Raw genomic sequence first — 129,563 nt, 5'->3', positions numbered from 1 at the left:
TTTTCCTCTGTGTAAAATGATTGTAAAATTTCAACATGTTTGATTTTCTTTTCCCTTACTCTTTTATACTTTTTCTGCTGGCATAGGAGTTGTATTGAGTTTTCTACTTTTTAATTTCTTTGTAAGGACATAATTTGTTGCTTGAGTGACAACATTCAGAACTTAAAAGTTTTTTAGAGTTTCTAGAATTTTTTGAACCATTTGGAGTTCTCTTAAAGCTATGTCCAAGTATCAAGCAGATGTTCAGCTTCTCCCAGTATGGTTCAACATAGCAGATCTCTGGGGCCCTTAAATACATATTCAATTTAGTTTCCCACAAAGCACAATTAGAGCAAATAAAATATATTTAAAAATACTTGGAATATTAAAGTACAGCACGCAGCACAAACGTCAACAGACGCAAGCACGGCCCAGCTGCTGCTTCTCTGAAAACCAAGGCTACAGAGTTAAGGGAGAAATCCTAGGTTCGTTTCAGTCAACAGCAAAACTTCCGCTGACTTCAAGGGGTGCCAACGTTTTACCCCCTGACTTTGAACTTGTGACGTTCAGGCAGCAGGGAGTTCCGACGAGCAGCACAGGCCCACCGCAGCGTGCGTTTGCATGGCCCGGGCCTTCACGTACGCCGAAGAAAGCCTCTGCACGCGCTTGGGAAACGCGAGACCTCCTCCGCGTGCCGAGCGGTTAGACCTTCGCTTAGCCCAGGTCGCTCAGAGAGCGGCAGAAGCAAAGAGGCCGCAGCACAGATCTTGGAGCTGATAACAGACTAAAGCTATCCCCCGCCTGCACAGAAGCCCTGCTGTGGTACCTGTATGGCTCTTTTTGCTCGTAATAGATAAATTAAAGCCAAGGCAAATTCATTACCCACTATACAAGCAATTTCATTGGCTGCCTGGTAATAACTGTACCCTACACAAGTGATAAAATTTCTTCTGTTGGTATCAGCAAAACGAAACGTAAACCAAAACCAAGAGAAAACAAATAATATGAGTTCCTAAAAGCCTCTACTCCAACCAGCCTTCCATCTTGAGGTGCAGATGAATTTTATACAAAGAAGCTTTGTGGAGTATGCATCCTTTATATTTTGCTTAATTGTGGCAGTATTACACGGCAGCACTGATCCACACATTTTCAGTATTGACCCTACATACAAGTGGTGACTCATGGCACCACGTGTGCCCTGTGCTTTTATCTTGTTGATTTTAGCACGGGAATGATTCATAATTAATGTATTTACTGACAAGTAATTTGAGATGTCAAAGGCCTAATCATTTCTTACTCTTACACCTTTACATTTTCAAGGCTCAGGTCTTAGAGGTTTCAGTGGCATCTGCAACGCCTTCGCGTGCATCTCAGTATCAAACCAGGAATGTGCAAGCAGGGAGAGTTTCTGAAAAACAGTTTCATTTCCTCGCCCAGCAGTGTATAACCCCCTAAGAAAGGGTCCAGCTTTCCAGGACAGCGGTCAGTGCCCTGACGGGCGTTCACAGGCCTGCCCAAGCGACACGCTGCTCCTGGCATTACTTCAGCCCCAGGTGCCCTGCACGGCAGCGTCCCGCAGCCCCGCCGCACCTGCGCCGGGCAGCGCTCCCCCCCGGCACGCTAGCCCCATCCAGCGCATCCCACGGCTGCCGAAAACTGCAGTTCAGGGGAAAACCTCCAAGTACGCTCAAACGCAGCCTTGGGGGAGCTTAACAGCTGAAACAGAAGTCATCACTATTAAGCATATGTGAACTGAAAATTTTCAAATATATACAGTTTTAGTAAGCATGAGCATATTTCAAAGGAACAGCAGAAGGCCAGTCACATTCATAATATTAGATATCTTTTTCCAATTCTGTAGATGTTAGGCTTGTTTTTTGAGGTTTTTTTTTCATTTCTTTTTAAACCAGTGAGATTATTGAATTGACTCATTCTTGGAAGCAAATGAACTCTTTTGGCTAAAGTCTTAAAAAAGAAATCATCCTGAGACTAGGCTTGGAAAACTCTAGCGGTTACATATTTGTTATAGTTACAGCAATACAAAGCAGAGTATTATAATATGAAGGGCTAGACAAACTCAATAACCAAATGCTCCCAAGACCAATCATAAATTTAATGAATAAAGTTAGGAAATAACAGGTTATGGAAGGCACTAAACAGAAATGTTACGCGACAAGTTTATTTCAAAAAGCACAATACCTATGTAATTTAGCAAAGACGTCATGGAGAACCTTAGTTATCCATTTTACTTATCCCAAGTAAGCCAAGGGCTTGCACTTTGGCTTCATCCCAAGTGTCACATCTAGCAACAGTATTTCTCTTAGCATCACAAATATGTATACGCTGATTTAATAAGAAGTCACAGGGCAAAGAGCCACTCAGTAAATCACTAATGCCTCTGCATCTGCTGCTCTGTGCAAACTCCCCCTACAAGCAGTAAGACCATAACTCTCCCTTGAACTACACCTATGGCACCTTTTGAATTAACTGAATATGATATTAACAAGTTCTGGAAAAGACTGAAGCCCTGATTCTCTCTCATTTAGCTTATAAAAGCCCCGATGAGATCCAAAGGAAGAAGTTAAGGCTATTGGCCAACTGCTGACTTAGAACAGGGATGAAGTACAGCTCTGTTCACTCTTGGCTCTTTCTAAATAATCAGAAAGCAAGTGATAGTGCCAGGATGTGCTGAAGCAATCCTTTGGCAAAAAAAGCAACAGAGAAGTGCGAACGTACAGTTGATTCAGCACTCAACTACTGCAATTAATATAAACATATGTTTTGATAGATTCAGCAAATCATTCTCTTTGACTCCTGCACAGGCTGAGCTTAAAGTATGAAGAAATATTAGAATGAACATTCTACTATCTGTGAGTTGGTACTGCAGACACATGGATGACAACAAGTCAGGAACGCCTCTTCAGATCAGGCGACAAGATCTGCAATGACCTTTCCTTCATTTTGGATGTAGTTCTGTGAAGTTCACCAGCCTTGACTGCCTAAGCTCATTTTGATGCTACAGGAAAACCTGGTTCGCTTGTTTAGAAGTGGACGTGATTTGCACTGTGCATGATTTCAAAATAATAGTTTCCAGAGAAAATAAAGTAGCTTAGCGTCCAGGAGTCAGCCTACGATGCATCAGTTCCCAGCTCTACTCCAAGTATAGTCAGTCTAAAACCTAAGGGCTCTGTTTGTGTTCTCTCTAAGGTTAATTCTATTTCCAAAGCAAACAGTGATCCTAAAAGCTCCCACTTTTTCTCCACTTAGAAACAGCTTTCACTGAAAGTCACTAGCCAAATTTAATTTCAACCCTGTTGTTTTCCCATTATATTTAACATACCAGCTTTAGTCCTTAAAAATAAAGCCATTCCCTCTTTCAAGAGTTGAAAGGATTCAGTTCGAATGAATCTTTAGTGTGGAAAGGCAAAGAGGGATAAGCAGTGGCTCAGCACCGTCTCTCCCATTACTACTGATCCACGCTAGAAGATCTTTATGTGAGATCTGTTCAGACAGGAAAGCGTAACAGCATTTACGTTTAGTAGCAAAAATAACCTATGTCCCAAGTAAACTCTACTGGTAACACGACCCCTTAGGGATATATAAAGAAAAATACGGGACTAGTATCCTTATAAGCACTATGGAGTCATCACGTGACGGATTGCTTTCAGAAAATTTAGAAAAGCCAATTTAGGAGGCTGAGCTCCATGACAGTTTTCTGGGATGAACAACGGCAACACAAGCAGAACATGCCGAAATCACGTGAAGTGTAAAAGGCTCGTTTCCAAGTGGTCAGGTGCAAAGGATGGCCTGCTTTAAACATAGTTTGAAGAACAGAGCATAAAATAAATCTTGAAATTTAAACGAAAATGGTTTGTTTCTGACTGTATTTATAATATATTCAAAATATGTGGCAAAACCAGTAAGAAAGGCTTTTCCTTTACAAGTCCAGGATGATACTCTGAGAGGCTTTTGCTGAACTCTAACTTCCTCTGTCACAAAACTGCTTAAATGAAAATTCAAAAAAAAAAAAAAAAAATTTTTGTTCATCTTGACAAAGTAGATCCACCTTCACCAGCAGCATCAGGGATCTGAATATGCAGCCATCCAAAATACAGTTAGTTAGGATTTGACTAATAGCTTGAAATTGAGATTGATTTATAGGCTTTTCCTCCAGAAACAGAATCAGATTTTTTTTTTTTTTTTTTTTTTTTTAATCTTCCTCCTTAGTTTTTCAGCTAAGAGAAAAATGATCATCTTCCCAATGAAGCAGGGGTATTAAGGGAGGTCAAACAGCAACCCACCTGCTCGCTGGAATTACCGTCACGCTGCCGGCTGCTGGGCGCGACGCCGCTGTCACGCAGCAGTGCCTGGCCCGGGCGTTCGGCCCCCAGATGCCCGTTGCTTCACTGCCGTAGCTGATGCAAACCACAATGCGGTAAAACTTCTCGCTATTCGGATTATGATTTCTGCTCGGCTGCACTACTCACGCTTGGCAGTAGAACGGCATATAAAGCGTCGTACCTTCGATCGCTTTGGAGATTTGAACCTTCAAAATTAGACCAACTCGGTTTCTATACGTGTCTTCTTTGTGCTTTTACAGTCTTTTTGACTTGTGACATTTCATATGGTGGTGTTTCAGAGAGGATGACTGTGCTTTGTGATTTACACTGGTGAAATCCTTTGTCACGTACTGTACACTTGAATTGGTCGGCTTTAAGTAAGCATCACAAAAACTGGCTGAATTTACTGGCTTGAGGATATAAAAGTCTTTAGGAATCAGGGTATCAGTTTGTGAGTATTAAATTTTGTATTTCATGCTTCAACTATACAGAAAGATGTGAAAGAATCCACAATATTTCAGTATTTCACTATTTTCTGGTAACAGTGGTGCTCCTGATGTAGGCTGTTGCTATCATACTGTTATCTACATACTTGTTATGAGACTACCCGTCTTGGCAAAATGCTTCAGGAGTCTATAGCTGTTCGTGATTGCCCTCTTCTTTAAATCTCCCATCGTGCAAGAATTCATTGGACTAGATTCACATTAAGTTGTTGCTACCATAGAGTCATATATGGCAGTCATCTTCTTTTATAAGGCAGGTCTCGAAACAAATCATGTCTACAGAAGGTACAATGAAAACCTCAGTATCTGTTGTTTGAATTGGATATGAATAAACTTCATATCTTTAACTGGAAGACAACCAGAAACTGGTTCCACCACAAATTTCTTTTGACGAAAGAGCTTAGTTAGAACAAAATTTGATTATTCGGTTTTGGCCACGAAGCCTTCACAAGGCTTTTCGAGATCCGCTCCCACGGACCCTAATTCTGATTCAGAAGCCAATTGTTTCTTGGCAGTATTACTGTGGATCACAATCAGAGATTTAGCAACACCTTCTCCAGTAATTTACAGTAAACACTGACGTCTCCGACAACCCACAGCTTTCTTACTCCACAATTTGTTATCCATACTAGATTCTGCCCACCCCCTTTACCGCTACAGAAAGGATGTTAAGATTCAGCTCTACTAACTGTGCCTTATGCTGTACTTTCACAATGAAAAGTTAAAGCTTCTTATGATTAGAATATGCAGTTACAGACTACGAATAACCTTTTTAACAGTAGAACAACAGTGATGATGCAAAGGCACAAGACTTGATACATGTCTACAGGTCCACTGACTAGGCCCAAGTACCTGAGCTTCTCTCCCTTCAGCTAGTAAGATTATATCCACTGATTTAACACCCCACCGCAGGCCTTACAGTTTGTTCTACACTTCCTCAAAAAGGCACCTCTCAGAGGAGTAAGCAGTGCTGGGGAGAGGGGGGATTTACTTAACAAAAGTGGGTGCCTTTACCAACAGACTTCCAAAAACAGTGAGCAGAGTTTTAAGCAGGTTAGCTAGGGATGGAGCTTAAGCCACAGATATGCGAGGGAAGTGAAGTATGTCTATACGGAGAGGTGGCAGTTCTCACTCCATCTCTGAGAAAGCTGCAAGTCAACAAGGTCCATTTCAAGCACCTGTACACAAAAAACATACACCATGGAAAACATGCAGGAGGAACCTGGATTTCCCAAGCATTTACAGAGCTATTGGGATCACAGATGTGTGATGGGGACTGCGTGCTTGACTGGTGTGCTGCAGTGGATGGGTATAGGCTCTTTAAGAAGAACAGGCTGCGAAGGTGATGAGGCTGGTCTCTATGCAAAGCAGAGCTTAAATGCATTTAGCTTTACTTTGGAAGAGGTAACATGCTAGTGACGGGCTTAAGGATCTAGAAGAGGGAGGGCAGCAAGACAGACATCTTGGTGAGTGCCTGCTACAGATCGCTTAATCAAGAGGTGAGGAAGCTTTCACTGAAGAGCTAGAAGCTTCATGATCATAGGTTAATATGGGTATTTTCTCCACCCTAATCTCTGCTGGAAGGACAACACAGCAGGACATGCACAATCTGAGAGATTTCTGGAGGATGTGCTGGGGGGCAGAGTTGCCACTTAGAGGGACCCAAACAAGCAGGGGAAACAGGCTGACAGAAGCCTCATGAAGTTCAAAGACAAATGGGACAGAATAACCCTGAGCAACAGGACAAGCTGGGGCCTGACTGGCTGAGGAACAGCTGTACCAAAAGGCACATGCAAGTCCAAGTGATCAGTGTGTGAACAGCAGTCAGCAGTGCATCCGTGCAGTGATGAAGAGTGACTGCATAAGAGGCTGCTTTGGCAAGAGCAAGGCCAGCAGGTCTAGAGAAGTGGTTATTTCTCACTATTCAGCACCTGTGAGGCTGCATCTGGACTACTCCGTCCAGTCTGGGGCTCCTCCGTACAACAGACACCGACAAACTGGAGTGAGGCTTGACAAGAAGTTATGGACCAAAGAACACAACACACGAGGAGCGTCAGAGAATTGCGTATATTCAGCCTGAAGGAGAGAAAGCTAGGGGGGATTTGATTACTGCCCTCAAGTAACTGCCAGCAGGAGGGAGCATGTTAGAAAAGATGGAGCCAGGATCTTCTCAGTGATGTGGTGCAAAAGGACAGGAGGCAACAGTCACATATTGCTGCAAAGGATATTGCAGCAACATCAAAGGACCCCCCCCAACACACACTACCACCATCAACAAACAGTTACAGTGAAGCATGGCTAAGCACTAAAAAAAACGTTATCCAGAGACTGATGAATGTCCATCCTAGGAGATGCTCAAAACTGGATCGGACAAGATCCTGAGCTAAGACCTAACTTTGAAGTTAACCCTGCTTTGAGCAGTGATTTAGGCTAGATGACCTCTGAAGCTCCCTTCAGAACTAAATTGTTTTGTAATTCTATGCCAAAAAGGTCTGCATTTTTAATCAACAGGTTCAAACACACAATATTTTTTCTTGTTTAAATCTACATTTGTTTTTCCCATTAGATATGATGGAATTTACTCTTGTCAGTGTGGACAGAAAAAAAGAAATAACTACATAATAAAAAAAGTCAACTCAATATTTTGACAACCATTTCCTTGCTTCTAGTGCCTGTAACATTTCTTACTTTTCTTTTCTTTTCTTGCAAACTCAAGGAGCAAAGCTCTTGTTTGAAAACATGAAATGATTTAAAATCTTTTGAAGTATTTCTGTGCATTTCACCTGTGCAGAAGTGCTAAACAAACTGAAACAAGCATGAAACAAAAAATGAAACAGAAATAGTTAAGCACACAGGAATAACTTCAAGAACAACCTTTTCCCCTTTTCTTAATCCAAAGCATAAAGATTTCATTTCTGGAGCAGTTCTCGCCCACCCGCACTAATGTGACATAGTGATAACAGAAAACCAAATCGGAGAGTCCTCCTTCAGTGAAAACACGTGCTGTACTTTGCTGTATAACCTTTACCATTATCAGACCTCTCATTTCACTTTCTATCTATCACCATAAAAAGACTATACACTCTTCACTTAATGGTAAACTTTTCCAGAGTTACTAAAACAAAGATACGTATGTGCTTACAGCTAGCTCTCTGGAAAAACAAGGACCACGTTTTCTTCTCTTATACAGCTATATGTTTATTACAACAGACAACCTTCATCATCCCTTGCTTTCCTAAACATCTGTGGAACTTCGCTGAAATCTGGATACAGGCTGTGCGGCACTAATCTGGAAATAAGTGTTGGACACCTTGGACTGTGAATCTGCTTGATTACTACTGACATGAAGATATACAAATAAATATTTACTGGGTGAAGAGAAGCCACTGATTCACTGTTCCTCCTATTGTGCCATCTGATTTTAAACTCCTTATACTTAATAGTATAACACATTTTACATTCTACACAAGTATAAATTTCTGCTGTGGAGATATATATATATATGTGTGTGTGTGTGTATATATATATATATATATATATATATATATATATACAAAATCCTACAAATAATATCCAAAAGGTAACATGGGAAAGAGTGTAATAAATTCAAGAGATAACCAATCTCCCTCTTTGACCTAAAACATTTTTTTCTGACAAAATCAGGCAAATCTATCTAAAACAGAATGCTTTTTTGGAGAATAAGTAACTTGGCAACTTTTCCTTTGGGGATTTGAAAAGGTGGCACATCCACAGATCAGCATCATTGAAAATCCAGCATTAATAGTTTCTCTCTTTTACAATCAGGTCAGTATTTCTCCCAAAGATGTCCCCAGAATTTCCTTTTGTGCTAAAAACCTGACAACTGACACTACATTCGAAGAATAAATTCTAAATAGATTTTTTGGATAGTTATGTCTAACATAGATGCTACTCACAGCATCTACTTTTTTTTTTTTTTTTTTTTTTTTTTTTTTTTTTTTTTTTTTTTTGTCTCCCTAAGCCCTGTAACCTCTAACTTCAAATCTGTCCTACAGTGGTACAGCAACATGATTTTGAATGCAAAATTCTTCTGGGCCTTCTTCCCTTATACCTAATTAGTGATTGATGCATTTTCTTTAAACATTTTAAAAGCCCTTTAAAATTCTTTTCTCACAGCCTAGTTCTTCATCAAACTATGGTACAGTTCTCTTCAGTTCTACCTAACATTGAATAAATAAATAAATATTATTTGGGATAACAAGAGAATGGCATAGTGTTTCTCCTTCTACCTGGTGAATGAGTGTTTCCACCCTTGTTCCAGGTAGTATCTGGGCATTCCCTACATACGCTGCTTCACAGTTTGCCCAGGCCATGAGACTTACAACATGCCTGCCCACTTGTTGAGCTGTGTCGCTTCAAGCAGTAAAGAGTATTTTGTAATCTTTTATTTATAACGAATGTTTTGAAACTCTTCAAAATGTTGAAGTTTGTTCTTGCTTTGTTCACAGCAAACAAAATGTAAAATATAGCACAGCTACCCAGACATTAGGTTAGGGACAGATCTGTAATACCACAAAACAAGTAGTACAGCTTCATACTATCACAAAATGATGAAAATTCTAAAAAGGAAAAAAAAATCCATTTTTTAAGATAAAGTTAAGAGTATATCTAAGATTCACTAGCAAAAAAAATCCAATTTTTAAGATAAAGTTAAGAGTGTATCTAAGATTCACTAGCTTTGACTTGCTCTGTATTCTCCGAGTAAATTAGCTTCTCCGCTGAACACACGCACTGGCGATACAGCGGGTAAGAGAAGGGTTCTGTACCAGCGGACGCATCTGACAAAAATGAAATTCACACGACAACTAAACAACAAACTCATGATCACTTAAGTGTTTCAGCAAGGACACACTAATAATGGAAATACAACGTTTGCTTTTAAAAGTACTGTTCCAGAGGGCGAACTGGCTCTAAGAGCAGGGGGAAATTGAGAGCTTGCAACATCCTACCTAAAACATTTCTGAGGTTTTTTTCTCTCCCTCCACATCAACATAGTTACAACAAGGTACCTATTTTACAAAAGCAATGTATCAGGATGCAAAAGGGATCCTACCTGTGAAACCTTACTTGGTTTGAAACTGGATCAAGTTGCAATAGAGGTGAACCCAATATTTTACCTCAAAGCGATGCAGCTACACTGAGCACCTCAGTGCAAAGATTCACCCAGAATTTTCACTGTGTCTGAATATTCCTTTATTTAGATAATAAACTGCAACTGTGTTTTCTCTGAGACTTCACATTACCTCAAAGGAAGGTGACAAAAGCAAGGAGGTACCTCGGTGGCAAAGCACCTAGAGCTATAAAGACTTCACAGTCTAACTGTTCTTCTGAAGTCGTTCGTCACCAAACGATCACTATCCTATATTCATTGGAAATTCAGTTTGCATCCCTACCATCCCGTAAAGGCGGTCACAATTCAATGTCATGCTCTGACAGACTTTCTACTGTAATCTGCTGTCACCTACCAGCTACCATGACTGCCCGTGGATCCACAGAGCTGCTCTGTTTGGAGCAGGGGCCAGATCTCAAAGTCTGTGACAGAACTAGACCTTCCCCCGGAGGCCTTCAGCACTGTGACGGCTCCCGAACCGCAGTTTGACTCGATGGGGCATCAACGTATTCAGCACAGTGATGCCATAGTTAGCTCAGAAAGATACTGCGTTATTTTGTCTGTAGTTTTCAAATTTCCCTGTCTGGCCTTGGAGAAGAGTTTCTGCCTCCAATGATTCAAACACATAAGCAGTCCTGAGAAAAACAAAATGGTTATTACAGCTCTTGGGATTTTGCCATTCTGCCGTATATTCAAAAGCTGGGGATTGGGAAGGATAGTAAATAAGCACCTCAAAACTGGATAGGTCCAGAAATCTGAGTGTATGAATATCATATCACATCACACACAAACACATATATATATTTATATATATGAATATATAAATATTAGAATCTGCATCTGGTCAACTTGGATGAAAGTTGCATCGTTTCATCGCTACAGCCTACTCATGAACAAAGATGTGATGGGGGAAGAGGCGAAAAAAGTTGCAGTCTACCAAGAAAGAATTTGAAAGAAATTATGGTTTTCCTATGCAAGTTACAAAATTAGAGTAAACATGATTTTGCCTTATCTTGCAAAAGGTTGAGGAAAAAGGATGTAAAGTAGCAGGAAGCAGGGATTTTTAGAATTCTGAAGGCATCCATTTGTCACTTTGAATCCTGCTTCTGTAATGGAAAGCGTTCCTAGTGAAATGAGACACCTGCTTTTCCGTAGCACGTAGTTCCCCTATGGGCCATGAATAATCTGATACACTTCAGCAGTGTTTTTCATCCTTCTGAATCCAGCAGTAATCCAATTTAAAATACAGAATGGATTTTCCAAGGTAATAAATTATAACTGTTATTAACAGAAGATTTTGGACAAATTTCTCTTCATGTTTTTTTAAATAGCTGGATAATTGTTCAATACCGTCCGTTTTGGCATCCTGTTTTCTCAGTACAGAGATTGTACTATTCAAGCTGAAATACAATTCAGAAACAAGGCAACATAATATACTGTGTGTTAAAAAGAAGGCATTTATATTTGATACATTCATGTAGTTATATGTTGAACCAACAATTTGAAACAGCTGGGAAACTAAAAACATTCCTGGAAAGCTAAAATACATTTTATATATAGTACTGGCACATTCAATGTACTGGAAAATAAGTATATTTCCCAATCAAAAAATCTGAGGCTATTCACTATTAAGAACTTTTTCACTTATGCTTTCAAACCAAGTGGTCCTGTTCAAGTTTGTTTATGCATTCTATACTGAATAAAAAATAATAATCCCACACACATTGACCAGTGATGCTTCTGCTTGCTTGCTATCGTCCTAGCCCTGTGAATATTACAAACTCTGCTGCACAAACTTTGATAAGACATATAGATGTGGTTAAATACAGTTAAATGCATAAAACTAGATGGTCTGAATATAAGGCAGCAATAGCAAGAAGCTAAGTCAGATTTACAATCACACCAAAACTGAACATTTTTCCAGTCACCTTTAGCATGACCCAAGCGAGTCCAAGAAATGCAGTTGGGCAGGGGAGGGCAGTTTTTAAAATTAGCACAAATCTAGCAACCGTCACTAATTGCCCCAGATTAAGGACTGTAGTTCTGCAACACGGTCATGTAGCATCTACGACGACGACCCAGTGCTACAACAGCAGTACTAAACAACAACTGTGAGCCGATACGAGACTGCAGAGCGTTCCATTTTCTAAGACTGCTTGCAACAGTAAAGATCATAATTTCAGGGCTAAGGCCTTTCTATAACTGCATTTCAGTACCTTAAATGATATGGGTTTAAAATGTTACTTGAGAACTCAATCAGCGGTTCAGAGCTCTTATGAAGGGCTTCCATGATGGAAGTTTAATTACAAGAAAAATCATTCCTCTTGGTGAAACTTTTTGCAAAGTGTATCTGATGTTTTTATTCAAATATTATTTTACACGGGTATGCCCATTTCAGTGGCACAGAAAGGATAATGAAGATCATTCAATATCATTGCCTTTCCAGCTGCAGTTCTAGTGGAGACATTAAGCTATCGCATAACAGTGGCAACTCTCCAGGCAAGGGGGGAAAAAAAAGTTTTGCACCTGTTTACAAAAATATTTAGTCATTATCCATCATTACCTTGACTTTACATCTAATTAAATACATTCATGTCAGACTCACTTTTCACTAAGACCGTTTCAATGTCCTCTTACAGTCAAACTAAGTCTTTGCTTTTAAACAACAGGGAATCCCAAATGCACTTGCCATTTTATTCTCCTGCATCAGTCCAATCTTCTGTGATTCAAAAAATAATCCTTATTTAGCCTCAATTTGGAAGTTAAAATCAAAAGCACCAACCAAACCTGACAGCAATATTTAATTATTTTAATTATCGCAATAATGTGACGCAAGGAACTACTGGCAAAATTTAAAACTACCACATTCCTTTGTTGAACTTTGACAAAAATGCTGATATCACAGCTCAAACTAAGAACTAGGGGAGGTTATCTGAGGAACAAATATGATCATACAGAGAATGTATGAACTTGACAACATCAAGACTTTATTTCAGTCATAAAATATTAGCTATGGTCAAGAAATTTTCTCGTAGTTTATCAGACTGCCTTCCATTCAAAGGACCATAATCAAAAGTTATGCTTACAAAGAATAGATACTGAAAATATTTTGCCCATACAGATCTTGCTTAAGCTGCAGCTTGCTATATGCATGCAGTCGGCATCTTTGGAGTAACAGTGTTCCTCTAGGTGTGCCTGTGCATCGTTCACCCTCCTGATTGCTTTATAAAGGCAGTATAGCCTTAACTGCACTTCAAATTTTTAAATGAACACTGCTTTAGCTAGTGGGGAGTCAGGGAGAAGCAGAATAAGAATCACTGCAGCTGTACAGAAAAAGTACTTTAAAGGTATATAGGTACTACAGGACAAATAGGCATCCTTTATTCCTCAAGCGATTGTCCACACAGATTATCTGATAAAAAAGTGCTCAGATTGGAAGAGTGAGAATAGGAGAAATCTACCATTCCTTTCTGAAATTGTGCATCAACAAATTAAGGAAATAAATACATTCATGTAACTCCAAAAAGCAATACCTGAAAAACATTGGGCAGCTGTAGTTCCCAGGGAAGCAGCAAGGACTGTCCGAGCCTTTGAGCAATAGGGCTTTAATACTTTCCTTGTTATCTGATAGCTAGTCTTAATATAGTTAGAAGAGCCTGAAACACATGAAGGCTGCCTTTAGCAACATAAGATTGATAAGATCTACTGCTTTTATGCAGCAGGTATAAGGACATAAGAGATGAAAAAATCTAGGAAATAAAGAAAACAATTTTCTCCAAATAATGTCACAAAAAACTTTTCACACAGGGAGTGTGAAATGTTTCATGATTTGGAATGACACATGAGTTTTGAGAGGAAAAACAGGAGATAAATCATCTGGTTAAGTCTAAAACTACATCTAAAGAAACTTGAGACTATACCTAAGTCGTTCTTGCAACACAGAATAAGGAGGAAGTTCCTCAATATCCTTTCCACATCATCTCTTCTTCAACTGAAGCAATAACTATATAAAATGCTATTTTAATTTAAAATACTCAGTAGTCATTAGAGGGTTTCCTGGTGCAGATCCAATGACATGATGGACATGTGGAGTTTCTTACAAATTCCTCGCTTCTGATGTATGGTTGCTTCCCAGTGGGCAGCCTATGGGAACAGGCCAAAGCAAGCCATTGAAGAAACACTGCTGTGCTTCGGACAGGATGTAAACAGCACATTTCTACTCATGAACCTGTTCCATACATACACCTATCAGAAGAAAAACCCTCAAATCCCAAAGGCTGAATGAAGATGACAAGCTAGCAGTTTAGAGACCGTTTCCTTTGGATGTTCCAGGGTACAAGGCCAAAAAAGGTAACAGCAGCGTTATAAAGGAATTCAACGCCAGCTGATGATGACAAGCACAGGACCGTTAAGGAGATCATCAGTCCCGAAGGAAAGGCACCTCACCATGTTCTTTCCATGGGATAGCATGAACTACTGCAGAAATGGGTCATAAGAAGGGAAGATGTGGTTGAAGCTACTTACCTTTGGTTCTTCAGTTACAAAGGAGAAGAGGGCACCCACAATGCAGGTGATGGCAGCACTATTTGAAATAATCAAACTCTACATCTATAGGGCTCATACACAAAATTGCATTTGTATATATACTAACACAACAAATTCCACATCTCCAGAATGAGGTGCACATACCTACATATATTTTTTTAATAGTTTCCAGTTATACCTTGAGCTCTTGCTCTTGGTGTCTAAGAGCTTCACAGCACACACACTGTTAGACACACAGAGTCCCCACGTAGCCTTGAGTCAGAGTGTAGCCTCGAAGCCCAAACTGATCTTAAAGAAGAGAGGGGTATATCTAAAGGATAACACAGTTGCTATTTTGTTTGAGAAATGAAACAAAGCATACAGAGCATTTCAATAACTCAGTGATTTACTACACACCTACAACATAAGATAAAATAAAACATGCATCTGAGGCATCTCAGAGGAACTCATAGAGCTCCTTTAAAGACACTTTACTGACACCCTTAAACACTTTTTCCCCAAATGCCCCCCAAAAAGATAAATTTAGACAACTGTGTCAGCAGTTAAGGAAATTAAAGATAGATATTCTAGATACTCTAAGACAAAATACTAGAAAAAAATTTCAGCAAGATGATGAAACTACATAAAATTCACTCAGTATCATTAAGTCAGCAATGAATTCTTAAGAGCAGCAATTTTCTCTGCAGAATGAGGCAAAAAGATCTGGTTTTCTCAGGAAGTCAATAAAAAATTCTGAATATGAGGAAATTTGCATATGCAACTTCCTATAGAACATCATCTTTATAAAAGATTAAAAAGAAAAAAAACATAACCCAGGGCCCCATAGTCTTTCCCACTGTGAAAAACTTATAGGAAAATGGCATTTGATAACCCTGAACGGTAGCTTCTCCCTATTAGAAAGGCTCTTCAGGTGAACTCTACTGCTGGAAATGCGGAAGACAGTTTAACGCAGAAGGACTGCAGGCGTCTGGTTCTGCTGCTGGGCAAGCAAGACCTACACGGCCGCAGCTGCCACCCTTTAATCGGCCACGTGCTTCACGGGATGTCAGACGCTGGCTCCAGGCCGGCAGCGGGGGAAGCCCCCGGGCTCGCGCCGCGGCTCCCACCGGCAGCCGCGGAGCGGCAGCGGGCCCGGGAGAGAGTGGCCCGGCTCCGGCTCCGGCTCGGAGGCGCACGCAGCGCTCGGCCCCGGGGGCTGAGGCCCCGCCGGCGCGGAGGAGCAGGGCTTTCGCCTTCCGCTGTTACTGGCAGCGCCAGCAACAGCCAAAACACATCAGTCAGTGTCCAAATCCAGCAGCACGTGCTTCGGAGCCAGCTTCCCAGTTGTTCACCATTCATCTACCCCTCATCTCCTCCGAAGACATTATTAACCATTTCCAAACTTCAGCCGGTCACCCTCCTAGTATTAACTTCAGTTTCGGTTGAAGTGTGTACTCCCTGCAGGGCTGGTTTCCTCTGCAGCTCGTAAATACACATCTGCCGCCGCAACTGAGTTTACAAAATAGTTATTAAAAAAAACAGAATTAAAGCAGTCATTAAATACAACAATGACAAATTTTCAGAGCATATACTGATCTCATCACATTTCTCCTCCCAATGAATGGCAATAACAATTTACTCTTTGGTGTAGCAGCCACAATCTCTCATGCAAACAAGGAGGTTTGGGCTGTGAGAAAAAAAATGCTTTCTTGATGTTTATGAAGAATCTTTCTCACATTGACCAGTGCCAGTGATACAGAGCAAAATGAAATCATTCTGAAAACTTTCTCAGAAAGTTTAATGTGAACTGAATTTTCATTGAAATTTCCAGATTTTTAAAATTAATTGGAAAACTGTTTTTTTAACTACATGTAAGCATAGAAGGAAACCTTTGAGCACGCAGTGCTGAAGAGAATGAGTAGAGAAAGAGGAATAATGATGGGGAGAGTGAGGGGAAGAAAGGAAGAAATAGCTAGAAACTTGTGCAGGACAGATTAAAAGCAGAACTTCTCCTTCCACTCTAAGATGCAAAGATTTCTGCTGAGTGCAATTCACAGTTCCACAAAAAGACAGGTCTAAATTAAATTAATACAAGTTATTTTTGAGAGTTGTGAGTACTTGAGGGGGGTAGAGGAAGGAAACAGTAAAATGCAGTGAGAGGGAGGGAGGGAGTTGCAGATAACAAGAGAAAGAGCAAGAGATAAGGAGGAGAAAGTCATGGATGGGCAGAAGAGAAGAGTACAATCTCCCTCTCTCAAGGGGGAGAATGCAAGGGATGAAAAGACGATGAATAAGGAAAAAATTACTGAAGGAGAGAATTTACTGGATAAAAAGGAAGTCTGATAGCTAGAAAAAGGGGAAAAAAGAAAAAAAAAACCCATTCTCCAAATCCCTAAAACTTGCACAGCAGAGAGAACTTGCCAAGATAAAGGAAATCAAAATTAAAAAGAGAATTCTAAACATGGATAAATTTAATATATTATTCTTTTTTGACATGTACTTAGGAAACATCAGATAATTACACTAACAGAAAAAAAGACACTGAAAAAGTTGTATCACAGTATCAGGTAGAGAAGAAGTTATACAAAATAAGAAAAGCTAGAAAGATCATACAGACAGATAAAAAAAAAAAAGGCTATATACCCCCCCCACGCAACATCTACCTATGAATCATCTTCCATATAAATCAATCCTTTATCAAATTACTCTGTCAGATTACTTTTATGTAAAAACTTGATGAAAGGAATGTTGCTACAGTATTAAAATATATGTTTATTGTATGAAAGGATCCAGAGATTTTACTCTCATCTTGGAAACAGGAAGAGGGTGCTCAGTTGCCAAAGCTCAAACAAATAAAACAATCTAAAGTCTTCAGATATGTGGAAGGACCCTTAGAATATTTGTGTGTTTTTGATAGCAAAAGGCAGTACTTTATTTTTGTGCCTTTTAGGAGATAATTAGTTCCAATAAAACTATTTACATTCACTTAAACAACTACTTAATAAATACATGTTCTATCCTCCAACAGAATAGAAATACTAGTTTTAGAAATCAAACTTTAGAAACCAGAAACATTTTAAAACTACATTGGTAATGTTAACTTTAAATGTTCATAAATTCTTCATAGCAAGCCATATTTTATGCAAATAATATTTACTATTTCATACTGCAATTAGACAAGCACATTCTTAAAAGTTACATGTCTAAAACTATAATAATTGCTTATTTCACCTCTGAGTAGCAAAATAAATAAGGAATATCTGAATTGATCACAGGCAGGAGAACTAAATTTCATCTTCTGTGTTAAAATTCATTAAGCCTTCACTGAATCAAATTGCACAGGTATAACTCAGTTAACATCTGGTTGTGTAGTGAGTAGAGGTTGCCTTCTAAGTACAAAGTAGTGGAGCATATTAAGCTGAACTTGCTGTCGCATATTTATCAAGTCAACTGAATTCATCTTTCTAAAAGAAAGATCTCTTTCATAACGCTCCTAATAGTGCAGTTTTTCTCTGAAACATTGTGAAAAAAAATCATGTAAAGACACTTACGCATCAAGCTTTTAAATCTATTGGATCATAGTAGACATTTTTTTCCTCTCTATTTTTACATAGACAGAAGGTTTTTTTCACTGATTGGTTTGTTGTTTTGGCTTTTTAACCTCCCTCAGAAGCATCATAGATTTACTGATGCACTTAGAGACCTGGACTGTCTCAAAAAGTTATGCCAGGAATCCTCTCAGGAGCTCAATTAGTACATAATATTCACTCACATATGGTCGTATCTTGATTTTCAGATTTGTGACTGGAAATACATTTCCTGGGCTACAGGACAAGCATCCTGGGAGATCTTCCATTTTCCCTGCAGCACGTGGAGTAGTGACCTGTATATGTATTACAGACACACATTAAAGCAAATTCCATATTTACAGAACGCTGTATTTGAAGCCTGAGTATATTTGGCATATAAAGAGCTTAGCTTATTCTTCTGTTAGATATGAAGAGTACTAATTCTGTATCTGTTTGCTTACAGGCAATATTAAAATTCATAAATAGTCTATTTCCAATTAGTATGCAATTACTCAAATTACTAAATGAAATTTACAATGGATTTATTGCAAAAGGCATTTCTATTACGAGAAGATGGTAGGAAAAGAGTAACTGTGCTAAAATGTGTTTTTAGATCCTACTTTGAAGATTACAATGGAATCCCTAAGCAGACGGAACGTACGAATACCTCATTTGAGGCAAAGTTCGTGTTAGCATTATTACATATTCCATATTCTTCCTGTTTTATACCGAACCCTAAAAAACCCTGTTCCTTTATTTTTAGTTTGGTCTGTTACTTTTTCGTTTGTAAAAATCTCTGGAAAGAACTTCCACAAGGAATTAGAACAGTTGGCAGTACTATCTTACTCTAGGTCTGTGGCACACAGTTTGCATGCTTTCAGGGCTCAGATTAACCTAGTATGCTTTAAACAGCAGATAATTAAAAAAAATTATCAGCATAATAAATGACATTACATTGCATCCAAAAGGACCCTGAAATGTTTTACAGACTATACCCCCAGATCACTCCATCAGTCACTGAAAGCAAGTACCTCTGGGATGAGACACGACAACTGTTTCAGTATATGGCCCAGGACAGGAAGTGAAGAATACCACCACATCTAATCGAAATTGCAGGGGGAATTTAGGTAGGAAGAATGTAATTATCCACTTTGGAAGCTGGCCAGACCACGGGGGTTAACATCTTATACTTGTAAAGAGTCCTATGAGAATTTTAACAACAGTGAACACCACCAGTGCTCTGGACCTTTAATTTATGTTAGCCTGCTGGAGCAAGGGTCTCTAGCAGCACTGGTCAACTCCTTTAGTATGCAGCCGTGGAAGTGGGGAAAAAGAGTTCTTGGTGTTACTTGGAGTTTCTGTCCCGCTACTAAGTGGATTAATACTACTTAGCCTGCAGTATCTGATGAAAATGCAGAAGACAAAACAGGATTGAAAGTTGCAATGCATCAGAGCAATTTAACTAAACCCTCAAAGGCTACACAAGAAAAATGTGTTTCCTGCTCCTGTAAGTCCTAAGTTCTCATAATGAAAGCATTCAAGATCATTAATTGTCCCCACAGGTATATTAATAAATACCACTATGAAGATACACATACATGAAGATACACAGTGTTAACATCAGAAATAACTATTCTCTCCCCCAAAGCAATCTCTGAGAAAGAGCAGGAAACTAAAGCATGCATACAGATCAGTCTCCTCCAAACACGAAGTAGCAACTGTCATTATAAATCAAATTGTATTTAATCAAGTAACATATGTTATGCTAGTAGAGCTATCTGAATGTATTTGAATTCTTTCCACTTAAATGAGATTAAAAGTTAACAATGAAAGAAAAATGAGCAGGCAGGAAGAAATACAATTGTGCATCTCTTTTTTTTCAATTGTCACTCTTAAGTAGTAGTAGTAGTAGTAGTAATAATACTTGCTTCCAAATTTCATTCATTCAAAATGAAATATAAAGGTTGTCATGGAGCACGGCTTTTCATTCCCATTGAACTGAACTATAGCACTTGGAGCAAAGTCCAAGAAACTGCCAAATACTCTTAGAAATTGTTTACATTATGTAGCCATACCCTGCAGAAGTATCTTACTTCCTCAATTAGGTTGCACACAGTTTAGAGCTATTTGGCTTCCTTGCCTTAGTCTACCATAATACATGACAGATTTTTATTTTATTGTTTTTAAACTTCTGTCTCTCAACTTCTGTGGGTGGTATATTTTATTGACTGGCTAATCTATTTTGTTCATATGGGACACGGATAACAACAAAAATATCACAGTATTCTAAGTGATTCTATCTTACAAAACAGAATAGTTAAGTGTTGTTGCAGCTTTTTGAACATTAAGTTTCACAGGAAATACGGAAGACTAGCATTATAAGAATCTTGCAATAGCAGTACACATCTGAAAATCATCACTAGACAGAAGTCAGAGGCACAAGTCACTATTGTAATTAACTTATACCTTTAAATTCTTTTGGGGTTTTATTGTTGGCTTTCCTATGTGCTCTGATGAAGCCTGCATGGATCCCGCTTATCAAAGAGGATTTACACACCAGTATTTTAACTTGAGAAACATTCGTAAATAACCACACAACCTAGTCACTTCCTTAGTACCATTATGTAAGAGCACTCCGTAACATTGCACTTTTGAGAGAGAACTTTTCTTGCTACAAGCTTATGTTAAGCAGGTCTCAGCACCAGACTGGTGTGGTCCTCGTCTCCTCCCCAAGCAAACAGTTCTAGACCATTTGTCAAGAGCTAAGCAAGTGCTTAGATGCCTATTTGCCACAGATATTCAAGATTTAATTAAGTTTTGAGTCCCTAAGGACTAAACTTTGAAATGCATTTAGGCTTTCAGATGTGCTAATCTCCTACTGATTTCAAAATGTTTAGGAAAATATTAGCTCCGGTTTAGAATCTGCATATCCTTAGGACATTTGCAGATGACCAAACCCAACTGTGTAAGGTCACTGAAAGGGCTGTAAAAGACAGTAATTTTAAGCAAGAGGTACACATCTTCTAAATTACTCCAAGTAAAACAAATGTACTGATTGAGCTAGTACTCACAGGGAGCGATAAACACACTTGCGCTTCCAGTGATTTCTGTCTTTTTACTGTAGCATTAGTCAAACATTGATTAATATTTTGTCTAGAAAGGATCTGTCTTGGCATTATTAGAAAGGTCTGACATTTATCTTTCACTCCACCTCAACTACAAAATGTAATAAATAGGTCACAGGTCTGAAAAAACCCTTTCTGCTGACCCCCACAGAACGATGGGAGAGTCAGTGTTTTGTCCCAAGAGTCAATTAGAGGTGATTGAAGACTGGGGAAGATTAGCACTATTTCTAGTTAAAGTTTTGTCAAATTCTTCACATACATTTTTGTACATGCCAGTTCATCCTTCACCAATTTACAGTTTGTTACAGAAGATACAGATCTGCTCTGTTTGAAGGTCTGAATTTATTCAGCCTTGGAAACTGATCTGAATAGGCAGGTTACTTTTAGAGATAAAGGATGATTTTCAGCCCTATAAAGAATTGTCCTTTTCCTTTTCCAAGTTATAAACTCATTTCTCTAGATGCTTTGTATTAGGTAAGTTCTACAGCACTGCTTCTTTGAACAGCAGGGCTTATTAACAATTATTGTTTTTCTACATTTTCTACTGTGAAATTAGAGTACATATTCTACTGTAGCCACATTACATAGGGATAGTAAAAATATTTTTCTTTCTGGAATAGCTTTTTATCAGCTTGAGTTCAAGTCTGTGGGTGATGCTAGGATTAAACTTGACTTTCTAATTCAAGTTGAAATCCAAATTATATTGCTCTTCTGCTATATTAACCGTAAATGGGTAGTCAGATAAGTCTAAGTTGCATATTCTAGTCTGACTTCTATTTATTCCTTTAACTCCAGAGGAATAGAGCCTGATCCTCTGCAGTGGTAGAGCTACTTTGTGCAAGGTCTAGTGTGAACTGTCTGACAAGAGAGCAGTATTTCTCTGTGTAACATCACCCTGTGCAAAGGATCCTCTGTCATCTTTATTTCTGGTCACAATAGCAGTCTGCTAGTGCAGTTGAAGTCTGCACATATTACATCAGTTATATTGTTACATTTAAACAGTCAAATTAAAGCCATCATTACTTACTTTCTCACCTCTCCATTAAATTATTTAATTTATAATCTCTTCCATATAGACTATGTACTGCAATGTAAAGGTTTTCACTTTTATTTTGAATAGTTATTCTTGTTTACTGTGGTATTATAGTACATAGTTTTCCAAAAGGTGAAGGGGAAAACATTAACTTACTTCTGTGACAACACATATCAAGTACTAGAAGTGCATCACTTTCTAGTGAAAAATAATCATGACAAGGCAGAAGATATTTCTTGAATGCAAAGACATTAGATATTTGAATCAAAATGTCTATCATCAGCTTTTCTGCAGACAACTGAAGATGCTCATTACCTATTTTTCCCATTACGGATCTTGCTTTGATTTACACTAGAACCACCTGGCTCCCACTCAACGACTGTAAACCACAAGAGGACCTACAAAAGTTAGGAAAACAAAATCAAAAAATTCTATACAGATAACTCCAGACTGGATTCAGAAAGACTTCCAGTTAAACTCCCATGCTGAAGGCAGTGAGCAAGTGCTCCTACTGTTATGAAATAGACTATTAAAATAAAACTTGATTACAAAATGTTGGTACTGTCTAGCTGAAGAGGCTTAAGCTGCAGAAATATCTATGCCGTTGAAATACGAGTACTAACCAAACAGGCAAAATCTCTGACAAACAAAAATTAGAGGATTTCTGTAATTTGCAGGGTCAGCACTGTTAATTTACAAGACGACTGCACATTGAGGACCTTTTTGGTTTTCTCTACACATATTCCGTCATACAGACATCGAACAATGTGTCATATATTCATAATAATTAAGTGACGGCTTCACCTAGTTGTTATCAATGACATCTTAGAAAACAAAAGCAAACAAACAAAACGAACAGCAGTTTGTGGGTTTAATACAAGGTGGGGAAAAAAACAAGGAACGTATTTTGCCCCATCGGTTAAAGTGAACAAAAGTGGCCATGTATCTTAACACCTGGAAAAAGTCAGGGCATGCACAGCTGGCTGCGAGCTGGTCACACATTCCTAAGGTTACAATTACGACCAGTGTTCTCAAACCAGGCTCACTGACAAGCAGTTGCAGATGGCCAAAATGCTTATGTATGGAAATAGCTTTACTCAGCAAAATCTTAGAAAAATAATGTATCAATAGAAACACTTGTATATGTAGATATAGCACTTTCTCAGTGATGTTTTACATGACCTGTGGACTGACTGAAGAACATAAATTGAAAACAGGAAATCTTTTGTGTTGCACATCATATATATATCATTTTGTACCAGAATATCATGGTTTTTTTAACTGCTGGACTTCTAATGTAGTTAAAGTGGGGAAACACTATCAGTGTGTTAGGATCTGTTCCCAGATTTGCCATCAGCCAGCTATGTGGTCATGTCCACTTTTCAAGATGCCAGTTTAATCACTGGACAAATGGGTATAATATTACTCATATTTGTGCATACAACTTAATGTTTCAGACTATTGGATGAATAGCAATGAATACTGTAAAGTATCATTTTATAATCTACATAAGTAATGTGGGAAAAGCGTACTTATGTTTTTCTTCCTCCCCAGTGGCATTTTAAGTAGTACACTGTTAAATGAGAACTTCTCAGATGCTTACTGAAACAATCAAAATTCAAGCCTGGTTTAAAAAAAAAAAAAAAAAAAAAAAAGGAGGGAAAAAAATCCTGTTGAGTTATCATAATATTAAACGAAACTTTTAGTTATTTACAAAGCAAAATTCACAAGATATTTCTTTAATAAGGTTGGGTAACCACACGATCTAGTGACATTTGTGATGCTGGAAGTATAGCAATTTAATAAAGGAGAAATGATAACAGTTGTTATTTTGTCAAAACACACGGGGGAAAAGTTAATACTAAAAAAAATACATAAAATATTTTTAACTCAAAGCTTTCCATCTCCGGAATCTATACTAGAAATGATATAGTAGAAATTACTAGACCCCACATCAATGTAGAGCCAGCAATGATGGCAGAAATATCAACTGAAATTTAAACTGGGATACTAACATCTATTTACACCACTTGATGAATCTTATTTTCTTAGGGAAAGAACAGCTACCTTTGCCAGAATAGAATATTGAGGGGGTGGGGAGAACTCCCCCCCAAGTGTGATTATAAACATTTCAATTACAAAGTTTTTCAATAAAGAACCTGCAGAAGAGCAAATATACAACAATATTGCTCATATCTGCTGTCTTCTGAGCAGCAGCCTTGTCACTGTGATTAGTGCAGGCTAACAGATGAACGTCTTCACACACATGATCAACAACACCAAAAGGTCACTCTAGCTTTAATTTACACTTTGCTATAAAACTCGTATCTTAAACAGATTTAACATCCTTTTTTTCAGATATTATACATACCTTGAAGTCAACAAATCACAGGCAAGATTACAAATTACTCATTGCAAACTCCTAATAATACTTTGACAAAGCGAAGTGAAGCGAAGCGAAGCTCTCTATAACTTTCAACCTCCTGTTTCATTGGGCCTTAACGGCACTCTTTCACACACAGAAAGTCTCAGTGAAGATTGGGGAATTTGGCCAGGATAATATCTGCAAGATCACACATTGTTTCATAATTTAAGTTGTAAAATAGTAATCATACAACTCTCCTAAAACCATTAATGTATGCATGCAACATTTACATTTATTATGATTTCATTTACAAATCTTTTTAATAACAAGTTGGATTCCTAATATTACAGGTTAACATTAAGCAGTATGTCAAAGCCTCTTAAAAGGGAGTTAGTTATGAGGTAAGTTTGAAGTCGTATATTCCCTTTCTGTATGCTAAACTTTTCAAAGATTACTTTATTAAGCCTGTAACTACAAGCACAAATGCTGATTCTAAATATATCTGTTGAACTCTAAATGACTTCTGTTTATAGAAATAGGACGTAACAAGCTATTAAATCTTCCTTACAACAAACTGTGCTATGCCAAAATACTTGCTCCAGATTTTGGAGCTACAGTTAAAAGACTTGCACTGATAACCGAAAACTGGTAAAACAGTTACCATTCCCATATATTTTATCATTTAAGTTTTTATTTGAAAGAGTTAACTTTAGTGTTATTAATTTTGCATCCACATATGTTTAAAAAACAAAAAGCAAAACTATTAGTGCTTGAAACTTTCTGTACTTTACTTGATTGAAGAATCAATATAACACCTTCTTGATATCTAGTTGCCAAATAAACTGAGAAGAAACAGAACACAGAATAGCAATAATAATAAAATGCATAAGTTTTGGTGACTCAGATTAGTTTGAAGTCAGTGATTACAGTCCTCAGGACTCCACAAGAAGTTTGTAATCAGACAAGAATTAACTACATCCACCATTAACCATGAGGTTCATGCTCTTTAAACCGAAAGCGTAACAGTGGGAGTCAAGATGCAAGGGTTTGGTTCCCCCTGCCGCAGCCGTGCATCTAGCTCGGTGCATCTCTCGCTTTCTTCTTTCCACAGCCTGTAAGTGGTTTGCGCATGGTAAAGTATTTTGAGATTCTACAGTAAAGAAGTTCACAACTAGTGTATAATATTATTATTTTAAAAGGAGGGTATCTGTTTAGTGCTGTTATAGTTATACACCTGATACAGAATCACATTTACTTATTTGCAAATAAGTAAAACCAGAATTTCAAATCCACACTTCCTAAAGGTGTTGAGAGCACTTCCAATTGCACAAAGATTGAGAAAAATAAGGCATCAAAGTTACGACTACTCAATGGCAGTGGGACCTCAGACAACAAGTTTCCAAAAACAAATCTTCAAGCTCAGCTTCAAAATTAAATACGAGGTTTATCAGATCAGGGCTTTTATAGCCTCGTTCCCTGAGAAGACAACACTAATGCAATTGCTCTGTCTGAAACTGCCTTCCAGTTACCTATGAGCTTGTCCAATCAATTTTTGACAGAAATGCAGTGTTCTGTTCTCAACTTTCTTCTCGAGTTTGTCATTACTTTTGCACTTACCCACGTGTTAACGCATGCACGTAATCAGCACGAGGGGAAGCAGGCGCCCTGCTAGCCTCATGCCTGGCAGGTGCAGAGCCCCGCGGCCGGGAAGCGGCTGCTGGCCACGGGGCTGCTGTGCAGCCGGCGGGACAGAGAGCTGCAGGGGCAAAGAGCCTCTGGAAGCCTTCTGGTGTGCAGGATACCCCCTCGCAGGAGAAAACTTCATGAAGTCCTCGGGTGATGGAAGAGTTTCCTAAAACTACACACATATTCTTTCCCATGTGTCTTAGTAAGTATTAACGGAGTTCTTGTTCTAAATTACACACTCCTAAACCAGCAGGAATTTCAATCGACTAAACAGTCAAGCTGCCCGATTTAAGCAAAGAACAACAGAAGTCCAACAGCACATTGCTTTGAAATATTTATTACTAATCAGTTCCGGCCAGAAGTTTGACAAGAATTAAACCTAGCTCTTTACAGCTGAAACAATTTGCCCTCAAACAACAACTTTATATGAAATAAACTCCAATTAACTCCAAAGGAATACTCATTTATAAGTTCTGGAAGTAAGATAACAGGACTCTTTTTAAAACCTACCTAATAAACATGAGGGTTTCACCTCCCCCCCCCCTCCTTTTCTTATTGAGAAAACAAATACACCTACCTTTCATCAGGGACACTCTGTCATTTATCTAATATAAACAGCACCAGGCTAACAAGAACAAGGGAAGGCACAATTTCTTTATTATCTTACATTAGGTTATATACCTGACTTAGCATCTTAAAAAAATCTCAAAAATAGGTTGTCCAGGCATTAGAAAGGAGGTAGAACCTTAGGTCTACCGATTTTATTACTGTAATGATATGACAAATGAATGACTATGTATAAATGCTTAATATAGTGTTCCTCTGTTAAAATGCTTGCTCCTTGTGAATATTTTAATTTAAAGAAGCATTTTAAGTGTTGAATCACAAAGTGTTGGTGATCTAAAGTATCTAAAAAATGTAATGATTCAATTAATGCTGAGTTACTCCATGCATGAATGAACAATTTGACCTGGGCTTGAATACAGTATTTTAATAATGCAGCTGCCATATTCATTGGTCTCTACATTTCCTGAAAACTAATCTGCCAAACAACTTTTACAGTATTAATCTTCTGTGCTTCCGTTCTTTGAGTGCTGAGTTAGTAATGCTCCTCAATCGCATGTTATTTCATTGAAATGATACATTTTTTAGAACATTTACAGATACTAAAATTTTAACTTTAAGACATATATTTTCAGTTGAAGACAAATTGTCATTGCCTTTGAACAGTTACAGGTTTCTAAAAAGCTTCAGGCTAAATAAGGCACTAATTTTTAAATATTCTGAAATACCTTTCTCTAACTACAGGGAGTACTGTATCTGCAGTTTTAAGGTATTTTTTCCAAGAGGCTGTCCTAACCATAGCAGTAAGGTATTTCAGTACCTTAGTAGCATAATAATTTGTCCTAAGACATATAGAAAATCTGAGCTATGATAAGATACACTTTATCACAGCTCTTTTCACAGAAAACAAGAAACCCTGTGCACTAAAGAACCTTACTTGCACCATCTTATCGGCACTGTTCTAACAGGCAGTAACTTGAAGTCTTGGATCTAACCAAGCCTGCTCTGGCTAAGCTTTACATGCAATACCAAGCAACCACATACAGAGCTCATACAAACCATATTTGTTAGCCCTCGAAGGCTATTTTTTAATTCTCTTTATAGTTTGTTTCCTTTCATTTCAAAGTAAAATTACAAATATAGAAAAATCATTTGAACAACCCCAAAATTAGGGTTGCTTTGACTGAGTAATTCAGTCCAATGGAATCACTAATAAAATTACTGATATGCAAAAGTATTTACAAATCATTGATGAATGGCTACAATAACTTTGGACAAACATTTAGAACTTCAGATATATAAATGATTTAAAAAATAACTAAGAATTCTGTAACTGCAGATGACAACAGCATTACAGTTAGTATTTAATCATGATATTGTGAGAAGGTTCAGTAGTGGAAGACAGGATTAACATATTGCTTTAAAACATTCCATTACTTTCTGCATCTGTTTACTGATAATAAAAGAAACAGCTGTTCTAAATGTAACATTAACAGGTGTAAACCGTTCATTTGAGATTTTAAAACAATAATTCTCATCCATTTCCTCTTTAACGATTTCAAAATGACATTGTGAGCACCACTCCTATTAGCTTACACAATTAACTTATAATTGTTTAACCTCTTCTCATGTCCACAAAACATATACATGTGGAGTTAGCTTCCTTCTCATTTTGTGCAAAAGACTCTGTTCTTATGCAGTGCACATCCTGAACTAATTCACCAGATGTTTTCCATAAAATGTTTGGTCACACTATTCAGCAGCTTTCCTTTAACAACTGTTCTATATCAAATTTACTGCAAAAAAGCATCGTAATTATGAAGTAACACTGTATCAAATTCACAGAACTAATATCTCACTATGTTTAGTCAAACTATGAATGATAATTGAGCTTGAAATTGTATATTTACTTTAAATAAGTCCTCCAAATCATCTGCAACAATGTGTGCTTAATTCGAAGCCATTAACAAAAGATTTAACATTTCCACATTTATACTCTTCATAATTTTAGATATGATACACCATACTTAGAGAAAATAAAAGCTACATCTGGTAGCTTCCCATTTGCAAAATTAAATGGACATACCATAAGTCTCTTGCAAGGCAACTGTTAATGCACTCTTTTAAATGCTAAGTACAAAAGAGAGCAAAAATATATAGAATGCTCCATACTTTATTTTAAATATTGCTATCATGGGTAAAAAAAATAATTTGGAGTTACAGGTTTGTTTAAGAAACAAAATACTACAAAGACACAAAACCAGACATGCTTTACACCAGATAAAATGATTTCTGAAGAGCAAATACTACAACCCTTTCAGAAAAAAAAAGGGGGTCGGTCTTTGATGATTATTTTGTTGCAAGTAATGCCAGCACGCCTTTGGAAAAAAAACAAAGAACAAGCAAAAAAGCCCCGAAACAAAAATGCTCACATAAGTTGTGACCAAGGAACAATCACTTGTTTTACTAACTGTAATAAATTACTTGGTGGTATTGAGCCCGCTACTAAATATTTTAATATTCCATTTTAAATATGGAAAGACAGAAGAGCCCATTTCAACAACATAGATCGTAAAGACTGTCCTGCTTCCAGAGCCTTGCGAAGCGTTTCTGAAGCAAACTGAGTGTTCTCTGGTTTTGTTATTATCCTCTGAACCGCCACTATGCGCATTAAAGGAAGAAAGAAATCCACGGAAATACTCCAAATCCCTCACACACGCGTATTCCTCCACACAGAGGAAACATCGACTTCAGTATTAAGATTACCACTACGTTTAGAAGAGAACCATTGAAAAGGCATTACCTCCATTTCACGTTCGTATTCGTATCTACACGTAGGCAAAAACCACTCTTCGCTCAACAGGTCTTCCTGTACTCAAAAAGAAAACCGACGTTCAAGGTTTTTGTATTTAAAAGGCAACCAAAACCAGACAACCTCTCAGGATCGGGCGGGAGGGGGCAGCGCCCGCGCCGGAGCTCCGCTGCCGAGCCCCCGGCCCGCGCCCAACGATCCTCCGCGAGGCGCAGACCCCGCGGTTTACCCTCCGCTCGCTAGGGGCCGACGGCGCGGCCGGGGCAGGCTCGCGCCCGCTCCAACCGCCGCGCCGAGGCGCCTGCAGCCGGGCGGCGGCTCTGCCGCCAGGGCCGCGGCCGCCTGCAACCGCCGCGCAACTGCTACGCAGCGCAGCGGTCGTTTTCTGTACCCGTTTCTCCTGCCCGCAGTTTGGAATTATACACGTAGCTTCCATCCGAAAAGAATAAACTCACTTTTACGGCAGACAAACGTGAACGTTACTTTCAGTTCAGAATTCACACGCTGCCACGTATTACTGCCATCTCCTACCTTCGTCCGCCAACAGAGCGCCGCTGCACGGCAGCAGCTCAGCAGCCTGCGCTCCTACACGGCGCGTGTCGGCCCGGCGGGACGCGCGCTGCCGCCCGCGCCGCGCTGCGGCCTTTCAGCGACCGCCCGACCGCCCAGGCGGCGGCGGCGGCGGCAGCGGGCGCACCTCCGGGCGACCGCCGCCGCACGGCCTCCGCGTCCCCGCGACAGGACGGTCGGGCGACGACAGACGTTTCCACGGGATCTTTCCTGAAACTTCTAAAACGTTCTAGTCCGGAGACACTGCTGTGCACTCACTAGGCTCAGAGGGTCTCTGTACAGCAGAATTTTTCCCTAGTTATGCATCCTCTGCGAGCAAAAACGTGCACGCGTCTCCCCCCGCAAACAGTCCATGTATGCACTGACATGTACTAACCTCTGCTCCGGTGAGTTGGATCTTCTCAAGCCATCTGCCAGCTTTTGTTCATCTCGGCTCTTAAGAGTGTACTGTAATTCTCGGAAACATACTTTCATGAGTCAAAGTTAAAAATGTTCCAAGTAACTTGCTTAGCTTAGGGAAAAGCTCTTTGGAGACTGGACACTAGGATTTCAATACTCATTTACATGAGCAAACAATTTCCAAGTAGAAATGTTCCACCACGAAAATGCAGCTACAGTAACTGCACAGGGCAATGACATATTTAAATATGTGCACACCTCAGGTATTCCTTTAAAAACCAACATCTTACATCCTTTATGCCATAAATGTTGCCAGGCTCTGTTGAAAGCAACTTCTAATCATTTAATATCTAAAATAGTTTGATACTTTCTAAACCTGCAGCAGTAAGAAAAGCATCAAAACAGTTTTGAACATTTCTTTAATAAATTCATAATGGAAAAAATAGTGATTACTGTACAGTATGAGTTTACTTTCAGTTTTCATGTAGCACTTGAATTTAAACCCAAAAAACTCCAGAAGGTGAAATTATGATAATAAAGTCATTATACCAAAGCTTTGGACAAAACATGCTCAAATTATACAGTAAGTAATGATCAAAATTAAGCAAGAGAAATACGATCCAAACAAAATGTTCCATTCACTGGATAATTTCCTTGGATTTGTGCTTGTTAACTACTGGAATATCTGTTAAGTGATGAAAAAAAGGACGACCATGAACGCAGCCTTTATTTTCCTTTCCAAGCTGTTGCTTCATCCTGTAGATTGTGTTTTGAACATCTTCTTTTGATAAATGTAAGGGCAGCTGCCGAGCTAAACGTACTGCTTCTCCCTGTGGAAAGTGGAAACAAAACAAAACAAAACCCCAATAGTTTTAAAGTACCACTTTGTAGCATACTAACTGGGGGCTGCCAGAAAACAGGCACTCACTGTTCATAGGTCATTCTTCTCTCTCCTGCTCTCAAAAAATCTGAATCCCAGTAACACAAATGTACCTCTAAAGCTACCTTACTGGCCATGTCCTGACACTTCTACAATGAGTCTCCTGCTCATGCTTGCACTCTTTCAGGTCCACTCTGGCAAGAAGCTCAGTGTTTCTGAATATCTTATTGCCTGTTGGCACCAGTAGTAGATGAAGATATTTTCCAGTTCATAAGACACATTCTACATCACAAAATTAAGACTCAATCTAAATGAAACCATACATAGTTGGTTAAAAGTTTTGAAAACACTGTACTGAAATTTTAGAAGATGACTCTTGTGTTAATCACAGCCTATTGCATCCAGTTATCTCATAACACTGGAAACCAGAACCGACTGTAAAACACACTTACTGAAGCATCCTTCTACAAAGGAAAAAAAAACAACAACAACAGGAAGTTGCCGTTTTTTTGGGTTTCTCCCCCAAGCTGGGCCCTCCTGTCAGTGTCTTCTCTCCTGTACTTCAGTAATTCTACCTAGACAGGAATGGATGAGGAACACACTTTTCCTTCACCTTTTACAAACTTGAGACAGTGTTTGTAACATTTTAACCTGGGTATTGTCTTTTTTGGGGGGTTCCCCCCCTGCCTTCCAAGGCTTAAGAACACTGTGGGCTATTCTCTACCTAGGAAGGCAAACCATTTAACCATTCATATATTCTTTCTTCTGAGTCTCCCAGAAGATGCACAGACACACTGACTGCTCAAGTGTGAACCTTAAGATACAAGCCACAAATCTGAACACAGTGAACTGTGTTTCCACAGTGTTAAGCCCACCAAATTTTTTTTTTTTTTTTTTTTTTAAAAAAGGTGTTTCAACATCTGCCTCACCCCTTCATTAAATTTCTTCTATGGGTGCACCAGGGTGGTTCATTAGCACACAACAGAATCACATCACACTGGATCCAACAGCAGCTGCACACTTACTGCCCCAAAATGACAAATAAAATAGCTGTCTCAAACTTCATGCCAATGACTGTCTCTGGACAGGTAATTTTATCTGTTTGCATATCAAATATTAGCAAGAGTCATTCCCATTCCAACTGTTGCATAGTGTCTTCTATAAGAAAACAAACCAGAAATTCTTCTAGGAATTATTCTAGGATTGTATTTCTAGCAACTAATAATACTGGCTGCTTGTGAAGAAAGCATGGTTTCCTTTCTGCCAGTGCACTACCCAACTGATTCACTCTTGCATTGAATAGAGTCAATTTCTTCTAAGATTCTCTTGGTTGTCAGCATATACTCAAATTCCTATAACAGCAGAAGTTATTAATGTTAACTAAATACATGCATTTGTCTCAATATCATGCAGAAGCACATGAGTTTCATTGCATGTGAGACTTATCTTTTCATTCTATGCCTTCATTTCAGTGACAGCTTATTTTTTTTTTTTTTTTTGGCAAAAACTCCCCTTTATGTATCTCTACTCTCCCTTTGAATGACTCTCAAAAATTCTTCTTCTGTCAGTGGAAATGGTGTGCTTTCTGGTTGTTGAAGTATGCATCTCATTGAAGTTTATATGAAAGTTAAGCTTCAGTTAATGCCTGATTTTCACAAACAAGTACCTTAAGCCATTTTATATATCTTTTCTTCCACAGAGATTTTATTTATAAAGGAGTTAAATCTTACTGACTGTTCTGGAGTCAACTGTGTTCCAAAGTCTGTAAGCAATTTTATGTTAGTTCTGTATTCTAACCTGGAGAAATGCCTGTCTATAATGTTTCAGAATAATATAAAGAAATATTGAATTAATTCAGATTGCCTTTCTAGTCTGAAAACAGCCTGTGTAGAAATACCTGGTGAAGACCAGCTCTCAGCGTGCACGATGTCATGCTGGATGACTGTTGGTTTTAGACATGTTTGACTGAAGTATTTTGGTAACCAGTGCAAAGCCCATACACCTCAAAGAGGATATGGCATTGTTTCCTTTCAACAGTAGTTTCTATTCAGAATAGAACTACACATAATTAAAACAGAAAGTTGAAGAAAGATTTTCAAGAGGTTTAAGAATATATTATCAGCTTAGATGGCCAATACTTAAAAGCAAACTATTTTGTCTTACCTCCAAGTAATTTATCACTTTGAGAGGTCTACATTCATATACTTCCTTTGCATTTTTATTAACTATTGCATTCAGAATTTCTTTCAAATCAGAAATACCATAGTATGACAGACAATTAGCCAGTCCTTCTATTTCCAGATGACTTTCTGTAGCTGAAGCACCTGAAAATACAAAACCAAAACAATCTATTTTATACATTGCTTTGATGTCTAAATTCAACATTTCTCTGACGTTACTTTGATGATGTCTGCCTTTTCACATCACAAATGTTTCAATTTATTTAATTATAATCCTAGTTGGCACTGTTCAAATGCTTAAAGCTTTTTGCAGCATTCTCAGTGTTAAGCACAGCTTTAATTAAAGCTATAGAAGCTTTAATTAAAACACACACAAAATTGAAGTAGAAGCTAGTAATAAATTACAATTTAGTTTGAGGAAAAAAAGCACACACACGCACAGCGTTGGCACTACTTCCTACACAATTGGTTGAAACATCTGTATAATTCAAATGTTAGTATGGTAAATTCAACTTCCACTGCAATGAAAAGTAGTTTTTACTTCTACTACAGCAAAGGAAGAATCCAGGCTCATATAATTAAAGGCTCCCTGACAGCACTCATACTCATTCATATGATGCCACTACTGCAGCTCAATGCCTGAACAGGGATGCTGAAAGAAATGTTTAAAGAAACTTCCCAACAAATTAGCTATTCAGCCTTTGCGGTGCAAGAGTTTTCACTTCTCATTCACACTGCCTACCAGAAATTTTAATGAAACTCCTACTGTACAGCTAACTTTTATTCCACTGTTGATCAGAAATAACTTCTTCAGGGGTCAGGCTTGCAAGTCCTCACAGTGTCAGAGCTCCTCATCTGATTCATGTTGGGTGCACAGAAATTTCGACTCAGTCAGCATGGCATCATTCCTTTTCCTTTACTACAAATCTAAGAAACAAGGACTTAACCAGGAGACCATGGAAGAATATGATTTATCATGAAACTAAATCCACTTTTGTGTAATGGCCCAGACTTTAAGCTGTCCAAGATAGGAAGAATCACATTCAGCCTACCTCTTGAACTGTTTTTGCAAGGTCAAAAAAAAAAAAAAAATGGAGAAAAATAGATTGGTACAAAGTAGATTAAGCAATAATTCACACTTCTAATAAAGATACAGGCTAATATAATCAGCAGTCTGAAAAATTTTAGAAACAAGAGAAATATTTGCACTCACTATCTTTTCATAAGCTAGTAGAATAGGATGGTTTTCTACTATCAGGTACTGCTTATTTGACAATCATTAAATGAGAGCATAGATGAATAGACTGATCATACAGATTGTAAAGAGTTTTGTAAACATGTGTGTCACCAGGTAAATACTGCTGCTGGATGTTTTCAAGCTTCACTGCAGGAGATGTGTTGACCACAGTGCGAATTTGGTATTAGGAACGACCCCCCCCCTCCACCTTCCACCCTATTCCCCTCCACCCGCCCCCCAAAAAATCACAAAGTCACATAACCTCCTTCCAGCTACATATTAAACACCACTTTAAATTTGAGACTTGATTTCCCTTTTCACCTAGAACTGTCTTCCTTCTCCTTTTTAGATGGTCTTTGCCTAATCTTGGCTAGTAGAACTAGTCATGTTCTCCAGGTATTGCTGCAAGTCTGTGATCAGAATCAGCTGAAAGCAAAACTTCAAGCTATCTGAGTTTCAGTTTATTAAAGGTGACCGATACTACGTCAGTATTTCTCCAAGAGAAAGGCTGCCAGTAAGAGACAGTAGCAAAGATAAAATCTGTTTTTAATCTCCTTCAGCTCTTTTCTCTTTATTTTTATCCAAGTTTGCTTTCAACAGAAGAAGGACTAGACTTGAGTAGCTGTTCCAGATCATTTGCCTACGCTTCTTTCCCTCTTAACGAACAATTAATACTAACAAGAATGTATCTTATTTGACAGTCTTTCAATAAAAAGCTCTATATACTACACAGAATTTTAAATTTGTTAAGATTTTCAGTTTAAAAGTTTGTATTTCCACTGCTTCAACTTAAAAATTTCAGGACGGTGAGGGTCTGAATTTGTAAAACAACTTTTTTTAAAATTGTAAAACAGTTGGACATGCTTGCTAGTAAGACTGCTAATGTTCAAGACTCTCTGATATTACCAATTTCCCTGCCTGCAAATGTTGACAGCAGATTTGACTTCACAATACTGTTCATTCACTTGAAAGCTGAAAGGGATTAAGGAGTCTGACTTACAAACGAACAATACAAACACCAGTTAAGAGAAATTTCCCATTTTGGTACTTCTGTTTGTGCGTCATTCTCCCTTTCCACTTCCATTCTTTAGATTGAAAAGTAGCCCATTGCATGCTGATTGATATACATCTATTTGCAAGTCTTTGCAAGGATTCAGATATTGGCAACATCTGATGATATAAGCAGATGCCCGAACCTCAGCATACTTGTAAATTTTTGACAACGTATACATTAAGATGTTTGAGTATTCAAACAGCAGTCTTCAAGCAGTTTCCATGGCAATTTCTGTGAAATGCCTTGCAACTTCCAAGGAAAATATTTCGGTGGACAAATAAACTAGTTCTCAACTGACAAAAATGTGGATTTCTCATTGCTACAAATTTCCCCTTTCGCTTTCCAAACAAAGCATTCACAATCATCTCTGGATAATTCCTTCTTGATGGCCAGGAAAAATCATTCTCTTCCAGCTGCCACCTAGATTAGGTGACACTATAAGACCAGGCATCTTCCAGTCTGTGATCAAAATCAAACTGAAATAAAATAGCAGCGTGATTTTCCAGCGGTAAGTTACTAGAACTCAAGCTGCTTATATTACCAAGAAAGATGTGTTATTTACCAATTAGTATTCTTTGAGCTCTTGGTAAGTACATGCAAGCACAGTCTTTGTATACACTTATGCTGGGTTCACATATTCTATTAGACAATTCTAGCCTAACCTTGAGCACGCCTAGAAGCATAACTCGGGGCTCACCAGTTACAAAACAGGGCAAGAGCTCTCAGTTCCTTTCCCCAAGAATTCACATCTCTCCTCGACTTTCACAGAGGGAAGCAGACAGATGTACTCTGAAGGTACATACAGCAAACATATCTTGGGAAGAGCAGACAAAGTAATCCATTTTACTACCTTAAATGCTTGTCCGTATCCATGGGTCATTACAAGCTATACCCAGCAAACAAGTGCCTGGAAGATCCCAGAACTCAGAATCAAGTCAGCATAGACAAACTCCTCTCCTCTCCCAAAGGCAACATCACTCCACAAAGCCTCTGTAAGGCCAGACCACGGGTGGTGGAAGACAGACTGGAGCTTGGCATTACAGCTTTGCAGATCACAACATCTGGCACATTTCAGAAAGAAACAATTGATTTTGCCTAACTAGGATGTATTTACACCAAGAGGCTTTTTTTCTGAGCTATTTCCACAACTTGTTTTTCACTGTCAGCTACCCAGTGAAAAATCTAGTAAAAAACTCCTTAAGCTGCTGAGTAATCAATATAAAGAAACAAAGAGACTTTCCAGGTGATCTTGGTTTACCAACATGGCAAGTCCAACACCTAGGATACTAAAACCCACTTCTGTTGTGCTCACACAGTCTTGGAACAATATGGCACAAAGGTGAATTACTTTCTTGTCTTACAACAAGAGCATATTCAAAGGCCAGAGATATCTTTAAAGGAAACAACAGGAAAGTAGGGCCTAAAACTCTCCCACCCTTGTAGAAATGGTAACTATCCAACAGCTGTTCTCACGGCAAATAAAGAAGGAAAACTTTCCCAGTTCAAGCAGTTTTCCCATCACGATGACAGAGCAAGTCCTTTTTAGGAAGGCCTATTGGACCTTTCAAAAACCTACTAGGTGTAGGCTGAGAAAAACAGCTTGGGAAGAAGGCTGATATAACTGAAAATTCTAAGCATTTAGGCAAACAAATCCAATAAATCAATGGTTGATAGGTTTCTCTGATTGAAAAGATCATCAGTGATGAAAGATGACCAGTCCCATTCTAACTTCAAGAGTAATTCAACATCCAGACTTTAAGATGGCAGGAGCTGGCCCATGTGCAGTAACAGAAGATACAGCAATAAGGGCAGGGCTCTGGGTTTCTAACCAGAGGACACAGAATTCTGAACTGAAAAGTGCCTGGAACACTAGTCAGCTCACAATACTAGCAATGCTCAAAGTGAAGTCTAATATATCAGTCGTCTTGTCCATGGGATCAGAAATGCATCAGATGGATCCTAAGGAAAAGAAAGCTCTGGGAAAAAACAAAACAAACCATAAAACCTTCAAAACCTGGCAATTTTCTTAGCCTCTAAAGTCAAGGCACAATTCAAGGTGTATCAAGTTCTAAAAAGTCATCACTGAAACGCTGTATATTCAAATCACGTTCTATCACTCTGAAAGAAAGCATACGAAGTCTCTATAAGAACAGCCTTGAACTGAAGTTCAGAACCAGCCCACTGGCTAAAAGCTCTTGATCATTAAAGAGTCTAGTTGTACATCTATGAATTCCAAGCACTCTGAGGGAACGAAATTCAATTTCTGCTTATTCATTCCAAGACTTCCCAATTTAGAGCAAGACTAACAAAATTATTTATGCTAAGAGACGAGCTGTCCCTTAGAGACCAATCATCCAAGTAAGGATAAATCAATTCTACATTTTTTTTTTTTGCAGGTAGGCAACTATCAGGATCAAAATCTTTATAAAGTTCCTCAATGCTGTATGATGCTAAAAAGCAGAATCTTAAACAGCAAAGAAGTATCTTGAATAAAGACCACTGAGATGAAAGCCCAATGCAGCAAAGGAATTACCAAAGCCACCTTTCCAAATTGAATCAGATGTCCAGATTGTTGTTGTTGTTGTTAAATAAACAACAGTTCCTGTAAAACCCTCTCTTCACTTCATCAAGAGAAAATATGGAATAGATCTAGTTGAGTTGTGTCTTTACTTCGTACTTCAGCAGATAATCACGGCCTGGGAGAATGGAATGAGACAAAGGACTGCCAAATGATGTAAAAGCCTGCCAGTAAAAAGGTGCTGTACTAGGCAGAATAGGCTGCAACTGTGTTAGAGAAGTGCGGTTTCATTTCCATGGTAAGACTCTCAAAAGTCTGCCTCCAACCCAAAAGTTGCCATGCTAATACACTCAATCCCATACAGACTACATTTAAGCAGAGCCTGATGTCTAGGTTGTTTAGAGTGTATTGTACAATGTGAAATAGAGATTTCCTTTTTGGCAATAAACCACCTAGAGACCATGGGACTGCTTTGCAGTTTTTAAACAGAGCACCTTGTCTATACATCAACTTTAAAGAATAAAAGAACCCCTCATCACCATCTCAGCTTGCGGGAAATTCAACCATGCACTTCAAGAAATTTAAGACCATTAACCAGGACCATCTTTGAACACTCAGTCATTGCAAACAATTTTAGTAGTAGTGTCAAAGGGAACTAGGGATTCTTGAAGAATAGTACTACTATGTATCGCCCTCTATTTCCAAATTCTTCTAGCAGAAACTGAAAAAAGAAAACCAAGCAAAAAATGTAAGTGACAAAGTCATTTAAAATTAGAGCATAACTGAAAAATATATCTTATTTGAAAAGAGTCAACACGTTTGTAGTTCTTGTCACATCACTCTAGCTTGATTGCTTTTCCATGTACCTACAATGGCTACAAGGGGAGAGTGCTATGCTAGGTACGATAGGAAAGTTGTGTCCCCATGGAATAAAGCATTTGCTGTGTATTCATCTATGCACTGCCACAGAAATAACTGGATCTTGCTAAATGAGACATACCAGTGTAAAGGTCCTGTATTAACAGGTAATTAGACTTCAGTGATTGAGGCATAGTAGAGGCAATCCGTTGTGTTGGCTAAGAAGATTCCCACACAGAAATGTTCAAGAACTTTGTGTTTAAATTCTAGTTCTATTACCAGTTCAGAAAAAAAAAAAAAAAAAAACATGATTACAGCAACTGTTGCTGTTGGCTTCTCATCATCATCATTTTGAAAACAAAGAGAATGAGGCCTCTGGAGGCTAACTGAAATGTGAGAGAGACTTCCCTTGGTTTCATCTCGTGAGAGATGACTGAGAAAAGGTGAGCCTGTTCTACTAACGAAAGAAAAGGCTCAAAGGAATAGTAACAACTTCTACAATGATCCTAAAAAGCCGGGAGCTATGGCAACTATTAAAAGGTATAGTTGAAGAACTGACTTGAGCATCTGCTGGTGATAAAACAGATGGTAAGGTATGGCTCCCTAAGCACATCTCAGTCTTCTCTCATGATTCCTCTTACAAGGCTGCCTGAAAAATACCAGTGTTGAACCCTGTAAGGCTTAAATAATATAGAGATGAAAACCTACAATTTTTTCATTTATTGCCTCCCAAGGCATTCAGACTGCCCTTAGAGGAGGTATGAAGTTATCACAGATGCTGAATAAAGTTTTTTTAAGAACCTTTGGTCATAAGAAGACTCAACAAAGCTAACAACCTATCAATACCTCAAGACCCCTGTGTCCAAGTGAAAGCTTGAGATCATTACACTTGCCCAGAGAACAGTCCTAGTGAAGTTTTCAATGCCAAAGCAAGAGGTCCTGTGCTACAGATAAATATCTGGCTATCACAAGTAGACTTCATTTGTGATAATGGGCAGCAATATTCAGGTTCCTTCTCCTCCTTTGGCAGGATATGTGGAGCTTTAAGCAAATAATCAGTGCAACCTACTAGACTGAAAATCCTCTTCAAATGTCACCAAAGGTCAAGAAAAGCCTCCTCTACTGTGGCCAGCACCCCCAAATGTAGCACTGGAACAGCTAAATTCCCTTTGTTCTTTTTTTTCAGTGGGTATCTTAAGGCTACTGAGGGCATCACAGATTATCTTATCCACATGAATCAACAGAAGAGTTTGCTATTTTGCCGGAAGAAATTACTAGAGAGACACTTTCACATTCAAGAAATAGAATCTTTGCTGCTAACATCAAAGAGAACGTCTGTCAAAAAATTCAAGTTTGCTGCCACAGGAAATAAAACTCTTAATCCCAGGATGAAAAAGGAAGCCATGCACCAGTGGCCATTAACAAGAAATCAACCAGCAATCAGAAAGGAACATCTAGCACAACGACACCAGGGTTGGAGTCCCCAAGGAAAGCACAGACCTTCAAATATATTGCAGTGGACCTTGACAACAAGAAAGAATTAATAGTTCAGTTGAGAAAACAACAAATACTAGGCCTGACCCAATCAGATCAATAAGTTTTGGAAAAAATGAGTTATAAAGGTATATGCACAATGAAGGTTGAGGTGCGTGTATAGGAATACTGCTAAGGTGAAATGCTCTAGCTACCATGGGTTAAATGCACATTTTCATTTTGTGCACCTCTCCATAAATGGCAACAAACTATAATAATCATCCACTATATAAAAGTGCAGCCTTTCTCCCCCATTCTCCACCACTCCCAAACACATACTAAACACATACTAAAGAAACAGCTTTTCTGAGGTCACTTCTAGCTGAAGATTTGTCCTCCTTTTAGGCTATGTCCAAGACTCAAGAATCAGAAAAATCGACACTGAACTCTGAAAACAAATAAAAATGCTTCTATAAGTATAGTGAAGAAGGTATTGTGAAATAAACTTATCCCTTCAAAATTGAGAAATGCTACAGAATACTCAGGTGTAAACTGGACAAATCACATCTGGTCTGCAGGTCATTCTACACAATATAAAGCAAGTATCTATAAATAGTTTAAGGAAAAAAGAAGCAAGAGAGGAAAGGAAGGGGGAAGTAGCGAGTAAAAATCCTCAGGTCAACTGGAAAATAGGTTGGATGAAATTCCATTTGTTTGCTGGTATTTTTTCCTTCATCTGCAATAGTATCTTCTTTTAATAACAAAGACTAACTGCTTTAACATCATCAGCAGAAGCTAATAAATATGACTGACAAGCCTCAGATATTATTAACATTTAATTCAAGTAGTTAAAATGCAAGACAGAGAAAAACTCAGATTCTCAGTCTTCATATGTGCCAAGTCCTATGATATGGATCGAGTCCTTGTCATATTCACTATGGCTCTTCAGCTCATACACTGCATACTAATTCAACTGAGCAGTGTTTTTACCTTCAGTATCTCTAAACCTAACAAGAAAAAATGTTCTTACAAGTTTTCATGACCTTAATTTTACATAGTTAGTAAAGCAGGATTAGAATAAAACCTCTGTGTCACTAAGTCCGGCCCCTTGTTGTAACAGGCAGTTCTATTATATTATTATTTATAATTAATTAATTAAAATTATATTCTTAATACATTATTCATTCTGATCTTAAACTCAAAACTCCATTTTAAAGCAAATTTCAAGTTTCATCTCCAATAGCACAAGACTGCTTAACAACTCTCCTCCTTTGTCGCCTAGGAACTGTCTTCAAATTTTCACATTAAATTTATCCACATCCAGTTTGTGTTAATTAGATTTTGTACAAACTTAGATATCAGGTGGTAGAAGGAAAAAAAAAAAAGTATTTAGCAAAAAGGCTATGCTCTAGTCTCTTCCTCCCCTGTACTTCTAGAGGCAAATCATAGACCTGCTCAGCTTTTCTTTTGCTGGACTGGATAAGCCTTTTTAAAGCCTTCTTTTAAAATAAGCACTTTATTCTTCTATTCATTCATTCAATGATTATTTTCTATGAACACCTCTTCTGCAAAGCTCTTCCTATTTATCAAGGGACTTAGCCAGCCAGGAAGAGGGATCCTCAGTTACGCCGTACGCGAATCAGAAAACAGTGCAGGCTCTGTTCCTCCCAAGAGGACGGTTATCCTCTGAAGGAAGGGGCTGCTCTGCATCCCTTTTTTGTACCTACCCTTAAAAGATCCCATATGTTACAGTGGATCTGTCATCACTCTACATATGCAGGGTGCTCTAACACATGAAGCTATAGCATTTCTAGCAGCTCTTACAGCAAGTTTTTTCTCTGAGCTGTCAGCTAGGTAGTACCCCCAAAGAAGTTGGCTTTCCTTGGAATTCCGCTAGCAGAGACCTCTTCTGTAGAGCTGACCCCAAGAAAGCTGCCTCTGCACTGCCAGCAGCATCACTCCAAGTTATGCTTAAGAAAAACATACAAATATTCAATCTCTAAAGCACTAACCAGGATGTTAGTGCTTTAAAAGATAAGGTGATCTAGAATAGCAAGATAAGATGATTAGCAATCATTCAAATCATTGAAACGGAAGAAACAAGTTCCATTCATACCGAAAGATATTTTTAAATCATCATACCTTGTACCACTTTTATCTGAAATCCATTTGCTACAAGCCTTGGATCTGACAAATAACTTGATCCACTGAATCTCTGGTAATCCTTCTGCATTTTATAGAGACTAGCCATATAGTGAGCTCCACCAAGAAGACTGAAAAAAAAAAAAAAAAAAGCCCCCAGGGGGAAAAGATCCTTAATTTGAAAATTGAAGCTGTGAGAAAGAAAGGAAAAAAAAAAAAAAGTGACCTAGATTTATAAAAAATATTCTGAAAGAGTAATTTGTTTAAAGAAGAAACACAAAGTATCAACCATTCACACATCTTAAAAAGTAACCAAATGTAGACATATAAAATAATCGTATCAGACATTTTCTAACTCATGGGGGAAAGTTAGCTAGAGTGAAGCTCTGAAAATCTAGAACATTTAATCTTTCTCCGAGCAAAGAAATTTGCCTTCACTGCACTACCAATGAAATTCATCAACATTCATACTTATTTCAGCTGGAGCGTGCTCATTAATATAAGCTAAAATGATACAAAACACAAAAATTGCATGGCCATAAAGATAAATAAAGGTAAAAGAAAGAAATCACAGAATTTGCAAAGAAGGCCTTACCAGAGTTTACTATAGATAATTACAAATGATGCTTTAAATGATGTACAACTTTTTGGTCATTTCTACTATACCTGTCTGTTAATACAATCGGCTTGTCCAGCTTCTCTACTGGAAGCTTATGATTCATCAACAATCTTCTACGCAGCAGAGCTTCTTCCAGTCTATATGGATTCAGCAACATTATCTTTTCCTCGGTAGCAAATATCCAGACATCAGGAAAACTCTGACGACGGATGAGGCAAAGCTCATGTTCGTCTGTGTTGTTTTTCCTGTGCCTTGGGAAAGTACGTCTACAAGAACTCAGAGAGAAGGGCACTGTCACAGTTTTCACAGGCTGGTCAGATTTCTGCTTCTTTTCAATCTGCGAATGAAACATGTCATCAAGCTTCTGCTGGTCGGACAGGGAAGCCTTCAGCCGGGGTTTCTGTCCCCTCGCCGTCTCCTTCGCTGCCCTGTGGCCACTCTGCTCCAGGGCTTTCCTGGTCTGCCTGTTGTACCGCTCCAGGTCTTTAGCAGCTTTCATTTCATAACTTGACAGAGAGAACCAAACAGGAGTACAATCAGACAAAAATCCCAAATCCCAACTCCTACAATTTTTTATCAAAAGACAAAGTAACCGTACCAACATAAACATGGATTTCTATGGCCCATTTAAGTACGTTTAAGTGTTAATACGCTTTCCATGATGACTGAGGTGGCAAGGAGATCAGGGACGGAGACTCTGTTACATTACCCTGTAAATATGGCAAGTTGGAAATTTTCATTCATCAAGATAGCCAGCAAAACCTGAATTACTGAAGGAGAAGGAGTAAACTGCATCATACAGAGAACTACAGTGAGTTTCTTTTGACCTGCATCTTAAAGACTACATTTAATCCTAATTTGTAATCAACTGTATAGTTTTGGAAGGAGTTTTGTCTCAGGCACATACAGCCTGATTCACAAAATCAATTAAGCTTCTAGAGCTCTACAAACTTCCAGGAGAGTCCAGGTGCTTACCTGAGAGTTTGGAGTACAAATAGTTGCATAAGCCTCATCCTTTGTTTAATATAAAGAAATACATTTCAGTTCAAAGGGCCTAAAATTAGCCACATAAATACAAACCTTGAGAATTCAGTACTGGTATGATTACCATGTCCTTAATCAAATTACAGATTTTTCAAGAAGTATTTGATAACAAACTACTCCTAAATGCTGTCTAATTCATTACTATACGGTAAAGCTCTATGATCTAATCGGACTCTTAATGAGTTTGCGAATGTCAGGAGGAAAGCTTAAGTTTTATAGATGCCAGGTTAATGCCTGCCTAGTGCATATGAATCTTACTTTTAGAAGGTCAAAGTACTGATTTGCTCAACTCCCTCCTATTTCCCTCATCTGATACTCTGAATTCTGTCAGGTAATTCAAACCAGCCCAATCTTCAATAAAGAGTAGTACTATCATATATAAGCACTGGAAATAAGTATTTTAGCTGGTCATATTTATTTATTGCTACTTGCTGGAACAGTTTGATTCAATTATGTGTATGCAAGCTGGAAAATTAAGGTCAACAAAAGGGTCAACATTTGCAATTAATTATGATGTGCTAGCATTCACATATGGTACCAATATTTAGTTAACTAAAAAAGTCAGCTTAAGTGGTTTCTTGCAATAAATCATGTCCTAGAAAATATGGAGTAAATGTTAAGATAAAAAACATCTGCTCTTTTTAAAATGAATGTAGGAAGTTACTTGAACCGAAAATTTTTATCCAAAATACACTTATAGTTTTGACCTGATAAATAAATCCTTTGTTTTGAAATGACCTAATGGTTATGAAGGAGAGTACAAGAGTACTGACCTTTCAGTGATAAACTGATAATCTGAAACAAAACCACTCACTGTCAAAGAAAGCCTAACCTGCCTGTTGTTTTAGGCTTCCATCAGAAAAGAGTATCTAGTCTTACAAAGGCTGACTGGGAGGATTTTGCAAGTTCGTATCACTAACAGTATTTGTCCAGAATCAAATAAAACAGCAGGTTTACAAACTACAGGGGAACTCCCTTCTCTTTTCAAAAAATCCTTCAACAGAGGCAAGGACAATCAAGATGGGCTACAAGAACAGTTACGTTTCATCTCTGCTTTGTGAATTAAGACTGCAAATTCAGGGTCCTTTCCTCAAACTGCAAAACCGTAAAGCAAAGGAAATTTGCAAAACTGGGTAGAAAGAGGAAAGTGGAAGGCTAGAATGAAGCCTAGTCTCAAAGGCAGCTTTGGTTTGAATGGAAAAAAAAGGACCTCGTGATTTGTTACTATCCCCTTGCATCTTAAACCCAAACGAAATATTTAGCAATCTCTTAGACTGGTACACCAGGAAGACAAATACATTTACTTGAATATGACAGCTTGTAGTAAACTCTGACCAGACAGAGCCTCTTGCATTGGCCCACATATGCCCAGAACAGAGAGGTGCTACACTCTTGGCAGCACAATCGGCTGCTGAAAAGCACACGTTTCAGGCAACAAGCACTGTTTCTTAAGAGTGGAGAACAGGGACCCACTATTAGGAGTGAAGAGATGCTGGGGACAAGAACAGTATGGAAGGATTGGTACCAGTTATTAATATTTGGCAGCATATGAATGAAGCTGCCTAGAGATACAATGGATGGCCAATGATCAGACATTACCATCTAATGACCATCCAAAGGAAAGAGAACTTCTTGACTAGAAAGTTAAAATACACTAAAAAGATTTTTTTTTCTGGAATTGTTTAGCAAGCATAATTCCCCTGGTATAATTTACCCAAAGAGTTGCAAATAAGGCTTAATAAATCATACATGCATACAATTATATTCTCTCTCTCACACACACAGCAAGGTGAGGGCTGAGATTCATGAAAAGGCTATCACGAGTAGAAAGCTACCACACGTTATCTAGTTACTGCCAGTCTGCAATGATTGTCTATGCATCTGCTCTTATCTGTTAACAGACTGCAAAGGCCATGCTACCTGAAATGATCTTATATTTTCCTCAAGGTACAAATACGTCCATGGAGAGTTACTGTAGAGCACTGAGAAGGTGATTTGTTAGCCCCATGGTACTGTGTGTGTAGCTCTGAACCTTTCCTACATCTTCAGGATAATTTCTGCTTCCACTGTCAAGGCAATAAATATGATACGCAATAAATATTAAGGCCAGAAACACACACAAGCTGTATTAAGTAAGAGCAGAGCGAGTGTAAGAAATTAAGTCCTGGCTTTGTGAAACAGAAGGATATGCAAAGCTGCCAACATGGACATGCATGGAAGCTTTCCCCTTCTATTATAACCTAAAGACCATAACATTTTACATTCCGGTTGAGTAATAAATGCTGGCTTGTTTTGAAAAGGCTATCCTATGTCACTGTGAGCCATCTGTTGGTTGTACTGCTCCCAAAAGGGATTTAACCTCATTTAGACCTGCTGGAGGAGCCACAGAGAGAAACAGAGATGCTGAAGCCAAGCAGACCCATTGTCACAGACACATGACTCTTCATTACAGAAGGATGGAGTCAAGAGCCCAGGAAAAGCGGTGTCTTGCCAAAAAGGTTGCATGAAGTTGGAGGTACTGCATGCTCAGTAGGACTGTGGCACTTCGGCTGTCCTGTTGCATATACATTTCTTGTTACCTCTAGGTGGCCCAGTCTATCCAGACTATCTAGTAGGCAAGGCCTGAATTGTCTGCCAGACATATAACAATTCTTCTGGATGGTTGCCTTTAAGGAAAAGATAACTGCATATTTCTTCATATTTGTTATTTCCAGTGTAAAGTTTAAAAGTGCAAAAGAGATACACCAAATGTGAAATATATTAGTACAATGAATAGTAAAATTTTCATTCACTTTGACGTTCACTGGACCATATTGCACTCATTCCTATATAGAAGCAAAATATCATTAGCAGATAGGTCTCCTTCCTGAACTAATACAAAGTTAATCTGTAGGCACGCTCTTAAACATAACAGTTGTACCAGGAAAGCAACCATGAAATCTCAAAAGCTAAAGCAGAGAAAATTATAATTTCCTGAAACAGCTGGCAGAACCTTTTGTTTCATTTCATTAAAAGCGTGAATACAATTGGAGGAGATTTCTACTATAATATTAATGACCTAGTACACAGATGAAAGAGTTTTGTGATCATCAGCACATGTTGCTTGCTTTGGGACCTCTAAACTATGTAAATTAGAAAAAAAATATAAAGGTTTTGCTTAATTCTGACATACCTGGTACTTTCAATCAAAATAATGTGCATGTTTTCAAATATAAGAAAGTCAAGAAGCATAGGATCAGGGAAGAACCAGATGCATTAACAGCGATTCAATAGGTACAGCTCCTCTTTCTTACTGTTGTCCTAACAAAATTTCTTGTTAATGTTATTACACTCTGCTTAGGCTAGTGTAATTTCTTTTTCAGTGGAATACCTCAAACCTTACTTCCATCCGTTAGAAAAATATACTTTTTCATACGATTTTCCATTGACTTTGTTTTTCAGAAACAAATTTCATTTCTCAAACCATATTCAAATCACTACATGTAAAACTACTAATCGTTATCCATGAAGAACTACTTTTCCTCATTTGTATTATACCTCATAATCTTCTTACATTTCATAAAATAGAAATGAAACTTGGAGGGTATTTTTTTAAAATTCTCTTAGGATGTCTCAGAATCTGTTTTTCTGATTTATCTTTGATCACAACATAAATCTCATGTAGTGATAATACATATATATATTTTAAATAATCTCCCCTCTGCCCCCAAATTAGGCAAGCAGCAATTTAAAATACTCTTGCTTTCAGATGAATTTCAAAAACTCAAAGCCCAAATTTATTTTAGAGAATATGAAATTCATCTGTTCAGATTGTAATCTGAAAAACAATTTGATTTAGAATAAAATGAAAAAGACAGTATAAAGTTCAGACTGTACCATATTCTCTGAACCACTACTGGAATAACTGTTTGGAGGGAAAAGAAATTCCTTGTGTCATTTGATTGGGTTTTATAAATACAATTATAGGGTATCCTGGATTGAGATACTTAGTAAACTAAATTTAGGAAAGGAGTTTACCAAATGTTAAAGTACTAAAGAACTTGAAAAAGAATTCTCCCTTTATAGCAATAAAAAAGAATCGCGGGTTGGAAAAAGTTCTGGAGGAACTATACAATGCCTCATCCATCACCGTGCTGGTTTTCATTGACACTGCATCTGGAGTGACAATATATAGCCTATAGAAAACTGAAGATCATTCGATTCAAAAAATACATATTCTTGCCCATTATCTCAAAACACAATTAAACAAAACTGTTCCTACTTAACTGCTGAATGGTAAATACAGTAGCAAAACAAATATATCAATGAATAGGATGCCTGCACACAGCTAACATGTCAACTCACAATATCTGCTGATCTTGAAAAGCCAAAAATCATTTTTTGTTCTGTTTTTCATGAATCACTAGCAGGCAATTTTTAACTTTTTTCTTTTATTCACTGCAGATGACTCATTGGCAACAACTAGATTTAGAAGCAAGATGCAGCCTGGAAACTTACTTCTTTTTTTCCTCTTCATTCAAATTCTTCCACTGCTCTTCAATTTGCAGCAGGATATCCTCCATGCTGGCCTTTGGATTATCAGTTAACAATTTTGAACGATACTCTTGGGTGAAAAGTGCTATAGCAGACTTTGGTTTCCTTATTATGTGACTACTAATCAAGTCATAAGCCATTACTTGTCCTGATTTATCATTTATCACACTCACTTTCTTTATACTTTGATTTGAGCCCTGTGGGTTATGGGTTTGGTCACCAGTACATTCATTTTGCTTATTAATTGCTCCTCCAACTTCAGGAATCAAAATCTTAACAGGTTCCAGGTTGCCTCCTAAACAGTTTGTAAATCCATTCCCCATACTCCAATTATCAGCAGAGACTTCAGGCAAGTCTTTAGGGACTGAGACTTCTTCATTTTTTTCTATTTCATTAATATTATCAGTTCTCAAAAGATGCTCATCAGCATTTTTAGACTTAGGGTCCATTGGAGCAGTGTTGAGAGTATCTGTCATATTCTGTCCATACTCTTTTCTCTGACACAACACACTTTTTAAGGAACTGTCTTGAAAGGCATCACTCTCAGTAACCTCTTCTTTGTCAAGGAGACAGTGCATATTATCACCACAAAATGTCTGATTATTTAAGCAGATCTCTGTGTTTTTTCCTGCTTGACAATTTTGCACATCACTGCTGAATGAAAGGAATGAAGTATGAGCGTGGAGATCATTGTTTCCAGATGGCTCCATTTCATTAACAACCACATCTGTTTGTTCTGTTTTACGAACAAACATGTCTTCTGAGGTAACATCTGTTTTATTAGTCTCACTAGAGACTGTAGCAGGTAGTGGCCCATACAGTGATTTCAACACATTTTCAACAGCAAGACAGACACATTCCTGGAAAAAAAAACACACAGAAAAACCACACATACATGCATGAAGAAAAAAATTAGAATGTAACTGACAGATATTAAGAATACAAAACAATAATAAAAGAAAGTGATTTTAATCAGCATATTTTTCAAATAATCTATCCAGATTATTGCACTTCTGTTGTTCATGCACAGTCTAAAAGACTCTGAAGAGGAAATACTTAAAGCTAAAGACTTCCAAAGTATTTTGCTTCATTGGTTTATTCTGGTATCACAAAATGTGTACTGATTGCTTAAAAAAACAAATAAATCTCAAATACAGTCATTCCCACCTAATATGGAGTTAAAAGCACAGAGTCAAGACAGAAGCACTAACAGCATCACATAAGAACACTGTACATGCTCTCACAGTGCCTGTTTCCAATGTGGTTTTCTACTAAATGATGGGGTGGAGGTGGGGAAAAACTCTCTAAAGCCAAAGGATAGTTTAAAATTAGATCAAACGTGAGAATGCTATGATAATTTTCATATAAGTGACACTAAACAGGCAATACATTTGCAAGATTAACATACACAACGACTTTCAGTGAAGAAAAGGATAAACATACTGCTGTGATTGTATCACCTTCATCCATTTTGAATGACAGCCTGACTCACATAGCCTTAATTTCTGTGGCACTATTTTTGAATAGAAAGTGCCAAAAAGTTTGAGCAAGTTTATGAAAAGATTTGTCACTACACCATCTCTAACATTAGGGCAAATGTGATCTAAATTTTCAGTCTTGATGGCATGAACAGGATATCCTGAAACATAGTGATGTCAACAGTAATCTATACACATAACGGCAAAACGTTGCTTTCAGCAAAAGGATTCAACTTTCCCCCTTCTCCCCAAACCTATGATGCGTTAAAAAGTTTTTCACCCTACTTCATGTAATTATAAAACTAAGCACGTAATTTGTTTAAAGATTCACATCATAATTCTTTTTAGGTTTGGTCACTGTAAAGCCATCTGGAAACAAAGTGATGAACACACATATCTGGCAGTGTAAAAATGATCTTTGAAATTAACTGGGAAATGAGTTTCAAACAATCCTCCACTTTGTGTGTTCAATAATTTTCAAATAAAACAGTCCTGTCACAAAGGCAGTGATCACATAACTAAAAACACTGAAGTAACATTGTTCACTTTCAACCATTTCAGTAGTCCAAAAGGCTCTTATTATGCTTATCATGTAAATAAAAAGGTGACAATTCATAAAGAGATTAAGACATTAATTACCTTATAATGCAGTAAAACTTGGGTTTTATCAGGCGTTAAATTCACATCCACAGCAGAAGCAGGTACAGTAATATTCAAAAAGAAAACAGGGTATAAACGAGCACAGTCCTTATGCGTCACCAGACTGTAGTACTGTCGAATTAACTACAGAATCATTTAGTAAAGAGATATCAGTAAAGGCATTAAAATAGACACAAAAGCACAGAAACAATACTTAACAATATAAAAATCTGGCAATATAAAAATATTTTTGTGTCTATTTTCCCCAAATTAAAGGAACTCTAAAAAGATCCTCATGGGTACATATACATGCCAGAATAATTATCAAAATGGTACTTACTGGTGCTTCCCAAGTCTTCAGAACAAAAAAAAAAAAAAAAAAAAAAGATCCACTCCAAGATACTAAGGGTAATTACATTGACATTCTGAATAAATGCACTGATCTCACTTAGAGAAAAGATAAGATAAGCTTGTATTAAAAAATGCCCAAAGTAGACACCAATTCCAATCCTTTTTCAAAACAAACGTTACTATTTCTGTACTTGTTTCTTAAAAATCCCTCTACTTGCATAGCATACAACTATTTTTTACATTATTGCCTTCTTCATCCAAAATAAAGGCTGAGAAAGTAACACTTGCACCAGACCTGCCTTTTTCCCAGAACAGGGATTAATTTGTGCCATTTATTAACTCAATTACAAATTTACGACTGCTCTCAAACTCTGCTTGCCCTTAATATTTTCTCTACAATCCTCTTGAAAACTCCTACTAAAGGACTACACAATTATTTAGTTGTTTCAGAGTTTAGCTCTTGCTAACTAAGAGGATCAAATAAAGATGTTTGCATTTTCCTCTAGTATCATAGATTCCTCAATAGACATATACATTGGAGAAAAAATTGTGTTAACAAAAAACTGAAGAGTTAACATAAAAAATAAGGAGGAGTTGCTATAGATTATATTTTAATTTTTAAAAGTAATTTTTAATATTTAAATAACATTAAAATTATTTACATGTATTAAAGCTATTTTAAACTCAATATTCTCAGTCTGGCCTTATCAGGCACTGAATTATAGTAAAAAGGTCCATCAGCACTTCTTCCGTCATACAACAACGGAGCACGAGGCTAAAGATAAGCAGTTTAAAAAGTTTGTTTTTCAAACTCATCAAAACGTGTTCAAAATGTATTGTTACTTTCACTTGGCCTAAAACCAACTATCTTCCATCCCACCTAGAATCTATGGCTCCGCGTTCTGGTTAAAAAGCTGTCTGTTTCAAGAGATTTAAGCTGAGCTTTAAACTATGGCAAGAATCAGGCACAGCCAAATACTAAGGGGAGATGGAGTACAGAGTTAGCCTTATTTGTCACTTAGAATATGAACGCAATTTCAGGTTTTATTTCCATAAGGCTTTGGTTATCCAGTGAAGACTATTTCATTGTCTCCACTTTAAAATCCGCACATAAAATTTTCTTTCCTGAGAAGGGCTAGGATAAGAATAGCAATGGTGCTCCGAGGTGCTGTAAGGTTCAGTAGTGTGAGAAACCTAAGAGTATCAAATTCTGCCTTACACAATGACTGGCTGTAGCCAATACTAGTGGACTATCACTTTCATTTTTATTGAATTCACATGCAAATTTAAAGGGAAAGTATGCATATTTGCTTGACAAGCTCACAGTAAGTAGCAGACAGAATCAAAACTTCATTTTCAGAAGAATTCTCTTAGAGGAAACCACATAAAGTTGCCTCAGAGAAAACTGCACAGGAGTTAGATTGGTATGAAAGAAGAATCAACTATTCTGGCTCCTTACACACAGTATTTGAAATTGCATTTTTTTTCAAGCAGCTATAAATATAACCTCCAGCCAGAGCTGTGGCCACAAGTGAACACAGCAATTGTAACAGAATTGAGAGACCAGAAATATCAGACTTGTAGAAGAAGTTTCTATTGTAAATGCTAGTATCTTCACCGGTAATGAGTTTCTTCTAGTTATTTTATGTAGGCAAAATGTTGCTGATAGGTCTCTCTGTCCTCAAAGTTAAGTTTTTATTCCTTGACTAAAAAGATAGAGGATGTTACCTTCAGTATTTCCTTCTGATGGACTGGACGATTGTTTATAAAAATGAAACTCCTTTCTGAACTCGAAAGACTTGTCAAAGAATTGTCTGACTCAGCTTTTGGGAGAAATCCAGAGAGACGTACCTGTGATAATAAAATGAGCACAATGTAAAGGTCTTTAGAAGAAAATCCCCCAACAGCTTTTTAGAGGAGGAATGTTAAAATGAAATTGTACAAGTGTCCCAGTCAAATACACGCCTTGCTTCTTGAAATTTATGATTCAAACAACAAAAGCACTTAAAAAAAATGTTGAGAAGGATGGATATACCTTATATACCCTGATCAATTTATTGAGAAATTTCCCATTTGGAGTATCCGTTGCACACAGTGGTGCAACGTGATGCTTACAGAGAGGAAGAGAAGAAGATCTTCAGTTCCCCTTTCCTCCCTTCTCCTCTTTGCATCAGCTGTGGGGGCTGTGTACAACGGAGGGGTCCAGGGATAAAGCCAGCTTTATACTTGCGGACTTGATGGCTGCAGCTTAACCCCTGTATAAGCTAAAGGCACATGTTGCTGCCCAAGATGGTGAAGGCAGTAGTTGTTAACGACTTCAGGTGGGGAAAATCAAAATATATATAGTCCTTTCCTTTCTACACACAGGGTCTTAAATAGCCTGCCCTCAGGCATTTATTCAGGGCACCTAAGTTTACATTCACCACCCATACCCAAATCACCTGATTTTCAAAACTGTTGATTACCCATAATTCACAGGCTCCAGCAGAACCTGTGAGCATGGGACACTGCCAAGAAACCTAGGAAAAAATCACATTTTTTAAGTGCCTAACATTAACTCCCAAGTTTTATATTTTCTCTCTTAGACTTTCTTTAGCTTAGTTTTTCTAGGCCAAAATGAGGCTGATGACTTGTGCTGTCTGTCCCATCACTCGCCCTCTCCCCCACCAAATAACTCAAACTGTTGGACAATTTCAATTCAACCTGATGAAGAAGCAGAAATCCCAAAGAGATTATATTCCCACAATTTCTGTGATAACTGACAGCTGTTTGGAGAGAAGACCTCAAAATAACGACCTCACTGAGGAAAAGGCAAATGCAACTTTTCAAAAGACAGGATCCATCAACGTTCAAGCATTGATTTGCCAACCAGCCCCACACACTGCCCCTAGCCACATACCCAAACAAAAGGAAAGGGAAGACTGGGGTGTAGTGAGGAGGATGACTTTGGGAAGCTGTGGAGAATATTCTGGTAGCAGGGGGGAATCAAGTCTCATTAGTTTTTCTTTCGGCAGAACTGTTTGTGTTTACTTAAAACCAAACTACTGTGCTCTTGAAACAGAGTAAAAAATCCCTGTGATTTGGCCATTCCTCCCATTAGCCTACGCCACCCCAGCTATCTATTTGGGCGCTCCCTTATTCCCTCTTGACCTTGCCGTAAGTGTTCTGCACTAAAGCTGGAACGGTCTGGTCAGCAACGCTGCACATAACCGAACACCACTGGACAAGTTAAAGAGGTGTCAAATGTCTGTTGGGTGATTATCAGAAAACAACATGCAGCACTTCTAGATTTTATTCCGCAATTTTATCACATCCCATCTGAATTTTCTTCCTTTAGGCTTCCATTTCCTCATCTAATTTGCAAATATTTGCACAAATAAGTCACTCACTTCAAGTAATATCTTTATATACGGACAACATTAAAACAAAACTGAAAGTCTCTGAATAAGTCATTTAAGAAGTTGCCAGATTTAGAAATGGCTGACTGCTGTTACTATTTAAAGTCATGTGGAATATCAGTATGCTCTTTAAAAGTTAATTACAATTTCTAGAACTGGTCTTAATTGTTATAATTGCCATATACTGAAGTGCATTTTTTTATAAAGATAAAATCATAGAAGATGGGAAAACAGTCAAGAAAGTTTGTTTTTAAACTAAATCAATTGTTAAGGCTTTAATAAAAAAAGACTTATACAGGTGATAAAATGTATTTATCAACATAAATAGTAGACAGTATAAACTCTTTCTCCAGTAACTTGCTTATTTGCTAAACTCAGCCTTCCCCAAAAAACTTTATCTGCTAGGTGCTTATAGGAGACTAGGAAAATTTCCTATGTGAAAGTTATCAGACAAAATGGATCCATACATTTCCACAAATGGGGACATGAAAAACTTAGATGCTGTTTTGCATGTGCTAAGAATTGATCTTTTCTTCATTTTCTTTGTTTTTCTATTTATTTTGTGAGTAGCTCCTACGTTTCCACGCTTTGAAGGTAACTTGAAATTTGTCCTTGTTTCATTCATGCTCAGAATGGAGATGTTTTGAAGATGACCAGTCTTCAAAACCCTCGGATCATTTGCTACAGGAGCTTTAACTGTGCAATTAATAAGGCACAGCTTGCAGAGCTGTTTATAGTTAACACTAATTTTGTCTTCAGAGTAGACTTTGCAGTAAATGGAGTGTGAAGGCACACAATGAGCAAGTAGGAGAGGAAAAGAATCAAACAGCTGCTCTCAGGTCTGGGTACTGAATGAGGCATAGACCTAATGGGAAGGAAAAAAGCAGCATATGCTACTTTTTGTTTGAATACCTGTCTCAATACCTGCACAAAAAGGAGAAAGATTAGAGCTACCTTCACTAAGATTAGACAACCTTAATTCAGTCATTTCATAGTCTTTGGCTGCTTAGTTTAGAAATGTCTACAGTTTCTGAACATGGATTTGCATATGAGCAATACATATAGATCATTTATACACCTACAAATGATACACGAGGTATTTTACACACTATTTAGAGACAGAGAGAGAGATGGAATGTTCCCCAACATCTATTCAAGGAATATAGATGCCTCATGATATAGCAAAGTGGTAACATGAGACGTGACTCCCTCCTTCCAACTAGTCCCTTCTAAATGCCCCCATGTTTTCCCTTCAGAGCACTTGTCACATGGGGCACAACCCCAGTGTGCATTCAGGTGAGAATAGTTTCTAGATGTTCTGTTCTGACATAAACATCAAAAACTTTGTGAACTGTGAAAAGCAACACCACTTTTTTTTCTTTTTTCCATGCATATATATATATATACTATAAGCATTCTTACAAACTCAAGATAACTTAGACAACTTAAATAAGTTGTCTGAAAAAACAATTTCTGGCAACATGGCAAGTTGTGCTTAATAGACATCGTGACTTTACAGAAGGTGATTCAACTCACCTCTGTTATTCTGGTCAATAACAAACTATTCTGGTCTGTAGCAAACTATTGCTACGAGATATGGAATAAAATTAACTTTGAGGGATGATAAGTAGTAATACAGAGGGATGATAAGTAGTAATACACTCCCTTTGTGAGAATGTCTAACAAAAATGGAAGCAAAACAAATAAATTTTTTTTGAAAATATAGTCAAGAGGAGGAACTTAATGTCAATAGGAACAAAGAGAGCTCAGTGCACTGAAATTTTTCAAAGCTAACTGGTATTTCCTTGAAATCAAAAATTAGTGGAAATTTTGCATAACTTGCTTTACAAATATTTGTTTGTTTTACTGTTCAGGTGCCTCTGACAGAAATCAAGGGATATTTTTTAGGAAAAAAAGGCTAAGAGACCATGGCGATAAGAATGAAATAAATGCTTATATATCAGTCAGACCACAACCTGCCTGAGGGCCAGGAATCCTAACTTAGACAGCTCTGAGCAATCAGCAATTCTGCATTTGTCATCACAACTGTTTTTACTGCCATTTGATCAGTGCCACATGAGTCCTGACTAGATGATTCTTGGAGTGCATTTTCAATCACCAAACCAATTAATTTTACAGAGAGAGCATCAAATGTATTAATCAGATGTCAGCCTGGAAATAATAATCTCTTTTTTAGAAGTCTCTTCTTTTTGAATACCAATTTAGCTCTTCATTGACAGGCTTTATGTGGATTTGGGAGAAAGAAGCTTAAACTCACCTCAGGGTCTTCAGAATAGTGTTGAAAAGGTACCATACTGCCCATAACGGCTGTTCCCAGAACTGACATACAGGCCATTTTGTGATCTGACACCCTGGTCTTTTGCCAAATAACTGCCTGAAACAAATGGCACAGAGTCAAATTTTTGACATTATATTTATATTTGTTGAACTCAAGTCATGTCTATGAACATGTATACGCAACTGCACACATACTGTATATGTAACATTCTGTACTTTGACCCTCTTACATTCACAACTTTCAGTGTTAACACACACGATACGGTACTTTTTGGCCTGTCTTCTCATATTATATTACTTGCTTAGATAAGCAGTGATCAGAAAATTAAGGAAAGTGTTTCCAATTATTTATGAATGTTACAATGCTTATCTGAACTTCTGCAATTGAAACAAACAATTGTTAAAAAAAATCAATAAAAAACGCAAGTTCTTCTCTTCAACATATAGCAGTAAGCTATGTGTTTTTACTGAGCATACAAATATGACATGTTTCTGGCATGATGGTCAGGATTTGAAGATGGGCATCGCAATACTTATGGTACTCAAAAGACAAGCCAGTTAGGTAGAAATCAGGATATTAGACGACCATTCACAGACCCTGAGTTTCCATAACAGAGCTATCACAAGTCTGTTTAGAGAGGAAAGCAGTTTCTAAGGAAGTAGTCATAAGGAAAGCAGGTCCTTTTTTACTGAAAACCTTGTAAAATATTTTAAGATAGAAGGATAAAAAGGAGGAGGACAGCTTGCTCTATTAGCTACTTAACTTGCAATACTGTTGTAAAACTTTTTAAAAATATAGCAAAGCAGGATGAACCTCAACTTGCATCAGAATAATCTTACCTGTTCAATCCGCTTGTATAGAGAGTACTAACTACTCTGGGAGGTGAAATTTTGTCTGTCGTTGACAAGAAGTCCTGTATTAAACAGCCATGAACTTAACTTTTAATCTGCCTATCTTTACCACTGTATAGCTTAAAAAAAGTGCTTTGTTAACTTTCTGCTTCTGAGTGACTGAGACTTCCAGAATCAGATCTGCTTTATATCTATTTCTGCCATTGTTAGCTGACTAAGTATATTTCAACCTGCAATGTTCAAACACAAAAGGAAAAAAATGTAGTAAATTGCAAATGAAACCTGACATTACTATGCTGGTTTACCAATAAATGTTTTAAAAAGCTGCTAGGTAACCAATATATTCAAACCAAGTTCAGGGTATGCTGGCACAGGCTCTTACGTGAAAGCATGGCGCGCGAGCACAGAACATACATGCACCAAACTCAAGAAATGCAATACATAGCCTTAAAATTCCACCTGTCCGCAAGGATATTTGCTGGCCTGAAAGGGTGAATGCCATTGAAGAACACGGTGCTCCTGTAAAACGATACTCCCTTCTTACAGGACAGGTGGAATTTTAAAGCTTCAAGACTGTGGAGCCTAAAACTGTTCTCCAATCCTTCATCCTCCATTTTCAAACATACTCTGCACTGCTTGCAAGGAGGGGTGTCCCAGTCCTGCCCAACTCTACCTCACCTACCGCACATTTGCACTGTGATCACATCTCTGCCATCCTCCAGCAAGCCCAACCCCCGCAACAAAAAAGACAGTGTTTCTAGGGGGAGGCTAGGAGCCTGGAGGGGGAAGGAAGAGGAGGAGGAAGGCAGTGGAGCTCAGGAGCAGTGCCCATGCCCCAGCCCATGCCACAGCCAGCAGCGAGGGAAGGATGGCTGCAGCAGGGCCACCCGCAGGACGCTGCCTCCAGCCTCTCGCTACACCTGCTGTAAATCTCCTCAAAGACATTTTGGAGTGATGAAAGAATTTGTTCCCTCCTTTAGAGCTCATCTTATAAAACATATCCTGTACTGCTTCTATTTTAAAAGTGATTACTTAAAATGGAAACACGAAGTGCCAAACAATTTTTTTCTTTACTAGATATATTTCAAATTAAATGCTCGTGACCAAACTGAGAAAGATACTTGTTACATGACTAATATAAACATCATGGTGTTTATTTTAGGTTATACTAGTGTGATGCCACAGGTACAGATATAAATCCTAGCTGCTGATTAATGCAAGGTTGTTATTACAGCTTGACCTGCTGAATGGCTGATACACATGACTGTAAAAAGAACACTTCTGTACACTGCTTTTAAGCAAGCTGTAGAACATGAGAAATGATTAAATGCAATCTTGGTAAAAGTGGATACTGTTAACAAGTACAGGGAATTATTTTTATTAGCATGTTATACATCAAATATTAATATCAGAAGCTATGGACCAAATTTTAGGAACTAGTTATCACTGTAGGTTAAATTAAAGCCCACATGAAAGAGGCCAGTCAGCTCCTAAATTTCTATACAAAGTAAATACAGTAGATTGTGCATTCATTTGTAAGCCTGACTATATTTTGAAGGAACAACACAGGAATATCCAGTGATCTAAAGAAAATCATTTTCTAGATTCTCCAGATGTATCAACAGGCTTAAAAGAAGAGAATATACAAAAGCTAGTAAGAGACAACATCCCTTCCATTTCATTTGCTTTGGAAAATGTCAGTTTCCATGCGGTTCCTGCAATATTCTTTTTTTAACCTTGATTATACCCTTAAGTAAAGCTAAAAATATAGACACACCCCCCATATTTTTTTTCTAGGTCATATAAACCTGGTGTCCAAGATGAGCCAAGGAAGAACCTGACTCTAGTCAGTATGATGACACTGCAAAAACAGCCTACTCAAAGATATATTATTACATATGGCCCATCTTAGGCTCTGCTGGAGCTAGCCAAATATACCCATCTCCCTCCCCAGTTCATTGAAGGGGACTACATTAATGAGATCTTATAAAAAGTTGCACCATATTTCCATATATACAGAAGATAAGTATATCTCGCTTGTGCGTGTGTGAGTCATTTCCCCCCCCAATACATGCATACACATATTTTATGCTGGTTGATATCATACATGCACACACAGAGCAGGCTTTTCTATTTATTTCTGGATGCATATATATAGCCCAAAAGGTTTCCTTGCAGAAATGTATAATGCCTGGAGAAAGAGTATGCAATTTCTTCCCACTGGGGTCCCTAGGATATGCCACTAGAGAAAATAAGAACTGTTTCTTACTTGTCTCCTCAAAGACCACAAGGAAGGATGGAGAAAAAAGGCCAATCCTCACTCTTAACTACTTTTGTCTTTCAGAAGCCCTATCAGCAGCCACAAGGTCTGCCAACACAGACAAAAGAAAACTCTTAATCAGAGCTGGGAACAGGATACTGTTTCTGACTGCTCCCAATTTAGTGCAAAGTCTCTCTGAGTTAAACATATCTCTTCAGTTTCTCTCTCTACATAATGTCAGTAACACAACCGAGTTTTTTTGCCACATCAAGATTTTTAGATGAAAGGTAACATGTTATTAATGGTTTACTTTCACTACCCAAAGAATGACTTTTCTTTTATATTCTGTGATAATCACTGTTTCAGTTATCCTGTAATAAAGTTTGAAGATGTAAAACTAGTAGTGTAAAGCATTTATGTGAACTGTAGATTGGAAACGTAACCCATCATAGTTCTATAAGAAATTGTATTTCAAAGTCTCTAATCGTTTTGTTTCACATGCTTCAAAACTCCTGTCACCTTAGCATCCAAGATCCCACTTCAGAGAGCTAACTTTTTGGGCCAGTATGGTTCTTAGCTTTCCTGACTTATAATCTAACAGTGCATCAGGCTCCAAGGTAACTGTAAAGACCACTGCCTACTTGTTAAGAGGAGATACAAACTGGAACAAAACCAGGCAGCAAAATCAAAAGTTTGAATTCAGGAAAAAGGGAAACAAAGAGAAATCTTTCACAATGTATATAACGTCTTTGGCTTATGATACACGGACACCTAGCTGCAAAGGCAGGTATATTCTCTGCAGTGGAAGAACAGCTATCAGCTAAGACCAAAAAGACTCCAACAAAATCTTTATAACCACATTATTTATTTAAAATCCCAGCTGTGAAAAGCATCAGCATTATTTTATTTACTTGGAACCATAACTGGTGCCTCGTTTTAGAATCAATATCAAGTTATCTTACTAAAAGACAGTCTTTGCATAACCTTCCCTTGAAAATAGAGATCATGGCAGTATTGCAATTTAGCTTGAAAAAAAAATAATGTTACTCTAGATAATCATTACTATTTTCCCCAAACTTTTTATCTTGGCCTCTGAGGAATCCGTTGTCCCATCCACTTTATAAGCGATGGGGATACAACTGTCAGTGGAAGAATGGAATAGAGCAACTCAAGGCACCAGATTTTCCTTTGTCAGATGCACCCACCACACCTACCTCTGCAGGTATCAGGCACTACAGCTAGAAAAAAAAAAGATTTGCTCTGGAAAAGGCTGAAGGACAGTCATTTTCCACAGCACTGTTCATCCTACAAATTCTGAAGTATTTCTTGCTTCAGTTAACTCCTGCTGCACTGGCAATAGCATTCTCAGGTTTCCCTTCAGCAATACCAGAGCATCCTCCCAGTGGAAAGGCATTCCTGAGCATCGTGCAGTGGAAGCACTGCTTGGCAGCAGGACTCGGGAGCTGAAGGTAAGCTATGAGAGGAACGAAGAGATATTACAGGAGTCAAAGACCTTGCTGTCGTAACATCTCTTTGGAGGCTTTCAAGACTTACAAACACAATAGAGAGAATCGTCAATTTTTCAACTACTTTCTCTAAGTTAGAGAAATTCCACTTCCATAACAGGAAAAAAAAAAACAGAAAAAACCTGTCAAACATTTCAACTTCTTTCAAAAAAAGAGTTTCTCATCCTAAATGATTATTCCAAGCTTGCAACATCATTACAGTAAATTCTATTAAAAAAAGGAGTGGGGAGACTCGAAAGCCTTTTGTAAAGTAGCAGTTAACAAAGGCAAGAGAGAACACAACTATAACAAAGTATATTGCTAACAAAGAGGGAAAACTCCCAGAAGGTTTTGGAAATATCCTTCTTCTGCTAACCTTTCTCAAGCACACAAAGTGAATCTGAAAGCCTTTCAGGAGCTAAAGGCTCATCTTGGATACTGCAAAATGCACCACATATTTGAAACAGTAATTGTTTTGAGATTTCAGACATATATGGTGCTGTCATTTGAAAAGTGTGATGGATGAGAAACTGGAAACCTCAAGGAATTAGTAATAGGATATAAAGTATTTCACCTCTAGGTCACCAGTTCAAATTCAGCCAGGTTGGTAGTGACCAAAAGCTGTTACCATCTGGCAGCTGTTCATGGGCTGATGTAAACTGAGTTGAGGGTCTCAGCGCATTTCCTAGTGGACAGGTGTCCACATCACAGAAAACACCATAATTAACTCTCTGTTTGGCTTTCTCAGCAAAGCCACTGAACAGCGAGTGGAAGTAAAGCCTGAACTATGCTCCAGGTCAGCATGAAGGTATGTTGGCTGAAGAGCACTGCAGATTCTTAACCATAGTTTCCCTTTATGGCGCACACAGATTAAGGAGGGACTTAATTTTATCATCAGTGCACTCCTGTTTTCTATCATCAACATAAATGGAGTAGCCCTTCCAACTCAAGAAAGAGTTGCACATGCTGTTGTTTCTGCTCAATGAAGATTTTTTAAAAAAAAAAAAAAACAGGCAGCTATAACAACAATTGGAAATATAATGAATGAATTCAAAAATAAAGTATAAAAGTATTATAATTCAATTATTAAAAACAGTAAGTTTACCCTAATGCACAACTCTAGTTACTCCATCTCAAAAAGCACTTACTATAGAGGGCTCAGAGACAGAAAAACTGTTGTCAGACAAACAGATACAGATTGTAGAAAGCTAAGATTATCCAATTTTGGAAATAAGAGGAAATTAAAAAAAAATAAAATAAAGAATATAGCAGAGAATCAAGTGACATTTCTTCAAAAGGAATTATAATTGTAAATCACGGAAACTAAGCAGGGTAAGGCACCTAGATACCTGCAAAAAAAAGGTTGTTTCCAAATCTTAAAGTGTTTCTTGCTAATTATTTGAGTTATCATTTCCCCACATGGTACATAGTTAGGCTTATCGCTTTATGGCATCTTTAAGGTCAGTATCAACAAAAAATGCAAAGCGAGTTTGGGCAAGAATACCATCCACATTTACAACAGCAGCTCTAAAATAGACTGCTTGCAATCAGAAGCTCTAATGCATATTCCTCTTGGGATACAGTAAATAGTTCTAGACAGAGAACTGTGCAAGGCTTCAGAATGCTATGCATGAAAAACAGAGGAAAGCTCTTCCCTTACAAAGACTTTTCTAAAAAAGAACAGGAAAATTTATTGAGTCTACTTGCAGTCCATCCGTCCCTTGTGCAAGATGTTGGAGCAGTTGCATATGGTACCATCTAAATCACCTTTTGCCATAACTTGTTCAAGCCCTACTATATCTGCAGTTGTTAGAACAGGTACAGTTAGTGGGTACAATTTGAAACACCTCTCATTTTGGTGTTTGTGGAATTCAGACAACTAAATGGAATTAAAGCTACTTCATATCATCAGTCTTTCAACATGCAAAGGCATTTCTTGAACACTGGTATCTGTTCATACAAACGTTCACCATGCTTATAAGGCTGAGCCAAGAGCTGCTGATGTTAAACAGGAAAGAACACAGAAACAGTCATTCCAGGGAAGCGCCCTCCAGCACCTAGTGTAAAAGACAGGCAGAGCTCAGAGGTGGCTAGAACGTGGCATTCTGGGCTAAAGAATTTGACGCAGTTTAAACAGTAGCTGACTTTGGAATGTTCTTAGCACTCCTTCAGATAATGCTAACTTTAAATAAACTTGCTGAATACTCATGTAAATTATTTCCATTTGGCTGTCTCATTATTCAGTATGCTTTCAAGGAACATGGTGATGAAAGAAGAAAAATACCTCTTTCTAACATAACCATACTGGCAAGAGGATCAACATTATCAGTATTCAAAGAATGTCTTGGCAGGATAAACCTTCATAAAAAGAAGGAGCACTAGCTAATCCAAGTTGTCAAAATAGCAATAGTACTTCAAGGGTTGATCTGCAAAGTGATTCATTATTTATTGCTAATAAATAATAACAAAATAAATAAACAAAACATCGTGAGCAGAAACAAAAGTAACTGAGTATTTCCTATCTCAGAAATTCACTGACAAGAAGTACACTATAAATGAACCCTAAGACAACTGATAAAAGGACACACATTTTTCTTAGAAAACAACCCAAAAGGCAGGAGGAGCATAATGGTTCTTCACAGAAAAAAACTCAGATCATTTAATGGTAATTATATTCATATAAATTAACACAGATATGAAATGCAGTACAATATCAAGAATAATTTCCAGAATTTGTAGAACCAGCAAGAAGCACATCATTAAATAAAAATAAATAAATAAAAAGAAAGTGGTGGAAACAAAATATGCTATGGACCCTAAAAATGCATATACATTCAAAAGCTCAATAAGAGGCCTGATTTTCTAAAATTAGTTTCTGCTAGAATCAGACCATTTTCAACATGCCTAACTTCAAACTTTAATAAAAGTTTTGGCCTCATATATATTATTTCTCAGTAAAGCTAGAACTACGCTTTCCTTCACACTCCTTTCATTTCTTGTAGAATTCAGGACTTAGAAGAAAGATTTTTTAAAAAAATACTGGCTTTGTCACTTATTTTCAAGGATTCTTTGAAATATACTGTATTCTACTATTTTTACTACTCTTTTGACCCATCTTTCCATGTCTTGCAATACCTCATCTCTGCTACCTTCTTGCTCTTTTAAGCCTTGGAACCTGATCCTGACGTGTATCTTCTTCCATTGCTGCAGAAAGTATTGGCTCAGCCTCAAGAATCTGGGATTCTAGGAACTCCTTTGAATGACTGACCATATAATTTTTTTAAACTAATATATAAGTCATGAGCTCCATGGAAAATAGAGCTGTTCTCAGAACTTGATTCATTCTCCTAGTACATTTCAAACAAAATATAACAACAACAACAAAAAAAGGAAAATCACAGGCAATACTATTTGGGAGTATAGTTTTAGCACAAATACACTGTAGGATCACCAAAGGAAAAATGCCTTCTGAGCTGAAATTACATGAAATTTAGTGACAATAATATTTAGCACATGAAGGAAAAAGAATTAATGACTATTCATCTTCTGTGATATTATGGTAAAAGGTAAACCTGCTGAAAGTTTTTATGCATTGGAATTACAGAATTTTAATATTTTTTAAAAATATAACACAATAGGTAACTTATTTTGGAAGGAAAGACAACAGCAGCAGAAATGCAGGAATCTGTATTCAGAGCTTTAAAATATTTTACAGGCTATTTAAAAATACATACACAGGCTATGCTTTCTGTAGGATTTTAGTCCTTCATTTTTGCAGATCAGAAATAGCTACTGAGCGACCTCTTGTGTTGAAACCTGTCTGAGCAGTTTTTTTAAAAAATAAATTAAATGAACATATGAGCTAGCAGTGTAAAATGAAGACCCTAAAATTAGCACCATCTCTACCACTAGAGCAAATAAATACAGACTGTAAACAGCATTTGTATTGATTTGTTTTACCAGACAAGCCTACTCAAACTGCGCATTAATGAATTTATCTCTGAAACAAAAAGAATAGGTACGCTTCATATCTTCCCAGACGCTGGAAACTGGGTTTCAATATGGATGTTTGTCTTCCAAAGCTGGATTGAGACTATTACCCGAAATGAGTTTCAAGTAGCTATTAAATGAGACAGGTTTTCAATTACTACTACTTTCTCCTTAGGTAGGTAGTGCCAGTTCAAGCAATCTTTTTTTCTTCTCCTTGTTCTGTATCAGAGACTCATTTTAAATCCATCTCTGACCAAGAGACTACTAATCTGAAGGAACATCAGATATGTGAATAGATATGTCAGTTCTTAGTATGTTCTCAAGCTCTTTGCTTACATGATCACAATGACTTTCAGCTATCTATGCTTCTCTGTAAACACAATGTATATACATCCTGACCACTGTTCTTCCCACCTCAGGGCTCCTCTCTCTTCCAACTTGCCAAGCTTGCCCTGACTTTGGAGTACAATTTCACTGTTAAAAAATATTCTAAAGCGTCGTCATCTTAACAGAAGAACATTCTTAACAGAATGTTTTCATGTATGTTGAGTTACTCTGGTGACAAAATATCCTCATAATTAATTTTATCATTCTTATCTCCAACAAAACCAAAGAGTTCAGAGCACATTGGCTGTGTTCGTTCTTGTTCATCAGCAAAAAGACAGGTTGGTAAGACATAGCCATTTGTTTCTCTGTGCCTTTACTTTAGCTTTCAGCAGACTTTAGAACACACAGAGAAGGTAACAGTGATTTTGCAAATTCAGACCATTGCATACCAGTGACAGAACTATACTCTTGAGCCCCAAACTGAATTTATAAAGCTAAAAGTTTGCAGAAATCTATTTTACTTTGTCACTCGAGCACAGCCAGCACCAAAACCAAAATGCAATAGCTACTGTTGTGCTTCTCTCCATGCCAAATGGAGAGAACGGTGTGACAGAGAGATGATCAGCTTCCTGCACATGTTTTTCTTCTTTTATATTTATTTTAATATAGTAGAAATTAAGACATGTAATAGTCTAACCAAATCAAGAGAAGTTGAAATCAAAACATCATTAAAAATCATTTACTACATGTCTGTAGCAATCTCTCTGCCGCAGCCCTTCTCCTCATTCCTCTTCCTCCCCAAATCACTGCTTTCTTATCTAGCAATCAGATTTCCAAGCCTCTATCCCAGCACCCAGAGACATCAACAGGAATTTCCCAACAGGGATAGGATCACAGAGGTACCGAAAGCAAACATTCAATAGATGTCTAGTGCAGAAAGGTCAATTAAGCAGCTCCTCCATGAGCCACAATAAACAAGATATTTCCCAACACACCACACCAAACTTAAGATCTGCAATAAAAGATAACAAGCTACAGTTGCCGCAGAGGAGGAGAAAAAAGTCAGTAGAAGATAATGACAACACACTGTACTAAGCCCTTGCAGTAGCCAAGGATATTAAATGAAAGCACCAGCTTAACCATAGACTAATTATACCATATCCTTGAGAGAGGGCAAAAACCACCAATGAAAGATGAAATTAGTTTTACAAGCACACAGTTAAGACCAATACTGTGAAGCGCTGCTAGATATGTCAGGGAGATTACCACAACCTCAGAAGCGCACACCTCCAAGACCTCTGATTTCAAACTTTCTGTACTCTCAAATGAAAGACTGAAAGAAGTTACTCAGTTTTAGAATACTGATTATATAGCCACAGGGCTGGCTTTTTGTTTTCTCTGCAATATCTACATTTGGATATTTAAAAATACATACATATATATAATCAGAGAATGTTATACAACCCCACAAGAGGATGAGATTTGTTGTCTTCTCAAGAAAGCAGAGTCAATCATCTCCACAAAAGAAACTGAAGCATGAATGTTTAGTTAATGAAATCAATTGATCAAAATTGTTTCATAAACTGGAAAAACAGCAAAATTAACACAGTATTTTAGAGCAGAATAAGAATTGTTGGGGGATCTGTCCACAAAATGTCACCCTCTACTTTGTGGCAAAATGGAAATTCATTAGCATAATTTTCCCCTCATGTGTGTCAAAGTCAGGAGTAGAGCCAACGGAATTAGCTACTTTAAACTGGGCTCAGGGAAAGGAAAATGTCTCAATGTGTCATTTCTGCAGCTGTATTGTAAGACTACTGTTCAGGATCTCACGAAGACAAAGTAGCCTCCAAGTAGCCTCTTAATTTGTACTCCTAAGTCTAAAAAAATAACAAGCTCCACTAAAACTTGCTGTTATAACATGTTACTCTTACTTAAACCAATGCAGCAAGTTGTTCTGAAATTTTTAACTTTTTAAAATGAAGCCATCATTGTGTACTGCGCTTCAATAACTCAGTATACAACAAACCACCTCTATGTGCTATAGTGTCTATCCCAGTAAGGTATGCCAACATTTTCAACAGTTTATTCACTTAGCTTAAGTTAACACTTGATTAGCCCCTTAGGCCTAATAAGATCTCACTACTTTGTTCTGTAGAACACTAATATCTTTATTAACTACGAGCATGTAAAATAATTCTTACACTTCAGATATCTAACCTAGTATCTGTTGGAGCAAACCAAAAGGTAGACCTGAGTCTCTTGAGTTTTAGAAGCTTAGGGTCAAGTGGAAGCCCAAAAGAAATCTATGATAACAGAAAAGTCCAACAAATTAAAAGTTTTATGTAATAAAGCCTTGGTGAACTGCATAAATTCATCAGAATCAGTTTCTGATGAACTGATTCTTACAATAGCTGACACAGAAAAACTCACTATTACCTTATTATGTGCAAAGATTATCCGCAGGTCTGGTTTTATGATGCCATACGCTATCAGAAGATCTTGGATTTTTTTCAGTTCCTCCTTACATTTTTTAGTTGTTGAGTAAAACTGCTTTCTTACAGGAAGATTCTTAAACAACTTTAGAACTGTTACCGTAGTTCCTGCCAGAAGATGATAAAAAACAAGCAGAGTTAACATTGAAAGCATACCACTGACCGGATATAAAGGTAACTTTATTTTTACTGGAGGAGATTATCTGTATACAGTTGCACATAGATAATCCCTAATAACACTAAATTAAATTATATTAGCATAAAGACAAAAATAAACTAAGTTAGCAGTCACCTTCCCAAAATAATGTATGAATAGACCTCACAAGCTCCAATCCTCATCCTTTATTTAGAGTTATGATTGTAGCATGAAGCTTATAGCATGAAGCTATACTGCCAGCAATCAGCCACTAAATAAAGCTGAAGACTCTTTTGGTGCACATTTAAGGTAACTTTCATTCCTGAAATAAATAACAGACCAGCACATGACCAGATATATCAGAAAGCAGGGGAATACAGAGCCTCATTAAACCCCTTCGCTATTATATGCATAGAGACCTGAAAGGCCAGACACCTCTGTTCAAGGGATAGTATATAATCTGCAGAAGAGAATGACTCTACCAATGCAATCATACAAATTCTTAGGCTAAAAGGACCTTGCAAAGTATTAAATAGATACTATTTTTTAATAGCAGTCAATCATCCCACAACTTTCACAAAACCATGTCAATGTGACTCAGACTCCAGAACAGGCTTTCCAACTGTGGAAAACACAACCTAAATCTGACAGAATCTCTCTGGTTAAAACTGGATGTCCAGATCCCACATTGTGGAGTTTTCAGATTCAACTCTTTCTTCAGTATCTGTCCACTGACTAGTTCCAGGCAGCCAGCCTCTGGCTGAACGGCTCCCTACTGCTGGCTAACAGACAGACAAGGAAGAGACAAGTCTGGTAGCAGAGCTCCACTTTGTCCATACAAACCACAGTGCAACTAGCCGCAGTGCCGAATGGGCGCAGGATATCGGCAAGCAGCTGTAGCTTCTATGGCTCGGCTAGGACATACTAAGGGTGAGAACAGATGCAACTTAAAATTGTTATGCCTGAAGCACACATTAGTAACAAGAAAGAAACAGTGTCTTTTCTTGAGAACACACAACTGCTGAAATGTGAGTACAAGGATACAGTGGTCTTTAACAATCCTTCACTGGGCAAGAATTAGCTGAATCGAGCATGGAGTAGAGGAAACACTACCCCAGACCTGCATCAAGTCTGAAAAACTAAAGCCAAAGCTTCGTCAATGAGGAGAGTCTCTATTTTTTTTACATAAACATACAGCAGGAATTTCAAGGGCACACACCTTTCCCTGCAGGTTACAAAGAACGGTGACTGCTGGGTCCTACAGGCACATTGTTTCCAGCAACTCTCTCTCATACAGCATGGTAATTCTTCTTCCTCTAAGCAAGGATTTTGCTCTGCATAGAACCATTATCTTAGCCCTGAACAAATCTTTTATTTATCTATAGAGTAAGTCTGCCTGGACCTGCAGCACAGAATTTTTATAGCTTTTATTTGAGCTCTGTCAGCTTGAAGGAGTCAGAGAGGTAGAAAATAGTATAATTATTGCCTAAAGTAACTTCCAAGATACATTATTTCTTATGCTAATAACACGTCCTCAGTTGATGGACATAAGGCAAGAAATGTTTACAGTTACTAAGATTTCATACATAGGCTTCAAGTAGAGAACAAGTATTTCAACATCAAACGGATCCCCAAAGTGCACTAGGGATGAACATAAAATGCTTGTTTCGCAACGCAACACTGCAGTAGCGATATCCTACCTTGCCCAAGATGGGAAGGCTTTTGAGAAGTGATATGCCCACTGCTATCCAAAACATACTGAGTACTGAAATCATCAGCAGCTGTCTTTGTTGTGACCAAAACCTATGAAGAATAAAAAAAACCCATGTTAACCGAAGATTCACAAAATTCCAAATGGGCTTATATAAGCTTTGCTATCATTCTCAACATCAGTTTATTTTAGCTATAACAATTATATTTAACGAGCTTAGAAAGTCTCTCTTCCTCTGGTGTTGCTTACAGTCACAGACACATTCTGCTTTTTTATCTGATTTTTCCAACCATTAAACTAAAAGCCTCACACTTCTATTACAATACTACATAAAGTACAACTAGCCTTAATATCCAAAACATACACAATTTTGTATTTTCTGTTCTAAACACAGTTGATTTAAGCAACTAAATCAATTGATATTTTTGCATAGAGAAGATATAATATGACAAGTCTTTTAATTTATGCTGGATTCCACACACATAACAATCATTATCAAACAAACAGTATATTATCTTTCCACATCCACCGTATCTAGCCATCAGTAGTGGTATGTTTTGTAAGCTATTCAGGTAACACACAGATCAGCTTATCCAGACCAATCACGCACCAGAAGTTTAATAAGACTGTAACTCCCTGAGTTCAGGTATTAACATTCTTAATGATAAAGCCACTATAACCATAAAAAAGGACATAAAAGTTTTCATTCATACAGAGCTTTGGGATATTTTTGTTTATTTTAGTTTCCTATATGAATAATTCGGAGTTCAATCATGCCTCTAAAGAGAAAAAACAGTAATTTATTAATTGGCAATGACAATATTACACACCTAGTTAAGGGCTAATAGTACAGTACCTCTCAACTGAAACTACAGGGGACAATTTAGGTAGAGAGAATGCAACTAAGGCCAAGAGGTTTTAATTAACATAATTACTGATCCAAGAATTAACGTAACGCCTATTAAAGTACATAATACACTCAGGTCACCTCCCCTCTCTTATGAAATGCACCACAGAGCCAATTAACTGCTCAGAAGAGATGGCATCCTGCTCACCACTCACCAGAACAAACCCATGATCAAAGTCTGTCATAACACCAATATTTCCGTAGGAAAACACCAATACTTCTGGAAGTATCTTTCTTTGGAAATCTCCATCCTGTCCTGCTTAGGGTAACACAAACATAGCCCAAAGTGGCACGGAGTTGAGCACTCCCACCTTCGAACATCTCTCCTAACCTTCACAGTCAGTGGTTCCAAGTAGACACAGATACCACTATCTTCTTGCAGGATCAAATCCCCCAGAGACTTAGAAAGCGGAACCCAAAACTTGGCTGTGACACAACGTGGAGACCAACAGGCAAAGCACAGTGGAACATGCAGATGCAGAGCTCTTAGCAGTTTGATCATCTTTTAAGTCACTTTTGAACCAATTTAAAAGGTCAGCAAGTTAATTCCTACATATCAGTATGTTGTCACAGTCCCTCCTGTTAACACCAACACGTGGATTAGACTCAGGACAGGGAGCAGGTTCCTGTTTACTGATAGGGAGAACAATGTGTTTGTGGAATGGAGTTACATACTTGTCAAGGAGCAAAACAGAGCCCAGCAAGATCCCATGACTGCTGATCACCTACATAACATCAAGGCAGAAACCCTCACTGAAACTGGAGCTATGTGGACCATCAGTTATCTGATGTGACAGTCTTCTGAAGTGATTTCTGCTGGCCATCTCCTCTTCTTTCTCATTTTGATTTAGCTTAATTCAAGTAGCAAGCTCAACCACTCTCTCACATTATCCTTTCTGATAGATAAGCTCACAAAGGATAAGCCACTGTTCCAAGGAACCAACTATCTATACCCTGATACAAAAGAAAAGGACAAGGAAACAATAAGTACTCTGATCTGCTCTGATGGAAGGAAGGAATTACAGCACCACCAACTATGAAACCAATACAATAGAAAGGCAGGACTGATGCTAACAAGAAATCCACATTGCTTTCTAACCATATTACACAACTTCTGAATAGAGAAGAAGGCAGCATACACAAAATAAGCTGTTCAGAAAACATATCCCTGACAGGATGCCAGAGCAATTTAATATCTCTGCACTTATATTTTGATATAATTTGCATGTATGTATGCATCCTCCCCCCACCGACAACAAAACAACATAAAAGATCTGACACACATACAGCAACTTCTCACCTCTGATATAGAGCAAATGGATCCCAAAGCTTCCCCACGGAAACCGTATGTTGTCAAGCTCTCAAGGTCCTCAGAAGAGCTTATTTTTGAGGTGTAGTGTTTAATTGCCATAACTGGAACATCAGCAACCTTGATTCCATTGCCGTTGTCTCTCACTTCTACTTTGTCAAACCCGTAATTCTCCTAAAAGAGGACAAAAACATATTGAACACTAAAATAGCAACCCAAATTAATTAAGATACAGGTTTGAAACAGCTGAGAGTTCAGGGTGTAGCCATCAACACAGAACTGAGAATTTTGCATACCTGGAGAAACTGAACAACCAGAAAATGTCTCAGTTAAAAAAAACAACCAACCAACCAACCAGCAACAAAAAATAAACAACAAAAACATGTTAAGATTGTAGTGATGGTTTCTCTAGTAAAATTATGTAATTTATACCCTATAGTTTGGAAACAACATGTAATTCCAGTTTTCAGTTTTACCCTGTTTATGTTTGTGGAAGTTATTTATTTAACTACTTTGAGACTTGTAAAATCTAAGCTCAGAAAAAGATCTATGGCTGGAAAAGTAAAGACTATTCACTCTTTTTCACCTCTCTTAACTGTTTCACATTGATTTTTCAAAATCACAAATGCAATCCTGCATCCTTTAAAGTCAGTGAGCCATAACTTATAAAAATTTGAAGGAGAACATTTAGAAAAAAATATATATTTGAGTCTTCTTTTTTCCTGCTTATGCTGCAGGGAAACTGGATATATGGGACAAGGCTGGCTAAGTGTTCAGAAAATGACATTTCTACATTTTTATTCTACCCATAATTTTACTTAAGAAATATCAAGAACATGAAGTCAGTTCTTCCTGCTTATTTGTTAGAGGGCCCTTCCAAACTTGGACTTGGAACCAATTCAGAGTGAGATTGCTGAGTTCTATTATGCAGTCAAACTTAAATTACTTAAACTTCAGTCAATCAAAACAACATCTTAATATAAAAAATATTCTCACCACAAAAAATATCCCAGAAAAAGAATCCACTGTTTTAAATATTATTTAGTATAGCTATACATGTTGCAGCTTTTCTTCTCTACCCTAGTACCCACTGAATGATCAGCAAATCTCATTCAGACATTGACAACCAGAGCACAGTCAAGTAATTATTGTTTGTTTGTTCCAGAAATACAGCCACTTGGATTGGGCTGAACTGACAAGGAGTAATATTAGTGCAGATGACTTACACAACAGATTCCGCCTGAAATTGCTCTTCAGTTGATTTGGGACCTCTCAGTACAGAAGGAGAGGCTTATTGCCCTGTGAAACTCACACTGGGTAGAATTTAGCAAGGTTCTGTATTGTCAGCCCAGTAAAAGAGGAAAAGCCTGTTCTAAGAATTACTGAAGGTTCTAAAATTTTTTGTGGGCTTCCACCAACTACAGATCAGGTGACAAGATTAGTTTCTGATACTTTTATCCCCCAAACCGCACATATACTACTCATTTTGGAGTTACTCATGAAGCAAGATACTATGTAGCCTAAGTACTGGGAAGACAGAGGCCATCACAGACCATTGCGAAGACAGAGTACCTTCAGTTCAGATAAGGCAAATAACAAATAAGTATCTTTCTCAGCAACCGCAGGAAACCATACACAGAGGGAAACTACTTGATACTCACCCAGAAAAGACAGCAGTGGTATTTGTGGCTTGGACATGGACAAAGGAACTAGGAGAAATTATACTGCTCTCTTAATTACAAGTAATAACTAAATGAGTCTAACATTTACTTTTTTGATTAGTAACTTGAGAATAGCTAACGCATTCACTGTTACTTGTAGAAGAAGAAATGGACTGCATTTCTGGATACACCTATTTATACACTTTGTAACAACATAATTTCTTAAAAAGTAGGAGATAAATGTTATTATGCAGCTGTTGACAAAAAACTGCAAAACCAGAAATAACAGTGGAAGGAAGAGAAGCTGATTAGCTTGTTATTTTCCAAATTTTGGGGAAAAGCACATTTTTTTTCAAATATAACCAGTATTTTCCTGCTTCAGAAAGCATCCTGGAGTGATACGCCAACTTTTTTTTTTTTTTTTTTTTAATATCTTATAAAATTAAATGTTAATAGTAGCCAGAGCACCATATGTTGATTAGGGAGCAAATGATGATTTGTATTACAGAAGTGTCCAGTATGGATATCATAAACTTTTTCCACAGTTTCCATTCTCATCTTCTTGACAATATTTTATAGGGAGAACCAGCCATACTAGTGTAGCAGTGAAACAGAAGTTCAACATCTTTTAAAACAAGCTGTTAGTCAGAAAAGGTAAATTTTAAGTAAGAGAAGAAGCATTAAAGAAGTTACCATTTTTTCTGAAGATGCATTCAGCACAAATATGCCTTAGAGTTCCAAGGCTTACAGTGGAGCCTTCAAAAATGTTAAGGGGGACTGATCCTAGATCATTTTTATTTGAGGTTAAAATACATATTTATAAAAGATATCAAATCCCTCCACAAAACCACCATGCCCTAAAAAAATACACTGACAGTGGAACAATTTTCCTTGCATCTTATTTGATATCCAATTTCTGTAATATGCATAAGAGAGAGGACTTACCAGTTTAACATCAATACTTGTGGCACTGGCATCCAAAGAATTTTCTATCAGTTCCTTTACTACACTGACAACTGATGTAATCACCTGAGAACTTGAAAGGAGACGAATAGTTTCTGCTGACAACTGCTTCATCATGGAATCAGGAAAAGAGAAGCTGCATAGAAAGATAACAGAAAAAGTATGTAAAAAGCGCATTAGAAAAAACACATTTTAAAAGAACTGTTTTTCAGTGACTCTTACATAAATACATTATAGTTACAGAGTACATTTTTCAATAAACACTGACTTCAGTGCAAGCTGGATCCTAATACGTGTTTGACTTGTGTAAGAAACAAACAGTATATGCAACTTTAGACAACAAAATACTATTTTAAGTAGAATAAACTTCTAAGAAAAAAAAATGCAAGGTAGCATGCCAGGCAGCAAGCTCCAGGCTGTGGCTTCAGGTGATGCAAGGAGAAAGAGCATTACTAGACATCTCTTTTTACATCTCAGGAATGACACAAGCATGATGTTCCTCTGTGCCCCATGAGGAAGGTTTCTTCTCCCCCCAGTAACACTCTCTACTGTGACAGGCAGAAGAGCTGCATTTCCACTGAAAGGCCAATGACCCCTTGAGTCTTAGTTTTCTGATCAGTTCAGTCCAAGCGATCTGTTGGCGAGTATTACGCCTGGCCCCTGACCACACTCTCAGCATCCTTCCACAGCACATGCGCACTTGTGAAGGACAGAGCAAACCCAGATATCTACCTGCTGACACAGTCAGCACACGGCCACGGTGTGCGTGGCAAGGGGGGCAGCCAACACCATGGAGTACAACTGCTCTGCAGGGTATGCGGAGCTGATACTACAACTACAGAACACTTTTCCACATTGATATCTCTCTGAAGAGTGCCACTGTTTAAACATAGAGAGCAAAACAAACACCACAATTATTTGGAACCCTCCTCGCCATAATATTTTGAAGAAGAAGCAGAATCAGAACTTTTCTATGAGCAGCTACAAATTGATTTATACTTACTTACATTTCAAAAATAATTTGCCTTTCAGATGTGGTTACAAGATCTGAGCGAGTATTTTTTCACCAAACAAGCATAAAAGGAACACGAAAAGATAAGTGGTTGTTGAGGAAACACCAGTATTAATCATTTTCAGAAAAGCAAGTTTCCTCATGCATTCAACAATATAGGACTCCTGTGTGAAGTGTTTTATGATCTACTAATAACAAATGCCAGACTGGAGCTGGATATTGTTATTAAAGAACACTGATTAAGGCAAGGGGTGAATCCTAAAGAAGAAAAGCTGCACATCACTAAGCCAGTTTCTCTACGAGGTGTCACTGATGCAAGCGTTTTGGGATAGAGGAAACAGCTCTGTGATCCCTCCCTTCTCCCTGGACTCAAAGCATCATACCCTGTGCTGTCCACTATTCACCAGATCAAAGAGCAAAAACAAGCATAGTCATACATGCGTGTTTGTCCAAATCTCAAAAGTACTGATATATCCTCTTAATAAAGCTCCTGGGGCTCAACCTGTCAAAATTAAAACAAAAAATAAGTGATAGAAAGTGTTTACAAAGAGATTAATTTAAAATATCTAGAGGATGCAGAGCCAGAAGTGAAGACTAAGCAGGATGATGGGTTTTTAGGTTTCCTGGGTTTCAGGCAGGGAGGTATCTGCGGGACTTGCTACCTGTGGATGTGCACCCAAACCCTGCCTACTTTTAGCCAGAAGAGACACTTTTCAGCCTAAGCCACACAGCAACCACAATTCTTTGCTGACTGCCTAGATTATATTATAGCCTGTAATCAGTAGCAGGCCTTAATATTTTCTGTATTTTAGGAGTGCCACTTATGCATCCCTGTCACCCTTCCAGATGAAGATAGGTACTCTGGCAACAGGCACTGTCTAAAGAGGTGCAGCATTACATACTGTTAGGTAAACTGTGATTTAAATTTTTTTTAAACCCTCACAGTTATGTATTTTAAATCCTAATAGCTACAGCCGCAGCCTCACAGATTTCTGAGCAGCACTCAAGCTCCCTTTTGAAAGTCACTGCTCTTAAGAGTTCACTGGCACATTCATGCAGGTAATTTTTCGTTAGTGTAAGAACAACACTGATGAAAAACTGTGAACAAAACCTTCCCAGCGCGGCCCCTGAGTTCACGTATAACCACACGCACGGTCCCTAACTGCCTGCTCCGCCCATCCTTGAGGAAAGCACCTGGGAGGGCCGCGGCCTCGGCCTCGGCCTGCTCCCAGCGCCGCGCCGCGCCGCGCCGCGCCGCGCCGCGCCGCGCCGCTCCCACCCCCCGGCCCCGCGGCCTCCCCGAGCCGGGGCCGCCGCCGCCGCCGCCAAGCCCGGCCCGGCCCGGCCCGGCGGTGCGCGCGGCGGCGCAGGCCGCACAGCGGGCACAGCCGCGCTTCCCGCCGCCGCCCAACGGCTCCCCGCGCGCCGCGCGCCCCGCGCCTGCGCCGTCCGCGCTACCTGCGCCACGCCTCGCGGCATCGCACTCCCCTTGCCCCGCCCCCGCCCCTCAGCCCCGCCCCCGGCAACGCACCCCGGGCGGCCCCCTGCGGCGAGCTCCGCCCCCGCCCCTCATCCCCGCCCCGGCTCTCAGCCCCGCCCCCGGCCGCGCGCCCCGCCCCCGCCCCTCATCCCCGCCCCCGGCCCCGCCCCCGGGCGCGCGCCCCGCCCCCGCCCTCCGGCCCCGCCCCCGTCCGCGCGCCCCGCCCCCCGGCCCCGCCCCCGGGCGCGCGCCCCGGGCGCGGGCGGCCGGCGGCCCCCAGCTGCGCGGCGGCGGCGGCGGCGGCTCCCGGCGGAGGTGGGGTCGCGCGCGGGCGCGGGGGCCGCGGCGGCGGCTCCCGGCGGAGGTGGGGTCGCGCGCGGGCGCGGGGGCCGCGGCGGCTGCCCAGCGGGGCCCGGCGGCTGCGCTGCGCCCAGGCGCCGGAGCGGGGCCGCGGCGGGCCGTGGCGGCGGCGGCGGCGGCGGCGGGGGGCGGCGGGGCTGAGCCGGGCCGTGGCGGGGCGGCGCGGCGCGGCGCGGCGCGGCGCGGCGGGAAGGGCCGTGGCGGGTCTCGCGCGCCCCGCGCGCCGCCGGCTTTGCCCCGAGGCCGGGGCCATTCGCTGCGTCCGGCACCACGTGCGTGCCCGCGGGAGCGGGAGCGGGAGCGGGAATAACGCCGGGAGGACACGGGGAAGGGCGTTCCGGTGTCGTTAGCCGGGGTTCGGCTGTGCTCCCCCCAGGGCCGGAGGAAAACTCTCCTTTTCCAGCCGGCAGTAAGGCGCCGCGGGCGTGTGCGCGCCCTGAGCGCCTGGCGCAGGTGCGCCTTATAGCCGGCATTGCGCCGGTTCGCTTCCAGGCTCGTCCCACCCGAGTCTGTTCTGGAAGCGGGTGCTGTTCCTCGCGTTGGTACGGTGAAACGCTTCGGTGTTACAGTGCTTGACAGCACTAGGCCGGTGTAAGAAACAAGCTCTTTATCAGAACGCAAACAGTTCCTGCCAGTTCTGTGCACTGTTTTAGAAAGAAGTTAAAAATTCTCCATCCTAGTCCCATAAACAAATGTGAGTGTCCTACAGGTTATGCAAACGTGAACTGCACAGTGAGTATTCTTTTTAATAGGGATAACGAAGTTTAATACTCCAGGCCATAGGAAAGAGTCACCTCCAGTAAACTCTGTAAATCTCCCAAAGAAAGCGGGGTTATGAATTTGTGCTGCGTGCGTCTGTGTGTGTATGTCACTGAAACCGTCTGTTCCAGTGGCACGACGGCTGATTTTAGCCAGATTTGAAAGATAGAAACGACCAAGCTAAATGTTCCAAAACATGCAAAAAATAAACAGCTGGGGAGAGGTGGAAGATCTGAAATCTGTACCCTGCTGCAGGAAAAGCAGGCAGAAATTAGTCCTTATTTGTTCCTTCTAGCAGTGGGTAGCTGGGTAATTGCTGTATGAAGAATTACAGATTAGCCATAACGTAAGTGGACAGGAGGAAAAATAGCCTGATACGGGAAGTGGGGAGGAACTGTGGCTATTGTAGCGGAAGCATAAAGGAATCTGGGGGAAAAAGATGCCAAACTGTAGGAAACAAAGCTTTGTTACTTCAGCCACTCCCAAAACATCGTAGATATATATATATATATTTTAATGTTGCTTATGTGCCAGACTTCTTCTGTTCTTTTAACAAATAATCCTTCACGCCCCCTTGGCACTAACTTTATAAATAATCATACAACATTTGAAGATCTGGAAGTGCATCTTAGCTTATGCACAGTGTTCATTCCAAACTTACAGCCTTTTTCCTAAATCTAAGCTTTATTAAGTACCTGTGTATTACAACAGTCTCAGTCTCTAAGCAGTTCTGTTTTATAGGGCAAAAATGAACGTAGGAGTTGCCCACAGCGAGGTAAATCCAAACACGCGGGTGATGAACAGTCGAGGAATGTGGCTGACATACACGCTTGGAGTCGGCTTGCTGCATATTGTCTTGCTCAGCATTCCCTTCTTTAGTGTCCCTGTTGCATGGACTTTAACAAATGTGATTCACAATTTGGTGAGTATCCGGTCTTATAACAGCATTTTGAAAAGCTGCTGTTGAAAAAATTGTTGTTTGAAAAAAATTTTACATGTAAGAGAAAAGAAGAATAGCTAGGCTGTATAGATAATGAAATCTAGCTAGCCAAAACACCTTCTCTCACCAAACGGCTTATCCACTATTAAATAAGCTGGGTGTTTTTGAGAGGAGGAATGATTGATTATCACTTTGGGCTTAAGCACAAAAGTCATGAAAGATTCCTTTCGTATTCTGTGTCCTCAAAGGCGTTTAGTTATGCTAGACTCTTACAAACGAAAAGATCGGCGAGCCGGCGGACTCTTGCCGTGCTTTGGTCTGTTGGTGAGCAGAAACACCGCTCCCAGGATAGAGGGCTACTGCATTTGTAATTCTTGGATATTATCTACTAATGTTTCTGCATAAATCCGTTAGTAGCCCCAAAATGCTAAATTTAGAATTTTAGATACCTGTTCTTTGAACGGAAATGTTTGTATTCTTTTTCTTCTTGTTTTGATCTCTGGTCAATCTAGGTAAGTTTTAGCTCAGAATTACTTCAACATACAGCTCTATCACTGTACATAACGTAATACAAATCTGATTTGAAAGCAGTGAGGAAAAACTGGACCACATGGACCCAAGCTCTGAAGCCATTTGTTACTCAGTGAGTTCAGATGCACATGATGTTCTTTGCATGCAAAGTGATTTGGAAGCTGAAGAGCATGAAAGTCTTTCCCCCTTCCCATCCCCAGGATGCTGTAATTCTGTTGTGATCATTTAAAGCAATGCAAGTCTGAATATTGGTCCTGCCAAGCTCAAAGAAAAGAGGGCCGTAATCCAGAAGTTTACATCATACTTGAGCTTTGCTAGCTCAGCTTTCTAAGATTCACAACAAAGAAGTCTTGACGAAAAGGTAGCTTCCTCCCCGTTTAGGAAAGTGATAGTCACGTTGAAGACAAAAGTTAGATGATGTCCTCTATAAGCTTGTAAATCTTCAGTTTTTTCCTCAAGGACTCTTTATTTTTCTAGCTATGTTTAAAACTAGTAGTGAGCTTGTAAGTATTACTATAGCATTTCTTAAATTCTTTTTGATAGCATCAGACATGCCTGACTTTGAAAGATATTGGCAGACATGAGAATTACTAAGTATTTCCCCAAAACTTAGTATTGCAAGTAGCTATATTCATTGCAAGTAGCTATAGTTAGCACAGCGATGAGAACAAGCACTGGCAAGTAGTTTTGCATTGGAGCAATCAAAGATGGGTATGAACCATACTTTGGATATGTCAGTATTTAAACAGAACTTATTTTGAAACATAGCCTTGAAAGGTTTGACAAGAAACAAAACAAAACAAAAACCCTTGGATTTCCACTACTGGAAAACTCTTAGCTGACCTTGAAAGCACTTTATTTTTTTTTTTGGTTGTCCTTACTGCAAATACTAGTGCAAAATAAACTAAGTAGTAAGAATTAGATTTCATGCCAAGAAGTGACACAAATAAAATTTGTTTTCATTGGGTTGTAAAACTGAGACACAGCAAACATCATGGATCAAAGAATTGGTTAAACAAATTAATTCTCTTATCCATGGTCATATGCCACCTGTCAAGGAGGCTGTTCCTAATAAAGTAGAATGACACTTGAAGTGACTTGCTTAACCTTGTCTCCTGTATAAGAAATGTGAAAAACTGTTTTTTCTATTTAAAGTGTTCTCTGGCAATTTACATATGTGCCATAAGAAATAAATGCACTTTAAAGAAAGGAAACTGAAATCTTTGACATTTGCTGATAGAGATTCTTGTGTATCTCATGGATAGAGGAAAAAAAATGTTTATGAAAACTGGAAAAGAACAGACCCCACTATCTGAAAACAGTGGACTCAAATTTGTATTTTGGAGCAGATTAGACATGGCTTGGGTCCATCAATTAAAAACAAAGAACAGTTCAGTGTGATAAAGAGATAGGCAGTATTCATCAGATAGCAGCTTCTAAGCATTTGAAGCTAAGGTAGGTTGCGAGAGCTTTCAGAATTTCTCCTTATAATATTGCCTAGGGAGGGAGGGAGGGGGGAGAGAGAGATTTTAGATAGTATATACTATATAGATACTTACTTTGCACAGACTCTATCACTCAATTTACCAGTGTTAGAAAAGCAGTAACATTAACCTGGCAGCCTTAGAATTGTTACAGTACTTACTAAAATTTGGTTGAGTTCATTCAATCTTTGCCCTCTAATGTAGAGGACAAGGCACTGGGTTGGATGTGGACTTTGGTTCTAACTCTGGCTATGCCATTGAATCTGTAACTTTTTTTTCCCCCAATACCTTGAACAATGCAACCATTACATAAAACATAAATAATAGTGTCATTATATTTGCTCGTTATTTTCCCCAGGGAATGTATGTGTTTTTGCATGCAGTTAAGGGAACTCCTTTTGAAACACCTGATCAGGGGAAAGCTAGGCTACTAACGCACTGGGAGCAACTGGATTATGGAGTACAATTTACATCTTCAAGAAAATTCTTCACAATCTCTCCTATAATACTGTGAGTTCTAAACTATATTATGCATGAATTGAATCCTAAAGCCATGCTTTCAGATGCTGCAAAATTAAATGACTTGCACTTACTTTTTAAAAGGATTTTTCTCTGTTGATTTTTTGTTTGTTTCTACATTGTAGGCTTAGGGAATACTTATTTATAGGCCATACAATCAACAGTCTTTTCTCATGTAGCTTTCAACACGCTAGTTCAAATACTGAATTCAAAGTTTGTTAACATTTTTTAATGGGATCAAATATCAGAAAGGTTAGAAGGAAAATTTGCTATTAACTCTTAGAGTTTTTTAAGAGACCAAAAAGTTGAAAATCTAAGCTAATCTAAATACCCTTAGTTACACGTACATTACTTTATGGCACCTATTAACCATTTTGCAGCTTGGGAGCCACGAGGAACGTGGCAGTGCTTGGTGAATGGGATCCTCCGCGGTCTTGCCTGTTGGTTTTGCTTTGTACACACTGTCTTCTGTTTACATGAGTTACATAAACAGAACTCTGATAGAAATTATACACCTCATGTCACTTGACAAAAGTATGGTTGTGTAACTACAGGGAATCAGATAAGTATTTAATAGACATTGTAAAAAGCTGTGCTGTTTTTCTTTTAAGCTGTCTGTTTTCATGGCTGGGAAGGGGGAGAAAGGTGAGGTCCTGCATCAAGTTTAGAAAGCTGTCTCACAAAGGATAGAAGCTGAAACAAAGCAAAATGCTACAAAAAAGATCTTTCTTTAGATGTAGCTTCCCACTTTTTAGTGGGACTTTTATAATCATAACACATGTACACCTTTCTCTGCATGCACCAGTAATGCCCAAGAAGCTGAACAAACATTTTCCTTTTGCTGCAAAAACAGCAATCTTACTTCTGTGACTAGTTTTTGCAAAGAATGAGATGGGGTTATTGGTTCAAAATATAAGAAATTTGGATGTGAACTGGATTTTGAGACATGTTCCCTTATTTTCCCAGTTGAACAGGTTGTGGACTAGCTTAAAGGAAATTTGTCCTGGAAATATGTGCTAGATTGGAAGCATTTCAAGATAATGCTGATCACAAATGTGCTCAGCAGAAATGACTTTTGCATTGAGAAATACCGAATGTTTTGTCACTGAGCTTGTTGGGGTGGCTGCGATACGTATGTCACTAATGGGTCTTACACCATTTAAAACCTGTAACACAAATGAGGTTTGTAGCTTAAGATATAGAGACCTCCCTCCTCCCAAGCTGGAGGGGAGAAATGTTGGAGGAAAATACCAGCTGAGAGGTACTTTTCAGCACCGTGACAAGCATGGGAAGAAGATACTTGGCCCATTGCTTTGCTGTAAGACCTAGAATCTGAAGTGAGATTTCTAGTACAGGAATACATGAGCAAACTATTAGTGATTAACGAAGCCCCTTGTTAAACCATGCTCTGTTTGGTTGGTTGGTTTTAGACGAGTTGTTACCAGCTAAGCTTGCTTCCTCCTTTTTCTTGCAGGTACTTCCTGGCAAGTTTCTACACGAAGTATGATCCAACGCACTTTATCCTCAACACGGCCTCTCTCCTGACGGTGCTCATCCCCAAGCTGCCGCAGCTGCACGGTGTCAGAATCTTTGGCATCAACAAGTACTGAGCAGAAGGTCCAACGCCGACCGGCCCCGGCACCGCCGCTGCTTCTCCTCCGCGGAAGGAAACGAGTAGGCTGCTGCTGTGCCCGTTACCTAGTAATACTGCGTGAGAGATGCTTTTACCTCCTAGGTCCGATTACTACTACTTGCAACGTTGCCTGGAATGAAAGCTGAATTTATAAAAAGATGCCTCCAAATACTTAAATGTGAATTGGAAACCTCTGGAAGAAAGATTTCCATGAGGAACTGGGTAGGCCAGCTCTATAGCGTAACCAACACCAAGACGGTGCAGGTGTCTGGCTGATGCAAGTGACTGGTAGAGGAGGTATGAATAACTGTTGAAATGGAGAGCAGTGTTCCACAGCCACCCAATCAACCGTGGTACAAATGGTAACTTAATATTTAAATCCAGAATCCTTAACTTAAAGGGCTGGCGAGGCTGCATTCTTGGATTACGTAGAAGTAGCTAGTTACTGCTTTTTGGATTGTAAATGGTTTGGTTTTGTTGTTGCATGGGAAGAGTTTCTCTCGGTAGATACTGCGACAGCTACTATAACCTGACAGTATAATCAATGCCTTATTTGCTCCTGTGATCCTTGTCACGAAGAAAGTCCTTAACTGTCAACTCAGGGGATTTCTACGTCAACCTGATCAGCTCAACTTACCTATGCTTCTACAAATTGCCAATGTTGTTTTTGTTTCATTTTTGCTTTCCAGAAAAAAATTGTCATTGATTTTCTATGTGTAAATGAGTGGAAATTTCTTTTAAGGTGTGGATATTTGACTATTTTCTCTGGTACTCACGGATTGTAATTCAGTGGGGGAATGGTCGCTGCTGTTGTAGGAGAAGCAGCTCACTTAGAGAATAACAGTGTTAAAATATGTAAGAGGAACTGTGTAGGTCATAAGTTAGATAGAAGTCCAACTAGAAATAGGTGAGTAGACAAATCGTATGGCCTAGCTGTATGCATCTGCAGAAAAAGATACAAATAATTTGCGTGTCTTGGAAATGTGCAGGAATGCAGCGTTTTAAGGGTACAGTGTGGTACTGAGTAATCTTGTATATAATCGGCTCTGGAACTAGAGCGAAGTAGGTACATCTAGAGCACCAAGCACTTATTTCTGTATCTTGCCGAAAAAAGGTGATTTTTTTAAATCTACCGAGTAGCTGCCAACTGAAAGCAGATTAGATGGATAGAAGCCTCCATTCACGACTTCAAAGGTGACTTTTTGGTTTCCAGTATCATGGCCCTGATACACGTTTCCGGTTGCAGTGACAGCCTGTGAGGAAGAGAGAACACAAAAACCCCCAAACACCGTGGTGTATTTCTTTTGATGTTAGAGAATCTTCAGATCACTCGTCTGAAAAAGACGCTGTTGCAAAAAACTCTTTAGCAATCGGATTTACTTAGAAGTCAATAAAGTTTGAAGTTATTTGTACGCCAAGCGACAGCGGGCTGCTTTTTAAATCAAGTCCGTCGCCGGGTCGCGGTGCCGCCGCGCTGCGCCTGAGGCGCCCCGGCGGCAGCGGCCGGAAGCGGGGCGGGGCGGCCGGAAGCGGGGCGGGGCGGCCGGAAGCGGGGCGGGGCGGCCGGAAGCGGGGCGGGGCGGCCCCGCCGCGGGCTGCGCGGCGCATGCGCGGTGGGGGGGCGGCGCGGCGGGTGCGCTGACATGGCGGCGGCGGCCCGAGGGGAAGGGGCAGCACGGAGGCGTGCGGCGCGGGAGTTGCGCGCGGGGAGGCTGACTCGGGCGGCGGCGGGCTGCGCGTGCCGCGGCCGGGGCCGCTCGGCGGGGGCGGCGGGCGGTGCGGCGGGTGTCCCTTCCGCTGGGCGCGGGGCAGCGGGCGGGAGCGAGGAAGCTGCGGTCCATTTAAAAACCCAGACTTCTAGAGAATTAAATACGCGTATGGCATATTTTACCTAAACATTGCAAATTCATTACCTGTCATAGATCTGAAAGAGAGTGTGCCTGACAGTCCCTCAGTAATAGTTAAGCGAGTAGGCAGAGAAAACTGGGGCGGCCCCCGCTTCGCGGCGCTGGACCGCCAGCTGTGTCCGGCTCCGTCACCGAGACACCGCCGTACGCGGGGGTCTGCTGGGAGGAGGTGAGAGAAGATGGGAGAGGGTAGCAGCCAGCAAAATGCAGCTGGGGTTTTTATCACCTCTGTGCTGCTGGATGCAACAAATGAATAGTATGTAAACCACCTTTAAAGTAATGGAGTAAAGGAATTCTCGGTAAATTGCAGTCTGGGTGGATATTGCTCATATCTCAGTGATCGCTGGTTACTGGCCTTGGTCAAAAGACCTTTGTAAAACACGAACTCTGAAGAGATGGTCTCTGTGCAGTTCCTTTCTAGATGTAACTACAAGACAGATTTTTGACAATGAACAGCATCACCAAAAGCCTTTTGAAATCAATTAAACATGGCCAGGCTGCGTGGCTAAGAAGCAACTCTACTCACTTGGGAAAACCGTGTCTTCCAAAACTAGTTCTGGGAATAGAAACAAGCTGCGATGATACTGGTGCTGCTGTGGTGGATGATGCTGGCAATATTCTAGGAGAAGCACTGCACTGTCAGAAGGAAGTCCATTTGAAGTAAGAACATACTGCTCTCAGTGTTTTATTATGTAACTAATTACATATGCTTACTGATGATTTTATTCTTGTTCTTGCTTGTAACATTGTTAACACAAAACTCTTCTCCTCCAAAGTGCTTGATACGAAGTGTGTGGGTGTAAGGACTATCTTTTGGCCCAATGCACATTTTTCTTATGATTCTAGTAAGAGTGAGGGTAAAGAGTTTCCTCTAGTGTTTTCTTTCCCCCCAAAAGACATTATTTAACTTGATTATTTAGCCTAATTAAACATCAAATTATTATTAGTTATAACCCAGATTAGATAGATAGACTAAATGTCTCCAATGTTATGAGAAAATTAATGAAAATAGGCACTAGCGGCTAAATACCTGAACTAACAGTTAAGGGTCAGTGATTCTGAATGTTCAGTTACCAAAATTGTTTTCCCACCGTCTTTGGTTGCCTTTAAGGGGAATATATCAAACTTGAGCAAGTAAAATGCTTTTCTGGCTTCCCAGTGAAAATGATGATTTCTTCAGTACGTAGGTGTCCTTTACTTTACACAAAGCATCAGAGAATGTTTTAGGGAAAGACGCAAGAAGTAAATTTGCTTTTTCTGTGATTGTCTGTTACGAAATACAAATTGTATTATAATTTTTTGTTTTTAACTAGAACAGGTGGGATAATTCCTCTGGTGGCACAGCAACTTCACAGAGAAAACATTGAGCAAATAGTAAAAGAAGCGCTTAGCATCAGCGGAGTTTCTGTAAATGAACTTGCTGCTATTGCAACTACAGTAAAACCAGGACTTGCGTTAAGTCTTGGAGTGGGACTGAAATACAGCTTAAAATTGGTGAACGAGTATAAGAAGCCTTTCATACCCATTCATCACATGGAGGCTCACGCACTTACCATTAGACTGACAAATCAAGTGGAATTTCCTTTCTTAGTTCTTTTGCTGTCTGGAGGTCACTGCATTTTGGCAGTAGCACAAGGAGTTTCAGATTTCCTTCTGCTTGGACAGTCAATAGATATAGCACCAGGTGACATGTTGGACAAGGTAATACTTCCATGCATACATCAATCTACTTGTTACTGTAATTATACTACAGAGTAGCAGTATTGACATCAGGCTGAAGACAGTAATAAAAAGCAACATGAGCTTTAGTTAATGCTTTTTGCATATATTGAAACAGCATAGATTTAAGAGCCAAGAGGCTGTTAAAAATCTATGCATTTTGGAGCATCAGTAGTAATTATACCTATTAATTATATTTTAACAAATAGATAAATTAGACAACCGAAGTTATGTTGGAATTAGGTATTCATTGTACAAATGAGTAGTACTATCATGAGAATATCAATAATATTTAAAACATACTGTCTAATTTGAAACAATACATATTAAAATCCTTGTGTTACTGGTTTTATTGTGCAGTTTAAAAAGGTTGGTTTGGCCTTTAGAATCCAACTTTTCTGAGTCACTGAGTGCAGTCTGTAAAATTGGCCACTTTCAATTATTTTCAAACACAAGCCGAGTTTTTAAACATATATTAAAGAAAAGGGTGGAGTGGAAAAGAGAAGTGTTATCAAATCAACTTTGTTTTTATTTACCTGATAATACAATATGGCTGCCCACATCTGTTTCCCAGAGCAGAAACACTGAGCAGACTGTTCTTTGCAAAATTTGCTGACTCTCACATTTGCCTACGTCGTTCTAGAGTTGCATTTCTAGTTGCGCTAGCAAAACAATCCACTACATTACCATCCCACCAAGCCTTGCCCTTATTGTGCCCCATTTGTACTTTCATGGTAGGAACATTGGATTTTGTGATGTGTCTCTACTTTAACTCCACTAACTTCAATACAGTGATGCAGTCACAGGAGTAATTAGTTAGGCTCTTCATTTTGAGTCTGTTATTATTTCCTCCGCAGGTGGCAAGAAGGCTCTCCTTAAGCAAACACCCAGAGTGCCACAGCATGGCTGGGGGGAAGGCTATAGAGCACTTGGCTCAGACTGGAAACCGGCAGCGTTATGCATTCAGAGTTCCCATGCAACATCACCGTAACTGTGATTTTTCTTTCTCTGGACTTCAGAATCTTGTAAATAAAGTAATTATACAAAAAGAAAAAGAAGAAGGTATTTTTAAACAAAGTCAGGTATAAACTGTACTCTTGATGAGCTACACACAGAAAAACCCATTAGACATACATTTTTTACAGGTCTTCAGGAAGGAGAGCTGCTGTCTTGTGTTAAAGATATTGCTGCTGCTGCACAGCACGCAGTGGCTGTTCATATTATCAAGCGGACGTATCGAGCCATGCTGTTCTGCATAAAACATAGCATATTATCACCAAAAAATGCAACTTTGGTGGGTATACATTATTTTCTTCTTGTTTATGTGAATGGAATTCTCAATTTTATATTTTGCTGTATAATACCACTTGAAGGTGCAGGTGCCTTTTGGTACTTTCTCCCTCGACAGAGCTATTTCAAAATAAAAAATTGTACTTAATTATATCTTAAGTATAGTTACTGAGTTAAGTGTACATTGTGCATAAACACTAATGTTGTGGTGTTAAATTAGTACTAAAATTACTTTTAAGACTTTTTCGTTATTTAAAGCCTACAACTATGTAGATTGTATTTAGATATGTGGCATATTCTTATGGACACACTTTTTACTCCCAAGGACTTCAAAGCACTTTTAAAATAAAATTTAATGTGCTCTGTAAATTAGGAGAAGGACTAGTAGCATCACCTTCCACCACTGTACAGCTCCTTCTGGAATGAAACGCACTACTTGTTTCAGTGAACACAGCGCACTAAAGCAGCTAAGGCAAGAGTAGAAAAAATAATGTTTCTAACAGCAATTGCATAAGGAATTTATAGGTTTTACAATTTTTTACTAAAAGCCCTTCTTCTTTACTTTTGAGTTATGCCTTTTTGTTTTTAAAATTGGTGTCAGGTTGTGTCAGGAGGAGTTGCAAGTAATCAGTATATCCGAAAAGGTCTGCAGATTTTGGCGGATGCAAATGGTTTTGCTTTTCTGTGTCCTCCTCCAAGACTCTGCACTGATAATGGTGTCATGATTGCATGGTAAGGACTGTTTTTCTTAACGTGTATTTCTATGGCATTCTTTAAAACTTAACATCAGAGTGAAAAATTTGCTGTAACTGAGCCCACGTTTGTGTTCAGATAAGTTATGGTGTGCATTTTCATGTAATTGCTTTTTGGCTTAGGAATGGCATTGAAAGGTTACGTGCAGGACTTGGTGTTTTACACTGTACTGATGGCATCCGCTATGAAGCAAAGTAAGTGGCTAAATTCATTTACAGACCTTTTCTTTGCTTTTTCACTGTAGTCAATAAAAATGTAAGACAAGGTAGACTAAAAGACTAACACAAGCTGATGTAGAATGTCTTCGCATTGCATATGACCAGTAAGATAGTCTTGGAATGTCTCAGGACAAGAATTTTGTTTATCATTTTCACATGAAAAAATGATAAAAGGAACTTGTTATATATGTCTTGTCTATGAATAAAACCTTTATGAAGAATTTTTTGCTGTAAGCTATGCCTCCTTTAGGATTCTCACTAAAAACGTAACTATGAACTTCTAGTGTGTCTTGCATTCATCAGTGAGATGCAAGATAAATTACCAACTGATACAGAAATCTAAATAAAATGATTTCCAAAAAGACAAGGTTGAAGTCACTGCTGTTTTTCCTAAGTTGTCCTCCTACTGCAGCAAAATTACGTTTTTAAAAAAACAGATAACAAGTATTACTGTTTTCTAGCGCTGCCCTTGGCATTGATATCTCAAAAAGAGTTGAAGAAGATTCCATCAAGGTGCCAAGACTAAAAATGAAGATTTGATGGTTGGCATCAAGTTTAGTAGTAACTAAATAAATCTAATTACAAATTCTTTAGTAAGAACTGTTTGATTGCTGTTACATTTACTATCAATACTTGGTTTACAGTTGTTAAAATCACGTCATAGAAATAAATGCTATATAATATCACCAAAATGTTTCAAGGTGCAGTTCCACAAATGCATAGGTTCTAGGTATCAAAACATGAAATTAAAAAAGCATTTTCTAATTAATATAAATTTACACTAATCAAAATGTCTTAGTGGTTTATACTTACTTGTACATTTATCATTCACATTATACATAAAAAAAATCATACCTTCTGTGATTAAAAAGCTAGAGAAAGTAAATAAGAGCAAGGATAGATTTTCATAAAGGTCCCAATGTTTTGGCTTTGCAAATACAGTTGAATTCCAACAGTACCTACTTTTCTTCTCATTTAAGAAGGCCTTTCTAGTTAAACACAGCCTTAGAATTTTGGAGTACATGGCTACTAATGCTGTTTAATTTCCTCCTTTTCTAAAGCAGCTAACTATTAACACTGTAAATGGGGATATCAGGGTGCAAGTTTTGTGTTTTGATGTGAATAATGGGTTACTGTTATCGTGCCTTTTGACAATCACTAGTAGATACATTATTCATTGCACTGGTGATTACTGGAACATGTATTAAGCACCTCTTAGTTCTAGATGACAATTAACAAAATGTTTTAATATTTAACACATTTTTAAAGTTACCTCTATTTAAATATAACAAAAATAATTGGGATATCTGAGACAGACAGAAGATGAAGTTTTTCTGTGGTAAAGGTGGCAATGTTTGGACCAGATTGTTTTTTTCTTTTCTTTTTTTGAGCTTCAGTGCAAGATTTAACACAAATTAACAAGTTACATGCATTAATTTTACCAGTATTTTTTTGAAGAAGGTAAGATCCCTCATTAAACAGAAGGTGGTATTTGAAGAATACTTACTCAGTTTTCACAGTTTGTAGCAGTGTTCTAGGAGGCATATTTTTGTATAGTTTTATGGGATTTTAACTATAATAGCTGCTGTGATCTAAGGTGTCTGTAAACGTTTACATATTTGCCATAAAATAGGTTCAGACACTCTCCTAGGTTATTTCCCTAATTTCTCCATATGAAATGTTCAGAGACCTCTTTTAGAGGGATAGAGTGCACTGCTTGATTTAAGCTTCTACTTAAACTCTCTAAACCTGTTAAGTCCTCTTTGACTACTTCACAGTTGTAGATTTTAATGCATTTATTCTTTAGCACTGTAGCTCTTTTTAATGTATTCACAGAGAGTCTTCCTCGATCTAATACAGTCTCAAGAACTGAGATTTCACAAAACACGTTTTGTGAAATAACTGATACAAGAAGCTTTGTAAATACAAGTAACAGAACATTGCATAATTATATTAAGAGCTTTTCAACTCCATCATTGACACAGGACTTAAACTTTTCTCCTGGTACAGTGGCTGAAATCTTACTAAGGTTAACAATTCTTGGTCTTGAAACTTTTGTGATGTCTGAAGAAACTGCATATGTAAATGAATATATTCTAGAAGTTTGTCTACGGAACATATTTGCTCTTCTGAGTTTTCCCCTTAGGTGAACAGGGGTAGATATCAAAAGCAGTGAATCCTTAGGTTGACACTTAGCCCAGGGATGTCTTCCTGTACAACTCCACAGCCTCTCTGAAAAATATAGTAAATTATTTTGTTAGAATTTGTGTCATATGTAATAGATCGCAACTGTGTTCTGAACAGCAAAAGCTACAAGTTTGAGACTTCTTGGAAAAAAACCCCCACAAACGACTTCAAACTAAAGTTGTGTATGACCTAAATAAAGTATTTTACATCTGCAGTCATGACTTTTGACCTTTTTGAATGTACCCATCATCTTCATTGTTTAGCAAAATTAGGAAAATGGCTTTCTTTAATACAGTAGTTAAATTTTGCCACTTGCAGTTTCTTGAGTAGAAAACTGTATTTAGTACAAACTGGTACTCGTTTGCTGTGTAGGGACAAATAAAAGTTTTAAGTTTATGACCAACATACATCTCGTGGCTATAGAAAATACAAACTGATTCTGGAGTTGCTTTTCACAGCCTTACTTTGCAGATGCACCAGTAAACTCTTACCTGACTGCTACTGAAAGTGAGTTGAGAAATAACATACCTCTAGAGTAAGCTGGAACTGCAGGTGGTCCTCCATTTATCATCAAACTGCAAGTAGAAGAATGACATCTTCAGAATGAGTATTTTAAAAGTACTCAACACATTCTTGTACTAGTGAAATGGAGTCTTTCAGCCTTTATTTCAGCTTTCCTTATACACTTTTATTAGGAAACTTGTTCAGATTTTTCATAGTTTAAAAATGTAAACTTGCTTTATATTAAAACAAAACAAGCCTGTTTTGTTACTATCTATATAACTACTAAGAATAGTTGGCATTTGGGGGCAAGGTTCTAGGTAGATGAAGGTTACTCAGTGCAGCACTTGCTTGCTTGACCATTGACCACAGCCCCCGACCATTACTTCCAAGAGGAACTCGTTCCTACATATTTACTGATATTAAGCAGGACCTTATTCCAGGAGCGTTTCTGGTATTGCAAGATAATAAAATCTTGTCTGAACTACTGAAGTGGCAAATATCATTGACTTCACTGGGTCTATATGCAATGTAGAAGGTAAAGGGGAAGTAATGCAATAGGAAAGCATTTCTCTCAGATGTTTGTGTCTAAACCATGCATTCAATAATTAGTTGGCAAAAATAAGAAGAATTTTTGATAAATAACTGTGATATGATAAATGTGTGATTGGACTTAAATGCACAAAACCAAATGCTGGCACTATACCTTTTTGTTTTCAAGTTTTAAAATCTTTTTTCAAAATTTGAAATTACAGCCAATGTTTTATCATTTATGACTAATAAGACTGTTCAGAATTTGCAGTTACATATTATATATTACACTCCTGTGAGCACAGCAACAGTTGATGAAAAACAACTTCTGTTAAGGAGGGCATAGCACTTCTGAGAAATCCAGCTTTTTTAAGCCATTCACCCATACACTTGCACACATCTTTAAAATCTTAAGGTTTTATTAAAAAGAAGAAAAGGAATCTCTGTATACCCTAAGGAAAAGTCACAATAAAATTCACTGTTTAAAAATTATATTCTTAACATTTTCCTTCACTATGACACTAATCTTATTTTTACATGCTTTTTTTTTAACACTGTTTTGCACATCCATGGACTACTACAATCTTTTCATCTTACATTTTCCTCAGTAATTCTGAGTAGTGAATGAATGTATTTTTAAATGTTACAGAAAAATGGAGCATAATGAATAAGAGTAGGGTTTTTCTTTAAAAAGCAGTTACCTCCAACTTCCATGGAGCAATGGCCTAAAATTTTACCAATAAATACAGTAAAAAGAAACATTAACATGTTTTGACTAGCATGGTAAAATACAGATACTACCCATGCAGAATGATTCCTTCTTCTCAGTTCATGCAAAATACATGGCTTATGCTGAACCAGGTATTTATTTAAAAAATTCAGAGCATATTCCCTAGCTGTGAGTCCCCAAAGAACTATAAGATTAAAGAAATCATATTAGTAATACAGAAATTCAATTATGTACAATTCCCAAAATATGTAACCTCTGTTTGGCTAACAGCAAGAATCCCACCAGAATTAGATTATTACTTAAAACTATGTCCCATTGACCAAATTTTCCAGAAAATTCAAAATGAAAATAGTATGCTAATATTTTAAGATTAGGAAAAATCCAGACGACCTCATATGATTAGTTACAATAACATATATCACCCCTTTAAGATGGGATGCAGAGCATAAAAGTAGTATTTGGTATTTAAGGAACATGTTCATAAAATTGGTTTTATATATGCCTACAGATACATCTGTGTATTTACAAATACAAGTTGGCTATATCAAAAACTTGCATTTACAAAGATCATATTGCATGAATCACTACTTTGTGATCATGCATGAAAACACGTTTTTCCACAACAATCTCCTTAATATGCCCTTAAAATAATGTAAAAATATAGTTTTAGGATGTTTATAATTCATTATTTAACTTTAGTAAAACACCAGTAAAAGTACAGGAGACAGTACCTTAGAGAAGGCAGTCCCGCTCGTCTTTCTCGTTGGAACTCATTTACAAAATCCTGGTTTATTCGTGCATCTCTGCTGAGGTTGTTCATTAGGCGGCTAAACTGCTTTGGTTTGTTCCTGCACTCTACCAAGAGATGGCGGTACGCAGTCTGGTTAAATGTTAAGTATCCCAGTGCAGTGGCAGAGGCCATGCAAACCTAGAAGAAAAACTGTTCTCATCCTTAGGTTACACGATATTCTTCTCAGTAAACAAAGAGACCATTTTATCAAAACAAAGCAGGTGCATACCAGCAGATCTCCACTCACCCAACAGAATTCCAAAACATGGATTAAAAAGACAATAGCATGAATGAAAAAGTAAAAAACCATTCCTGTTGAATGAACATAAATTTGGTTCTATTTTCAACTGAAAAGCTGCTCTACTTTGCAGATCCTCCTATTACTTGGTGCAATTTACTGCACCAAAAGAAAGACTGAAGCTCCTGTACCCACCTGTAGCTGAAAACAATGAATATTTGTAGAGAGATGGGAAAGAGTACAAGATTTGTCACCACGTGTCACACAAATTAAAATGAAGCTTCAATAGCCGATTTTTTCACGCCATTATTTAGTCAATTGTTAACATTATTACTTCACTATCTCCCTATACCACTTATAACATATACTACCAAAGAGACATGTAATAGAAGACAGTCAGCTAAACCACCATATGCTAGTTTAAGACACCCCAGGCTAGTCATATTCAACCTACAAGTGCTGTAAGAAGCACTGTTGGTAATTAATCAATTCTTTACTGAATGAATTTTGACACATAGCACTGGAGATTATCTGCTATTACCACTGCTGTTTTGATAGAACAGCAAAACGTAAAGCTTTGATCATGGTAGTAAATATGCTATGGTCTTTTGCTGGGTTCTTCTCCCAATACATGACCCATTTATTGAAAACAAAAAAACTGAATCCTACCTCCATATGGAATTTGTAAACTTACATGATAAGGTAGACTACACCTGCTTAAGTTTTACAAAGATAAGACTAACTTTTGATTATTGAACAACAGACTAGACAACAATTTAGGGAAAGATGCACAGATAAAGCTCTGATGGACTTAAAATCCATAGAACATATGGGAAGCATGTTCAGCAGCCTACAAAAATCAAGACAAACATGCCCTCTATACTAACTAAAATCAAAACGGTAAATCTTTACTACATCTGGTAATTCAGTATCACCGTTATTCAGAAGCACTGCTTTCAAGTCAACAGGAGTCTTCATGGGCTGGATCTGATGGATAGCTGACATGCACTGAAACATTTAGTTGAAAAATTGGCCTCTTCTGAATTCCCAATTTCAACAAAGATAAGAAACCATCAATTGCTATTTAATTACCCTACTTCATGATTTTTTTCCAAAATACTCCTGTTAGCCTGAGCTGTACTGTCAAGCCAGCTGTGCAAGTTAAATTTAACACAGAGCAAAAACAGAAACAACACAAATGTTTCTTTTCTAGCATTTTACCTCTTCGTCATCTGAGTACAGATGATAACAAAGACGCTGGATAGTTCCTAATGTAGTAATTGCTTCTGGAATTCCTGCCCTTGTATGAGCCAAGCTGGCCAATAACTTCCCTAGAAATGAGACATGAGAAGCGTACAAATGAACTGTAAGCATATTAAACCTCCTCCATAATCTTAACGATATATATCAATACTCTTTCTGAAACAACTTCAGAAACTATTAATTGGTTGTATATCAACAAACTTGCCACCATTATTTCTACTCAAACTCTCAGCAATTTTTAAATGTAAAATACTATATTTCTTTAAGAAATCTGCCTTAGGAAGAAGAAAAAACATTCTATGGCTATCAATACTACTTTTATTCTTTAAAACTCCATTTTTTTTAACAAGCTGTTGAAATCCTTACTCACTTTCATTTTTCATTACTAAAATAAAACCTTCCCCTCGTCCCCCCATTAAAGTTCTTTTTAAGATGAATTAGATCTTTATTTCTCCACATTTCCCCAGGAGATGGAGTAGCAGCTATACAGAGGCTGTTTCCACTTTATATTACAGTATAAAATGTTAATGGTTGTTTGCATCAGAAGTGGTAACATTTTTTTTTTTTTTTTTTTAAAAAAAAGCTTCAAACAAGTAATCTGGGCACGCTGTAATTTGATTTTGCGTCTAACATTGCACATGTTTAATTATCATATTTTTTACTACATTATGTTAGAGGAAAAAATAGTCCTTCTTGGAAAATGCATGCTTAATTTTTGATGCTATAAAAATAAGCTGTTCATTTTCTCTATTTCCTACCTGTAAGAATAAGAGTAGCTGTGTTCTCAGAACTTAGCAGTTCAACTAACGTAGTAACACCTCTAGCAGACAAAGTAACCTGATCAACATCCACTATGACTCTGGCTAATACAACAATCTGAAATCAAAAGACATCTTTATGTAGATAAGCCTCATACTTCCTTATCCTTCTTTTTATTATTTGAAAAACAATTATAAATGCTGCTCTAAATTTAATCACAGGCAATGTGATACATTCATAACCAAAACCAACTGTGAGAAAGAATTGGTTTAACTATAGATGCAAGAGTGCAAAACAAACAATACAGTACTTTAAGTTTTAGCTAGCTAATATATAATGCCCTCAAGTAATACTGTTTTTTGCTTACTTCACGTCATACTACTTTATTAGAAGAATTAAAATATTATGTAATACTAAATTAAAACACAAAAAGAATGCTGCATGCTTTAAGGCAAAAATCTTATTTTCTAGATGAGTGAAGGGTACAAAATAAGTCAACATGGTGTAATAAGCTTGAAAAAAGTACTGTATGAAATGTTCTTTAAATAGTTCATTGCAGATACTCAAAAACTTATAAATATTACTATATGATCATATATGATTACACAAAGGCACCTAGGCTTCTATAAACCATATACATGAACATAACATTACCCAGAAATCTTTTTCAGGTTTCAAATATCTAAAGCCTGTGCTTTGAGAATAGTCCCTAATCTCATACCTGAAATGCTGCCAATGCTTTATCTGTCTCAATTTCTGACTGCAGGAAAGGTTCAAATACAGATATTGTAATTGCTCCACTCTCCAGGATCCGGAGTTGTTGGACACAGTTATTGTATGCAAAAAGGGCTAAGGCATATGCTGCTCGTAAACAAATATCCTTAAAGTAAAAAGTCAGAAAATCATATAAATTTGTGTTTCACACTATCAACCCCTACTCCTCCCTGCACTATCTGTGGCTTGTTAGGTATGCTAGAATAGTTACTACCCCTGCATTCTAGCCTATCAAACACACATCTCTTCTTACTACTCCACTTACGTTATTTTTAAGTATTTATAGAAATGTATTCCAGACAAAAGCCTTCAGAGATTGAAGAACAATAAAGCACGAACACTTAACATCAAGGAACATTTATTACTTAGAGTAAAAAACCTTCCTTTGAAATACAGCAAAACTAAGTAGTAAAACAAGTAAACCTAGAACTAAAATCTAAAAAGTTTATAAGAAAAACAAATAATCCTACCAAAGGGTATTTTACTTTTGTCTCCACTGAACGTTTTGCTAATACCCACTACAACTTTTGTTGTGACAAGGATGGGGGGCAAGGGAAAAACTAAAAAAAAAGGAAAAAAAGAGCTAGAATAGCTGATGCTGTGCAGCAGAAAGTTTTGAGAATGACAGCTCTTGGTTTGCTTTTTCCTCTGTGCTAAAATTACACCAGACATGTGCCTGCCCAGCTCCTGACACTGCATACTCCAATACTGGACAATGCCATTAGTAGGTACAGTGATCATGTCCAGTGTTTTCTTTAATTCCTGTATAGGTGGACTGGTTCAAGGGACTGTGAGGGCAGCCAGCTCATAAGGAATCTTGCAGCAGAAATATCTTTTACAGAAAAGCATTTCCTTTAAACTCATTCTAGAAATGGGGGTTTTATCCGCCTGAACTTAAGGTTTTGTTGCCATAACTGCAGTATGTGCCTAGACTGTAACAGCATTTATGTCTTTAAATCTCCTGAAAATGTATCAGACTAGTGTAAATTTTTTACCTAAAAAAAGTCCAAATCTAAATGAACAATTTCATTATCAAAAAGTAATAGTCCAGTTAAAGATGAGACAGTTTTGATTATGGCTAACATGAAAAAGTTTCATACAGAAAGTACAAGCAGCTATTGTATAGTAAACTTCGTGCATGTTAAACTTGCTGTGGCATTATGAAAGGAATATTCTTGCTCTTAAATTGATAGTTATTTTATAGAAAAACCATACCTTATTTTGTACGTGAAGAAGTTCAAGAACATCAGAGTAAACAAAACCCTCTTCCTCATGTAACACCTCCTGTAACTTACGGTTTCTTAAAACAATACAAGCCAAGGAATATGCAACTTCAGCCTAAACATTATGAAAAAAGCAGTTACTCCGCACAACTAAATAAAGACATTTTACAGGAAATAATCATTTATCTTTTCTATTGCAGTGTGTATGCATCCAAACACGGAAGTTGTCATATTGGAACAAATCATTAGTTCTTCTAGCACAGGAAGAAGACTTCACTATTTGAAAAATATGGAAAATGAAAAACATGAAGCTGTTATTTACTCTGTTGCACAAAATTTTAACTGTGTTTTGGGAGGAGAAAGTGAAGCTAAAGAGGAAAGTATGATAGATACATTGAAAATAATAGAAAATAGAAAAATGGTAAGCCTAGCAATCTATCCTTGTAACAAGGACAATTAACGTAACCGAGAGGCAATAGGCAACAACGTTAGATAAAAGAATACATTTACATAACTTACAATAATTCACAGTACAATACTAGAGAGGCTAAGGATTTAGCAAGTTTTAAAGTATTAGCTATTTATCCAGGTAATGAAAAGGTAACAGTCTTATGTTACAAAACATAAGATTCATAAAACACATGTTTGAAAACACTAAAAATCTCTTCATTTCTGTGAACTGGAGAAATCAGAAAAAGGATTCCCCCAATGGTCAGATAACTACTTAAATGCCCACTAATGGACTTCCTGCATTTTCTTCCAAAGAATTCATGACTACTTACTGTTTTAGTATGTCAGAGAATACATATTTCTGCTACAATTCCATAAATTAATGGCTATGTTCCTAACCTCAAATCACAATCTTTGTTCCATGTAATACGAAAACAGATAATCCTTGTAGTATATACATATACACTACAAGAATTATCAGGTATGTGTGGGTGTATATATATATATAAATATATATATATAAAATATATATATTTTTATGTATGTATTTTAAAATACAGATATGATGTATAAAATTTTATTTACACCTACATATGAACAGATAAATGTAATATTGCCCTCATTACTCTGTAGAGATGCCTAAATTTTATCTTCTGATTTAATAAATTTTATCTATGCACTAGGATTAAAATAAACTTTCTTTTAACTCTTGAAGATATTGATAACAGACCCACTGACACAAGACTACACTTTTATACATTACCAGATTCAAAAGTTCTAAAGCTTTTCCTTATCAGAGCTTTGTCGATGTTAAAAATTCACATTATTCCAAACTAGATAATATTAAGGAATAGAAGGAGAATATTACGTGATCTCACAGGATCACATTAGCAAACAGATTTGGTCCCATTTACTTAACATATGTTAAAGGTGTTTAACACATCTGTTACCTATTATTCCATACACAATTCTTTAAAGAGCTAGATTATGAGTTACTACAGAGTAATATCACATTCATGAGCAATTATTTCGGGGAAAAACAACAACCAACATGTACCTACCATGCTCAGGAGAAACACACAAGTAAGAGAATCATCTCACCGTATCTTTAAGTTTCACGTTATTTTCTGTTTATAGACAAATATATACATATGTATGTATTCTTCAGTTCCTCCTAAAATTCAGTCCTCCATATAATTAAAAATAAAACCAGCCACTATTTACAACAACTATTTGTAAAACCAAGATTGACTACAAAATGGCTTTTTAGATAACTTTTCAGTAGCTGATTTTTTAAGGTGTTTTACATTTTTCCTTTCTGTCCCACTTCTGACTACACTGCAGAAAAGAAGTATTCTTAGAAACTTACGCTCTACCAGAGAAGGAAGACGCAAACACAAACATACAAATACACATGAAATTTCTTACTCCACACCTTTATCTGAAGTGAACTGTGATGTTTTAGCATATGCACTAGGATTGGTAAGGCCTGTTCCTCCAATATGCTTTTTTGGCTGACAGGATTGTTTGTATGAGCCTCACCTGTAAGAGTTCACATAAAATATTTCTTACATAAGGAATTTGTGCATGTGGTGAAGAGAATAGAAACAAGGATAGCCAAATTTATACGTGGGTGTATGTACACTACAGTATATATTAGTATGCATACATTAGTGTATACGTATTGACAAACGATATGTAAAACACACATGTATACAATATATATTAGAAGCAAACTATCTAAGTATACATGAACCATCTTCTTTATGCCTGAAGAATTTTAAAGCTCAGACTGTTAAAAGGCGTAACTAATGAAGGTATGCCTTTAAATACCTAGGCAAGAGGTTTCAAATACATCAGGAAGTCATGGCAATTTACTGCTGTATATCAGCAGACAAGAAGCAGCATTAGAGACTGTTGAGAAAAAAATATGGTGTCTGTCCAAGTGTGATAAGGTAGTCACATTTACACCTCAATAACATTGTACAGACAACTTTTTGTGGACATGCTATGGGTTCCAAATTTATCATAAGTGGGTAAGAGTGTCATCTATGGCATCATATATTCAGTCACACACAATGGTTCCGCTATATACTGTACAAAAGAAAATACAATCTGTTAATTGATACAGCTTTTTAGTCCATTTTTCTATTCAGAACCTTTTGCTTCAACAAACAAATTCAACAGATTCTACAAACCAACGCATATGGTCCCCAGGGCTCTGATGACATTCAGGAGTGTTCCCTCTGCTATTTTTGCATTTCTCAACAGCCAGACTAAAGGGCTGATTCCACTTCCTTCACATATTTGATTTTGATGATGTCTGCTCTCTTCGCAAAGAGCAACAACTGCTTCTCCTCCTTCCAACAAAAAAGTTTGAAAATTTTATCAAAGTCCTTTTTAATAAACTGCCCAGTATTTTTATAACCTTGCACAAAAAAGTAGCTTACCAACATGCTGCATTTTAGCAGATGGTGACAAAAGCATATCAGTAATTAAGTTATACCCAATCTGCTCTGCCATGAACTTTTGCTGCTTCAGTTTTTTTCCTGCCAATGCCCACAAAGCTGTTGCACCCTGTTCCTTAACTTTCAAGTGAAATGCCTGTATAGTAAGAATAAAAAAGCTTTTTATACATAGTAGTGTTTTAAGATGTTCATATTAAAGGTCCCAACTACCTAGTCCATGAAATGAAAAGTTTTCCAAAAGTTCAAGGTAACTGCATTTTCTACACTCTTTTCTCCTGAACAAATTGATGTCAAACAATCCAACAAACACAAGAGAAATTCTTGCCTTTAAGAGCTTCAACAGATCCTTTGTTACTGATTTTTCCAGGAATGCCTTCTGCACATGAGTGTTGTTTTCACATAGTGCCTCTATAGCCGTAGCACCTTCTATCTGTACATTGATATTCCTTTTTTTTAGCAGTTTAACTAGAGGATCAATTGCCTCTGCATTTGCAATGACATCCTGCATTTTTCTATTCCCTCGAGCAAGTTCTGCAATAGCTGCAGAAGACACAGCCTGTAGTACACCTTTGAATGCAAGAAGTATTTATCAGTTAGAGGTAAGAACCAGTGCAACCATTTGTTATTTTTACATATAGAAACTCATGTAATTTAAACAGATTTGATTTCAAATAAGTGTTAGCACTGAAAGTTTTTAAATGAACTAATGCAGATCAAACAAACAAACAAACAACAATCAACAAAACAGTTATTTTGCCCAGATTCCTGTTCAACGCATATCAGATCCCTATAGATTCTGAATGGCTTTCAAGTCCAAATGTTGAAGACTAGCAGATACTCTAAAATTCTACAGTATTTGCATTCAGGAACCATAATAAACTTTATTGTGGTTATAAATGCTTTGTTTTAAAGTGTGATTTTATTTTGACTTTATATAAGATAAAAATTTTTTTTGATTAAGTGTGGGTTTAAAGATGATACTTTTATGCTACTCACACATAAAATTTTCATTCACACAACCTTTATCAATATAATGAAAACAATGCTGATTTACCTGACAGGCAACTCCACATAACAATATCAAACCCCCCCCCCCCCACCAAAAAAAAAAAAAAAAAAAAGTGATCAAGCTATGCAGGCTGCAGCCAAGGTGGGAGCAGGACTCTTCACTTAATCATATATTTCCTTTGATGTTTCTGTATTGAAATTTAGTTTGTGAATCATTTTATACAATACATGTATACTTTGTAAATGTAAACGCTTTAAAGTATGCTGCTTAAACTAATCTGATGTGAAAGAAAAATCCATATTCAATAAGGAACTGATTTAATTTTTCAATTAACTGTGGCAGCCTTTTCTCAGATCCTGTGAGCGAACAACAGACACATTGCGATCAGTAATAAAAGTTTATGCTTTTCAAGTGTTTACAACAAGAATATGACACACACAAAAAGGAGAATATACATAGATGAATTTTTACCTGAATGTGAAGTTAGAAACTGAATAAGTAATGGGATACCCTGATGTTCCTTCACTTCCTCTTGATTACTTTTGTTCTGAATGCATAACACTCGGATACAATTTATTACATTTACCAACAAATCATCCATTTTACTTTCCAAAAGATTTACCAAAGATGGGATTCCACCCTAAAGTAGAAAAAAAGAGTACATCCGTTATATGAAACTACCCAAAGAGAGACTCTACAGTAGGTTTGTGTGTGAGGGCAGGCTGACAGTAGCTTTATCACTTAAGCTTAATAAATAATTCTGGATTCAGGCTTACCAGCTCTGCAATGACATTCCGGTAATTGTCCAAATGAGCAATATCATATAAGATAACAGCACAGCGGGACTGCAATTCGGGTTCACCACAGTCCAACAAATCAACCAACACAGAAATGCCTCCAGCTTTTGCTAAAGCTTTGGAAACGGCATCATGAGTTGAAATGTTACTAAGAACACCTGAAGCCAAGCACGCAAGCTCAATATCCTGGCTTTTTAACAAATTTATTATAGGGGATATAGTGCCTGCAAAAAAACAAAGTCACATGACTTACTTTCAGTCATGACAAAAAACATCCAAAATAGTATTTATTTTCAACTGACATTCAGAATATCAGATAAATAAGAGAAACAGATAAGTAGAACATATCTTACCTCTAAGATTTAACCTCTCTTGAAATACAAATAAAATGCAAAACTTAATCAGACATCTGAATATATTTATAAAAACGTGTAACTTCTCCTGGAAAAAAATTTTGGAAGATATGGTTTTGGTATATCGTACACAACTACAGAATATAATGAAAAAGCCTCTGAGTTAAGCTGAGTCTTGTTCTTATTAAATACACGAGATTTTGAAACATGCAGATGCAGGCATACTACTCTGATTCTCAAGTATACTATTTTATATATACTACTTCTGTTAAAGAATGTTAACTTACAGAGAGATGCAAACAGGATGCATGCGTCAATCAGGACTATATATCCAAAACTGGTAGCCTAAAAGCATGGCTCAAATGTTAATCTAACCTAATACACCTAACTATCTCCAGTTTCAAACTTCCTCAGGAAGGTACACCTCTGCACATCTGATCACTCTGATTACTGTAGCTTTACAAGACTGCCACATACAAAAACTGTTAGACTATAATCAGACCAAAGTTAAGTCTAGCCCAGCATTTTATCTCCAGCTTGTAGCTGATGTTTAGAAAAGAGAATGGGAAACGGACTGAGCTCTAACACTTTTAGTTTTCACAATACTTACAATCCACAATATGCCTGAAAAAGCATTCAACTTTGTTGCTTTTAAACTTACTGTCTGATAACTTCATTGATGCTCCGTACTGAGTTTACAGTTTCCCATGCTTATCCTTTATAAAAGGAATTTTGACATTCAGTCTTTCTGCAAAAGCCTTCGCTGTACCTATTAAAATCTTGATTCTGTACTAGCTCACTGGCTCTCCAGCTTCCGACAAGTTCAGTTTTAAAATTATTAGCAGCTTTAAGATTAGCAGCATTGTTTTTCAAAATGTTTTTTATCCAGTCTTTATATAGCTTTAGATTTAGTATACCATAGCTTAATTTTCTTTTTCTTTTTTTTTTCTTTTTTCTTTTTTTTTTTTTTTAAGCTTACTCTGTTATTTTATGTTACCAGAGAGAAAATTAATCCCCAAAGTAGTTACTTAACCATTGTGATCCATATTACACATACATCAAGCAGCCTTTTTAATCTGTTCTGAATAAAACAGGAATTGTTTGGCTGCATTTAGCACTTTATGAAATCTTTGTGCAGCAGCATTGTTGCTAGCAACAGATGACAGTGTAGTTAATTTTAGGCCTTACCACAGTAACGTTCAAGCAAATATTAAGTATATTTGATGCACTGTATTACCTGCATCCAAAATGCACTCCCAGTAGTAATCTTTTGCTAAGCAAAGTACTTCCAAAGACCTAATGGCCATTTCTCTCCTTCTAGTATCTTCACAGTTTAACATTCCTATTTAGAATTAAAATACATTTTACAAAAAAAGAAATCCACAAAACAATTATACTTTTGAATAGGAATGGTAGATTCCTAGACCCTTAAAATACTGTAGTGTATTTCACCATAATGATATTCCATTGCAGCCACAGATTCCTATTTCATGAAATCAATAGTAAAAATCCCATCAACGTAAACAAGTTTTCATGCCAGATATTTCTGTTGTTGGTAGGTCGAGAAGAATTTCCTTTCCCAGAACTCAAATTAAGAAAAAAATTTATTGTACACTTAAAAGACAAACATACTATGACAGAAATATTCAAGTGCTATGTGTTCATGTGAATATGTGAGTACGTAACTGCTTGTTACTGGGGGAAAAAATCCTCCTCTCAAAGCCCCCCCCCCCCCCCAAAAAAAATCATTCTTACACAAGGCCTGCAAAAAGTTTTCCTAACTGCACCATGAACTCTGAAGAATCCTCAAATGTTATTCTTCTGGCAGTAGTAGGAACAATATAGAAATATTAGCTTTTACCTTCAATCAAGCTCTTTTCATAGTCTGTACCTTGCAGTATTTAATGCAGTAAAAATAGCATATAATATCCTTTGCAAGGCCCTCTTCACAAGAAAGAGAAGCTAGCAACAGCAGTAAGTATACCTGTGACTTTACAGGGTGACAACTTTGCAGATAATATCCTTTGTTCTGTTTAAAATTTAAAATTAAGTCAAAAGGATCACAATTACGCAAAACAAATGCTGCTTCCAAAAAGAGCACGCATTTCTCCAAGACGCTACTTTTTCCACTGTCAAGCTGTGTTACAGGTGTACCTTTAATACTAGAAGATATTGATCCTGAAAGCACATAACAATCACTTGAATAGCTTTATTTCACTGCATGAGATTAATTGCATACAAAAATTCAAAAACATTCTTAAGTGTTAGCCTGATAGCCTCAAAATAGTAGAAGAAATGCCTGAGAATGGAATAAAACAGTACTTTAGTGGACAGTAGTCTCGAAATGAAGATGAAATCTACTATTCATGTGACAAACTTAGATTTTTAGCATGCAGAGGTTACACTTTTTCCATCAAATTCAAACGTCAAAGAGAAGAAATAACCCCAATAATACTTACGTTAAAGAGTACGTCCCTAGAGAAATTCTGATCCTGATTCACTTTGGTTTCATTACTTGTAATTTGAGGGTTATGTAATTTCAAAACTGGAGGGAAACTGCAAGTGGTTAGATAGGAATTCTACCTATGAAATGCTTGGAGACACACTTATGTACTTACCTACAATAGTACTCCAAACTGGAAGATGTGGATTATTTATCTCTAACAGATGCTTAAGAATTTCTGTGTGAAAGTAAAGCACTGCTAAATGAATTACATTGTTTCCTTCACTGTCAGTTTTTTTGCAGTTGGCACCAAGAGAAAACAAATACTGAAGTGTGTCTAATGCTCCAGATATGGCAGTAAGCAGTAGTGGAGTAACTTGATACCTTTAAGGCACAAGAAGACATTCTAATATAAATATACATAACTTTTTCTATGTCAAATATTATTTAAGACATGGTTACTTAAAGAGAATTTCACAGAATTATTAAAATAGTACTTTTAAATGAAATCCGAAAAGATACAAATAGGAAGCTTTTTATTCTGATATATTAATTTACCATATTTTACAAGTTTTGTCTATTCAGTTTTTATTTGCATTAGGCTGAACTGAGGCTGACAAGGAGACTTCAAGTTAGACTGACAATGCTCAATTTTCTGTCAACTCCAATGAATGTTACAAAAGACCTTTCAGTTTCTGTTGTTGGCAGATACAAAGCTGCACAGTATCATAAGGCAAAAAAAAAAAAAAAAAAAAACAAAAAAAAAAAAAACAAAAAAAAAAAAACACCTTAGCACATCAGCAGGACCAAAATCCTCTCTCTTCTCCTTCAACTCTATTTCAACATACATTTTGATGCTACAAGTTAGACATCAACATTTTCAGATAAGTTATTCTACTTTCATATGGACAAATAACCCATATCTGTTCCACACTGAAGGAATGGTTATTGGAGCAGACTTGCACATGACAAGCCCTACATCTTGTTCTCTTCTGTTCCCTGAAAACAGCCAGCAACCAATCTGTTTGGATGTGCCTATGCCACAACAGCAACCATAACTAATGGTAGAAAAGGGTACAATTGCTAATGCTTATAATATGTCTTCACTCATCCAGTCCATAGATGCATCATAAAAATAGAAAAACACAATAATTGATATTTCCAGCCTAAAGAACAAGAAATTATAAAACTCTGTCCTTCAAGGCAGCTAAACTTTTAATTGTAGATGACACTGGTGGATCTGCCTCCATACATTTAAGGATAGTGCTGAAAACATATTATGTCATCCTTATTTTGTAAGTTTTTTTCCCCTCTTCTCAATCTCAACTTTTTTCTCTTAACTTTTTTTTTTTTTTTTTAAACAATGACTTTTTTAATACTGCATTACTGAAAACACTTTTAGTAACTTACTCAGATGTTGTTTCAGTCTCTAGTAGATTAGGGTCTTTTCTGCAGAGAACTGTGATACAAGCAATATTATCATAGAATGCTGCATAATGGACAGCCAGCCATCCTCGATGATCAGACACTTTATAATCTGCCTTCATGGCAAGGAGACAGTTAAGTGTTTCAATAGATCCACACTGAGCTGCTAAGTGTAAGGCAGTAGGACCTAGAACTAATATATGAGAAAAATCTCACATGCTGACCTAAATAAGCAAATGATTTAAAGTATCTGTGTGTATAAGGGTATTTTCATTATATGTGCAGAAACAGCTTATATAAACAACTGATAAAAGCTGTTAGTTCAGTAATAGCACAGTCAGCTTTTCTCAACATACAAAAATAAAATGTCCCATCTTCCATATTACAGTATATATATTTTGGAAAATTTTGTTTTTACAGTCTCCAAAAACTTGTATTATAGTCTTCTTGATTTAAATGTGAATACTTTTTTCCCTTTTCCTTTGTGTTCCCTATAGAGCAAGGGTAATAGGTAACTTACCAGACTTTTCATAAGTCTGCACACTTCTTTTTCCTGAAAATAAGCATACAGTATACAATTAGAAACAATACTATCACTCTGAAGACCTGGCAGTGCCAACATTTGTAAGGATGAACAGTAGTTACTGCTAAATAATAAGCTCCAGAAGTATAGAATTCATTCAGTTGTGAAAGAAAATATCCCCCTTGTGATGGGATTATGTTCTATTCCACCACCACTTCCTTTTGAAAAGTAACATAAAAAGGAGAGAGTCACCCTCTAAAATGGCAACTCAGAACTAACCAAGATCACTGGCATCAACAACTCACTCTAAAAAGTGGAAAGAAAACGTAGCACAGCACAGCAGGCAGTTTGAAATAAGTTAGGGAAAAAAAAAAATCACATTACGTATATTAGCTACAGACATATGTATTTTTAAACACAAAGATATCAAATATCAAGCTATTCAGGGAACTAAGAGTCTTCACTTACCTCTAAATAAGCAGACAGTAAACCAATAAGGTAAAAAAAAAAAAAATCCTTTCCTTAGACAGGGAATAAAGATGGCAACAAATATTACATATGTGAACTAGTTTATCATAAGTAGTGTTTACTATTGCAGACTCAGAACTACTTTTAAATGAAACTTTGAATACACTGCTTAATTTTTTCCACACCTGCTTTTATTTTTTTTAAAGCAACTAAAAATGTTGGACATACCCAGTCAACACCTATTATTCTGAGATAAGTTATTTTCTGTGAAGATTGCACAGGTACAAGACTAATTTTCATTTTAAAAATTGATTCTTCCCTCTCTTGTGGTGAATAGTTTCCCACACATTATTCATTTAGCAATTTATATATTTATGTTTTTAAGATATATGCATTTTGACATCCAAGGCTAACATATTCAACAAAAGTTAGTGGAAAATATGACTGATAAGCTTAATACTATACTCACGTGCTTTTTCTACCTTACTCTTTTGTGAGTGTTCTCCTGTGTAAAATATCAGTTTTATAAACATTATCATATATTCTACTTTTATTTTATACAAAAAATGCATATATCACTAAATATTTGTACATACATATATGAGAGAAAAAATGTAGGTAAACATTTCTGGAGGTATAGATACATAGATATTATGAAGAAGAAGAATATAAGTCTTATAGGGAATAATATAAACAGACATAATTTAAATGAAACAAATAATCAAGACCACTATAAAATGAGGCTGAATAATCTTGAATATTTCCAATGAACAGAACATTTTTTCTATCCTTCTACATAGCTAGTCCAATAAAGGAGATGCCTGAAACTTACAGAAAGACAGAAAAAAAACTCTTTAAGAACAGTGTATTTCCGTGCAAACAGATATACTAACGCACAGGAATTTGTTCCTATTTTCTCTTTCTACTACAGAAGATGGAAGGAATCCAGCTCTACTAATCAAACCAGTTAGAAAGGACAATGGTAAACTCAAGTTATGTAAGTTTTAAAATCTGTATCAGAAACCTTTCTTAACAAGTCTCGTCGTTTAAGTACGGTTCCTGACCATGGTTACTTTTCTTCATTGGTACTTCATCTGTGAAGTAAAAAACCATGGTCCTTCAGGAACGAACGCGTGGCATTCCTAGAAAATGCAGACTTCACCATCCTACTGGGCTTACAAAGTAGGAATGTTTAATTTCATTTTTCTCAAAGGTCTATTAAAAACAAGGACAGCCACATGAAATAGTTTTTAATCTATTCTGCCACCTGGCATAGCTGGTTCCTTGTCAAAAGGAATAATACAATTAATTGTCATTCTTTGTACTTCCAAATCCTACAGCCCGTAAAGGACAGACATTCCACAGATGAGTGCACAATTGTGTATTCAGTCATGAATAGCTTAAAAATTAGAAGTTTAAAGCTTTTAAGAGAATGAGATATTGTGACTTGCTCAGGTCCGTTTCTCACACCAGAGCTAGATTCCTGTGAAGTTTCTTCTCTGAAGTTTTCGCAAAGTTTAGAAAGAGATCACATTTCTCTGTATTGATACTCTTTTCACAAAACGCCTAACAGGAGTGAAAAAGAATGCAGGATCCTAAAAATCATTGTTCTCTCAACGCACACTGTATCTTACCAAGGTTAATGCGAACAATGCATCTCTGATTGATATCTGCATGAGATTTAATCAGTTGATATATAATTGGAACACGATTGTACATAGAAGCATGGTGAAGAAGGGCAAAACCAGATTCATCAACAACATTGAAACTGGAGGTAGATGCTTTACGACAAAAAGTCAGGAAGATAGCAGCTAGTCCTCTCTTGGCAGCTGATTTCATACCATACGCTAAGCTCTAAAATTTGTAGAAAATAAAACCGTATTAGTACTTCAGAAGAAATTTGTAATAATTTATACTTTGGAAAAGATAACATGAATGCATTAACTTCAGTTCTTTAATTTTAGATCGTCCTAGACAGTAGTTTTCAATTGGTATGAGTTTGTATAACAGGGCTCTGACTATCAAATTTATACCAGCTAAAGACCGTTCTCTGAGAATGATTGTGCAAAAATGTTATCAGGCTACCTCAACAGATTTGTTGCTGAGATTCACAAGCTGTACTATGTGTTACAGAGACTAAACATCATTTCATTACAGTTTACTTATATCAGAAATAAAGCAACCAAAGCAGATGTACACTAGCCAAGTGAATGGCATCTGCTGTGGCTCACATCATCCATGCAACGTAATCTACTAAATTATGAATCTGCAATCATTTTTTTATCCTTCATCAGCTTTATATCATAATACTGAAGACAATGGCACATTGTTCGTGTGCAACTGAATGAGATGTGAAATCAGGGTTTGAAAATGTTAATGAGGGTAGAATAGAGGCTGCAGAGCCATTAGTAGCAGTGATGATACATAAACCTAGAGACTACAATTCCATTTATTGATCTCGGGTGGAATCCACAGGCTTGGAAACAAACAGTTCACTGTAGATTGTATGAATACACTCTATCATAATGTTTGTATTTAAATTTCTCGAATGCAGATGCACTCTAAGAGAAAAAAATTTCATCAAATACCTTGCATTTAATAGCTTCCTTGTAACCAAATCTTTTTTTGAATTGCTCAAGAGTCTGTAAATCAGTAAAGGCAACTCTTTTAGGCTTAAGAGTGCTTATTCTTTCATTTATGGCTGCCCACCATGGTGTCTTATATAGCTGCTGATAAAAACCTTCAAATTCAATACAGATCACATAGTAACTGTAATTAAAACATGAAAACCCACAGGTTAGAAAGAAAACATTTAAGAGCTCTCCATAACATTTTTGGCTTACATTCTTTTCTCAGGACAGCAATTTATATAGACAAGACAGAAACATGACATGGTGAATCTTGGTAAAACTTTTTACAACATCCCACGTGACTTATCATTAGCAAACTGAGGAAATACACTCTTTTTCAGTAAATCACAGTAAAGAATGCACACACAGTTTATTGAAAAATCTGTGCTCAATGAATAGTTATTGATGGCTTATTGATGAACTGCAATAATAGATAACAGGAGAAGAAATATGGGAGGTTTGTTATTACTGCAGTAAGAATCTGAAAAAAAAAATGAAGATGGTATACCAATACACTCCCAGTCTGTAAAAATATGTTAGAAAGAATAGTGTTTAGTTGTTGTCCTCTGCAGGAAGAATTCAAGTATTCAGCTAAATTTGCAGAAAGGACTGCAAAAAGGCTTAAATGTTATGAGTTTTCCTTTTTAAGGATGCGAAATATGGGAGCACACTGTCTATTAAAACAGAATCTTCAACCACCGAATGTTATGAAGTAAAATATCTGTTAGGAATGTTCTACAAATACTTCACCTTCACTAAGAACAAGATTATGAACTGCTGGAACTCTAGAGATCCCTTGCAGTCCTACACCATTATAATGTATGCATTAAATATATATGCCTTGTCCTCCACCTAGCTAACCTTCAGGTTATTACTGAAACCAGTAGAATGCAACTAGTTTATACTACCTCAGGAGTCATTTTATTTTTAAAGTTAAAGCATTTTCAGTAACCATAATAGTTAAACAAGTATTAACATTTTAAATTTAAATAGAGAATTTCAAAATGAAAATATTTTTTATGAAATATGTTTGAGTAATAGTTTTAGATTAGTTAGCACAAATTACTTGGAATTACACGAAGTACTTACCTGGAATTTAGTATACGTTCATCAAGACTCCCACTTTTCTATACAAGAAATGATATTACCATGGCCTCCTATAGGACATTTGAGCATTGCCAAATTTGAAAGTGAGAGAAAAAAGCGACAGCCTCTGCTTGTTTTCAAACTTAAACATTAGTTTTATAGTGCTTTTATAAGAATACTTTTAAATGCTTGAATTCAAGTCATTGAAAAGACAATTAAGGAATCTTATATATTAAATTTATTTTAATATAGCTAAATTAAACACAGTTTAAATTTGTTTCTACAAAACTTTAGGTTTTCATTATTTCCAGAACAGCAACATTACACAAAAACAATGCTTGCAAAAAATGTAGCCAGTAACCCAATTAGATGCATGTACAACACTAAGTAGCATTTGAAAGAGTTGTTTAAGCTGTTAAAATGAAACTTGGATAAAATTACATTTTCTCCATCAAGCTATAAAAATCTTTATTCCTGCAAACTTTCAGGGTGTACTCAGTAATTTCAGTTAAGTAACAGTCAACCTGAGAACAAAAAAGACCTATTTCAAAGACTGTATTTTATCATCTGTGCTACTACGTACATTCCTTACCTCTTACCATCAAATTCCATGACTGGAAGAGGATAGTGTTCTCTACACAGCATACCCATGCTAAACAACTGAGCCATGTGGCTTGATACACTATGTTGTATTTTTTCATAGGCAGCCTATGGGGAAACAGTTATTAAATTAACCATACATAAATGTTTATGTTAATAAAATGATTGTTAGAATTACAGCCTCACCAGTCATATCAATGCTCATCAAACGTACAAGCTGAAATACAATTCTGACTTCTTTTCACATTTTAAGGTGCTTTGCATCTTTATACAGATCGTTTTCAGATGACAGGGCAAATACATAATAATATAAAAAATTAGATACGGATTATTTATTAGAATATATATTATGTATTTATTATTTATTTATTATTATATATTATATTAAACTATTCCTCTGGGAATAGTTTATACCTCCTCAGGTGAATCTGTTTTGGTGATTCCCAAAACTGGCATTATGCCATGCAGAAATGCCACATGTTATATGTTAAAACAAGAAGTCTGATACCTAAGGGCTATGTATCTTTTAGGGCAATACCGTCCTTATGATTAAGACAGCTTAGGTAAATATGTATAGCTCAGTACTGACACTAAATATTCTAACAGCATACTTATTTGAAAATGAGTACTGAACTCTACTAGCCTGGTCTATAAAAACTGCTTGGATAATCAAACAAACCTTCCAACTTAACATAGTCTAGATAAACCTACTAACTTAGAACAAGCATTTTAAGAACAGTAGCTATCTAACACCTGGCAATATCTGGCACTGTACAGGTTTTAAAGGCAAAATCCTATGCTGCATAGAAAAAGCGAAATCCATAGTTAAAATTTCACCCTCCTGGAATAAGCACAGTACTGCCTATTCCACAACATGTAATTCCAGGGCAAAATACTGATTCAGTTCCCCATGGAGTATGAAAACAGGAATGAAAGTATCCTCAGACTACATAACTTGACCCAGAGCCATAGCAAGACAGACAGAAGAGTATTTGTATGTTTGCTTTGGAGCAGGGGGTATACACCATTACCATTCTCACCTCTTCAAGTACAGATAAACTACAATATTTTCTCATATCTTACTAGCTGTGAAGACACGCACACATACATTACATGAAAGAGAGCAAACCAAAACCTTGATCTCTTCTGAAATATCCTGTATCGAAGGAGTACCAACATCAAATTCAATCCCTCCATGGGCATGAAAATACTCATTCTGTGCATATTGAAAATGCTGACATTTAAAATTTTGTCCAAGAGAAAACGGTGGCAACTCTCTCTCTGTTTTAAGCTCTTGATCTACAAAAAGATGTTTTTAAGTGAAGTAGTATTATGAAATAGTTTAAAACACTAAATAAATTTTAACACTGAAAGTATTAGACCCTAGACAGATTTATTTTAGTGGAAACATGTTATTTTGGAATAACTATATTGGGATGAATTTATCATTAGTACAGCATGGCTGTACTAATGATACATGGCTGATTTCAAAGGAATCACGTTATGTGATACATAGCGTATCACAATTAATCTCAGGCATTTAAAGTTACTACATTCAGAACTCAAATTACATCCTACATATTCAACATATTCAAATAGTTTTCTTTGTATTTTTATATAAAAACATAGAATTTGAATTTAAAAAATCAGTAAAATTACATTTCTTACTTGAATATGGCTGAAGTAGTTTATTTAAATTTGGGATTTCCATCTTCTTTTTAAACCCCAGTAAAAATGGAATTAAAAAGCTCATTAACTTGAGATATTCTATATTTCTGTGGATTGTAATGTTTTTTTCTAACTGTTTCTTCAGAAGCTTTTGGTGAAGAGCTAATCTCTGCTGTAATCTCTGATATGTTTCTGTATTTAAGTAGTCCTCTGTTGATCTTATAACATTGGTGAGTCTATAAATTGCATCAAACCTAAAAAAATTTTCATGTTGCTCAACTTGCGTACAACCAAATGTCACTTTAAGTATTATGTTATCAGCATATTGCATGAAGAAACTTTTTTCTTCTGTACTGTTTGGATCGTAAGTTGGATCTTCATTCATATTTTCATCATAGATTCCCTCAAAATCCTGTTCAGTAGAAACATCAGTTAGACCTGTAAAACATAGAAATACAAAAATCTACAAGGTCAAATGAAACATTTAAAACACTTGTTGCCTGCCATAAAAATATATTTGTACCACTTAAATTCAAATGTTACTCTTCAATTAAAAAAATATATAGTTGTTGTCGTATCTGTAAACTGACAGTATTCTAATACTGTAGAAATTATTAGTTATATATTACTAAAAGTTAGAAGATATTTTGTCTCTAACACCTTATTTATCATACAACAAGGTAACTGATTTTAAATCTTAGTTACACAAACATAGCAAGTAAATATAAAGAAAGCTATGTAAAATAGTATTAGAAAAAAATAAATGCCTATGTCAATTCATAAGCCTGGAGCTATAATTATTTTCAGATAGAGCATTCTGACTACTTTTGAGAATATCTGACCGCTCATTTAAATAACTGCAGTAGAAGCTAAGCTCTTTTTGAATTGTGGCAAATGACCATTTTTGGACAGCTTATAGTTTTACAAGAGGTCCAACAACTTATATTTTTTCAAGTAATGATCCTAGTTTTTAAGTGAATACCACACACACACACATTTACTCACATACATATGCAGCATTAAACTTATTAGGAGTATAATAGCAGAAAAAATAAAGGAAGGTATTTTTATACTCACCTCCTGAGCAAAACTTTAAAAAAATATTCTCCTCTGTTTGGGGTTTTCCATCTGCATCAATGTCCATTTCAGAGCGCCACAGCTTAGAAAACCTGACGCGTTTCTCTTTGGGTATGTATGCCCCATGCCACAGTGCTTTTAGCATGTAATCAACACTGATCAAAATTTGTCCAATTCTGGTATCAATGTAAGCTGGAGGAAGCTGACAAGAAGTGCTTTGATCATAATTACCATCTAAACTGATCAAAGGTATCTGGTTTAAACAATAAATTCCAACAGTCAATTCTCTCAAAATCTGATGGACTTCTTTACAATCTAAGGGTATATCTGAAACCACTGGTGCTAGCAAAATTGCAGTCCGGGAACTTATGTTTCTTAGCTGGCTCACCAGTCCGCTGGGAAGCTCTATTGGGCAGTGTATGTCATCTTTTGAAGCCAGCCAACTAGAGGACATGGTTGTAAGTAATTCCTGCAACTCCGTTTGGTCATACTTCTTGAAAAAGGTGCTGGCATTTTTCTGCACTGCTAGGTTTGACAAATGGGTTGCTTCATCAACTTGTTCAGGTCTTGGGAACGCTTTTTTGACAGGCCTGAGCATTCTCCAAGGATATTCTTCCTCTGTTTCCAAAATAAGATACTCAAAGGCTAACAAAAGTAGGAGAGTATTATTTAACCAAGTATTATATTAGTATGAGCAAGAAAATAACACATTTAAGAACAAGATTAAAAGCAGCTAACATACACATAAGTTGCTCTAAAAATGCCAAAGAACGTAAGTGATTTCAGTATGTCAAGTATTTTAAAATGTTATTTTCTCTACAACCAACTATTTGGTCAAGAAAGTCCATAGTTTCAATAAATTCCTTTCCTATGAGTAACTGGATAAACAGAGAAATTCATCAACACAAATTATATGGTTTCTTAAAGCTAATGTCTAAACCTATTTAGGAGTTTTTCAAAAATTATTTCTAATGCTTTCCTAAAAATTAGCAGGAAAGAAGCTACTGGCCTCCATGTCATAACTGTGCACTATATCTTTTTAGTGTTTAAGGCTGTGCTAGCTTTCTGTAATAGTTGCCCTTCTTGTGCTATTTTTAATGTAAGAATAATGCAGCTAATGTAAGAATAATGCCATATTTCATCAGACTAATAGTCCTCTTTGCTCCAATCTCCCACTGTTTTAGAGGATGCAAGAAGTCTTGCAAGCAGGTGTCACAGGATAATGTAGTAGAACATCACTTTTCCTCAGAGCATCAGTTAAAAAAAAACTGCCAGTGCTCTTGAAGCACTGCAAAACTTTTTTATAAGAAATTTCTTTACAGTCTGAGTTATTTTTGAAATCCTTATACTCTTAGCAATACTTCATAGGAATAGCTGTAATAGAACTAATTCATTTTAATACAAGGCATGTCTGGCATCAGTGTTCCTCTTTTTCTGTTTAATTGGACAAACTTTCTAAAAAACTAGAACTGTAATCTTGACTACAAAGCTCACACTTTATGAAAAACACTGGTGAGCGAGTACCTAGTTTTGTGGATAACATTGTTTTCTTTCGATTTACACTGAAGCTACTCTTCAGAGGAAGTTCCTCTGTTCCTATTTCACCCCCACGATTGCATTCAGATACTCACCTAGATCCAGTCTGATTGTTGTTGTTTGGTTAAAACAAGCTTCCTTTTTTGTTTTGCTTGATCTCTTTAAGGAGATCTTCCTCCCACTACACAAAGGATATCTTGCAACTTTAGGATAAGAAGAGCTAAAGCTAAAGGAGCAGCAGCAAGTCCAGGGAGCAAGGGGAGGGAGAGCCCGGGGGGAGCTTCCCTGCAGCTGGGGCTCCCCCCGGCCTGGCTCCAGCTCCCAGAGAAGCCGCTTCTCAGGTAGCCAAACCCCAGTGCAAGGCCTGCAGGTGACCCCAGGAGGCGACAGGCCTGCAGGCCCCCACAACAGTGGCTCTGACCCTGGCGCCCACTCCACGGCAACAGCAACACCGCAGCAGCACCCTGGCAACGCCACCCTCCCTGGGCTCCCCCACTCAATGGGCTCCCTCCTGCTTCCCAAACCTCCGGCCCTCCCAGCTGCAGGACATAGTATACTAGTATGTAAAGAAAAAAAATAGACCAAATATTCTAAAACAACCCCAAGGTTTTTACTGAATATGCATACAGGATAACAGCAGTTTCTCAAGATGTAGCTTTATACTTCATCTATTGAAAGTAACTTTAGTCTGCTGCATGTATCAGAGGCTTTTTCACTGTTGCTCTCCAGTTTTGCAATGCGAGATCCAAATTGTACAGCCCTCTTTGGCAAAATGGCCGAGGCTGTAAGGCCAAACTCCACAGCTGCAAGGCGCAGAATCAATTTCTCACCAATTCCTCGAGGTAAAGTCAAATCTGCTTTTTCTGAGATAGGCAGAGAATTGAGGAATGAAACAACATCTTCATCAAGAAAAGGAAACCTAAAGAAGAGACAGACATGGTGAAAGACTCTTTACAAACTTGATACAAACTATCTTGGTCTTTCTCTGCTATCACAGTCTTCAAAGCCCATGCTCGTTTCTAATTAAAGATGTGCTTTAAATGTTAGTGCTGCAGTACTGCAGCAAGTCTCCATGACAGATGCACTGTCTTGGAGGATGACATGATCATCAACTCAGAATCCTGGAAATTTTCAAAACTGCACTCAAGTATAAAAATTAGCATTTCTGATGCTTATTTTAATCCAAAAAATAATCAACCCCCAAAACAACAAGAACACTATGCAAGACTTAAAAAAAAAAAAAAAAAAAAAAAAATCACATTTCTCAGAATCACTTTTAAATGCTAAGAATACTACAAGAAGCTGCATCATAACCTTGAAACAAAAATTTACATGGAAAATTCTGACAACCTTCTGAAGAGAATTTTGGATAATTGTATCTGATCACAAAAGCAACTAACAGCACTGCCTGCCCACCACTGCAACTATTCTTTTTGCTAAATTGAAAATGTATGACTAAGAATAAATTTGAAAAAACATCTTATGGCACAAAGATCTCATGAAGAGATCTTCATGCACCTGAGCAGCCCCTGCTACTGGACAACTGTAAGAAACTTTTTGCAAGTAGGTGCTAGTGTGGAAGAAGTAAACAAGGATAAACTGGTTCTTTGACTATTCTGATTTAATAGCCAGGAAATCTAGTGGATAACAATCATGCTGTCATTGCTTCAGCAGGAACACAGGGCTTCTACGCTGTTGTACCACAGCCTCTGTAAAAGCTAGATTAGGTAGCTGTCTTTTTCCAAAGTGACCCTGCAAGCCACCACACAAACTTTTCAAAGTTGTGCAAAAGACAATTGAACTTAAAATGATAAAAACTTGATTTTGCTTATCCCAATATTTAACAATTGCTGCTTCTTGAAGTTTCCAGATAGTCATCTGCAGTACTGTAAAAGAGTTCTTGAAGAAAATACAGCAACTTTTCAACATTGTATTTTTTCAACAGTACATACTAGCACAGCTAAATTGGAATTTAGAGACAAAAAAGTGCATAGGAGTTGCAATTAAAGTTTCTCTCATAGTGTTAAAGTCAGAATGTAAAAGTTTTGCTTCATATTAAGGCAATACTACCTGGCTTCTTTTCCATGATCGCCAATAATTCTGTCATCTCTACCAAGATTCCTAAAAGAAATGCGATCCAACTCCATTTCAATTTCTTTATTTAGACCCTCTAAACCATGTTTTTCGAAGCAAACACGATGTCGAGAATATCCAGCAAGCTGCTCATCTGCCCCAATTCCTGTAAGTACAACCTAAGGAAATAGAATAAAAGTGCTCTTAATATCCATGCAGTCTAGTAATATTTAGCAGATTTAAAATCGTTAACTACAACTTCATAAGGAGAATAATGTATGCATTCCATCTATACAAACTAGCATGATGGGATGTACCTTACACATTTACAGAGCCTGAAATAGTTTTCAGTTGCTGAAAAGCTTGATTTAAGTAGGTTCATAGGCAGACTGAAAAGTACAATCATTTCTACCTACGCAAGCAAAAATATTGAAATAATGTTATGCCTGTCACAAGTATACCAGTATCTTTGAAGAACACAATTGCTATACAATAATTGCTATTACAATAATCAGAATCTATCATCAGCCTTTATCATCATAGATTAGGTTGTATGTCATGTTTTTAAATAGTTATCTGAACATATGCAGAGATCATTATTAATTTATTGGCTACTGGGTAAATAATCATAGAATGGTAAGGTTGGACCTCTGGAGATCATCCAGTCCAACCCTCAGCGTAGCCCATATGGGGACTGAACCTGCAACGCTGGCATTAGCAGCGCCATGCTCTGACCAACTGAGTTAAACCTGCCCCCAATAACAATAATCTTATACAAAGTAAAAATGTGTCATATTGTTCTGTCCAGTCAATGGCAGATACGTAAAGTATTATAAAAACATTAATACACCTGCACCATCATCATGCCTTCAACAGCAATTCACTGCAAAATTAGAATTCTTAATATAACCAGTCTAGAATTCTTAATATAACCAGTCAAGTAAGCACTACTATTCTGACAGCAGCTAGTGGTCAGCTTATGCACAAAACAGTTACCGGCACACAGTAACGTAATTGAAAGGAGAATGACACTGTCTCTTCACAGTTAACTCATGACCCATTTCACCATATTCTGAATATAAACCTTTTCCTCACCAAATCTGAGATACACAGCTTTAAGTAAATCAGTCAACTAAATCAACTGTGTTCTACACTGATGTTATTTAAGCAAGTTACTGTTTCACTCCAGTATTTTTTTAAAACCCTGCAACTAGCAGAAAAATAAAGAGAGCCGCAAAAAGCAAGGGCAGCCATGGACTGCAAACTCCTGAACTTATTCTTCCCTGTATGAACCATCAGGAAACTGAAGGGGTAGAGGAAGTGAGAAGAATGAACGGAATTAATGAGAAAAACCATGTAGTTATCAAAAAAGACTTAAAACTACATATACAAAAAACAAGTTATAAGAAGGAAAACTCCTTCTTGTAGTTCAAACAGATTTAATCAGATTGTAATTACTAAAGTTTCCAAGAAATAGTCTGTCATTAATTAGGGCTAATTTCATCACATAAATAATGTGCCTAAATAATAAGCTGGTAACTTGCAAGCCTGGAAATGCTGGCACAAAACAATATTGCTTAATAACACTTCTAAAATTTGTCACTAGATTTATTAACCTACTCAGTTTGAAATGAATAGCAGTTATACTACTACTATACTGCTGAGTTACAACACAGCAAATGATAGGTGCTGGTTGTTATTTTTCTCTAGTGATATTGTTGCCTAGTCAAACTTCTTGAAAAGCCATGTAAGTTACATGACAAATGGATCAAATGCAATTTTTACATTAATACAAGAATCATCAGTACAAAACTATTCTGCATTCTTCCACTGGATTTCAGAAGTCTTATGAATGTTAAATACACTTAAATGATCCCTGAGAACAGAACCGATTTTGTGCAAGTCAAGCATAAAGCAGAAAATAAAAGATTCGTACCTTTGCAGAACTTCTGTATGGTTTCAGTTCTCCTTGGTTACTAATAAAACCCTCTCCTCTGGAAGCAAACCAAACTGCACACCCAATGCTGTCATCCAGGACTGTATTCAATGGATAGATTAAGTGACTAATGCGCTTTTGTCTCATTCTTTTCAATTCCTCTAGCGTAACATTAATTTCCACAAAGTTCCAGGTTCTTAAAGGGTTAAGAGCTTTTAATTCTTTCAGTCCTGCTCTACCAGTGATTCTGTCAGGAACATCAAAGCAAACCAAGTGATCATCAGTTTTAGCATCAGGATCTTTATAGCTTTCTTGACAAGAAAGCAACTTAAGTTGTATTTCCTGGTCAATATGGTTTTTAGAGGCACATTTTTGCTTCCTTTGTTCTTTAATCATGAAAGCTACATTGAGAAGATCAATTGGTTCTTCCACAGGAACATGTTGATCAGCAAGGGCTGCAATAACCATAGAATCAACGCCTCCAGAGAAGAGCACTGCAACATGTGCTTTACTGGTAGACATGCTTGGAGTGTCTCCTCTTTTCTGATCTTCATCTCTAAAGAGATTTAAAACTCGTTTCTTCACTGCTTCACTTAAAACATCAATAAATTGATGGACTAATTTCTTCTTGTGTTCTACTCCAAGAAATGCTTGAAGAGTTTCTAAAGAAACTGTACGGTTAATGTTGCTAACATTAGTGCACTGATCTTCACCTAAAGCTTCAGAAATTGTTTTATTTAAGGGAATAATTGGTGTTGTCAGACAGAGTTTTGATTCATTTGTTGCAAGAGGTATATGGTTTGGCAAATCTTTTGAAACTCGATCCAGAACATTAATGAATATTTCTTCTACTGTTTTCTCTGTGCAACTATATTTCCATGGAAACAATGTTAAAGACAAAGATTTAGTTGCTGCACAAGCTTTGAGATCAATTTTGAAAATTCCAGATGCTGGGACTTCTTGCCATTGGTTATTAGATTCAGAATAAACACCTACAGATGCGAGACAGACAGCCCTGTCAACCTCATTACTGAACTGCCAAAGCAAGCTACGACGACCGAAATAATCCCTACCAAACCATAAACAGTCTCTAGATCCTTGATAATAAATAAAAGACCATGGACCTCGAAGTGATGAAAAGAGTGACAAAATGTCAGTTTCACTATTGCATAAAGTAAGACGATTAAACATAATTTCAGTGTCATTCTCTAGAGATCCAACATGAACTCCATCAAAAATTTCTCCATTCCAAAGGAAAATATTGTTACTGGCATCTTCCAGAGGCTGAGGAGTCAACAAGCCTCTCAAGTGAAGTACATGACCAGAAAACAGACACTCATAAGAGATACCAGACACAGTTTTTATGAACTGTTGACTACTGTCTGGTCCTCTTCGTCTAAGGCAGGAGAGCACATCTTTGCTAAAGAAATCATGAATAGTATGCTGCTTAGACAAGGTAACAACACAACAAATACCACACATTGCTAATTTGAATCCAGATGGACTATTTCTTGATTTTGGTCTTCTCTGAATTTTCTATCTCCTGATGTGCCTTCTTCAATTCATCTAATGTATCTGTGCAACAAAAGAAAAACAAAATCAGTTTCATGAACTAAGTTTGAGATAATATCTAAGCAACAAGCAACTCCAGACACTTGTTCGATAAAGAAATATACAAGAAAGGATAAGAAACAAGAGTTCTGTAAGAGCAATATAACACAAAAAGACGTTTGTTGTAGCCAAATCCTCTTGGGTTACACGAGGATTATAGTTTTTTACCCTCCCCCAAAGAAAGCCACTGTACAAATACAAGGACTGGGGGAAATAGCCAGTTGTTGCCTATATGATCAGTATAATTTACATTTGTAACAGTTAAATAGCTATCAATTAAAATGTCAACATCAAATTGCAAAATTAGCTCTGACCAAAAGAAAAAAGAAATTAACAATTGTTCATTTCAGGAAGTAAAATAAGGTATAAATTTATACATCTCACTTATTTTTCTGTTCAATCATCAGCTCTTTTCATTTATCCTCTATTCTTCTATTTTCACAACCCCATAAATCCATTCTTTCAACCACTTAAAGATGTCTAGCTTAGTTGCAGGTAAGATGCTCATTATTTTCTTATTTAACCACACAGTTTTTAGATGGCCTACTTTTCTTTACAAAGAATCAGTTACTGTACAGCTTCCTGAACATCACCAAGGACAGTGAACCTTTACAGGGCATACATCCTCCCTCTTCCTGCATCTTCAGTACTTGCTGCTTTATGACAGGAAAGTAATTCCACTTGATACATGGATGTTTATCTAATCCAGAAAAACAAGCACATGTCTGAAATCTTTGTGTTTAATGAACAGTTGACAGTTTTCATTTTAATATGCTTCTGAAATCCTGAACTACAAAGACAATTTTAAAGTAGTTAACAATTTGATTGATCTTCACACCAAAAAAAAAACTTACTTTTGCATTGAGATAATGTTTCCGTTCTGTCTACAAGGAAGAATATGTTGCTATTGGGTTGCTGCCTATAAACTTTCTGTAAAACAAAAACAAAACTGCACTGAGTCAAATCAACAGATTCAGGCAACCATATTGCAGCAGAAACTGACAATGGTCCATTGAGAGCTCTACCCTGCCTACAGCAGCATTCTAATGTACTACTATCAAAAGCATTTCACAATTGCATTTCTTTTCTGCACTTCCCTTTTCATCATATATGAAGGAGTACATTTCATTTAAAGACATATAAACATCAAATGTAAAAATATTTTATGAACTCTTGTGGCCAATTCAAACATATTAGCAACTTCCTCATCCTGAAAGATAAAACAAAGGCAAGTACCATAAAGCCTTGAAGAAAAACAAACAAAAACCTTTCATTCTATTCTAAATGACAAGTACTCACCAGTTCCTTAATATTAAGTGTCATCATGCTAAAGACAAACACACATGATATGAAATGTCAGAAAGAGCCGATTCTTTGCACAATGTATAAAAAAACCCTAACAGGTTATATGCAATATTCTGTTATAAACATATAATTTTTACCTTTTATGTAACCGTACATTTACGAAGTTAATTCATTATGAACATCATAAATTCAAAGCAACGGGAAACAGTGAGGGGAAAAAAAGATGACATTTGAAGAGGAGAAAAAAGCACTGTACTCTGTTACACTGCAGACGTGTAATGATAAAATCATCTGGAGCACAAATTATTTCAAGAACAGCATACTGTGTCTACGTTAGGCAACTTTTTGTCTGTGTGTTATTTGTTTTTTTTTAAAAAAAAAAAAAAAAAAAAAGACTTGCACAGTTTATTTGCTGGTCTGATTTTCTGTTTCCCCTCTTGCCTCTGCACTTATTTCTCTGATGCTAAAATGCAACAGCCAAAAACAAATTTGTAAGTACTTACCCGGTTCTTCTTTAAGTTAGAAAGCTCATCAACTACAACTTTCTGTTCTTTAATCTGAAAGGCAAAAATACATGCTTCAAGATAGTTATTAAAAATAAACCATTATGTTACAATCCTGTTGGGATTCCTCTTACCCCTATTTTAAGGCAGCTACATGCACACATAGTTGCTGTTCTCTGAATGAACCAACACAAAAGTGAAAGCAGGTGTAGCAATGAAGAAAATGCCAGAGGCTGCTCAATATTCAAAATTGACAGTACAATAATTTGGACTATGCAACTGAATTACATACATAGACTTCTTTTGAATTATTATCTTAAAATATTAATACATCTATGAGCTGGTAAAGTATTAAATTACCGCTTTAGAAAGGAGTCATTCTGCACAGAGTGGTATTTTGACTGTCCCTCAGGAAAATCATTACTAGAAGCCAGCCACCTCTAGTTATTTTCAGTCAGAGATCACATTTTTCCCAAGAAAAAAATTGCAAACAGCTAATAAAAAATGCTATTTCTCCCCACAAAATTATTTTATAAGCTCTATAATACACTTTACAACCAGTTATTCTCCACATTCTAAATGAAGTAAGTCAAAAAAAAAAAAGGTAGACAGAAGGAGCTTCATAAAGCCAACAAGATCAGCAAACACTGTTCAGCAGGCACTTGTTTCTTTTTGTCAGAAGCAAACAACATGTGTTTCTTTATTCTTTCTTCACATCACCTGGAGTTAGTACAACAGTAGAAAAATGCCGTAAAGCAGGGCTACCCAAACTAACCTTGGCATATAGAAAACTTTGCCAGCAGTTACATCAGTATTTTGTGTCTGGGAGTATGTGAGCATCTGACAAAACAGCAGCGTCATCTTTTCCTAGGGACTGAACCAGCAACTTCTGTGTAACAGAATTTAGAAGCTCCAGCACTCTTACATGTGATCTCTGCCCTCTTCTTTCCTGGCAAGCTTTCCAGGCAATCAAAAAATACCACTGACTCTAGGTAATATGCTCAAATGGAAAAGAAGTGGTTTTTTGTTTTGTTTTTGTTTTTTTAAAAAAGCAGTCCCATAGAACTTGATTGAACTTAGATTTCATACTAAATGAAACTACTAGGTCTTCGGAAAACTGTATATTTACAACAAGTATCAGTCAGACCGAAAGCTGCTTGGACTCTCTGAGCAACCAGAGACAAGTAGAAACTACAAGAAAAAGCCTCGCCAACTCATCGGTTAACTCAGGCGTTAATTAAAGGTCATTACGGGACAGAGGGTCTATCCCGAGCTGTAAACCGAAAACAACTATCACGGGGGTTTTCACTCCGTTTCCTGGCAGGACCCACCCTCCGTTTCGCTAAGCAGGGCACCACCGACACTAGGGCTTTGCAGGGCGCCGGCCCCCGCCGCCCGGCCCGCGCACAGAGCGGCGGGCACTGCGGGGAGGCGCCCGCAGGGCGGCGCGGGCCCCCCCGCGCCGCAGCTCACCCTGCGGCTCAGCTCCTCCTTGTGGCGCAGCCTCGCGCTCTCCTCCTCCGGCCGCGGCGCGCGCCCCGACATCCCGCGGCAACCGCCGCCAACCGCCGCCAACCGCCGCCAACCCCCTCGCAGCCGAAAGCACTAGGCACCCGCACACCGCACTAGAGGAAGCGCTCGCGCCTGCGCGCGGCGAACACCAATCAGCTTGCGTCTCCCTCCCCTCACGTGGGGCGAGCGAGCATGCGCAGGCCGCGTGGGGCGGGGCCGCCCGCCTCACACCTGCGGGGCGGGGACGGGAGGGGCGGTGCGGCCGTTAGAACGAGGGCGGGAAGCGGGGCCGCGCGAGGCACGAATGGGGAAGCAAGGAAAAGGGGGAAAAAGGAAGGCTTTGCTCAGGAACCGCCTGGGAGAGCTTGTGTGGAGGTGGTAGCAGCCCTGTGCTGGAACTGGGCAGCAGGATCTAGCAGGTGCTTTTACCTGTTGCTAAGCAGGTGGAATTTTTGTAGTCTTATTTTCTTGGCTAAATGACTTGCTTCAGCTTAGGAGTAGGTGTATATTGGCTTAGGAATAATGGTGTATATATATGCTAAGTCAGAGGCAGAGCCAGTAAGTGGGGGAAACTAAGTATTTCAAAACATTCTTAAATGATTTGATTAAAAGAGTGTGACAAAGATCGTCTGAATCAAAGGAGACGGTATAAGTAAAATAGAGAAATACTTCATCTACAGTCTGCATTATTTGTTAATGACAGACACAGAAGTAAGCTGTTAAAAATCATGTTATATGAAGAGGGTGGAGAACAGTTGGATTGGCTGGTACTGTAAAATGCATTTTGCCTGTCTTCCTGTTTCTTTGTGTCGAAAACAGAATCTTTACGTGTGGAATAGGAGTTTGAGATGCTGTGAAATGCTGTAGCAGAGGGAGGTCTGAGAAATCTTTCTTCCACAGGCAAGACCACATGGATGACTGTGGAAGGGATGGATTAGAAAGCTTTGTGCTCACAAGGAAGCTTTTTCTGACTGCAGTGATTCTCAATAAAAATCATTTCAGCAATTCAATATGCTGAGCTTGTATAAAACGAAAGTAGTTATTTAAATTCTGACACTAGAGACCTCTTTCTGACCTCAAATCATGCTTTGTTGGCAGTCAAAACAGGAAGGAGAGCCAGAAAATGACTTGCATCGTCAGGTTATTGGAGTCCGAAGAGTTGTCAGGGACAGTGTGTCCGGTGACTCAGTGGATCTGTGCCAAGTTTCTGCAACGAGTGATTGGAATACAACCGTACTTGATGTGCGGTGTATTACTACGTTGTTGGACTCTGCTGGCAGTCCCCTCAGAACATTCTGCTTCAGCTGGGATACTCCAGCCCACTCTCTGACGGAGAAAGCTGCTTGGGAAATGTCGCTGGCACCTGGGGAAGAGGCTGGAGGAGGTTCCAGCAGGGCCTAACCCGAGCAGCTCTGCTCAGAGCTGGCCTAGGGGCTTCCTGCCCCTCCACATGGGAGCTACTTTTAAACTGAGGACCTGGTGCGTGGCTTGCACCTGAGCTGTGCTGGGCCATCCCTGGGCTGGGTTGCTCTGGATCCTGTTGGCTGCTCTGCAGTGGATTCTGACTTGCTGACTGAACTTCCTGTTTTGACCTTGGACCTGCCTCCTCATCATGAACTTGTCTGGGGAACTGCACTCTTGGCCAGACTGGGTTATTGTTGCAAGAGCTGCACTGCTCATCTTGCTGAGGCTCAGCAGGGCTGCACCCTTGCTGTGAGTCTGCTGCTCTGCTTGCCTCGTTGTGCTGCGTTCCTGCCTCCCTTGGCCTTGCAGGTTGTATGAACAGATTCCAGGAAAGAGTATTGACAACCCCCAAATTTATTTAGTAAAATCAATGTTATGATGGAGAGAAAAAAAAACCCATAAAACAAGTAGATTCTGTCATTCAGTGTCTAAGGGGAAGGAAAAACTAAACTGCAGCCCATGTATATACTGGGGGAATTTCTGCCCTATCAGGTTAGATCAGCAGTTGCCAAAATAGATGCAAGTTACCACAAGCAAAATTTCTCAGCACTGTCTTTATGCATTGATCTTATATTTTTTCAGGCTACTGATCAGTTAATGTGCCACTGCAACAGTGTTGCCACCAAGAAGAAATTAAATTGTTGAAATAAATTTTAAATTTTAATATTAAATAGTTTTGTTATATTGACAACATGTCTTAGTGGAAAGGAATTTTCTGATCACATCTTTTTAAAGAGCCTTAAAATGTGTCAACTAATAGAAGCACATAAGTTATTAGAAAACAAAAAAAGATTCTATTAATACAGGCTTGGGGCTTCATTGTGCTCTTGCACTCGAAAACATGAATAACTGAATAACTGGGCCTACTTCCACTGTAAAATTTATATGCGAAAGAGTCAGACTATATGGTCATCAAATACTATCCATTGTATTTTCGTACTTCAGTGCTAAAGTAGCTTTTATTCTGTTATGTTTCTGTTACCATAGCATAGGGAATATGAGCTGTGAGAGAAGGATGAATCCCAGTGTGCTTCTGAATCGACATACAACATCAAACCTGACAATCACAGAATCTTGATTATGACATGTATTATGTATGCCAGAAAAAGCTTAGCTCTTTCTTGAGAAACTCTTCTTTCTCAAGTGATACTTCAGTTACTTAGGGAGTACAGATGAAAGCATGGATACTTCTGAATGAGCAACATCTTATCAGTGAACTGATGAGTTCATGAGTCACTGTAATGATGTAATTGGCTTGGGAAGATGGATGTGATGAATTTATTTGTGGTTTCTGATGGCACTGCTACTGTTATTTTCTAGTGAAATCTGTGCTGTTGGTGGTTCCTTGTGATTGTTTCTTTTATTACCTGTAACAGAAACACAAGGTTGATCTTATAAGGATGCTTACTTGAGATGTTGTAGGAGGTTGGGTTGCAAACAGCTCAGCATCCATTGGCACTCTAAAAACCTTTTGTTGAAGAACGGAGAAAGAAAAAAAAAAGGAAGAGAAACACTTTAAGAAATAAATATTTTGCTTGTAGGGGATTTTTACATGATGTGAAAAGATGGCAGTGATTTTTAAAATGGTG

The 129,563-nt window shown here is 37.7% G+C and overlaps 6 protein-coding genes across 12 annotated transcripts; 2 read left to right on the top strand and 4 right to left on the bottom strand.

Annotated features, from left to right (window-relative positions):
• Window positions 1-31,033: 31,033 nt before the first annotated feature.
• PMS1 (PMS1 homolog 1, mismatch repair system component) lies at window positions 31,034-77,930 on the bottom strand. Of its 5 annotated transcripts, none has more exons than XM_062579152.1 (14): window positions 77,643-77,710; window positions 76,886-76,950; window positions 75,419-75,572; window positions 72,804-72,986; window positions 70,586-70,688; window positions 68,694-68,857; window positions 57,301-57,417; window positions 53,353-53,475; window positions 51,274-51,417; window positions 49,121-50,016; window positions 43,627-44,085; window positions 42,961-43,091; window positions 33,662-33,822; window positions 31,034-31,448 (listed from the first exon to the last, which is right to left on the bottom strand). In XM_062579152.1, the coding sequence occupies exons 3-14, from the start codon at window positions 75,551-75,553 to the stop codon at window positions 31,257-31,259; spliced, it is 2,808 nt and encodes a 935-aa protein (XP_062435136.1). In that variant the 5' UTR covers window positions 75,554-75,572; window positions 76,886-76,950; window positions 77,643-77,710; the 3' UTR covers window positions 31,034-31,256. The 5 variants fall into 5 exon arrangements, with proteins under 5 accessions (XP_062435136.1, XP_062435135.1, XP_062435138.1 ...); XM_062579151.1 differs by lacking the exon at window positions 77,643-77,710 and adding an exon at window positions 76,444-76,483 and having other exon boundaries at window positions 76,886-77,611; XM_062579154.1 differs by lacking the exons at window positions 76,886-76,950; window positions 77,643-77,710 and adding an exon at window positions 77,907-77,930.
• Window positions 77,931-78,186: 256 nt separating this feature from the next.
• On the top strand, window positions 78,187-85,572 carry ORMDL1 (ORMDL sphingolipid biosynthesis regulator 1). 3 transcript variants are annotated; one of them, XM_062579376.1, is made up of 4 exons: window positions 78,187-78,243; window positions 79,789-79,969; window positions 82,361-82,512; window positions 83,996-85,572. In XM_062579376.1, the coding sequence occupies exons 2-4, from the start codon at window positions 79,796-79,798 to the stop codon at window positions 84,129-84,131; spliced, it is 462 nt and encodes a 153-aa protein (XP_062435360.1). In that variant the 5' UTR covers window positions 78,187-78,243; window positions 79,789-79,795; the 3' UTR covers window positions 84,132-85,572. The 3 variants fall into 3 exon arrangements, with proteins under 3 accessions (XP_062435360.1, XP_062435361.1, XP_062435359.1); XM_062579377.1 differs by lacking the exon at window positions 78,187-78,243 and adding an exon at window positions 78,277-78,292; XM_062579375.1 differs by lacking the exon at window positions 78,187-78,243 and adding an exon at window positions 78,594-79,393.
• A 374-nt stretch (window positions 85,573-85,946) lies between these two features.
• On the top strand, window positions 85,947-92,442 carry OSGEPL1 (O-sialoglycoprotein endopeptidase like 1). The gene is made up of 7 exons (XM_062579374.1): window positions 85,947-86,721; window positions 87,375-87,762; window positions 88,638-88,842; window positions 88,926-89,074; window positions 89,672-89,802; window positions 89,946-90,017; window positions 90,503-92,442. The coding sequence occupies exons 1-7, from the start codon at window positions 86,510-86,512 to the stop codon at window positions 90,579-90,581; spliced, it is 1,236 nt and encodes a 411-aa protein (XP_062435358.1). The 5' UTR covers window positions 85,947-86,509; the 3' UTR covers window positions 90,582-92,442.
• On the bottom strand, window positions 91,983-116,766 carry ANKAR (ankyrin and armadillo repeat containing). Its single transcript, XM_062578935.1, has 22 exons — window positions 116,035-116,766; window positions 114,958-115,395; window positions 114,373-114,588; window positions 113,282-113,303; window positions 111,562-111,742; window positions 110,608-110,827; window positions 107,968-108,169; window positions 106,733-106,941; window positions 105,352-105,456; window positions 103,741-103,985; window positions 103,436-103,604; window positions 102,281-102,522; window positions 101,938-102,091; window positions 101,686-101,847; window positions 100,923-101,029; window positions 99,030-99,152; window positions 97,762-97,920; window positions 97,040-97,157; window positions 96,240-96,349; window positions 94,722-94,918; window positions 92,757-92,803; window positions 91,983-92,273 (listed from the first exon to the last, which is right to left on the bottom strand). Exons 1-22 carry the CDS (start codon window positions 116,630-116,632, stop codon window positions 91,990-91,992), a joined length of 4,308 nt encoding a protein of 1,435 aa, XP_062434919.1. The 5' UTR covers window positions 116,633-116,766; the 3' UTR covers window positions 91,983-91,989.
• A 1,390-nt stretch (window positions 116,767-118,156) lies between these two features.
• Window positions 118,157-123,061, bottom strand: ASNSD1 (asparagine synthetase domain containing 1). The gene is made up of 3 exons (XM_062578758.1): window positions 121,580-123,061; window positions 119,641-119,822; window positions 118,157-118,489 (listed from the first exon to the last, which is right to left on the bottom strand). Exons 1-3 carry the CDS (start codon window positions 123,059-123,061, stop codon window positions 118,228-118,230), a joined length of 1,926 nt encoding a protein of 641 aa, XP_062434742.1. The 3' UTR covers window positions 118,157-118,227.
• Window positions 119,770-126,612, bottom strand: ASDURF (ASNSD1 upstream open reading frame). The gene is made up of 5 exons (XM_062578759.1): window positions 126,472-126,612; window positions 124,999-125,052; window positions 124,045-124,120; window positions 123,060-123,154; window positions 119,770-119,822 (listed from the first exon to the last, which is right to left on the bottom strand). The coding sequence occupies exons 1-4, from the start codon at window positions 126,541-126,543 to the stop codon at window positions 123,084-123,086; spliced, it is 273 nt and encodes a 90-aa protein (XP_062434743.1). The 5' UTR covers window positions 126,544-126,612; the 3' UTR covers window positions 119,770-119,822; window positions 123,060-123,083.
• Window positions 126,613-129,563: the final 2,951 nt, after the last annotated feature.

This window comes from Rhea pennata, chromosome 6 (assembly GCF_028389875.1).
Source record: "Rhea pennata isolate bPtePen1 chromosome 6, bPtePen1.pri, whole genome shotgun sequence".
NCBI lineage: Eukaryota > Metazoa > Chordata > Aves > Rheiformes > Rheidae > Rhea > Rhea pennata.
The sequence above is the reverse complement of the archived record's forward strand: the minus strand, read 5'-3'. Positions and strand labels throughout refer to the sequence as shown.

Coding starts and splice junctions, on each gene's coding strand:
- ASDURF (XM_062578759.1), bottom strand. CDS start 126,543: ATGTCGGGGCGCGCGCCGCGGCCGGAGGAGGAGAGCGCGAGGCTGCGC. Junction 125,053..126,471: donor AGGAGGAGCTGAGCCGCAGG/GTGAGCTGCGGC, acceptor TTTGCCTTTCAG/ATTAAAGAACAGAAAGTTGT. Junction 123,155..124,044: donor AACATTATCTCAATGCAAAA/GTAAGTTTTTTT, acceptor TTTGTTGCACAG/ATACATTAGATGAATTGAAG.
- PMS1 (XM_062579154.1), bottom strand. CDS start 75,553: ATGATGAAGCAGTTGTCAGCAGAAACTATTCGTCTCCTTTCAAGTTCT. Junction 70,689..72,803: donor CCATTTGCTCTATATCAGAG/GTGAGAAGTTGC, acceptor TATTCTTCATAG/GTTTTGGTCACAACAAAGAC. Junction 51,418..53,352: donor ATCAGAAGGAAATACTGAAG/GTAACATCCTCT, acceptor ATGATTCTGTAG/TTAATTCGACAGTACTACAG.
- ANKAR (XM_062578935.1), bottom strand. CDS start 116,632: ATGCTCAGGCCTGTCAAAAAAGCGTTCCCAAGACCTGAACAAGTTGAT. Junction 110,828..111,561: donor AGGAAGCTATTAAATGCAAG/GTATTTGATGAA, acceptor TACAAATTTTAG/AGCTTAGCGTATGGTATGAA. Junction 101,030..101,685: donor CCTGGGGACCATATGCGTTG/GTTTGTAGAATC, acceptor GAACTCTTACAG/GTGAGGCTCATACAAACAAT.
- ORMDL1 (XM_062579375.1), top strand. CDS start 79,368: ATGAAGAATTACAGATTAGCCATAAC. Junction 79,394..79,788: donor AATTACAGATTAGCCATAAC/GTAAGTGGACAG, acceptor TCTGTTTTATAG/GGCAAAAATGAACGTAGGAG. Junction 79,970..82,360: donor CAAATGTGATTCACAATTTG/GTGAGTATCCGG, acceptor TATTTTCCCCAG/GGAATGTATGTGTTTTTGCA.
- ASNSD1 (XM_062578758.1), bottom strand. CDS start 123,061: ATGTGTGGTATTTGTTGTGTTGTTACCTTGTCTAAGCAGCATACTATT. Junction 119,823..121,579: donor CATACAGAAGTTCTGCAAAG/GTACGAATCTTT, acceptor CTATTTCCTTAG/GTTGTACTTACAGGAATTGG. Junction 118,490..119,640: donor GATCATGGAAAAGAAGCCAG/GTAGTATTGCCT, acceptor TCTCTTCTTTAG/GTTTCCTTTTCTTGATGAAG.
- OSGEPL1 (XM_062579374.1), top strand. CDS start 86,510: ATGAACAGCATCACCAAAAGCCTTTTGAAATCAATTAAACATGGCCAG. Junction 87,763..88,637: donor CAGGTGACATGTTGGACAAG/GTAATACTTCCA, acceptor TTTCCTCCGCAG/GTGGCAAGAAGGCTCTCCTT. Junction 89,075..89,671: donor CACCAAAAAATGCAACTTTG/GTGGGTATACAT, acceptor AATTGGTGTCAG/GTTGTGTCAGGAGGAGTTGC.